The sequence below is a fragment of the Vipera berus genome (genome assembly GCF_964194415.1).
Source record: "Vipera berus genome assembly, chromosome: 1".
Classification (NCBI taxonomy): Eukaryota; Metazoa; Chordata; class Lepidosauria; order Squamata; family Viperidae; genus Vipera; species Vipera berus.
This window is the reverse complement of record NC_138202.1, coordinates 175286719-175410816: the sequence shown is the minus strand read 5'-3', so window position 1 is coordinate 175410816 and position 124098 is coordinate 175286719. Positions and strand designations below refer to the sequence as shown.

Genomic DNA, 124098 nt, shown 5'->3' with positions numbered 1-124098 from the left:
GAAATGATGCACCATAGGGCAAAACCTTTTGAACCAAGGTACCTCAAATGGGCTAATTTACAGAAAGCATCCAAAATCTGAGACGCAGGACTCCCATAGATGTGAAATTTGGCAAATTTTACAAAACTATTTATGACATAAACATTAACGTAAAGTCCTTTGTGACATAATACAAAATGTCAGAAAACATTTCCTGTGCTGATGCTTGATTGTGCAACATAAGCTATTTTCAAGGCAAATACATCTCCGAATGTATCCCTTTTCCCAGTGAAGACAATACATAAGAAGCTCTGTCACTGCTGAAACCATTAAGGAATCTGGTAAGGAAATATCTCTGTAAAGATGACTCAGTGGCTCACAGGTTTTCTTGTTGTTGTTAGTTGCGAAGTCGTGTCCGACCCATCGCGACCCTATGGACAATGTTCCTCCAGGCCTTCCTGTCCTCTACCATCTTCTGGAGTCCATTTAAGCTCACGCCTACTGCTTCAGTGACTCCATCCAGCCACCTCATTCTCTGTCGTCCCATTCTTCTATTGCCCTCAATCTTTCCCAGCATTAGGCTCTTCTCCAGTGAGTCCTTCCTTCTCATTAGATGGCCAAAGTATTTGAGTTTTAGCTTCAGGATCTGGCCTTCTAAAGAGCAGTCAGGGTTGATCTCCTCTAGGACTGACCGGTTTGATCGCCTTGCAGTCCAAGGGACTCGCAGGAGTCTTCTCCAGCACCATAGTTCAAAGGCTTCAATTCTTTGGCGCTCAGCCTTTCTTATGGTCCAGCTTTCACTGCCATACATTGCAACTGGGAAGACCATAGCCTTGACTATACGTACTTTTGTTGACAGGGTGATGTCTCTGCTTTTTAGTGTGCTGTCTAGATTTGCCATGGCTTTCCTCCCCAGGAGCAAGCGTCTTTTAATTTCTTGGCTACAGTCCCCATCTGCAGTGATCTTGGAGCCCAGGAAAATAAAATCTGTCACTACCTCCATTTCTTCCCCATCTATTTGCCAGGAATTGAGAGGGCCAGATGCCATGATCTTGGTTTTCTTAATGTTTAGTTTCAACCCACATTTTGCACTCTCCTTCTTCACTCGCAACAAGAGGCTCTTTAGTTCCTCTTCACTTTCTGCCATTAGAGTGGTATCATCTGCATATCTTAGGTTGTTGATGTTTCTTCCGGCAATCTTAATTCCAACTTTTGATTCATCTAGCCCTGCCTTTCTCATGATGTGCTCTGCATATAAGTTAAATAGGCAAGGCGACAGTATGCAGCCTTGCCGGACTCCTTTCCCAATTTTGAACCAATCAGTGGTTCCGTGTCCAGTTCTCACTGTTGCTTCTTGGCCTACATATAGGTTTCTCAAGAGACAAATAAGATGGTCTGGTATGCCCATCTCTTTAAGAACTTGCCAGAGTTTGTTATGATCCACACAATCAAAGGCTTTAGCATAGTCAATGAAGCAGAAGTAGATGTTTTTCTGGAACTCTCTAGCTTTCTCCATGATCCAGCGTATGTTAGCAATTTGATCTCTAGTTCCTCTGCCTCTTCGAAATCCTGCCTGTACTTCTGGTAGTTCTCGATCCACATACTGCTGGAGTCTAGCTTGTAGAATTTTAAGCATAACTTTACTAGCATGAGAAATGAGTGCAATGGTGCGATAGTTTGAACATTCTTTGGCACTGCCTTTCTTTGGAATTGGAATGTAAACTGATCTTTTCCAATCCTGTGGCCACTGTTGAGTTTTCCAAATTTGCTGGCAAATTGAGTGTAGCACTTTTACTGCATCGTCTTTTAAGATTTTGAATAGCTCAGCTGGAATACTGTCACCTCCACTAGCTTTGTTGTTGCTCAGCTTTTCTAAGGCCCACTTCACTTCACATTCTAGGATGTCTGGCTCGAGGTCAGTGACCACCTCATTGTGATTATCAGGGACATTAAGCTCATTCTTGTATAGTTCTTCTGTGTAATTTTGCCACCTCTTCTTAATCTCTTCTGCCTCTGTTAGGTCCCTGCCATTTTGGTCCTTTATCATGCCCATTTTTGCATGGAACGTTCCCTTCATCTCTCCAATTTTCTTGAAAAGCTCTCTGGTCCTCCCTATTCTATTGTTTTTTTCTATTTCTTTGCATTGTTCATTTAAGAAGGCATTCTTATCTCTTCTAGCTATTCTTTGGAATTCTGCATTTAATTGGGCATATCTTTCTTTTTCTCCCTTGCCTTTCGCTTCCCTCCTTTCCTCAGCTATTTGCAAAGCTTCCTCAGACAGCCATTTTGCTTTCTTGCATTTCTTTTTCTTTGGGATGGTTTTGGTTGCTACCTCTTGTACAATGTTGCGAACCTCTGTCCATAGTTCTTCAGGCACTCTGTCTATCAGATCTAATTCCTTAAATCTATTTGTCACCTCTACTGTATATTCAACAGGGATATGATTTAATTCATACCTGACTGGCCTAGCGCTTTTCCCTACTTTCTTTAATTTAAGCCTAAACTTTGCAACAAGAAGCTCATGGTCTGAGCCACAGTCAGCTCCTGGTCTTGTTTTTACTGACTGTATAGAGCTTCTCCATCTTTGGCTGCAGAGCATATAGTCAATCTGATTTCTGTGTTGACCGTCTGGTGATGTCCATGTGTAAAGCCGTCTCTTGGGTTGTTGGAAAAGAGTGTTTGCTATGACCATCGTATTCTCTTGACAAAATTCTATCAGCCTGTGCCCTGCTTCATTTTGTACTCCAAGGCCAAACTTGCCTGTTATTCCAGTTATCTTTTGGCTTCCTACTTTAGCATTCCAATCTCCCATGATGATAAGGACATCATTTTTGGGTGTTAGTTCTATAAGGTGCTGTAAGGCTTCATAGAACCGGTCAATTTCATCCTCTTCAGCACTGGTGGTTGGGGCATAGACCTGGACTACTGTGATATTGAATGGTTTGCCTTGGATTCGAACTGAGATCATTCTGTCATTTTGAGGGTTGTATCCCAGTATTGCTTTTCCTACTTTTTTATTGACTATGAAGGCTACTCCATTTCTTCTGAGGGATTCTTGCCCGCAGTAGTATACCTGATGGTCATCTGAATTAAATTCACCCATTCCTGTCCATTTTAGTTCGCTGATACCTAAGATGTCGATGTTTAGTCTTGTCATCTCTTGTTTGACCACGTCCAGCTTTCCTTGATTCATGGATCTTACATTCCAGGTTCCTATGGAGAAAGAATCTTTACAGCATCGGACTTTCCTTTCACCACCAGACATATCCACAGCTGAGCGTCCTTTCGGCTTTGGCCCAGTCGCTTCATTCTTTCTGGCGCTACTAGTACTAGCCCTCTGCTCTTCCCCAGTAGCATATTGGATGCCTTCCGACCTGAGGGGCTCATCTTCCAGCGTCATATCGTTTTGCCTTTTGGTACTGTCCATAGGGTTTTCATGGCAAGATACTGGAGTGGGTTGCCATTTCCTTCTCCAGTGGATCACGTTTTGTCAGAACTCTCTGCTATGACCTGTCCGTCTTGGGTGGCCCTGCACGGCATAGCTCATAGCTTCATTGAATTACGCAAGCCCCTTCGCCACGACAAGGCAGTAATCCATGAAGGGGCACAGGTTTTCTAGTACTTTGCTAAAAACCCTAAGTCACACGGTACAAAGTACAATATTTATTTCATTCAGATACAGGATTATGGTATATGCTATCTGCTAACATGACCATGAAAAACCAAGGAACAATTTTACACTTCTTTCTTTATTTATAAAATTTTTAGACTACCTCAGTTTCAAAGGAGTCTAAGCAGTGTGCAATGCAAGAATATAAATAACTAATTACGAATTACTACACAGTATAATACAAAACAGGCATAAATACCTTGGCTCTGAAAATCCCATGATCAATTCCAAAAGCCAGTCTGCAAAAAATGCTGTTATTAGTTGATTTAAAGCTATGCGAATGGAAGCCACCATTGCTTGGAAGCAAGTTGTTCCAAAGGAGGGATACCTCAGTGAAACTGCTCAGTTTCATGTCCTCTTCCTGTTGTACCTTGAGATAAAAGGGAATTTTCAGCAGGCACTCCTTTGTCACCCATTCTGCATGGGAAGAAGTTACTTGCAGGTTGTCTATTAGATAACCAGGTCTCTAGCTATATGTGGATGTATTAAGCAGTACATGAATTACACTTTGCAATAACTGATAACCAATGCTGTTTCTGTACCAATATTTGAAGCCTATTAAGCTGCTTGGTTTAATAGGCTTTTTGGGCCAGTCAAAGTTTCCCATAGTCTACAAATGAAGTCTGATATAGCAAAAATACAGGAATCCAGTTATGAGATAACAATGCATCCTGTTCCAAATAAACCTCTAAAACACGGGTCCCCAATCCCCGGTCCGGTCCATGGCATGCCAGAAATCAGGCTGTGCAAACAATGAAGCTCCATCTGTGGGATGTAGGTAGCACATGAGACCATGTCCCCTCTGGTCTGTGGAAAATCTCTCTCCATGGAACTGGTCCCTGGTGGCCAAAAGGTTGGGGACTGCTGTTCTAATAGGTAGTCTAGGGATGGGCCATAGCTACCTGGACACAGATTCAAAGTTGGTATTATTTTGGTGTCAGTAGCCATAAGAATTTTCAGCCACTCCATTTTGCTTGGGTTCCTTCCAATCCAAGTTTGGGCAGTTTCCACACACTGGATCAACTTTTACTGGATCCCCCATTCAGTTCAGGGTGGCATTATGAAGATGGATATCAGATGCATATTGATAATAACTCCTCCTGAATAGATGAGTGAGTTCTTCCAGTAGCTTCATGTAGACGTTAAATAGGATGGAGAAATGACCAAGAACAAAGACACATATTGATTTCTATGGGGAAATATTATATTATATGATCCTCATAAACAGGTTGCACCAGATGAGTTTTCTGTATCATTAAAAACAAAATTATATCTGGCATTCCATATATGTCGCGGTTTCACCTCTTTCTGCATGGGAGAATAGCAGTTATTCCCATGGTATAACCCATGATGAAGGACATTTGACACTACGATGCAAGCCCTAACTTCCATGCTTCTTGTATCCTGATGTGGAATTCACTTGAACTTCCCCAGTGGACACTTATGACTACCATAGTCATAATTTTAAATTTAAAAAAAGTTTTCTGAAGAGGAAAAAATTAAGTTCTCACTTCACCTCTATTGATTTACTGTAGGTTTAGTAATCTCATTTTGTAACAGATGGGGAGAACATAGTGAAACTCATTGGAGAAAATACCTGACTCTGCACTGCATATATTTGACCTGAAGGAATTTCAGGGAATAGAAAAACCAGTTTCAATTGGCCCTACTTCTGATGCTGTGGGTCCCACATTGCTTAGTGTTGGAATTATATACCCACTTGCAAGACCTGTAAGATTTGTAATTTAATCTGAAAGAACAGCACATTTCCGTAACATATCTCAAAGCAAACAATCTTCATGAATATCACCATGTGACACTGGAGAAAGATTTTGGCTAGAAACATTTCTTGGGTTTCACTTGTTGGATTCTTGGGATTTTGTTGGGTCTCAGTGAGGTGCTGACACCCACTGTTTCCCAGTTTGGAAATTGTCTCTAACGTCAATGCTTAGAAACATGATTTCTATTTATTATTTTTCTGGAAACTTGAAACTGTACTTTGCAGAAAACAGGCACTTCATTACTGAGATATTTCTTCTGTCCCATTCTTAAACCAGTTTTCTTCCTTATCTCATGTTCTATGTGCAATAAAAGCATTTCTCCATCAGTTCTACAGCTGGATTACTGATGCACATGGTTATCTTGGCAGACAAAGAGGAAGAATGCATGATGGCACTATGTTTCTAGTAGCATTCTTTGTAATTATGTAGATTCAGTCAAAAATATATCCTAGGGATGAGGAGCTTTCACAAGCTTCAGTGTGACATAGTATAACCAATTTCATTTCTAGTATTAGAGAAGTCTTTTTCATTTTGGGTAAGGGAGTGATGTTGATGGCCAATTTATCCTCACAGTAAAAGAAGCAACTATTTTAGATATAAGGCCACGATGCACAACTACATCACGTCATGATAAATTCCAGGTTGTGGCAGTAAGTTCCAATTATCTCTGCTCCATGGCTATGAAAAGGAGTAGGAATTCATGCTCTTAAAAAGAAAGTACAATATACTACTGAAATTTGGTTCAGACTGCTTAAGCAGCTGGTTAAATATGGGAGTCAGAATGTTCATTGAGTTCACTTCTGATTTGAAGATTCACATCAAACTGGAAACTTGAATTGGGTAATTTGATATTAATAACAGATTTCATTCATTTCATTCCATTTGATTTGGAAAATCGATCTTCTTTTGAATTGAATTGAATTTCTAAATCCAAATTTCATGCTGCCTGATATCTATTGCATTCAGAAAAACAGGTCAAAGGAAGTTCAAAGTGAGTGCACTGTAAAAATTTAAATTTTCTAAGTAAGCAGAACTTTTTTGGTATAAATGGAGTGAAGGACTTTTGAACTTCCTGATTCCATCTGATTTATAGAATAAATCAGACTTACTTACCCTACGTTAACTGATATCAGTCACTTGGGCCAGACTTAATAGTTATGAAAACTTCATTAATCTGAAAATAAGAATACTTGTAATTTATTAAATGCCTTTGCTCAAGCCTAATTTTAATTTTAAGAGCCACTTTCTTGTTTGTTTTGAATTATATTTGGCTTAACTATAGCTTTTAGTTGTTACAAGAATACACAGAAACTTTTAAATGTGTACAACTGTAACATGGGAAGGAGCATGTTTCAAAACTTATAATAATAATAATCATGACAAAATAGGAAGTGTGCCATGTGCTTATATAAGACGTAAAATAAGTACTCAACTCATCATTTCCAGGATTGTGTAGAAAGCAATTAATCCTATTCATGCAAGTGCAATCAGAATTTATATTTTATAATATAATGCAACCTTAACAAATGATTTTTAAAAAATGAAAACAAGCATGCTATATAATTAGAGCTATTCAGCAAATTCTTCAACAGAGCTTCCAAGTTTAGCCTCTCTCTATTTCTTATGCTGAGAGTAATAGGGCAGGTTAAAAGCAGTGGTTTTGTCTTGGCTCTAAAATAATATGAAAACAATTTTTCCCATAGCAACTGGCATTGTTAAAATACTTAGATTAAAAATGTTATTTCTAGATGTATGCTTCCTCAATCAAAAGCATTCCTTGGCCTGGCACTGGGCAGGCCTGCTCTTGTTAAGAAGCAGTGATGTTAATGAATAGAAAATCTGGAAGAAATCCAAAATTTTATCCACCTCACAAATATAATTTGTTTATTTTTCTGCATGAGATAGGATAAAATAAGTGTCCTCAAATGCCCTCCTGAAATTTCTCAAGAGAAAGGTAGCCGCCATATATCTGCAGTACTCAAAACTATCCAAAGCCAAGCCAATAGCACTTTTTTATGGTGCCCAGCTAGGCCCCTCTCCAATTTACACTACTGGAACTTGTCTTACTCAAATTTCTAAGATTGGCCCTTCAGGTTTCAAAATATTTCTCTAATGCCTCAGAAAGTAGAGGTTAGAGTGCATGGGGGGGAGGCTATAAAGAAATGGCTGCATGACATAGCAAAATTCATGCATACATATATAAAGGAAAACATATTTTATGCATAGAAAAACACATATCTAGATAAAATGCCTACATTTGTGCTATAACTCTATATAGACAGATAAAACTATAAATAAAGAAGCATTTGCTAAGGAAAAATGTTGTTGTAATAAGCTAACACATTCCATTCTATTGATACAGTAATGATTTTTAAACTAAAGTTAGCAATAAAAGGGAGTTGGAAAAAGCAGTACTTTGCAGTCATTACCCAAAGTTATTTAGCAATTGAGTTGAATAAATATAATATCTCTGATCTCCACTGATTGTCTGGTATGTTTTATTTCCAGCTTGGAATGAACCCAGGGAAGGTGTTTTAATCCTTCTGACAGAATAGAAGAAAGAAAAATAAATTTTTACAGAAATATTTTCAAGATTCAAGACATGGCTCAAGGTCCAAAAGACAACCAAACTCAATTGGAATTCCAAGAACAAAGTTTAATTTAGATAAAGCTTTTGCAAAAGCTGGTGGACTTAACTCACGCAGAAGAAAAAGCCACACTCACAATTTTAAAAAGCGTATATTTATTATAACCTCTCACAAAGCTGGTTCCCCCCACCCCTATCGCACTCAACAGCCCACCTGCTCATCCTGATCAGCTTATCTGAAGTCCCTAAACACAATACATTTCTTTTTCCCCTCCCAGGAAAAAGCCCCTTGCGTCTGTACCTGTTGTGTTAACCTGACCTACTTTTGTTAGCATAAGCTCTATATTTTTGTATTTCCTCTGCTTGCGGTTACGGCTGACTTCCTAAGAACAAGCTACATGTCTGAGATCTAAACAACAATCTTGCATTTCTAAAAGCTCAGGTAACTCCATTTTACAACTATTAGGCCATTAGGATTAATTTTTTTCATAAGATCATTAAACAATTTCTGATCTTATTATGCCTTACAAAGATTCTTCTGTTTTGTGATGAAATGTTGGTACTGCTGTTAGTTACTGCAGAGGTCCCTATGCAGAATTGCCCATGAGACTGGCAAGTGACATTTCTGCAGAAAATCCTGAGGCTTCAACACTTCTATCATAACACTACAATCTCCTTTTTCTGGGAAGCCAAAGATTTGTGTCATAAAAACATTCACTTTTCCAAAGTTGCAGTCTCAACACTCCTATTTAACATGATCAATAGGAATTTCCCCCACCAATTCAGTAGATAAATTTAAGATTTTCTACACTTTGTAGCAAATATTATAAAGAGATATTAATATTAATATTCTTTGTTTGTACACAAGTGTTTAGTTGGAATTCTAACAGCAGGTATAATGAATGAATGAATGAATGAACCTTTATTGTCAAAGTACAAGCATGTATACATTGAGATTGGCTGAGCCTCCCTTCGTGCCCCCACCCCCAACTTACAATGACACAAACCCTCCATCTTGTTACACCCTGTGAGCTAATTGCACAACGCACTGGCCTCGCAAGTCAATTAGGCATAAAGTTTATATTATTAAGTTTGTATTATATTAAATTATTTCCCATTCAAAAGCCTAACAGCCCATGGATAAAAGCTGTTCTTCAGCCTGTTAATATAGCTGGCTATACTCCTATATCTCCTACCCGATGGTAGGAGAGTAAAGAGATACTGTCCAGGGTGTGAGTCATCCCTGAGAATTTTCCTCGCTCTTCTAAGGCAACGAGCCCTGGTGATGTCATCCAGTGGTGTCAGGGGACAGCCCACAATGTCTTGTGCTGTGCTCACCACCCTCTGTAATACTTTCCTATCCGCGGCTGTCAGACCAAACCACAATACCATACGAGAGGACGCTCTCTACAGTAGACCAGTAAAAGAGGGTCATAAGCCATTGTTCTACCCTGTTCTTCCACATAAAACATCAGCATGGAAGGAGTTGCTGGAGAGCACACAGATTCCTATTCAAATAAAAGCAGGAAAATTGCTAGTTTCAGGATTTGCAGCCGTTTGGGATGCATACCTTGTTCACTTACAAAATGGCTGTCTTGGTAGCTAGACACATTTATTAGAAGGCAAACTGATGACTTTGCTCTCCATTATACCTTTTAACTATAATCTTCCACTACTTTAATTTTATAAAAAAAATTGTGCGCCCTTATTAGTCATTTGTGTCTATGTGGCACCTCTTGGTTTCTTTTAATGTAAAGGATCAAAAGAATAATTAAACCAAATGCAACATTTGTCTGTAAGGCATTAAGAAAAAATTAGTGTTGATGTGTATAATGTTCCCCAATCCTGAATTTGAAAATGTATTGCTTACTTTACCTTTACTGCTATATTTACATCCATTCCAACAGATCCAAATGAACCGCAGGGCATTAGGAAAGGTTGTGGTACTTCTTTCATAGAAGTGAACATTATACATTGAAATCTTTAGCTCTCAGTTAGCAATCTAGGATGAAAAATTACAATTCACATTTGATTGAAAAATAATGATTTAGAACTTTATCTATAAAACAAGCTAAATGTGTTACACCTCAAAGTTTGCCTACGGAAAACCTTTTGAGTTTCAAAAGATTCAGATTTTAAATTCTAATAGAAGAGGAATACTGAAAAATAGATCCAAAATAAGAATGTGGAAAACATTGGAGCTAGAAAAAGTGACTAAATTTCCAACTCCTCAACAGTAGACATCGCTGGTGCTCACAATTAAGTCAGGATGCATTTGCACATCTCAGAAGTGGCATCATCCGGCTTGAACCATCTTCTCCAATGATTATTGTCATTTGCAATTAATATGGGTCTTCTCTGCTGTAGCTCTTGCACTGTGGAATATTCTTCCTTCAAAGATTACAATGATCCCAATCCAGTTGGGGTTTTTTTGTAAGGCTTTAAAATATAAATTTAATAAATAAATGAACTGATGAATAAATAAGTAAATAAACTTGGCTGTGTACCTGGGCCTGTGGCTCTGAATATGTTAAAAGCCTATTTTTTGCCTCTACTGTTAATTCATTAATTATCTTGGCTGCTGTATATATTTATTTTACAATTATATTTATTGTTTTTTAATTTTTGTTTGAGAATTGTAAACTGCCCAGTCACTTGGATGGGATGGGTAGCCCTAGAATTAAATGAATGAATAAATAAATAAAATCAATGACATAGTGTTAAGATAAAAGATGGCAACATGAAGAACCAAGGGGGCCTCAGTCTCCCTCATCAATGCCTGGGTAAGGGCCAGGTCTTCGTGGCTCTTCTAAATAACAGTGGAATGGGGGGGCAATTGGATCTTGAGGGAGGAACCTTGTTCTACAGAACAGACACTGCTACAAAGAAGGCACGCTTCTTCTTCCTGGACTTTTTGACTGGAAGACCTCAGTCAGTCCGGATCGCAAATAACATTTCTAACACCATCATACTGAACACTGGGGCCCCTCAGGGCTGTGTGCTCAGTCCCCTGTTGTTCACCTTGCTGACTAATGACTGTGTAGCAATGCACATTTCGAACCACATCATTAAGTTCGTTGATGACACGACCGTGGTGGGTCTCATCAGCAAGAACGATGAGTCAGCATAAAGAGAGGAGGTGGAAAAGTTAATAGACTGGTGCAAAGCCAACAACCTGTCTCTGAATGTAGACAAAATAAAAGAGATGGTTGTTGACTTCAGGAGGACAAAATATGACTGTTCTCCGCTGTACATCAATGGCTCCTTCATGGAGATTGTAAGGAGCACCAAATTTCTTGGTGTTCACTTGGCGGAGAATCTCACTTGGTCCCTGAACACCTGTTCCATAACAAGGAAGGACCACCAGCATCTTTACTTTCTGAGGAAACTGAGGAAGTCACAGCTTCCACCACACATCCTCACAATCTTCTACAGAGGGACTATTGAGAGCACCCTGAGCAGTTGCATTACTGCCTGTTTTGGAAACTGCACCGTTTCAGATTACAAAACCCTACAGCGAATAGTGAGGATGGCAGAGAAGATCATCAGGGTTGCTGTTCCCTCTGTCATTCATATTGCAGTGTATGCCTCCCAGCATACACAAAGGACAGCACAGCAGGAGGCTGATGGTGCAGATCAGCAGAGGGGCTGGACAGCTCTGGGCGATGACTGCTCACTCAGGATAAGCCTAATGACTTAAGCTGTTGACAGCCCCAGGCATGGTCAGCCTGGTGGGAAGCCAGGATCTACACCCATTGTCACCTGCACTGGCAGGAAGCCCAGGTTTGAACTGATTGGATGCCATCCACCTGGGCAGGTACAAATAGACGCCAGGCTTCCCTGTTTCCCCAGTTCATTCTGTTCAGAATAAACTCAGCTTTACCCCAGCTCTGTGTCCGTCTCTATGTGAAGCACGCGACTTTACACTGGTGACGAAGGTGGGATTCTGCTCCGGAAAACGCTAGCCGCGGACGAAACCCCATCGGCAGCTCAGGACCCGACGCAGGACGACCCCGACTGAGGTAATGGCACAACTGGGACAATACCCCATCTTCAACAGCAACCGCCCTGAGGAGTGGGAGGCGTTCATAGGTCAGCTCGAGTGCTACCTACGGACGAATGGGGTCAAGGATGACCGACAGAGAGCGGCGGCGCTACTCTGCAGCTGTGGCACGGAGACGTACCAGCTGGCGGTCGGTCTGTGCGCGCCCGACGACATTCACGCCGTCGGGTACAGCGAACTGATATCTAAGCTAACGGAACACTTTAAGCCCGAAACATCAGAGATAGCTTGGCGGTACCGTTTCGAGAAACGGGACCAGCGTCCAGGCAAGACCGCGAAGCAGTACATGGCTGCCCTGCGACAAGCGGCGAGACTCTGCAACTTCGACAACCTCGAAGTCCGTCTGCGGGATCGGATCGTCTGCGGGCTAAGGGACCAGAAGCTGCGGCAGAAGATGTTTGCCAAGCAGAAGCTGACCCTTCGGGATGTCCAGGAGGAGTTCCTAGCCTGGGACGTAGCGGAGGAGTCCGACGCAAGGGAGAACGGGGCCATCCATCAGCTGTCCAGCCCCTCTGCTGATCTGCACCATCAGCCTCCTGCTGTGCTGTCCTTTGTGTATGCTGGGAGGCATACACTGCACATATTTACATCACACATTGCATCCGTAAAGCCAGAAACATTGTGGCTGATTACACACACCCCTCATACACACTTTTTACTCTTTTGCCATCTGGAAAGAGGTACAGGAGCATTCAGGCTCGGACATCCAGATTGTGTAACAGTTTCTTCCTACAAGCCATTAGAATTCTCAATACGAAGAAACTGGAACTATAAATACTTGTATTTGTAGTTTTTTTTAAGTATTTAGTTTAGAGTTATGTGTAGTTGTGTTCTGTTCTTTTTTGATTCATGTCATCTGATGTAGCACCTTGGTCCTGGGGAAACGTTGTTTTGTTTCACTGTGTAGTGTGTTGTATATTGTTGAAATGACAATAAAGTCTACTACTACTACTAATGACAATAAAGTCTACTACTACTACGCTTCCAGTATCCTGAGAGATGACATTGTTTAACTGAAGGAATTCAGAATTCATCCCTAAAGAATCCAACTCTACAGGGTTGAATTGGCTAGGCAGTTGTTATGGGAGACAAGCATTCCCTCAAATAATCATGCTTATGCCATTTAGGCCTGAATCCTGAAGAGGAAACCATCAATGAACAGCCAGTTCCAGAGTTGCCAGATGAAGAATTGCCTGAGGAGCTTCATTGTCCAATGTCCTATCCCAGGCCAAGCATACCCCAATACATAAAGAAGTAGTTGCTCAATTTACTAAATGAGGCTTGCAAACAGACACACTTGCAGTTTAGAGACAGGTCCCTCCAGATACCTTAAAAATGTCTCATGGTGTGCTCAGAAAAATTTGATGGCATACTATCTCAATTTCCTACCTTCAAACATTTGGAAAATGCCTAAGTTGACTTTGCTGGCAGATCCAGACTTCTTCTGCTGCAAATCACTCTTTCACACACACATCCTGAACAAAAGAAAAATAATTTTCTATCTCCTCCCCTATTTTCCCCACAACAACAACTTTATAAGGTATGTCGGGCTGACAGAGAGTGACTGGCCCAAAGTCACCCAGTCAGCTTTCATCCCTAAGGCAGAACTACAATTCAGGATCCTGGTTTCTAGGTTGGTATCTTAACTACTACACCCAACTAGCTTAAGTTAATTTCTCAAGATTTAGCTTGGAACAAAACTGCTTTTATATCAATTTCAGGATTGGCTAGAAATGAATGTCCAGGAACCTAAATTAATATAGCTGTGCTATCAGACTGATGCGTATTAGCAGAAGAAGAAGTCTGGATCTGAGTCATTGAGACCTGAGACCTGTTGTCAATCCTGCAGTTTCCCTTGCAATACCTATCCATGAATTGACATCTCCAGAAGAAGCCATTCAGGTTGAGGTGCTTGCCCTTGACTTACCAGAACAGAAAAGGCACGAAGGTGCAAAGAGGACCTATGGGGGCAAAGAACACCTAGCTGCTATATACCCTGCCAAATTTAGCTTCTTTGGGGAAATGGAGCCCACCTGGATTACAAGGGATAGTAAATTAAGGACAAATTTTTGGAAGTTAAGTAAACACATCACACCATCCTATTGAAGGACCTAGTACTTTCTGTTCTGCTGAAATTACAGGAAAGCCTGTCTTGCAAATCCAAGCCATGATGAATTCATGGACATTAACTTTGTTAGAACCAGGGGATTCCCCAAAAGTGCCATGAACATGAATGATGAATGTTGTTCATTATTTTAAGCAAACTTGGCCTGTGCTAGAAGTCCGCACACTTGTCTCGTTGGTAGTTAACAAAACATCTGAGATATTGTTTCAGAATACCATTCTCTCACTCCATCTGCCCATCTGTTTCTGGGTGATGCATGGAAAAGAAATGGATCTGGACATGTAGACTTTTGAACATTTCTTGCCAAAACATGTTGTAAAAAGAGTTGATCGGTGTCTTTGGCTGTGTGCTCACCACTGGTTCTTTCCTCTGACCTCTCCAGCTTTCCCTGTACCAGCCTCAGATAAGCTCTTGCAGGAATTATTATCAATTCATCAAGTTTTCCAGGACCAGTTATGAAGGACAAGGACAATTACTAATGCTTTGCCAATTGTCATCACCCAGCTGGGCATCCTTCAGGAGGGGAGGTATCTCCAAACCCTCATTGTTTTATCTCAACAACCACACCACCCATTGTGGTAGAAGAGAAAGATGAATATAAGGTAGGGCATATTTTGGCCTTCCATCTTCACTGGGAATGTCTCCAGAATTTTATGGACTGAAAAGGTTATAGACCAGAGAAGCATTCCTGGGAAGACATGGGTGGTATACATGCTCCAAGCCTCATATATCTTTTCCACCAGCAGTACCTAGACAAGCCTTTTCAAATTGCAGAAGAAGAAGGTCCTGAGGAGGGGATAGTGTCTTAGCCAGCATTGCCTCTGATGAGGAAACTGACACTGAGACAGTTTCAGTGTTGCAAGCAGAGGAGACTGCACTGTCTAGTAACTTGGAAACAGCTAATGCTGGTCTTGAAATTGAAAGATGAGGAGTCTGGGCTGCCACCTTCTCTAGTACAAAGGCTTGTCACAAAGAGAGGAAAGGTGCCTTGCAAAGCTCCTGGTAAGAAAGGAACCCCCTCTTTCAATATGAGTAAAACCAGAGTTACTTCTTTTAAGAAGAGCAGCAAACTTAAGCTTCTCCAATGGCAATAAATGTTTGTATGCCTAGATTTCATGTGCCTTGACTCTTGACTTGAAACCTTGTGACTATGACTCTGGACCTGATGACCTTTCTAAGACATTTGTCACTTGGATTTCACTTGACCCCTCTTGTGCCTGACTTTGGAATTGGAAGTCTTTCAAGGCAAACTGGCTGAACTTTGGGCGAGTTGATTTTTCTGGTATGTGTGCATATGCATTTGCATTCACACTTCCTTTGTTACTTATTCATTATTCATTTGCTTCATAAACTTCCTAATAAAGTTTGCCAACACCTTTCTGTATGTTCGTCAGTGCGTGGCCTGAGACGTGACACATAATAACTAGCATCGTGAATTATACCTGGAAGCAAACCACGAGTGCAGCTCAGAAAACAGAGGGCTTACATGGGAATATTGAGACACAGCCAGTACTGTCTTCTGTACTAGTTGAAATTTCTCGGTGGTCTTCACTGCAGCATGTCCAGAGCGATATGATCATAATCTAGGTGCTCAAGTGCATAGGTCATGATTATGACAATGCAGGGAGCCACAGCCACCATTTTTTACTTTTCCTTTCAGCTTCCCACAAGCAAGGTCATTGGGAAGCCAGCTTTTGTGAAGAGCCGTGGTTCCACAGTGGTTAGAATGGAGTATTGCAGGCTGACTGCCCACTACCAGGAGTTCAATCCTAACTGGTTCAAGGTTGACTCAGCCTTCCATCCTTCTGAAGTCGGTAAAAAGAGGACCCAGATTGTTGGGAGCAATATATTGACTCTGTAAACTGCTTAGAGAGGGAAGTAAAGCACTATGAAGCAGTAATTAAGCCTAAGTGCTATTGCTGACTTCGGCAAAGGGAGAAAATGCCCATGGGACTATGTTCATATGCCATACCTATCCAGGCAAAAGATGGGCGCAATGCAGGCACTTGGGGCTGGGGCTTGCAGAGGTGCTGGATGGGAGAACACACATTGTGGAGGGAGCTTGATTAAAATGCAGTGAGTAGTGGGAAATAATGGGAGGCACAAAGAGATTGTGGATAAAGATTGCTAGAGGAGATTGATTGGATTTATGAAGCGTCAGGAAGCTTGTCTAGAGAGATGGTAGTCAACAGGTGCAGGTGCAGGGAGACAGCAGAAGAGGAGTTCAGAAACAGGAGAAAAGAGTGCATGCCAGCTTAACAGAGGTTGAGGAGATGTAAACAGAAACTCATAATTTCTTGAAAATTACTGTGGGAAGAGCCAGAGATCTGGTTAGGGATTAAGATAAGATCTTAATTGTTTGGAAAATGCTAGGGCTGTGCAGCATTTGGATTTGCAATGGTAAAGCTGATTTGGAGGGCATCATGCCACCCTGGCCAAAAAAACATTTTGTTTAAAAAAATTGCAAACGGGCTAAATGGACATTCATTCATACCCTTTCTGAAGTGGATTTCCTTTGAATCCCAAATGCTGTACAGCCCTAAAATACTTTGTAAATTTTCCATGCCAAGTTAAACAAGTCTTTCTTCATAAAGACTGCATATTGCCTCGGTCCCAAGGAAACAACTATTTGCTTTACTTACTTGGTGACAGACAACTTTCCTGTACCTTTCCTGAAAATGACTTGAAGTAGAGACAGACAACAGAACTCTAAAACAGACAGATTGGATGGCCATTTTGGGTTAAATATTTTCCTGTTTTGGTTCAAAGGTGAGTACATTGTATCATGATAGGAGGTCTCTTTCAGGCAACCATAGCAGAATTGCATTTTTTGGCAATCAAGGCAAATGCCTTGATTGATTATGTGCCAAGAAGTCATTTTTAGCTCTTAGTGTCTAGATAGATAAACCTTATCCATGACAATCTATACCCAGCCTGTTTTTTCAAGTCTCTCAGCAGTGTAGTCCCCCCTCCAGTTGTTGGTCTTCCTTTTTCTCCCACCTTTCCCAACATTAGAGTCTTTTCTAGACAGCTGGGTATTTCCATAATGTGTTTGAGGTAGAATATTTGAGCCTGGTTAGTTGTCTCTTAAGTGAGAATTCTGAGTTGATTTGTTCAATGGTACATTCATTTTCTTGAGCATCTATGTTATTCTAAGAGTCTTCTCCAAACACCAAAGGTCAGGGGTGTCAAACTGCTGGCCCATGGGCCGGACACGTCATCCAGAAGCTGTGTCCACCCCATTGCCGGCAATGGCAAAACCATCCCAATACGTTGCGCGACATCATGTGATGTCGTGAATTTGACATGTCTGCCAAAGGTCAAAGAAGTCAATACTTTAACAATCTTTAATGCCTCCCACTTAGCAAAAGCAGCTATTTTTTATCTTTTTTGCTCTATTTGAAACAAATTTTCCTTTCCCATTTTTTCTCTTGCCTTCCTCTTTCCCTCTTTCCTCATCTTTCTCTTTCCTCTCCTTTTTTATTCCTATATCCTCTTTCCCTCCTTTCTTACTTCAGTTATTCTACTTATTTCCAGAACATTGTAATAATGTGAGAAATGGATTGTCAACATCTTTCACGAAGTTCATTTATTCACATTAGGATGAAGCATGCACAATTACTTGGGAGTTAGCCCATGTCAAAATCAGCAGAATTTATGCCTGAGGATTGTTGCATTCCATATCACAACTGGAGTTCCTGGAAGCAGGTTTGAGACTTAATAGAAAATGTTTAGTGCAAATATGGGTGTTCCCACTGAAGAAAACCATGTGAGGCTCAGCCCTCTTGAGATGCAGAAGATATTTTTTCTTTTGCTGCCCTACAAGCTACACCTACAGCAAAGTTAGAATTATTCCCCCGAAATTTCCCTTTCTGCTAATTTTCTTCCATCAATGTAAGTAGCCATATACCTATGTTCTTTGGGCAGAGAATTAGATCAAAGGCAATCACAATGAGCAGTTAATCAGAAGAATATAAGCAAAAGAAATATGAAATGCAGCTTTTAGATTTCATTCCAAGTTCCTGCTATCTCCTCCTCCACCACCGCCACATTTGTGAGGAAGGGAAGGGGAAGGGGAAAGGCTAGTACCATTCAATGTCATGATAACTGAAGGAACCAGCACTGAGTTTTGACAGTTTCCGAAGATGTTCTTTGTCTCTCTACTTCATAACTTGAATTACTTTCTGACTGTCCTATTTTACTTGACTGCAGTGTTACTTGAAGGGCTAATAATAATTCCCCATTTGCCAGTTTATGGACACCAGAATCTTTCTTTCACTACAGTTACCAGATATCTGAATGGGCAAAGGAGGATATGAACAATTGGAAAGTAGGGCAATTGGGAAGAAAAGGAGAACAAATTGTTTAATTTACTTGGCACTTGCAACAAACATTACAATGAAAAACTGAGGGAAAAATTCTATTTAGATCTACATGCGTATGAAATTACTTTCTCCAATATCAATCAGAAAGACTGGTTTTTCAACTGCAGCATTTTCCCAGCATACCTTTACTTATTTGTCTACAGATTGCAGAGATCATGGGAGGGCATTTGGCATGGTTGTTAAGGCATTGGGCTAGAAAAAAGGAGCCTCTGAAAACTACTTCCAAGGAACAAAGAAGCCAACTGGGGGACTTGGATCAGTCTTTCTTTCTCAGCCACTTCTGAAAAACTTTGCCAAGAAAACTGTGGGGCTTGTCCAGGTAGCTGCCAGGAATCAACATTGATCTGAAGGCATGAGTGCGCTTGCATGCACATACACACACACACACACACAAACACAGAGTTATCATAGATTCAAAGCGTCTGAATGGAAGACAATTGCTGGAATTAGGAAATAACTAAAATCTAGAGATAGGTCTATCAACAAACTAGGTAAAAAAAAGCAGACTGTTTACAAGGTCACATGAACATTTGTATGACTACTATGGTGATAAGACTAAAGATACAGCAAAAAGATACTAAAAAAGCCAGACAATATTTAATTTTAAGGCCACGCCTGCCAGATACAGGAGAACAAAAAAAGAGAACAACCTCACCCCATATTTCCAGCCCTTATTCTTCCTAGATTACAGAACTACCGTCCTCTTTAATGACTGAACAGTCTTATTCTATTCCTTATTTTCCTGCAAATAACATGCTTTTCCTGTTTAAGCCACCAGGCACATGATGTTTATTTTAACTTTGGTTAAAACTTCAGTGTTTGTAAAAACGTATTGTGCATTCTTTGTCTCCTTATAGAGAAGTGTGTTCATTTGATCAGGTAATCCTTGATCAGTCATGGGCAGATTCCCAAACAGGTGTGTAATCTTAGAAGGAAAGGTGAACAAAACTTCCTCCCTCCCCAAATGATCATAGTATATTTGATTATACTGCCAAGACAACCCAAACTGAGACAGCAAATCACTATCCCAACAAGCGTTATTTAGATATGGCAAGGTGAATAACAAAGGATTCATAATGACAAGGTATTCTGAAGTACAATAGTTTTAAGTCCCAAAGATATTTAAAAAAATAATCTTCAGGTTTTGTTCTTGCTGGTTCTTTTCTAGAACTGTATACCTTTAATTGTAAGGTATAATATACCTAGACCAACAAATGAAAAAGTAGGTGAATATGCACAACAGGTTGACCACAAACTAGCTATCACTATTCATCCTCACCTTCCTTGCTCTCTCAATGGCTTTTGATACCATCCAATCAATATAATTTTCTGCATCAATTTTCTAAAGTTTGGAATGAGGGAAGGCATAGATTTGCACTGGTTTTCCTTCTTTCTCAGGTGATTTCCAAACAACATTAGTAGGAGAGAAGAGATTTATCTCTAGGATTCCACTCTGGGGATTTCTCAGACCTATAGATTTTCATTGCTTCTATTTAATTTCTAAATGAAATCACTGGATAAGCTCATCCATTGACATGAGGTAAAGTATTATCACTTGCTGATGATATCTCAGCTACAATCCAGTCCCTGGCTGAATAAGTGATGTCACTAAGGTCTTCCCAAGCATCTGGAGTCTATGGGGAACTGCCGGCCCACGGGCTGGTTGCATCAAAGGAAGGCCATGCCCACCCCAACTTTGGCAATGCAAAAAAAGTCACGATATGTTGCAACAGGTCACGTGACGGGGTGAGTGTGACATCCATGATCTAAATGGAGTAGAACAGCCTTCAGCTCAACTCTAACAAAACCCTTGTTAAGCAACCCTCACTTTATTTCTCAAAAATAAAGCTAAGAAAGCATGCTGCACAAATGTTTCCTGCTCTATTTGATCCATAGCTGCTATTTCTAAGAATAGATCTAGGGTGTGATTTTTATAATGTCTGTAGGAATAGAAAAACCTCAAACTATGTAACATTGTTCTGAAACCATATTTATTCACCTACAACAGCTAAACAGCTATAACTTTTGAAATAATTTTAATTCAGAAAATACTACGTAATCTTTGAAAAGGTTAAATTTGTACTGATAACAAAATGTTTTCCAATACCTATTTACTTAGCTTATTTCATTCTGAAACTTGGTAAGAGATTAAAGCGAACAATTAAAGGAAAGTAAGTGAAATCACTGAGAAAGAAATTATGAAATCTATTTAAAGGATAGTGTATTCATAGAAATCATTGTTTTCTGTATATTTTCTTTAGATTAATCTGGATTTAGTCTTGAAATGTTGCTTATTTTTCACTTTGAAAACTGGAAAATTAAGAAATGTATCCTTTGTAGCATCTTCTCCTTTCCTCAGTTTGCTATAAAACAAAATGTTTAAATCACTATTGGGTAGAAACATTGAATATTCACACAGTATAGCTGAGATTAATAAATGCTAGAATTAATAGAATATCTATCATTAGATTATTTGCATTTAATTCTTGACACTGTAGGCCTAGAGTTACCAGTCATCTGGCAAAAAGAGACATGTCCTCCTCATGTCCTCTGTCTGGCAAGCATAGACTAAAAATAATATATTGTCCATCTTTTTCAGTATTTAACAAGATTTCTCTTCCTAGGCAGCTTTTTTTTCATAGCACTTTTTCATAGCACTGCATAGCACTTTTTCATAGCACTGCACTTTTCTAATACAGGTAGTCCTCAACGTGTAACCATTATGGAACCTGCTATTATAGTCATAATATGGTTGTAAAGTGGGTCATCACATGACCAGACCCGATTTTACTATTTTTTGTGTGTGTTGCTTATTAAATGAACATGGTGATTATAAAGTGAATACAGTGGTTGTTAAGCAAGCCCATTGTTCGCTATGAAGCAATGTTTTTGAAAACCTGAAGTAAATACTGGTTTTCAGCAAAAACAGTGTAAATCATAATCACTAGACAGAGGGATGCTGCAAATGGCAGGAATGCAGGCTGGTTCCCAAATGCCCAAAATATAGTCAGGCGACTGGGGTGGGGGCGCTGGCATCAGAATTTTGGAACTGGGGCCTTTTAAGGTGAGCTGTCATAACTTTGGTTGCTAAGCAACTGATCGTAAGTCAAGGACTACCTCAAAGTGCTAACTGCAAGTTAGTTATTCTGTGATCTTAATTAATTGATTAGTATTCTCTAGATTGCTTGCTGTGCTGTCTGAAATTGATAAGACCTTATTCAATTACACGTTGGTGGCTTTTTCTCCTAACCACTCTAGCACATTCCTGCTATTTAAAAAGCAGGCTACTTTTTTTGACAATTTTTCACTGTAATTTTAGTTACAGATGCCAAGAAAGCTAAATAATGTGTCCTCCTTTTCCCTCCATTTGCCTTCCTTTCCAATTGTCTGTCTTCCTTTGCCGGATCTGGTATCTGGTAACAGGCCTCACTCCTGTGATTAAAGCCTGGCAGTACTCTTAATGTTATCAACTGAGTCCTTCTGAAATTGTCTATGATAACAAAAAGGTCAAAGAAGATAAACATTTCACAAGTTAGAATGCTGGATCTGGATAAGAGAGGATCTTGATTCAAGTCCTCAGAGGACAAGGAGCACATTGAGAAAGTTTGGGCAAGTCATTCTCTTAGCCCAGGGGTGTCAAACTCACAACGTTATGTGATGTGTCGCAATGTATCGTGACTTTTTTCCCATTGCCAGCAATGGGGTGGGTGCGGTTTTGCCATGACGCATCTGGCCTGCGGGCCGGCAATTTGACAACCCTGCCTTACCCCAAATAACTGACTTGGCAATTACAGAATTGATTTTTCTCTGCCTCTTTGGCTGCACACTCACAGAACATTGATATGTACACCATTACTCAAACAGTGAGATAATGTGTATTCAGGAAGATTAGAAAGGGACAGGTAGGGAGAAATCTAACTAATTTTACTTTCTGATAAATGGGTGACTTAAAATCTCTCAAACGTCTAAAAAATTGAGAGGTCTGAAATGTTCAGCCAATCCATCTAGCTATGAGTTCAGGTATCAAATCAGTACCCAAGAGGAAGTGCAGTCTCTAGGCTGAAAAAAAATGCATATTTCTAGCATAAAAAGGTAATGCAGCACATGAAGTACTTGTAACATCTGCACTGAGGTAAGCCAATCAGTGATATTTTTTTTCAGAAAATGTTGACTAACATTTTAACCTCTTGCTACTATATCTATTGCTCATCCCTGAAACGCATTGGCAATTTTAACCTATTCCAGTGAACCTCATTTATTTATTTTGTTAGAATTATACAGATCTATAATAAGAATTCTGCTCAACATGAGAATAAAAACAAAAGGATGGGAAGAAGTACAAGGGAAGATATCTGCATAGAAAAGATTATCCAATTACAAGAAAGATAAGCCCAACCTCCTTGAAATTTGGGTGAAGAGGAAAATTAAAAGCTGAAATAAATAAAACTTTCATTTTATGGACTTTAAAAGGGTTGGTATACTAAATATGCAATTCATTATAAATATTTACTCAATAGTAATTGTAGAAACCAAATTGTTGGCTAAAAACCTGCTCTAACTTTAATATATCTGCAATTATCAGAAATCAGATTTAACAAATGAAGAATTTACTTTTCCAAAACCAGAAGAGATTAGGGAAGAAACTATATTCTAACCTTTGGATACTGGGTTCTTTGTAGCAAACTGTTGCTCGCCTGCGTCGAACAGGTTGTACAGAATGTTCTTCTATACCTTTCTTGGATTTGGGATTTGAATTTATGCCAGTATTTGTCAATTCTTGAAGAGGCTTGTTCCCTAGGAATTCAATTAACACTTAAGTCACTAATTAGAAATATTTTTGGATTTTTAAAAATGTTTTATTCAAAAATATGTACTATCTTAACATAAGAGTCATTTGATAGTGAAATGGACCACATTAAAATTTATAAATAAATGAAATAAATCAGCTCCGCATGCATACATATATTTGGATTATAGAAGTCTTTGAAGAGACTAGACAGCCATTTGTCCGAAATGGTACAGGGTTCCCTGCCTGAGCAGGGGATTGGACTAGATGACCTCTGAGGTCCCTTCCAACTTTACTATTATGATTACGATTATGATATGGGTTTAGAATCTTACTATTCATAAATTTCTCTCTCTGGCCAATTTCATTGGAGAAAGCATGTTGCCCACTGTGTTACAGAACACAAGAAGACCTAAAATTATCTGTCTTAGGTTTTCATTAGATCAAACTCAAAAACAAGGACCTTACAATCGACTAATTTATATCGCTTCATGTCCATGACTAGATCAGAGTTTTGTGATTATTTTGAAACATTTAAAGATTTATTGTGCATATGCTTTCATGACGACTAGCTCCTGTGTATTATTTTCACTTGTCAAATACAGTAATTATAGAATAATAAATTGACGGAGTCTATTGTATCAGGCATTCTTAGAATTGTAATGCCATTAAGAAAAATGAAAGTATAAATAAATAAATAAGATGCTAACATTCCTTTTTTGTATATGGTAGCAATAACTTTTTAGTTTTTTTTAGTTTTTAACCAGAGTAAGTCTTTAACTATATCCCAATGAAGATTACACATACCAGAATCTTGCACTGGCTTTCTGGTACACGATTCTTCATAAGTTATGTCTGCCTTCTTTGTAAAAACACAATCATTTTCTTCTTGATAATACCTTTCAGATTTATTTATAACAGGGATATTCTCCTTTTTATTTTGATCACGTGTACAAACAAAATATGTTTTTCTGCTTGGCTTTGATGTGGAACCTTCTTTTTCATTTATTGCTTCTATCGAAATTTCAGCATCTTTTACGGAACATGAAGTTACTCTCTGAACACTGAAAATTCTTCCTTCCTCTTCAGATGGCTTATGTGGAATATTTTCATCATATAATTTTTCATTGTGTAATTTCTGTTTCACGTACATTTTTCTCTCATTAAGAGAGCCTGGATATATAATATATGTCTTCCGGCTAGCTTTTGCAAAAATTCTTCTGTTGTCATTTTGCGAAATCTTTGAAACATGTAAAGCATCGGTAGATCCTTCTGCTGTTATATTGTATTTGCAAGTAACTTCTTTGCTGCTGCATCCACTTTTTACATGGGTTCTTTGACAATGTTTTGTTTGGCAATCGCATCTGCATTCCTTTGATCCAAATCTTTCCAAATTTCTTAAATGCTGCATATTTTCCATTTCATAATACTTTGATTTGTTGATTTTGGAAGTATCAGGATAACTCTCATTTGTGGTTAAATTTGGTTTATCCATTATGGGGCTTGCCACTGATAGCAAATTTCCAATATTACTATCTTGTAATAACGAATGAGGCATACTAGATGTTTCCAAATTTTCTCCTGGATTCTGCTTAATTACTCCCTCTACGGTTTCAGAAATTGTTTTTTCCTCTTTTTCTGACTGTAGAATATTAGTAGTTTGTAGTTGACAGTTGATATCTATTAAATGCAGGTGCTTGTAATTTTTGCTACTGCCTTTATTATCTTTCACAGCTTCTTGTTCATTGGCATTTTCCCGTTCCACTTCCCAGGATGTTGTCTTTTCAAACAATTCTACTTTGAGTGGTAATTTTTTCTTTGATTTAATGGTTTGGATGGGTTTTGGAACATTTTCGTTACTTTTTTTTTGGTTCATTGCTATATTTTTTTTAATGTGCTTTTTTGTACTTGCAGATGTTACTTTTCTTAGATTTTCTGAAATTTTGTCAGCTTTAAACTTATTAAATTTCTTATCTCTAGATTTAATTATAACTATTTCACCCAATTCACTCGCAGTTAATTCCATATCAGTATCATATATAGTTTCCTCTGATTTTTGACTTTTTATTAAATCTTCTTTGTTCATGTGAACAAACTTACTGCTAGGTTGGGAAGTCAATTTAATATGTGAAACACCATTTGGGTCTCTCTGATTACCAATATCAATATTGCAAATGCTGGCCGTGCAAAAATGTAGTATACAGTTACTATCTTTTTTTTCACTTATATATCGGTGGATTGGAAAGGGATTATTATATCCTTTTGACTGACTTTCATATTCATTTGCAGATGATGCATAATCCACAGAAGTATTATTAAAAACAATAGACAGCTTTTCTGAAAAACAAAATCAAGAAAACTATTTAAAATGTACAGGTTTTATTTTAATATGTATAACATTGGTTTTATACTGCTATTAAACAAATGAAATCTTTTTTTCAGTACTAATCACAATGCAATATTTGACTTGCTTGTAGATCTTTGGAGAAGTATTTATTTATTTATTTATTTTAATTCCATTTATATCCCGCCCTTCTCCCGCCCTTTAAAAATGACTGTGAAGAAGTGCTCTGGATATTGTGTTGGCACATTATCTCTGGTATTCATTACTTTATTGTTCAGTTATTTTTAATGAAAAAATAATTTTTTCATTAAAAAAACTTCAAGCAATTTGAAACAAGAATTTGCAGTTACTTTAAACTTTGCATTGTTAAATGAGCCAATTCCTAAAATTGCCACATTTTTCCCAATGATTTTTCTGCCTAAAAAGTCTATTTTAATACATTTGTTAAAAATGCCAATTAAATGAGTCACATTATCAAGGCTTCTCTGAAGGTTACATTTGAATTACTATTCTCCTGTATAATTTCCTTTTCACCAATTATCAATTGTTTCCCTTATGTAATGATTTTTATTTCCTTTCCCTTTAACATTTCTGCTTTTTGGCTTCTGAATTAGCTAACTGACAGAACAAATTCCAAATGTTGAATTATTCTATAGTATGTATTATCTTTCATTATTGTCTTTGTTCTGAGTTCTTGAGGTGAAGTCTGCATTCTTCCCAAACATTGGAGCGTTGAGAATTGTAATTCTATTTATCAATTGTTCAGTCTCTCTCAGATAATCAGATCTGAGTTGTGTGATGATAATTTGGGATGAATTAGGATCTCTCTCTATATATATTAGACTATATTCTTCTCCACTGTATAAAAATTAATATAGTATACCTTCTGGAAATGTATTTGTGGCAAATTCTGTTTCTATTTTATTTATTTCACTTGGTTTTGGCATTTGCTCAGGGTTTAATATCTGCATGTCCATTTGATCTGCTGTAATTTCTTTTGAGAGTACAGATATCTGCTCAAAAGGGCCATCTGTGTCACATACAAACAACTTCCCTTTTTCCCCATCACTTTCTATAATATGAGGAGTGCTCAAATATTGTTCAGTAGGTCTGAAAGAAAAAGGAAAAGGAGAGAATTATTAAGAGTGAATAATAGTCATTAATATAATCATTTTAAAAACAAAATGAATTTTGATTGTATGATAAACTGTGTTTACACCTTTAAAAAGGAACAAAACAAAGGCTCATAATTTAAATAGTACTGAAAGATGATTTGAGCCAGAGTACAAAGTAGTATATCCTATTATGGAAGCATGCCCGCATACAAGGCAGAGAAAATACTAACCAGACTTAAATATTTCATTTAAAATCAATTGGATATGCTATATACTATAGTCACAAAATACAACAATATAAATTGTAGCTTGTGCTAGCAAAATAAAAACAAATGATAACTTCATAAATTTTCTGATGTGAAAATAACTCATATATTGGTTATGCATATTTTGGATTTGAAAGTGCAAATATTTTTTCCGAGTAAAAATAATCTTTGAAACTGTTTCTGAAGTAGCTCTTCATATTTGGTTGAATTGGCAGATTTTCCTCTTTTCATTTTTTATCTATTTTAATATTTAAGCTCAAATATTACCTTATTTGATTTTTTGAAAGCTTGGATTCATGACCAGAATTGCGGCACTGAGGATCATCCATTGTTCCAGGTTTTGGAATACACTATTCAAAAGAAAAATATGTTAGCATGCTCCTGATATTCCAAGATTTTCATGGCTTGGAATTCCAAGACTTGTGGCTGCCCTTTGCAAAATAGAACATCTGCTCCTCATATCTGCTCCCTATTACTCCAAATTATCTTTTGCCATTTTTAGGGTTAAGTGGGGACACAAAACTGCAGTTACCACTTCATTCTGTAAGAAATTAGCATTTCGATCAAAGAACCATGGACAAACAGATGGCTGCCATTTTTCTTCATTTGGAATTGGTTTTTAATTTTTTTAACTAAAATGTTTAATGTTTTAATTTTTAACATGAAAAGTCAAAGAATGCAAGAGGCCCTGCAGCCTATGAGCATATTTATACTTATAGTGTTTAGATTGTGAGGATTTTCTCCAAGGAAATATTAATCGGTAATTTACATTTTGTAATTTTGTAATATACATTACAAATCATTATGAAATATAGATTAAATATGGAACACTGCTCATTTTAGAATATTATTTATGCTAGACTAGGTGTGATTCAATGTTTTTAACTTTTTGAAAATTTATGCAGTTTGTTTTGGGCCTACTCAGCCTCCCTCCTTCTGACATCACTAAAATGAGGCCCCAGATTGTTAGGGGTAACATGCTGACTCTAAGCCCCTTAGAAAGGGCTGTAAAGTACTATGGAGTGGTATACAAGTCTAAGTGCTATTGCTATAAGATTGGGGTTGATTTTTGTTTTTTGTTTAATGGCCCTTGTTTTATTGTGTGGATTTTACTATTAGAGTGGCTGTGCATATCGGCATCTCAGACTAACCAATCTTTTCCATCGTTAACTATGGGGGGTGAGATGTTACCCGCCCCGTTGATAGGGCCCGCAACTTGGGCATCCTCCTGGATTCATAGCTCAGTTTGGAAGATCATATAGGAGCCGTGGCCAGGGGGGCTTTTGCCCAGGTTCGCCTGGTGCGCCAGTTACAGCCCTATCTGGACCGAGATGCCCTACGCACAGTCACCCATGCGCTTGTGACCTCCCGGCTAGACTACTGCAATGCTCTCTACATGGGGCTGCCCCTGAGGACCACTCGGAGGCTTCAGCTGGTGCAGAATGCAGCCACGCGAGTTGTGATGGGAGTCTCCCGATACTCCCATGTAACACCTCTTCTCCGCGAGCTGCATTGGCTTCCAGTTGCCCTCCGGGTGAGATTCAAGGTGCTGGTGATGACCTATAAAGCCCTAAATGGCATGGGCCTGGATTATCTGAGGGAGCACCTGCTGCCAGCATCAATTTCCCATCGTCCTGTGCGCTCCCACAGGGTCTCCTCAGGGTACCGCCGGTCAAAGATTGCCGACAGGCGATCCCCAGGGGGAGGGCGTTCTCTGTGGGCGCGCCTGCCCGATGGAATCAACTGCCAATGGAACTCCGGACTGCCCCCGACCTTCGTTCATTTCGCCGGGACCTAAAAACCTGGCTCTTTGAGCTATCTGGTCTGGACTGAGGGGTTTAATGTTTTTAAATTGTGATTTTAATTTTTTGCGGCTAGACTTAATTTAATTTAATTTTAATTTTATATTGTATTGTTTTTAAATTTTGCCTTGTAAACCGCCCTGAGTCCTTTGGGAGTAGGGCAGTATATAAACCAAATAAATAAATAAATAAATAAATAAATAAATAAATAAATAAATAAATAATCTGGGCCATTTCTGTTGATTTAATATTTTTAGTTGTTTTTAGGTCTCTTTTATTTTTGTGCACTGTCCAGGTCCACTAGAGATGGAGAATCAATGAATTTAAATAAATCATAAATAATATATGTAGATCTGAACTGATGTCTATATACATATTTCAGGTGAATAGAATGCTGGTTATTTTTATTAACTCCTTTCTTGTAATTTCACCATATGTCAAGTAATATCTGAAAATATCTGAAAAAGCAAATTAAAACTAAGATTTGTAATAATGAGTTACAAACACAGATATAATAACAATCCTGCTTAGGTCTATGATGTAGTCATTCAGTTGGTACATACCTCAGAAAAGGTGCTTAATTCAATTGCAGTTAAAATATTATTCATGAATGCTTGAATTTCTTTTAGAGTTTTGTTCTGTGTGTTAAAAAATAAATATATATGATACATTTTTATTTATACCGCCAAAGTAAGAAAAAAAGGTTGTTTTTTTAAAAAATGCTCTTAATCTTAGGACAAAGAAAGAGGCAGTGTTGAAACATATTTGATCTAGGAAAGCATAATAAATATATATTCACATTATTCTGAGACTGAAGATATGCCACAGCTACTGTACATCAGCAAAATGTCTGTCATGTCCAATGTCAATTCAGAATGGGATTTTAAAAAATACCATAAAAATTGTATACGATATAAAAATCTACTGATGAACCAAAACCTTGGGAAACATTTCATCCAATTTACCCCTTCCAAATTCCCCTCATCGTTTCAAATCAGATAGTATAGAAGGAGACATGGCAACCTGAAGTTTTTATAACTTTATGGGGGATAGAGCTGTCAGTCTGTATATGTCTTATACACTGTTGGATCTGCCAATGATACATAAAACATTCAATTGATGAATCTGCCATGGTACAACATGGTATTTTGTCATCAGAGCAAATTTCTGATAAATCTCATAGTGTCTCAATTATTAGACTGAGCATAAGATTTTACCTAAGCAGATTTCTTAAATGATTATTTTAAAAATCTAGGAAAGAGGTAATAAAAAGAAAAAAATACCAAAATTATTAATTTACTGATTTGAATTTTTCATAACATGAAAAATGATGCACAGACATCACCAGATGATGTGTACAGAAATCAATTTCTTATGTAATAAAGTATTTCATGTAAAATTAATCCTTACCAATTAATAGAATTCCCAAGTGTGGTGCAAATTAGGGAACTATGTATGACAAGTTAGAAAATTGACAGAAATCCCTATTTTCTGTTTGTGAACAAGAGAGAGTCATTCCTTCTTGGAAATGCTGATTGGTGAAATTAGTAATTAATTAAATGGATTATTTATGCATACTGCTAATAGCTATGCATGCTTATAAGCAGGATAAAGGCTATTGCTAAGCACATTGATTTGTGCTTTAGATTGTAAGCCGCCCTGAGTCTTCGGAGAAGGGCGGGATATAAATGGGATTAAAAAAAAAAGATATCACCACATTTCCATGAATTCTAGAAAGAGAGATAGGGATACTTATTTTATAAATATTTAGATATTATTTTTTATTGGACTGAAACTATTCATTGTGGTTTAAACCTCCAATTATTTAGTAGGGAATTTTCATCATTTCTTTCTCTGCAGGAGCTTTTAAGCAGAGATAGCCAGCATGGTGTAGTTAAGATGTTGGATTAAGAAAAGTTTTTATTATGTAAAAAAAGAAATAACACAGTTCAGGGAAAAGAGAAGGTATGTGAAAGAAATTTGGAATAACCTTCCTCTGATTCTATTTGATATAAGAAGAGATAGAGGAAAACTCTGGAAGGCTTTGAAAATTCTGAAATTACAACCTAAAACAATTATAGCTTTCCTATTATTCTTGCATTGCGTATCCCTGACCTAAGCTATATTGAATGACTGACAGAATGAATATGATGTATGTCACCTTCAGCTTCTAAACAAAAGGCAGAATATAAATCTAATAATTAAATAAATCCAGCATCAGATTCTGAGGACATTCAAGGAATTGCAAAGAAAAATAAAATTGCCCCCTGAACATTTTACTGATATAAGCTATCCATTAATAGGAAGGAATAATTGGATATTTTCTGTTATTTTTATTTTCCTAAGTCGTGAATCAAATATTAGATCCCACCATTTACTTTTTAGAATGTACCAGGTAACTTAGCTTTTGGCGAAGTAAGATATTTTGCAAGTTCAGCCCATCCAATTCTTTTTGTAATAACAGCTTTTCATTTTTCAGCCTCCGAGAATTTTCTTTCTCTGTACAAAGGGCTATGGCCAATGCCTTATTATTACTTTTCAAAGAATTTTTTAAAAGTGAAGAGTTGTCTGAATAAAATGAAAAGAAAAAAAATTAGGGCATGTTCATACTGCTACTACTTCTGGTCCATAAATCCTCAAAAGTAATTTGAATAATAATGATATAACTATATTTTATTTTCTAAACTTACTATACTGTCATATTGCTAGAGAGTAGAATACCAAAGTGGGATATATTAAATAGTCTGACTTTACAGCCTAGGAAACCGAAATGAAGCCAGAGAATCACTTACTGTATCAATTTCTGCAATCAAATTACTTTTTCACTGCTCAAATAGCCTTCCAACAACCAAAATGATGCGTGGATTTCACCAGATGGTGTGCATAGAAATCAAACTGACTACAATATATTATTGGTAGAAGTAAATGGAAGAACCCAGTTATAATAGCAACGATATAACCAGGGATGGACTGTGGAATAGATCTCAAACTACTCATATGAGTTCCAAGTCAAGTAGAAGAACAAAACTAATCAACATTCATAGTATGATTTTTTTATTGAAAAGTTTTACAATATATTTTAAGCATAAACTCCTTCCCTCCCCCTCCCCCCCTGACTTCCCAGAGCTGAATACAGGGTATTGCCTCTAACAAACTTAAGCTAAAATATGCTAACCAACTATAAATACACTTTAAATCCTATCACTCTTTAACTCCACTTAAACATAACTAAATAATAATACATCCTATAATTCTAATACTCATTCATATATTAAATGAAATTTTTTAGTCCCATATTAATTCTGAATATAATCGGTTCATCTTCTCCATTCCAAGATATCTCTCTGTTGCGATTGCTCTTTCAAATATGCTAAAATTGTTACCATTTCTGCCAAGTTTGAAACCTTTGAAGTCCACTCTTCTATAGTAGGCAGTTCCTCCTTCTTCCAGTATTGCGAAACCAAAAGTCTTGCTGCCATTATTAAATTCAACATCAATTTAGTAATAATACCCAACAAGTCCACCATATATGATAGTACATTGCAACATTTAGATTGATAATTTGAATACATACAGTACATGCAAAATTTTTAAAAACTAAATACCACCTATAAAACATTTTATAAAAATTCTCTCATAAATTTTATACCTGAATAAATTTAACATTTCTGACCCAAATTTTTCCCCAGGTATCCATCATTATTAACTCCTGAATATTCTGGGCCCATTTTATCATACAATCTTTAACAAATTCCATTTCTGCATTTATTTCTATCAATACATTATATATCCCTCTTATATGCACTTAACTTTGATCTCTAGTTTGTTTTACCAAATTTCTTTCCATCTAACTTATATCTGGCCATACTAAAACCAAGTTTGTACTATTTTTCCTTCTTTTAGAATATTAAATGGCTTTAATTGCCATACATTTCTTTCCAGTCTAAAAATATCTTTATATGTGATCACATCATGTTTAAATCCCAAACTTATATTTTCTATAAAAACATTATCCACCTTTTTATCATACAATTAATATACATACCAGCCATATAATAAATCACATCCCATCTTTCAAATCAAAAAAGAATTTAGGCAATCTTGCATGATTGGAGTACTTTTAAAAGGTCCTTTTTTATCTATCTGTTTATCCAGCACTCCGTTGCAGTCTTCCATTAAAATACACGATTTATAATTCCATTGAATTATTTTATAGAAACTTTGTTACCATCTTTTGCGACTTAATGCTTTTGGAGCGTGGCTTGCAGATCCTCAAGAATCTGCATCTTTGATCTCGCTGCCCCCACTACTTCACTATTAGTAGATTCTTGAGTTGTAATTGTAAGATACTGTTTCTGTTGCTGTTGTTGTGCCTTTCGTCTGGTTGCAGCCCGTGTCACTCTCGGGGCCTTTAATTCTTCTAATGAAACCAAGAGCTGCACAGTTTCCAGAGTTTGCTGTACTTCTTTTGAAATCAGCGAGGTGATTCCTTCATCTCGCTGTATGCCTTCTGATTGTATCTGTCACACTCTTTCTTCCTTTCCTCTTTCAAATTCTGGGGATGGCGGTGAGTCTGCTTTCAGTATATTACAATAAAAATCTTGTGCCTTCAGAACAGTATTAAGACGATATCTTGTACCAGCATAATTCACCAATATCCCAGTTGGTATCTCCCATCTAAACTGGATCTGTCGTTTTTTAAATTCATCTTTCAGGAAAACAAACTCTTTCCTTTTTCTTAAAATTCTTGGTGGAATTTCTTTAAAAATTAAGACCTCTTGATCAGCCACTTTAAATCCGTTATTATAAAAAGCTTGAATAATCGTATTTCTAATCGTTCTCTTTGTGAAATAAACATCCACATCTCTTGGTAATTTTCTTTGCCTAGCAATCCAGGAGTTGACACAAAATATTTTATCTATTTCCAATATTTTTTTATTTTATTTTAATCCCATTTATATCCTGCCCTTAAAGTCTTCATCATGCCAACCCAAAATAGGCGCTACAGCTTTTGCCAATATCTCTTCCAAATTTTCTTGTGGATTTTCTTTCAGACCTCTTATCCTCAAAGCAAACTCCATGTCTCTATATTGTATCATTACCAGCTCATCACCAATTTTATCCATTTTATTCTCAGCTTCACACATTTTAGCCTCCAATAGCAAATTATTTTGATTAACTTCTTCCACACGTTCATCCAGACTCTCAATACAAACTGTCAGTCTCTGAAATACCAGCAAAATATCCTCTTGTATTTCCTTATTCTTCTCATTAATGAGCTCTGCCATTTGCTCAGATTGAAGTTTTAAAGCATCTTTTAAATCTTTTAGTGTTAATGTGGGTGTAGGTGCTGCGGGGGGTGGCATCAATGTCAGAAGTCCAGATTGTTGAACTGGTGATGCCCCCGCACTTTTAGAGACAGTAAATCTATGTGATTTGGAAGCCATTTTAACATCCAATTAACTTTCATTTCTCACTTTCACTTTTCCGCCCAAATTGCAACTTTATTGCTTCACTGTTAAATATCTAAATATTTTAAATCTCTTTTAAGCCAACTTCAAATGTTTTTAACAGTCTTTTACAACTTTAAAAATCCACGTTCTGTCTTCCTCCTTGATCTTTTATTTTATTTTCCTTAATCTTTTGTTCTTCCCGCTTTCTCCCCAAAATTTATTCCAGCGCCATCTTCCTCCCCTTCTTTTAAGTTAAACCGGAGTTAAAGATCATATACCGTATATACTTGAGTATAAGCCGAATTTTTCAGCCCACTTTTTGGGCTGAAAAACTCCACTTCGGCTTATACTCCAGTCAACAAAAAAAAAGAACTGTCCCTTCGTTCGGAACAGGCTGCTGAGAGAAGGGAGCGGCAGAGCCTTGCAGAGCTGGCGGCAGTCCAGCGTTGTTTCTCCCCCTCGTGCGTGCGTTTGTGTGTCAGACCCACGGGAATGGCTGGTAGGGAAGCGGCATTCCGGCATTCTCCCCCTTCCTGTGTGTCGAGCCCACGGGGCTTGACACACAGAGAAACGCAAATGCCGGACTGCCGCCACCTTTACTAGCCATTCCTGCGGGTCTGACACACACACACACACACACACACACACACACACACGCACGAGGGGGAGCACGAGGGGGAGAAACAACGCTGGACTGCCGCCACCTCTGCCAGCCCTGCAAGCCTCTGCCGCCCCGGCGTTGGTGGTCGAGCTCTTCGGAGCCGGCAGAGAATCTCCCGCAGGAGGAGGTCGCGGCTTTCTCTCTTGCTTCGGACTGCAAGGATTTAAACTCCAGGAACAAATCCCGATGGAAGTTTTTTTTAAAAAAAATACTCCTCCGGGTCGGACAGGGGACCGAGGCTGAGGTCTAGGGGTAGTGGGGGGGGGTCGCGGACATAGATGGGCTCAAGTGGAAGCCAAGCAGCCCTCCCGAATCTGGGCTTCTGGACGGAGCAGCCGGTGGTGCGTTTCAAAAAGCAGAAAAGTTGGATTTTGAACATTTCAGAGGCCGTGGGTCAAGCAGGCTACGCTTCCCCGGGCGCTGCAACGGCACCCGTTTTCCCCGGCGAGTTTTCCCTACCTGGCCCCTGCAGAATCGCGGCGGCGCCCCTGGAGAAGCCTACCCCGAGGCTGCGGCCGATTTTTCCTTCTCCAGGCCTCTGCCGCCCGTTTCTGTCTGACACACACACACACACGCACGCACGAGGGGGAGAAACAACGCTCTGGGCGGCAGAGGCCTGGAGAAGGAAAAATCAGATTACCCCTTCCACACGTAAAACTTCCAGTTTAATTACAAAGGAAGAAGAGAGAAACTTAGATCAACAGCTCACCTTCCTTTTCCTCTAGGTTGCAAGGGGAAAAATAAAAATCAAAGATCCTTGGAAGTAATGGTTGGAAAAGTTTGCAAGTCTTTGGGAAAGTTCAAGAAGTGAAAGGAATACCCTCCTCTTGAAAGACCAGATAAGGCAGACAGGGAGATGAAGAGTTCAACCGAGTTTCCTCTTTTGTTCAGGCATCTGCACCCGCTGCTTTTAAACTCGCCGGGCGCTGCAACGGCACCTGTTTTCCCCGGCGAGTTTTCCCTACCTGGCCCCTGCAGAATCGCGGCGGCGCCCCCGGAGAAGCCTACCCCGAGGCTGCAGCCGATTTTTCCTTCTCCAGGCCTCTGCCGCCCAGAGCGTTGTTTCTCCCCCTCGTGCGTGCGTGTGTGTGTGTGTGTCAGACAGAAACGGGCGGCAGAGGCTCGGAGAGGAGTTAGGGTACACCGGGACTCCCAGGCGCGGACCCGGGTGTCCTTTTTCGCAGCTTGCCAAGCGGTCGGGAGCCGCGACTTGTTGCTTCTGCGCGACTCTTGGGAAGACGCAGAGGGTCCTCTGGCAAAAGCAGATGCGCCCTGGCCGGCCGGGCGCTTCTTTGCTTTCTTTTCCAATTCCCTCCCCCAAAATGTATTGTGGTCGGTATTTGGCGACCGAGTCCAGTGGCTTTTGCTGCTCCTGAGGAGGAGGAGGAGGAGGAGGAGGAGGAGGAAGAGGAGGAGGACAGGTGAAAAGGCTGAGGCTTTGTTATGCGCTGGATGCTCTGGCTTCCCCCCCTCCCTGCCTGTACAACAGGTAGCGATGTCAGAAGCCGGGAAAAGCAGCGCGCCGAGTCCCGGCCGAGGCGACGCTTTTGTTCTCCTCGCCTGGATGCGCTTCCAAAAGTGAAAGGAAAGAGGCTTCACCCAAAACTTGCTTCCTGTTTTCCTCCCCCTCCCCCCTTTTCCCTTTCTCCCTCCTCCCAGCGCGGCGCTTTGAGTAGTAGCCCTTCCACTTCCCGGCTCCCATCCCGGGTTCTTGAAAGCCCCGGTTTTCGTCCTTGGGTACGGGAAGAGGACTCCCGGCGCCCACCCAGCCGAATTGCGAGGGGAGATCGTTCTCTGCGCCTGTCAAAGGGGACCCAAACAAAGAGGTGCATTTGCCGGAAACAACGATCGGAGGGATTCTCCTTGCCTCCTCCGCCTCCATGAAGATTTGTTTTTCTGGGAGGCTCACTTAGAGGGAAGTTTTGAACTGGAAGCCAGGGATGAGGCGAGAAACCAACAGCCTGCGTCCGTCTCTCTCTTTATGTATATTTCTGTATATATCTTATCTCGGGATCTAGACCTTTCGAAGGAGAAGGAGCGGCTGGAGTTCGTGAGTTGCTGTGGGACCCAAGGGTTGGGGGAAGAGAGATGGGAGGGAAAAGGGGAGAAACCTGCCGCTGGCTAGTTCTTTGTCTGATCGGGGAGCCTGAACAAAAGAGGAAACTCGGTTGAACTCTTCATCTCCCTGTCTGCCTTATCTGGTCTTTCAAGAGGAGGGTATTCCTTTCACTTCTTGAACTTTCCCAAAGACTTGCAAACTTTTCCAACCATTACTTCCAAGGATCTTTGATTTTTATTTTTCCCCTTGCAACCTAGAGGAAAAGGAAGGTGAGCTGTTGATCTAAGTTTCTCTCTTCTTCCTTTGTAATTAAACTGGAAGTTTTACTTGTGGAAGGGGTAATCTGATTTTTCCTTCTCCAGGCCTCTGCCGCCCAGAGCGTTGTTTCTCCCCCTCGTGCGTGCGTGTGTGTGTGTGTGTGTCAGACAGAAACGGGCGGCAGAGGCCTGGAGAAGGAAAAATCGGCCGCAGCCTCGGGGTAGGCTTCTCCAGGGGCGCCGCCGCGATTCTGCAGGGGCCAGGTAGGGAAAACTCGCCGGGGAAAACGGGTGCCATTGCAGCGCCCGGGGAAGCGTAGCCTGCTTGACCCACGGCCTCTGAAATGTTCAAAATCCAACTTTTCTGCTTTTTGAAACGCACCACCGGCTGCTCCGTCCAGAAGCCCAGATTCGGGAGGGCTGCTTGGCTTCCACTTGAGCCCATCTATGTCCGCGAGGCCCCCCCCACTACCCCTAGACCTCTGCCGGCGGCAGAGGCTGGATCCGCGCTCCGGAAGCCTCTGCCGCCGGCGGAGGCTGGATCCGCGCTCCGCAAGCCTCTGCCGGCGGCAGGGCGCGGATGCAGCCGGCGGCAGAGGCTTGTGGAGCACGGATCCAGCCTCCGCCGGCGGCAGAGGCTTGCGGAGCGCGGATCCAGCCTCCGCCGGCATGCAGGCAAATCCTGCTAAAGGGCTTTTCCCCCCCCACTGGATCCGCGCTCCGCAAGCCTCTGCCGCCGGCGGAGGCTGGATCCGCGCTCCGCAAGCCTCTGCCGGCGGCAGGGCGCGGATCCAGCCGGCGGCAGAGGCTTGTGGAGCACGGATCCAGCCTCCGCCGGCGGCAGAGGCTTGCGGAGCGCGGATCCAGCCTCCCCCGGCGGCAGAGGCTTGCGGAGCGCGGATCCAGTCTCCGCCGGCGGCAGAGGCTTGCGGAGCGCGGATCCAGCCGGCGGCAGAGGCTTGTGGAGCACGGATCCAGCCGCCGGCGACAGAGGCTCGATCCGCCATTCTGCAAGCCTCCGCCGCCGGTTAATACCCTGTATTCAGCTCTGGGAAGTGGGGGGAAGGGGGAGAGAGGGGGAGTTTGGGAGGAGGGGGAGGGGGAGCTCCACGGTGCAAAAATAAAGCCCTGCCGCTCTTCGCGTTGCTTGCCCGACTGGCTGTCACGGGACCGCACGGATCGCCTCGCTCCCACCGGCAGCTGATTCCTTCGAGTTTGGTCTCGAGCGATTTTGCATTTTCTCCAGTGCTGAAAGCCACTCGGCGGATCCCAGCCTCGGCTTATACTTGAGTCAAGAACTTTTCCCAGTTTTTGGGGGTAAAATTAGGGGTCTCGGCTTATACTCGAGTCGGCTTATACTCAAGTATATACGGTACTTGCTGTTTCAATATTCTCCTGCTCAGCTCTGCCTGCATCGAAGTAATCCAAAGTACAATATTGAGTGCAGGGATGGTTGCAGTGTCCTGCTCTGTTTTAAAGCCTTAAAACAGAGGAGTCCCCGAGTCTGGAGTTAATTCAGGCTCCGAGGGAGCTCTCACCCTTCGACCCCCAGATTGATAATTCTGGGGGTCTAGGGGAGCTCTACCTCTACCTGAATGCTCACCCTCCTCCCGAGGGGAGGATTCCCAAACCGCAAAACAGCTGATAGTCGCTGTTTTCGCGATTTGAACGGAACAACAGGGCTGATGGTCAAAAATGACCGCCATCAACGGAGCCTTGCCACCCGGAAGTCCCTTCAACATTCATAGTATGATCTTGAGTATATCCCATCATTTACGAAGAGTACATGGGGAATCGCACTGAAATTCTGAACTTCACTGATATGAATCAGAGGAACTGTAGAATGAAATCAAAGTTGTTGTTAAGGATGAATGTTGAACTTGCCAAAAATGATGAAACAGAATTGGATGTTAGAATAGATGATAGAAATTGCCAAGAGAAGAGAAATTAAAGCCAAGAAAGAAATATCTCAGGGAAGAATAACGAATTTCAGGAAGCTCTGATATAAAAAAGAAATATTACAATAACATGTGTAAAGACATTGAAGATAGAAACAGAACAAAAGATGTCCTAACTCAGGAGATTCCAATCTTGAATTGGTACATTAAAGGATGCCAGTGCATATATATCATCTGATTCAGTGCAATGTCAACATCCAAGATACCTTAGAACAGGAATCCCCAACCCCCAGGCCAAGGACCTGTACAGGTCTGTGGTCTGTTAAGAACTGCAAGCACCTTGCAAGCGAGGCACCTTGCGAACAAGTGAAACTTCATCTGCACATGCATGGGATCTAGGTTGCATGCAAAACCACCCCCACCCCGATTCATGGAAAAATTGTCTTCTACAAAACCAGTCCCTGGTGCCACAAAGGGTGGGGACTGCTGCTTTAGAAGGTATTTCCTATTTATAAGAATCTCTAGTATTAGAAGATGAAGTTAAGTCAATACTTTGGTCATTGCTAAGTCAGAAGGCTACAGATCTTGATGATGTATCTATAGAAATGTGGCTATTATAAAAAGAAGAATCTATAATGTTTCTAACAAAACTATGCCAACAAATCTGGAGACCCACACAGTAGCCAGCAAGTTAGAAGATATAGTCTATACCGTATTTTCCGGCGTATAAGACAACTTTTTAACACATGAAAATCTTCTCAAAAGTTAGGGGTCATCTTATACGCCCAGTCGCCTTATACGCCGGAAAATAGTAAATCCTCGGGAGCAGAGACGTTAGTGGAAACGGACAAATCCAGCGCTCGAGAATGGCGAAAGACGGCCTCCTCATAAATAAACCGACCAGCCCAACCGAGGCTGAGGCTCCAGCTTACCGGCGTCCTAGGGCAGCAGACCCTTTTTTTTGGAAGGGAGCAGGAGTCAAGCGCGTGCCGAGCCCCCGGCGCTCGGTAAGCACGAGAGCTCAAGGGAGCACGGGAAGCCAGGCGGAGGCTGACATGACATGTTTGCGTGGAGCTGAGCTTCACCCGACCCTGGGAGTTCGACTTCAGGGCGTGGTGCCGTGGCCAGACCTACAGCAACACCCGCCCGGGAAGGCGCAGCTCGGGAATTGCGACAGGCAGACCGCAGCGGAAAGCTGGCACTGGGGCTTCAGCAACCCGGGGTCGCCCCTCCGCCCTGAAGTAGAAGGCAGCCTTTTGAAAAATAAATATTATAATATGTGCGGGGTTTTTCCCCTTTATTTCTTTTTCCCCTTTCTGTATACTCCAGCGAAAACTTATGCAAGTGAAAGGAGGAAAAACCTCGAGTTTGCATTTTCTTGGAAAACTTTAGAAAAGCACAGCAAAATGCAGGGGAGGGTAAACGGGCTTCTCAATCTCAGTGCCACGCAGGGCTCCTTCTGGTTTCTAGTTACTTGGAAACTCGGGGCTTTCTTTGAGGGAATCTCAAACTTGCGGTGCAGGGCTGAGCCCGTTTCTTTCACCACCACCACCCGCCCTCCACCACCCTGTTCATTAACTAACCTACGGAAAGAACCGTCTTCTTTCAGACCTGGTGCCTTCCCGAAGTGTTGGGCCACAATGCTCGTCGCTCCTGGCCGAAACAGCCAAGCGCGTGTGGCTGAAGTAGAAGGGGGCGCCAACGTGAGAGGAGACGAGGTTTAGGCGAGGCAGAGCAAAGCTGATCTCGAGGCCAAAAGCTCTTGATAAACCTTCACCTAATTGAGAAGCAGCCCTGACTTCCTACTTACCCGTATTTTCCAGCGTATAAGACTTTAACCCATGAAAATCATCTCAAAAGTTGGGGGTCGTCTTATACGCCCAGTCGTCTTATACGCCGGAAAATACGGTATATCATTATCAAATAGAAGAGACTTAACATATAGTGCAAACTATTGCAATATCCTTAATTTCACATACTAGCAAATAAGGTAACTGAATACAGATTAGAATCTTACATGCAAAGAGAAAGTCCACATATTCAAGCTGGTTTTAGAAAAGGCTGCAGAATTACATATATTACTGCTGATGTCAATAATGCCAAAAAGGAGTAAATATATGGTCCATTAATTATAGAAAGTCCTCTGATTGTAACAATCATGTCAAACTGTATGATGTACTTAGGAACGTGGAAATCCCAAAGCATCTCATTATCCTAATGCAAAATGCACGGTTCAGGAAGCAGTTTAGATGGAACATGGTGAAACAGACTGCTTGCAAATCAACAAAGGAATGAGACAAGGCTGTAAATTTTTTCCCCCAACATATGATGAATATATATTGAGGGAAGTGTTGTGTAGTGAGTTCTTAGGAGGTAGTAAGTGACGAGAGGTTGCAAACAGGAACACTGCTTTATTGAGGCAAACAGGAACAGAACACAGACCGTTACACAGACACACCAATTGAGCAACCTTAAGCAGCATTCAAACAAGACAAGTGAAACAGCTCAAGTAAAATCCCAATACATTACAGGAAGTTAGATTGGAAGATGATGAGTGTGATTTAAGATGAGTGTGTAAGAAAAATCAATGACCTGTGTTATGCTGATGTCACTATTCTGATAGCTGAAAATGCAGATTATTTGGGATTTCTAATACTGAAAGAAACAGAGTACAATAACAATATAGGACTACATTTAGCACAAACTAATGACAAGTACAGCAGCCATCCTTAGAACAGACAATGAAGATACTGAAGTGATATGCTGGTCTATGACTGTAATAAAGATTTGATTTGATTTGACATTCAAATGAGCCTTTTGAGTTCAACTATTAACAGTAAGGGAATCACAATCAAGAAATACAATGCAGATAATTATAAAGGCCTTAGAAAAGATATTTGGATCCACAAAGATTAGAATTTTGCAGGCAATGATTTTCCTTGTGATTCTCTTTAGAAGTTAAAGTAGGATTTGAAGAAGGTAGAAACAGTGCTTTTGAACTTTCATGGTGGTGAATGCCATGGATAAATAAGAATAGAAATGGATCACAGAACAAATTAATTCAGAGTTCTCATTGAAGGCATAAAATCCTGAAGCACTGGGGAACTACCTGAGGATTGGAAAAGAGCTGATGTGGTTTCCATCTTCAAAAAAGAAAAAAAAACAGATCCAAGAAACTACAGATCAATCAGCCTAACCTCAATACCTGGGAGATACTGGAAAAATATAATAAAAAACAGAACTGTCAACATTTAGAAGCAAATGAAGTTATAACTAGAAGCCAGCATGAGTTTGTTAAAAATAGATCATGCCAATCCAATTTTATTTCATTCTTTGACAAAGTGACTAAATTAGTAGACCAGTGAAATGCTGTGGACATGGTATATACTTAGATGTCAGTAAAGTATTTGATAAAATAGCCCACAACTTACTTCTTGGTAAGCTAGAAAAATGTGGGACAGTATCACCACCAAATGGATTTGTAAGTGACAGACAAACCATACTCAAGAAGTACTCCTTAATGGTACTACATCTGCATGGAGGGAAGTAAGCAGTGAGGTACCACAAGGTTCCGTCTTAGTCCCAGTACTCTTCAACATAAATGACTTAGATGAGAGAATAGAAGGGGAACTCATCAAATTTGCAGATGACACTAAGCTGGCAGGAATAACCAACATCCCAGAAGACAAGCTCATAGTCTTAAAAGACTTGAACAATGGACCTTATCCAACAACATGAAGTTTCATGTGGAGAAAAGCAAGGTTTTATACTCAGGCAACAAAGGGACGCGGTGGCTGAGTGGGTTAGGACGCTGAGCTTGTCGATCAGAAGGTCGGCAGTTTGGCGGGTCGAATCCCGAGTGCCGCGTAGCAGATTGAGCGCCTGTTACTCGTCCCAGCTTCTGCCCACCTAGCAGTTTGAAAGCACGTAAAAATGCAAGTAGAAAAATAGGGACCACTACGGTGGGAAGGTAACAGCGTTCCGTGCGCCTTTGGCGTCTAGTCATGCCGGCCACATGACCACGGAGACGTCCTCGGACAAGCGCTGGCTCTTCGGCTTTGTAACGGAGATGAGCACCGACCCCTAGAGTCAGAAACGACTAGCACGCATGTGCGGGGGAACCTTTACCTTTACCTTTATACTCAGGCAGGAACAATCAAAGGTACAAGTACAGATTAGGCAAAATCTGGCTAAAAACAGTAACTATCAGAGGGACCATGGAGTCCTAGCGGATGATCACTTAAACATGAGTCAGCAGTGTGCGGCAGCAACCAAAAAAGCTAATTCAATCCTTAGTTGTATAAACAGAGGCATAGAATCAAAATCACACAAAGTATTAGTACCATTTTATAAAGCCTTAGTAAGGCCACACATGGAATACTGCATCTAGTTTTGGTCACCACAGTACAAAAAAGATGTTAAGACTTTGGAAGAAGTGCAAAGAAGAACAACTAGGATGATTAAAGGCCTGGAAACTAAAACATATGAAGAAGGGTTGCAGGAACTGGGTATGGCTAGTCTAGAGAAAAGGACTAGGGGTAACATGATAGCAGTATTCCAGTATTTGAGTGGCTGCCACAAAGAAAGGGGGTCAAAGCACCAGAAGGCAAGACAAGAAACAATGGATGGAAACTAATCAAGGAGAGAAGCAACCTGGAATTAAGGAGAAACTTCTTAACAGTGAGAACAATTAAGCAATGGAATAACTTGCCTTCAGAAGTTGTAGGTGCTTCATCACTAGAGGTTTTTAAGAAAAGATTGAACAGCCACCTGTCTGAAATGGTATAGGCAGGGCTTTTTTTCTCATAGAACGCTCAGAACGGAGTTCCGGCACCTTTTTTGGGTGGAACCTTGTAGGGTAGGCAAGGTGGGTTGTATGACATATGTGAGTTCCGGCACCTTTTTCTTTTACAAAAAAAAAGCACTGGGTATAGGATCTCCTGCTTGAGCTGGGTATAGACCAGAAGACCTCTAAGGTCCCTTCCAGCTCTTTTCTGATTGAATTGGTTGAAATGACTATGCTGAGATTACCATATTTTGGACACATTGTATAAATATTTCACGCTCTGGAGAAGTCAGTAATGTTGAGAAAAAGTGAAAAGAAAGGGAAAAAAGGGAAATCAGAAGCAAGGCAGGTAGACCCAATTACAGTGGCAAAGGGAGCACTGATGGAAGACTTGAAGACCAAAAGGTTATGGACAGATCATCTTGGAGAAAATCTATATGGTTGCTAACAGTCAACACCGACTTGATGGCACATAATCAAGACAATCTGACAATATTCCATTAGCTCTTTGCCTTTTGTTGTTTTTATTTTATTTGGTAACTATATACAGGTATACTGCAGAAATTCATTTTATTTTTGCAAGTGTGAGTCTGATTATTTATAATTTAATTAGTACTTACTAATTATCTTGGTTTTGATTTTAAATGCAAGAGAAGCATTCAGCTTTGTAACTTTTAGAGGTCCATTCTTCTTCTCCATCACATGTTTTTTCATACCTCCAATGGTAAAAAGGGAAGATGCTTCAGGCATCAATTTCTATCTTTGGTTTATTTCTCTGAATACTTAATAATGGATATCATGAAAAATATATATTAAAGTTTGCATTTAAAAATATTTTGAATTGTGTAGTGTGTTAGGTAACAAATTCCTTGTATGTCTAATCACACTTGGCCATATAAAGTATTTTATTCGATTTATCTCTATTATTCATCCTAAATATATTTTTGTTTCTAAATATAATATTTAGAATATAATAAGATCACTTTAACAATTCAGTCATCAAATTAAAATACACACTGTACTGAAAGTCAACATTTTCTATTTTTAAAAAGATCATTATTTTCAAATCTGTAGCTCAAAGCAGTTCACAGAAATTATTTATGATGTTTACACAATATTTTTGTGTCCTTTCAGTTTAAATTTACATTGGCTTCAGGACATTCTGGCAAAATAGTATTCTCTCTTAATCACATCATTGGCATTACCAGAACAATTGTTTTGTCTAAAATTTAAATTATTTTAAGCCAATTTCTGAAAATAGTAGTTTTTCTTATTTAAGCCAAGAAGATCCCAAGACACTGCTCACACATTGTACATGGTGGAAAATGTAGTACTCTGTCCTTTAGGTCATTAGCCAGTACATTATACCAGCCATGTTAGTGAACAGACTTTAATACCAATAGAAGACCTGTTGTGCAGTGGTGGGATTCAAATATGTGAACAACAGGTTCTCTGTGTGCATGCCGCTTCCGGAAGTCCATTCTGGGCCTGATCAACAAAAAATTAGCTACTGGTTCTGCCGAACTGGCTGAATCCTGCCGCTGCTCTTGTGCCTATGCAAGTGGGGTGGACCAATCCCAAAGGAACAAGATGGTGCCTCAAATAATTTGATCTCATGCCATGAAGGGCTTTAGGGATAAAAACCAATACCTTGAATTGGGTCTGGAAGCAAACTTGCAATCAAGGCAGCTTATGTAAGAGTAGTGCTATATGTAACAATTTAGGGGCCTCCAGAACTTTCTGTACCACTGCATTCTGTACCAGCTATACAGCTTCCAAATACTCTTCAAGGGTAGCCCCATCCAGAAAAGAATGCAACTGGCAAATATATACAGGTTATCTTTGACTTACAACAATTTGTTTAGTGACTTTTCAAAGTTACAACAGCACTGGAAAAAGACTTAGGACTCTTTTTCACACTTATGACCATTGTAGCAACCCTGTGGTCATGTGATCAAAATTCAGATGCTAGGCAACTGACTCATATTCATGACATTTGCAGGGTCTCAGGATCATGTAATCCTTTTGCAACTTTCTGACAAACAAAGCAATGTAATAAAATGAGGCAAAATTCATTTAACAATTGTCTCACTTAGCAACATAAATTTTGGGCTCCGTTGTGGTCATACGTTGAGGACTACCTGTACTCTGGTTATAGTCTACAAAGATATCTTCAGCATGTCAGGGTTGCTGAAGCATGCTGCAGCCCTTGTCATTCTCACTATTCTTCTTTGGCAGGCTAATGGATTGCCCATGATGGGAGAGCAGCTGGCTTGCTACCTGCTGCATTCTGATTGGCAGAAGAAACATACTGTCTCTGGAGGGCATCTCAGAGGCTTTGTCTGCATTAACAAGGGCTCAGATAATCCAAATTAAATTACACAGACTCTCTCCCCATCACTGCCACTGCTTGCAGCAGCTATGTGCTACACATGTGAGGACAGCAAATCTATCAGCATCTTCTCAGGGGCAATAAACATTCCTATAGGGGCAGCCAAATATTACAATTTATTTTCCTTCCAACTTCAGGACAGGAGAAAAACACAATGATACTATGCTGTTAAGCTCTTATTTTGGTTTGGTAAGAAGGAACTAGCCTCTTCACTTACCTATCCTGTGTAGCACCATAACACAAACTTATTTCAGAGGTTATTATTTATGCCTTTTATTCAAGAGCTCAAAGCAAAGTACACAAAGCACCTTTCTCCAGTTTTTGTCCACAGAAGTGACTGGAGTTTGAAAGGGAAATCTCTGCATTAGAGCGGAGTTTTGAGCTGCTCTGAATTGTCCATGCTTTCAGAGGAGTCTTAGTTTCCTAGCTTAATGGCTTTTTTTCTGAGAAAAAAAATCTTGAAAAATTGTAAATGGGAGGCACAAGTGCTTGGACCCATCAACGATAAAAGCCACTGCTGGAAACTTTTATCATTTGCATTCTTTTTCCACGTGAGAATTAATTTCTACTTCTGAACTTTAGCATTCAGATCAGATTCTACCTCTGTGGAAGTTCCCCTTATTTATTAGAAACCACAAAAAAGATAGCGGGGACGATCCGTTCTAAAACCGTCAAGCCCAATCCTTACTCCAGCAAATGAAAGAACTGCAATATGTGCGTTGGATAAACTAATCTTCTGAATTCTAGAAAAAAATATATGCTGTGGGGTGCGCCTATGTGCACAAACCTTGTTAGGGAGCAGTGAAAAAAAAGCGGGGAAAAAACCCGCTTTCATAATAATAATAATTTTATTTGTATACCGCCCTTCTCCCGAAGGACTCAGGGCGGTGAACAGGGCAAACATATAAAAATATGTTTATATTTATATTTTCATATTAAGAAGAGTGTGATTCCGACACCTGACGGGAAAAAAAAAAGAAGAGCCACAACTTGTCATAATCTCTCACCCGGGACACTTCAATGAACTACGCTTGGGACGTGACTCCGCCACTCTCCAATTTAAGAGAAAGGGATATGGCGCTCAACCCCAGAACCGTTTAACTGCGGCTAGGCAAGAGCGCGCGCGAGCGTTGCGGCTGCCTCAGGCACGCGCTGGCCTTCAGCGCTTGACCGTTAGCGCGTGGACGGAGTTTGGACCCCTCTCCATCCGAAAGCGCGCTGGGAGAGCGACCGGGTGGGCAGCTGGGGCTGTCGGGAGACCCGCTCGGCTCGTTGTCTTGGTGGCTGAGAGGACTTTCTGGCTTTCCAGCCGGCCCTATTCTCGCCCGCTTATCCTCCTCACGCTCGCTTAGCCGCCGCGAGGGGGAGCCTCGCGGAGGCAACGCAAGGCAGCTTGGAAAACCTGGGAGCTATAGCTCTGTCGAGGGAGGAGCAGTTTTTTTTTCTCCCCCAAAGTGGTTTGTGTACGTCCTGTTTTGTATTGTCCTGTTGCGTCCACGGGTGGTTGTTCCGGGGGCTGCTTTTTTTTTTCTTTTTCTTTTCAAATCCAACCCGGGCGTGACTCCTCTTCCGCCTCCGTCCTTTCCGCCGGATTTGGAAAGGGAAGCGCGAAAGGAGGCGGGGTTTCGCGTGCCTCTCCCGAAATTTCTGAGCGGAACCTCGGACTAGGAAGGTAACGGACCGCACGAGCGGAGCGTTGCCTGGGGCTTCCTCCTTTTGGCCTCGCCTCCCTCTGATCCCTTTGTGCTCCCGGGTTCCTCCTCCTCCTCCTCCTCCTCCTCCTCCTCCTCCAGCCGCTGCTGTTTTCTGGCTGTAGAAGAAGGAAGGGATTGGCTTGGGTTTCCTTCCTCCTGCCCGGATGCTGCGTCTTCTTCCCTGCCTTTGGAAACGTACATAATTTCTTATTAAAAGAGGAAAAGGAGACAGCTTGACTTTGACTTAGCAGGGGAGCAGGATGCCTTCAAATAAGATTGCAAAAATCCAGCCAACCACCAGATGGCAGCTAAGAGGCAGAAAATTATAACTCCTTGCTGGCTTTTCGGAGCTGTCCGCGTTCTTGTCTGATTTTTTTTATTTTTTATTTATTTTAGTTCCATTTATATCCTGCCCTTCTCCGAAGACTCAGGGCGGCTTTACAAACTTAGCAGTAGCCTTCATTCTATGTATATGCCTGCTTATTAGGGCTTTCATACACCCCCCAAGGCATTATTACAAAGTCAGCTTATTGCCCCCAACAATCTGGGTCCTCATTTTACCTACCTCGGAAGGATGGAAGGCTGAGTCAACCTTGAGCCTGGTGGGATGCGAACCTGCACTAATTGCAGGCAGCTGGTGTTACTTAAGGAGGCATTAGCCCACTGTTCCACCAAGGCTCTTTGTTAGCTAGGGGTAGCTGGACTTAGCTTTGATCCTAGGAGTAGCTGGACTTAGTATAGCTTTGTTCCTAGGGGTAGCTGGACTTAGTATATGTGATGGTGATACTTAGCAGGCTTCTAAGGAATCTTGGCTGCAGATCTGTAAACTGGATTCTTCCCAGTGTAGAAAAGCTGATGTCCTCCAGCTGTTTAATACAACAGCTCTGTACTCTTTGACTATTGGACGTGGTTAAGGTAAAGAATCCAGCTTGCCTGGCCAATATCCATACTTCAAATTGTACAGCATGGTCATTTGTCATGGTTTGTTCCAAATTCCCTCTTGGATCTTAGAATTTTAAGAAGGGAGAGAAACGCTATCGCTGGATCTAGCAAAGAACTCTGCTGTGTAATTTCTATCAGAAACATTAATGACATGGCAAAACTCTCTAGGAGGCCTATCTCATTTGGACAACTTCCATTGGACCTAGACATACTTTTCCATTTCTAGTCCCCTCGTGTTTTCTCATGGAACAATATATTTGGAAGAAGAGGAATAGGAGCCCATATACTGATATAGTCGTGAAGATGTTTTGTTATTATTTGCTAAACAAGTTTATAAACCAGGCTGTTTTTATGGATAGCAGGCTATTATTCAATGTATTTGTCTAGAAAAGTCATAGAGCATGCACATTTATTTGATTCATAAATCACAGTTGCACAGCAGCAGCTCAAGCTGGTGTACAAAGTGCTGGCCTCTATTTTTCGTCCCCAATGGCAATCCTGCAAGGGCTCCCTAGCTTGGGTGATCTCTTCTAAAAGGAGGTTCTAATAAAAACATCTGTAACTCTTGGCATTTAGCATTTTGATGAAAACTATACTTTATGCTATGGTTCACAATCTTACTATGCCTCTTTTCATTCAGGTAAGCAAATATTCATGGCATTTCAGTCTGAAATTGTAGCTGCTCAGTATTTAGAATTGCACATTAGTTCACAAGTTTCTCCCAGAGCATATTGGATAAAGGAAGAAATGCCTGTGGAACATGGTCTGTCCTGACTCCAAATAGGCCTTTCCAAGTGTAGGAACATTACTTTCCCAAGATACAGAAGTTCTATTAATGTAACTCAAGTTTCTTAGGATTAATGTTAAATAAGAATAGTTGGATTTTCTGTTAGGAATACAATTTGCTTTCACTGTAGTAGTTGAGAAAAAGTCACCTAGGAACAAGGCATTACTAGTAGTGTGATGCCCTCCCAGATGGGTCGGAACTACAACATTCCAGCCACCATGACTGAGGAATAAGAATTATAGCAATTGAATCCCCAACAATTTTAAGAATGCTGTGTTAGAAGTGTGACCTGCATGTACATTCTCATGATGGTATGCATCTTCAACATTTAAGAGATTTCTACTAATTTAAGTCATTTAACTATTATTTTTGAGTGATGATGCTACTGAAATGCTAATTTTCTTACTTAATCTCCTAAATACAGTTTTATATAAAATTTATTTCAGGTATCAAAATACATAATCTAATAATATTAACTGCAGAAGTGATGGATGACAGCAAGTCTGAAAAGATGGTAGATATTATTCGACTTAATGTTGGAGGCTTTATGTACACAGCTAGACGTGAATCTTTATGCCGTTTTAAGGATTCAATGTTAGCAGCTATGTTCAGTGGAAGGTTTCCTTTAAAAATGGATAATTCAGGTAAAAAGCTTCTTAAATTGTAAATAGCCTTTGAAAAGGCGAACAAATGCATTTCAACATTTATCACAAGATAACTTGGTTGTGGGCTACTTTGCATTATTTTTCCTGTGAGCTTGACTACCACCTCTTGATTTTTTCCATTTGCATCAGTTCATTCTTATGCCCTTATTCCGCAGATGTGCAGTCTGTACTATTTCATTCTATAGAGAAACAAAAGTCCTGAGTTAAAGCCCAATGCACAGTTTGGGGGTGTGATTTAATATTGTCCCAGTATATTCTGAGTTCTGCAATAAGGTAATCCTACTTGATTTGGCTTCTGTTAATCTAGTACAATGTGTTGAACTACGGCCAACTTGTCTAATATAAATTAAACTTTAATTAAACTTTAATTACTCCCTTTTTTGTTAACACAGATTTACTGGGCAATATAATATACTACAGTAATGGCAGTATACAAAATGTAGTGTACGTTTTTTGTTTCTGTTTTCAGGAGCATGCCTTATTGATCGTGATGGAAATCTTTTTAAATATCTCTTAAATTATCTTCATGGAGAAGTTTGGATTCCTGAAAATGAGGAAACACGAATTGCATTACAAGAAGAAGCTGATTACTTTGGCATTCCTTACCCTTACAATCTTGTTGACCATCTAACTAATGAAATGGAGACATATTGTTTAAGAACAAATGTAGAACTTAAGAAGGTCAGAATTTTCCTATGTTCTTTAATTTTTCTGCGATATGTATTCAACATTTGATAAAGGACAAGTAATGCATATTTCTCAGCTGGAAAATAACTTACCCTTTTATTAGGGCTTACTCCACAAACCACTTTGTCTAGGGAATAAGTTGAAAAAAAGTTAGCCATTCTATATAGAGATTATTATTGATAGGACTAAAGAAAATATCTGCAGTTGTAATATACCAATCCTCACAATCCAATTATAACAGACATTTTTCATACACTTGTATGCATGTTTTTATGCATATATTAAAGCATAGCCCATCACTAATGGAAAATACAATTCAGTAATCCACTTCAGTATTACTGTATTTTCTCTTAACACATTTCTAATAAAAATCTAATATTTTGTCTGCATATTTAGCAAATTATGTTGACTACATAGAATAACTACTTAAAGTATTGTTCATCTATTTTTCAGAGTAGAAGCAGTAAGACTGCAGATATCTGTTTTTACCAGTGGCAAAATGCCATGAACACAGTAGGATTACATTGACAGAAGTAGGCTACAGATATTTTGGATACTTTTTAATAACTCAAATTATGCAAAATATATTAAATAGGCAGATTGTTTGATTGAATATATATGTCTGTATACTCCTTTTCTAGGCACTCATAGGTTTTTGTGACTCTTATGGCTTAATATGCACTAAACCAACAGTTTGGGTCTTGCATTACCTCAATACTTCTGGTTCCAGCTGTGAGAGTAGAGTAATTGGAATATATGCCACAAAAGCTGATGGAACAACTGCAGTTGAAAAGGAACTAGGAGGCAGAATAAATAGTAAAAATATCTACAAAAGGTGAGAAGTTTCTCAGCCAGGTGACTATATATTAACATAAGATTATAAATGAATTTACATAACTCATTATGCAATTTCTGTTTAGAGAAAAAATGGCAGATATTCTCCAGATGCTTTAGTCTTCAATACTATTCATTCCCTGTCATTGTGAACAGTGACATATCATGGGACTTGTTCCTCAACAGTTACCTGGAAGTTAGGTTCCTACTATTGTGCTCAAGAATAGTGGTGGTTTTCTAAAAATAAGCAAATCTTCCAGTGTCATTCTTTTTGAGATTTGTTTATTTATACAAATTGGTTAAGATTGCAGTCTTATATCTAATTACAGTGATGTAGTCCCATTAAATGTAATACAAGTTACTTCTGGGTAGAAGAATATACGGTATAATTATTACTTAGATTAACATTAACGATTTAATATTAAGCACTCTCCAGTTACGTTTCTATATTGGTGTGTTAACATCTGCTAGAAAATGCCTGCATACTCAGTAAATCTTCTCTGGAATATTTGAGAACATCTGATACAGGTTTGAGGAATATATAGGAAAAGGAGATCAAGAGAAAATCCAGTTGTATAACTAGGCTTCTACTTCTGTAATGTCTGTGTAATACTCTGGATCTTAACTGTTATTAATAAAACCAAGCCTGGAATGTTTAAACATATATTGCCCAGAAAACACAGTGGATTAAACAGTAATTTGCTCAAATGTAATTAATTGTGTGATTTTGAGGTAGAACTAAATGTTACTCTTGCTGTCTATTCAGTTTGCTTGCATAAGGTATATCTATTTATCTAGATAGCCAGATAAAATTATTATGTAAAAATAATTAAGCAAGTAAGAATGCTACATTTAGTCCTACAAATTGTGTTATCAAAATTCAGCAATGAAGACAATGTAATCTAGTCCTGGTACTTGGCTGAATAAAATAGTTCACTTAAACACATAACTGAGCCTAATTGTGCTAAGTTGCTTTCTTTCAACCATAGTTTCTGGAATATACCACAATCTCTGGATTCAGATATCATACCAAACAAAAAATTGTTTTATTGTTTCAGCACAATATGGAGTCATCAATTGTAATTTATAAATTGTGCTTTATGGTCTACTATGATGTATGAGCTCAGCCATTATAACTTCCTTTTCACACCATAATGAACATTAATGATGGTTTAATGCAATGTAAGAATCCAGTTCAGGGACCAGTTGAGATTAATCCTAATATCCTTCCATTTTCTGTTGTAGAATATTTTATGAATTGCTGCTACTTCTTTCGTTAAAGAGAAATTTCAACAATGTGGTTATCTTAAATGTTTAGATCATAGGAATGAATGTTCAAATGGTTATGATTCTTCAATATGAAAAAGTAACTTTAGCAAAGTTTTGTCTTTCATTTAGTAAAATAATTTGTTTTTTTCTACTTTTTTTTACTAGAGAGGCTGGAAACAACATCCAGTACATTTGGAGTTACTATTCAGTAACAGAATTGAAGAAGATAATGGATGCATTTGAGGCTTGGGAAGGAAGAGGTATGTCTCTGTGGGTGTGCGTTTCTATATTTGAAGATGGTATTTTTTTAAAAGAATATAAGTATTTATGGTTGGGAGTTGGCTGTTGAAGGTTAACCAGGGTAGTTTTTCATTTATTTTGCATTCATTTTATTAATTCAGCAACATAAGAAAAAGAGAGTAACTGGCTCTTAATGTAACAAAACCAGTATCTTGGGCACTATTATCACTTACCGTATTTTCCGGCGTATAAGACGACCCGGTGTATAAGACGACCCCCTACTTTTAAGAAGATTTTCAAGGTTTTGTCTTATATGCCGGAAAATACTTACATGCCCTGCCCGTCGCAGAGGAGGCGAAGGCCCGACTGGCCCCGCCGGCCCTCCCGCTGCTCCCGCGCTTCTGCCGGCCCCCGAGGCGCAGCGTTTCCCAGGCGACAGGCAGCGCTGGAGGGCAGCCGCCACCCCGCCACGGCCGGCGCCCCTCCTGCTTCCCCCCCCAGGCCTTGAACTTCTCCCATTGGGCGCAGGGCGGGGCAGCTCCGCCCGCAGCCTCTTTTTTAGAACTCGTGCGCTTCCCTCTCACCGTCGGCCGAGGCGGTCCCTCTTCCCGGCCGGCTTCCCGCCCTGCCCCTCATGGAGCTGGACTGGGCGTGCATTGGAGTTGCAGCGCATTGGAGTAAGCGCCGGCAGAGGCTGCTCTTCGGTCACCCGCCGGGAAACTTGCCAAACCGGGAGAGCGACTGCCGCGCCCACGCCCCTCCTGGGACGCCACGCCTGCCTGCCTCTTAAAGTGCCCACCCTGCATCCCTCTGGCCAAGGCAAAGGCGGCTGATGAGGACACCGACCTCGCTCCACGGGCGGCGGGAAGAGCTGCCACGTCTGGGGACTCCTCCTCCTCCTTCCCCCCTCCCACCACCCTCTCGCCTCACGAAACGGCCTCTTAGTCCGGCGCGCAGCTCCGATCCCGGCTGCCTGCTGGCTCGTCTCGGTTGCGCTGATGCGCCCGAGCGGCTGCTTCTCCCTCCTCGGCGGCTTGCCTTGCCCCGGCTTTCCCCCCACCCCCCTGAAATTCTCGCCCGCTTTCACAGACTTGTTCTTTTACACCGGCTGCAAGTACCAGGAGCCAAAGGCAGCCTCTCCGAAAGCCTCACACCCAAAGACGCAGGCACGCCCACACCGAGGAACGCCGCCGCTGGCGAGGCTCGCAGACGCCGCCGCTGCCGTTCTTTCTTTCTCGTTCGCGGGAGCGCGCGGCGGCGTGCGCATACAGAGGCGTATATAGACCCAGGGAGCCGCCGAGCCTTCCCCCACCCGGAGAGAGAAGCGTTTCTGTGTCGGCGCAGGCACAGATACCCCTCGCTCGCGAGCAGCCTTGCCCTAGCCCGCCGGTCGGGCCCCCCCAGATGTTGCGCCCGGTGCGGCCGGCCCCCCCTGCACCCCCCACGCTACGCCACTGCCTTTTAAATCAAGCTCCCTTTCCTCCCTGCTCCCTGTTTCCCTCCCTGTTTCCCTACTCCGCCTACTCTGTGATTGGCCCAGCTTTGCTCCTTTCCCGCCAAAGGGGCGCCTCGCCTTATTGTCTCTGAGCTCTCTCGCCTGCTGCGCTGCTGCTCTCAGTTCCGCACTCCAAGCAAGCAATTCTTGTGGTCAGCGCGAGTCAGGCGGTGCCTCGGCGGGAGCAAAGGCTCTCCCTTCCTACGGTCGAGCGGGGCGCCTCTGGGGACCGCCTGCCCGTCCTCTTGTCGGGGACCTGACAGCCAAGCATTGGAGGCGCTAGCACGGCCAGTCCTTGAAAGAGCAACGGCAGCCGCTGCAGCAGCTGCCCCAGAAGCTGATGAGACCACGGGTCGCCATCGCCTGCCTCCATCCAGCCCAGGGCTCCAGCCGAGCGGGAGTCATGTTTCTGCGAAGAGGCGGCGGCCGTGGCGGCGGCAAAGGACTCAAGAAAACTTCCTGTCGCTGGGGAAGGACGACGAAGTCACCCCCGGCAGCGGCTGCTCGAGACGACGGGCGCGGGCTAGTCCCGCTCCTCTCATCAGGGACCTGTCAGCCAGCATTGGAGGCGCTAGCACGGCCAGTCCTTGAGAGAGCAACGGCAGCAGCTGCAGTAGCCGCCCCAGAAGCAGACGAGAGTTTGCCCGTTCGCCGTTGGCCACTTAACCACGGGTCGCCATCGCCTGCCTCCATTCACCCAGCGATCCCGCCGCCCAGCAGAAAAAAGATCCGAAGGTGTTTTTTTTCCGGCGTATAAGACGACCCGGCGTATAAGACGACCCCCCAACTTTTGAGGTGATTTTTAGGGGTTCAAAAGTCGTCTTATACGCCGGAAAATACGGTAGGCTCAAACAATCAACTATCCATTATTTCAGTATAGTAAAAATGTAATCAGCAATTGTGAAATAGAAGAAATACCATTTCAAATATCATGTATTGGGTTCTTTATATCATGTGTTGGCATGATAGTTTAATATTCATTTCTGCCAAAACAAATATTGTGAATTTTGAAAACATGCACATACTTGCCTAAAGGAGTCAGTTAAGCATAATAGCCATTACTCTTTTAGAAACATATTACTACTTCAGGCAATTGTTTGAAATTGAGAAAGGTAAAAAATAGTATAAATTAAATAACTGATAATAAGATAAAAAATATTATAAATTAAAAAATAGGAGCTGCATCCTGCAACATCTCTCTCCCTTCACATACAATCAGAACTACTACAGCAGGTTGAAAATCTTCCCAAGGTTGGGATCTGTACAGTAAAAGCAGGGACCGCAAATTGCTCCTGGTCTACGGCCTGTTGGGAACTGGGTCATGCAAGTGGCGAGTGAGCATGCAAAGCACCATTAGTGCATGCTCAGGATTAGGTTGTATGGATAAAACCATCCCCTTTCCTGCCATTGCTGCCTGCTGCCGGTCCACAGAGCCAGAAAGGTTTGGGACCGCTGAGTAAAAGGATGAGGAGAAGGAAAAAGATTTCATGTTTTTATGTCAGCAACTTCACTTATGTAATTCTGGATGTAGTTCAATTTTGTACATAGAAAAAGATATTCAGAATATTGCTCTTTAATTATGGGAACACAACTGTTGTAATGAAGGTGTGTTTCCAGGTGCATTAACACATTCCTTATTGCATATCAGTGAATTTCAGGTAGAAGTTACCAAATTTATGCATCTTGAATATTGTGAAATGATATGTTTGAAATTACAAGGTGCCAGCTACTGGCGAGTACCACAGGAGCTGATAGAGTGTTGGACTCTTGAGGAGCATTCTTTGAAAGGAAGCCTTCAGAATATGTCTCCAGTACGTAAACGGTAGGTATTGTGGTTCATTTGCCTGTTGTAGCCTTTAAGTGGAATAAAAGTTATATTTGCACTTGATTTTTTGTATTCAGTATCTTCTGATAGAAGAATGGTGTGTTACCAAGTGATATGTAGTTAGTGTGTTATAGAAGGATCAGTAAAACCTTACTGCTTTGAATATGTTAAACAATACATTACAAAACACTAGGGTTGAATGTTTTTACATTTGTTTTAGACCTTCTGTGAGGGCAGCTGTGCTTTCATTAAAATAGTGTAACTTTTTTCTGATCTCCATTCAAGCCTAAAATAAAGTACTTCTGTTTTAAGAGTCACATAAAACTAATTAATTCAATTTGAATAGTCCATCTCAACAAGTGATTCTTGGCAGTGAATAATCTTAAATCAATCTTCAGTGAAGGCATGTCCTAAAGCAGCAGTAACTTTTTTTCAGACTCATGTAAAAACTTCTTTAACGAGTAGTAGCGAGATGCTACACTCATGCTACTTCTCCTCCTCCTCCTCTCACAAAAATCCATGTTATTCTCTTTGCTATAAAATGCAAGCCCACTTTGTAATACTTAACAATGAACATAAGAAAAATATAATTGAAAACAAGCTGAAATTATATTTGGTATTAAATAAGAATGTATCATTTCTATTGCTTGTGCCAAATGCAGATGATTATCAATATAAATATGTTGTCCTAATTCCTTATACATTGATGATTGAAATGTCTGATATATGTGTATGTGCCATTTTAGGCAGATATCGGAGTAAAAATAATTTTTGCATACGCTGAATATTATACTTATCCTCTGTCTTTACTGGATTCAGTGGACTTAATGATTTTTTTTTTACAGACGAATAATTGATTCTCCTGGTGAGGAAGAAAGACAACTGAATAGCAGAACAGATCGAAAGCCAGTTCAATTCTCTGGCCCCTCTACAAGTACCTGCATCAAAGTTAAGAACTCAGCTTCTTTAAAGATAGCAGCATCTTCACATCCCCAAACGGCTCTTAAGTGTCCTACCAACGATACTTCTTTAATAAGCAAAAAGATTTCGAGAACTCTTTATGCAAGGACTGTCCCATTGACTAAAAATTCTCAAGTCTCTCTTAGAGACGCTGATGATGGGGGAGTTGGCCAAACGATCTCAAAGTCTTCCTCGTCTAGTAATTTTGCAACCGGTCAGGTGATAAAACTGAAGCGGACTCCACTGTGTAATGAATCAGTTGTGAGGAAAGTTAAACAGCAATTTCCATCTACTGCAATTGCTGCTACTTCTACAGGTAACTCAAACTGAGCAGTCGGCCCTTTCCCTGAGGTGCACTACTAACAGAGATGGTCTCCAGAATAGCTAGCTGAGTGGTGATGTGTAAGACTGATCTCTTTAAGATCGTTATTTTTTTAACAACAAAAACTTTTACCTCCTGAGAGGACAAAACAGTCCCAGGTTCCACAGAAATATTCTAATAAAATCCTCTAAGATGGTGGATGGTAGTCAGTTGGTGTTTATTTTTGTAAGGTACATTATAAATCATCAAAAAGTATAATTAAATGTGGAACCTTGGTCATTTTAGACTATTATTTATTCTAGATTGGGTGTGTTCCAAGGCTTTTAATTTTTTAAAAAACTTGTGCAGTTTTTCTGAGCCTAATCAGCCTTCCATCCTTCCAAGATCGATAAAATGAGGACCCAGATTGTTAGTGGGAATATGCTGACTCTGTAAACTGCTTAGAGAGGGTTGTAAAGCACTATGAAGCAGTATATAAGTTTAAATGGTATTGCTATAGAGAACAGCAAAGTCTCTTCCTCCTGAATAACTAAGATTCTTATTCTGCTATTGTTCTGGCTGTTCTGCTTTCAATAGGTATGGCCACATATTTCCAAGATGTTAACCATGTTATATTAAACATATATTAATGTGGTTTGAGGTATACATTCTTACTACAACAAAGCTGATATTCTTACAAAGATACAGTTGCAAGAAAAAGTATGTGAACCCTTTGGGATTATGTGGAGTTTTGCATGAATTGGCCATAAAATGCGCTCTAAACGTCATGTAAGTCACAACAATAGAAAAACACAGTCTGCTTAAAATAATACTACGCAAACATTAGCTGTTGTCATGTTTTCATTGAACATAAGATGGAAACATTCACAGTGCAGGGTGGAAAAAGTATGTGAACCCCTAGCCTAATGACTTCTCCAAGAGCTAATTGGAGCCAGGAGTGAGCCAACCTTGACTCCAATCAGTATGATGATACTGGATGTGTTGCTGACAGCCGTCCTGCCCTTTAAAAACACACACCTGTTTTGGGTTTACTGGTCTCAAGAAGCACTGGCAGAGCCCAGAAACTCAAAATCATGCTGAAGTACTTCTCTGAAAACGAGAAATGGATTACTGTACCCATAGGTTCCTTGTAGCTGTAAGAGTTATAGAAGCAAGGCTAGTTTCATTTTTTCCTGAGTATTTAATCTTATAGCAACCATAGGATCATTCTGGCTTTCTATTCCCCCTCCTTGCATTAAAGAAACAGAGCGAGCAGTGGAGGTCAAGTCTTTTTATCTCTGGAAACAGGCAGCTGTTGCTGCTCCTAGTAATGTGAACAGACGGGCTGGGTCAGGTTTGTATAGAATATGCAACAGTGTTCTTGGCATTCATTCAGAGGGACTTTTTAGAGATTTAGGCTTTCCTTAACCTTAATGGATGGCTTTGGTGTTCTCCTGCACCAAGGCAGCCCTGTGTAAACAGAGGCACTTGACTATCAATCAATGAGACTTCCTAAAAGGAAATATTTCTTTTAAGCTCAGAGATGTATGATTTGTATTTAATTTTCCTTTTGAAGACAGTGACTGGGAGCAGTGTCTTCCTTCTGAAGAGACTGGATAGAAGCTAGCTATAAAAATCCTAAAGGAAAACTAAATTCCCCAGCCTTGTCATTTGTGAGAAGTGTGTTATCAATGAAAGAAAAGGTAGTATGATATAGTGGTTAAAATCTTTGACAAGAATTAGTGAGACTCCTTGTTTAAGGTGACAGTATAACTAATGGGAAGGAAGGTGAATTTGCCCCCTTCCCCCAATGGTCACAGTCATTGGATCAGAGAAGTAGCCTGTTGCAATAATATTAATGGGAATGTTAGGTTTGCCCTCTTGAACTCCCCAAATAAGTGTAGGACTAGCTCCCTTCCCGAAGAAAAAAGAATCTCGGACTGAAACACATTCAATTTTTAATCCACAAAAATAATCAGTCATTAAAAAGAACTGAAAGGCTTGGAAAAACTGTTCTGTGTAAGCGATATAAATTTCCAATGGGAAAAACAGACATTTTACAAATATAGCACAGAACAATTAATATATAGTTTTTCTACTATTATGATTGATCTTGAGTGTTTTTCTGGATATGACATTAGGCCACACAGAACTATGAGATTTGTTATGTACAATTGTTGAATTCTAATATGGGAAGAGTGAAAAATGTTACGTATTTACATAACAGTTCAATTCTACAGACGCCAGTATTTTAGCTCTTTAATACTGAATGACTGAAAACAAACTGGGCTGTAATATTATCAGTCTAATAGATCTGTAAGTACTGCTGGCTAAAGCTGCATTATTATGAAAAAATAATCTTTGAGTATATTGAGCAAAGCTTTCCGTGTAGAAAACAAGACAAAAGTTAAGACAATTTCAGCAAGTTTGGCTTACCACAATTGTAATATTTTTCTCAAGCTATTTTGTCGGTATTTGTGGAGTACACAATAAGGGAGGGGAGAAGCACCTTTAAGTGAAAAAACTAAGATGATTACTGTTATCATGCCACCAAAGTCACAGCTGGCACTGTGACTGAAAGGGCAGGTGTTTCTCCAGAAGTCTCTAATTTTGGAGGATATAAGTTACAGGGAGAACCCCTTGCTATATTACTGCACAAAGGACTGGGCTCTGTAGGGCCTGGGATAGGATGCTTTTGCTGTGTTTTCTCTGGGTATGCTCCCTTTTCTAGATTTCTTACGGGTGTTGGTTGCTCTTGAGTCTTTACCATGCCTCTGTTTTTGGGCTTAAAGCTATGATGGTGCTGCCGTCGGTATTCATGTCGGGAGTGACTCTTTGGGTTGCTCTGATCAGACTCATCACCAGGACTTTGGGGCTTGAGAGAGCCATTGATTCGAATGCCATGGTAGTGCGCATGAAATCTTCGTCTCGAACCTGAAGGCACATTCTGTCCAGGAAGAAAAAAGAACACCAGGACTCATTTCAGTGAAACCTGAAATATAAATGCTTCATTGTCTTGGGAAAGATCTTGTGCGGAAGGCTTCAGTTTGGGCTCAAATATTTCATTAATGTATTTGTGGTCATTTATATTCCCATTAATCACACAAATTCTGCCCACACCTTTTGATGTCATACAACCCCAGATCATAACACTGGGTGTTTCACAGTACATGTAATGCAATCAGAATGCAAATCTTCTCCGATTCTTCTCCTTACGTATTTTATGCCATCACTACCAAACAGGGAGATCTTGGTCTCATCACTCCAAATAACACTATTCCATTGTCCCTCTGTCCAGGTTTTAGCCCAGTTTAGTCTTTTCAAACCTTTGTTTGAGAGATAAAAGTGGCTTTTTTTCGTAGAATTCTAGATTTTAGGCAAAATTCCTGCAGTCTGTGCCCAACAGTCCTTGCACTCAACTTCACATTGCATTGCGCCATTTCATCTTCTATACACCCAGATGATTTTCTTCTGTCACATAGGCACAGTCTCTTAATTTTTCTATCATCACTTGTTGTGCACCTTTTCCTGCCTTTACCAGTGTGGTTTTGTAGTGCCTGAGTCTCCTTATACCTCTTCAAAAACTTAGAAATGCCACCTTTGGTTAAGTTTCCACCAATTTTTCTTCTAATTTCTTTATAACTTTAGCCTTGTTCATTTAATAATACTATTTTACATCACTTTCTGGGTGACTAGTCAACTCTTTGCACCATTACTTTAATTTTATTATGTTTTACAAGCTCACTAAATGAAAGAACACAAAAAACCCAACCAACTTGATAGCGATCACATAACACACTGACAAATATCCTCCTCTCAGCTTCAATACATGACAACAATAAGTGAATCTTACTATGATCTGATTGGCTCATTGCCAAAACAAGATGACACCTGATTGGCTCTCTAAACACTCATGCTCATTGGCTACGATCAGATGAAGGAAAGCTACCTGATATCAACCTAAGCAAGTTGTGCTTCCTTTTTCTGGTTATTTGGCTATACCTTTTCATAGAATACAGATAATTGAACAAACCTTGTTGCACTGCATTCTTGATTAAATTATCTTTCCATTGATATATAATTTTATGGTACTACTCCAAAAGAAAAGTAGTGTTATTAGCCATCATACCTCAAATGTACACTTTTCCCAAAAGGTTTCCACAATTTTGGCCACTACTGTATATTACGCATGTCAGCACCATAGTCATTGAGGCTGTTCTAATGACCCCATCAACTTGCTGCCTCTACTGGCTGGAAATATAAAATCATATCCTTCCCCAGTTCCTTTTTGAGGGCAAGTGGGAAGATAACAGAACAATAAGCTAATTATTGGCAATTTGCTTGAACTGCTACTACTGTAATTACATTCCTCTGACACTAAGACAAAATGGCACTGGGCCTGGCTTAGCGCAACTACCATGTTTTGGAAAATGAAACATTTTCAGTGTTTAATATTTCATCCACGAATGGGCACTACACTGGTCCAGGAATGGGCACAATTGGCACACAAGACAAATTTGTGCAAAGGATCTATGGTTGCCACCTGCTCTTTTAATAGGAACCACTGTTTCCAAGAGAACCCCAAACTGATTAGTCATGAAGATAGATTTATAGGCATCATTGAATAAATCTGGACATAACACTTAACCCTATCCCAAAACAAAATGTTTCTGGAACAATAGATTGTTTTCCAAGAGAATGAAGTAACACATCCATCCATCCATCCATCCTTCTGGAGACATTTCATCAACTGGATTGAGTTGGTATAAGTGAAAGACAGAAGAGAGTTTATATACAGATAATATTAAGCCATCATTGTGAGGCATATACATAGAATGAAGGCTACTGCTAAGCTTGTAAGCCGCCCTGAGTCTTCGGAGAAGGGCGGGATATAAATGGAATTAAAATTAAAAATTAAAATTAAATCTCTTCAATTCATTTATCAATGCGGCTCATTTTAGACTGAAAAAGAACATATATTCTACTCATGTTAATTTTAAAAAACATAGGAATTAGCTGAAAGGTGTTTTAAGAGTCACATACATAAATCCCAAAGTGTTGCAGAATCTAGAATCTTTTAATAATACAGCATTTAAAAGAATTTCTGAATCTGGGAAGAAATTGACTCAATAATCTCAACTATGTGTCTCTATGTGATGCTTCTCGTAACAGTTGTAAATTTTTAACTTTATCATTTTTATGCTGATTCACAGACAAAACTTTTTCCTTGACTTTTACCTGTTTATTTGTTGAAGTTACATGAGAGGAGGATTCCATAACTGGGAAAACTTGGCTTGAACCTTTAGTTGTTGCTGTTTTGTGATCACAAGTCTTGGCAGGAGTCTGATTAGAATATTTTTGGCTGTATGTATTTTGCATGCTGGTCACTGATTTTGAAATTTCTGACTGAAGGAACATACTGGATGGTGTTCTTGAGGAGTAATTGTTTTTTGGATGGAAAACTACAAAGAAAAATACAAATTTTATCATATAATATATTGACATGAATTCCAGAAAAATTAAACCAAAGGCAGTGTATACATTATATTTACTAGCTGTGAAAATGGTTCTAACAAGTGTTTTGAAGAGCAATTAATGAAGAAGCTGAGACTTTACTATAACTTACTTTCTCCACAGTGTAATATCTGCATTTTTAACTGTTCAGTGTCAGAGGAAAAGCGGGCAGCTCTACCCAATTCTTCATCGTATTTACGTTCACTTACAAAGTGCTACAATGAAAGGAAAAGTAATTGTTATAAATAGCCTCACATGATTAAATAACTAGAAGATCACAGTGAAGTCCAACTTGTTGAACAAAAGCTTTTTAAGGAGATAAGTGTTCCAAGCTTAGAAAGTTTGGATATTTTTTATATTTTGTAAAATGCTATTGTAAAATCTGATTCAGAATCAGTAATTCCCTATCCTCACATTTGATGGAAGGAGTATTTGTCACTGGAAAAAATAACTACAATTATATAAGGGAATTGAAGCACGAGGCTCAAAAGAAAACAAAAAGAATTCTGCAATTTTAATACAACTGGAAATAAAAGCAGGAATATTACTATGCTTATATGAATCTGAATACTGTATTACTTTTCAAAATCTTACTACAAAATACAAGGGAGATAGCACAGTTTTAAGTAAGATGACATTCTAAAAAAACTAGATTTATTTTTTGCTTGAGCCCTTGTGGCGAGAACCTGTGGTTCTAAGTGCTGAAATAGAGATACATGACTTGTATATAGCTATGCTTATTTTTAAGAGAAATATCCTTTTAAAGATGACCTTAATTTCAGCTCGCAATTCAGCCAGCTGAATCTCAGCCATCTGACTTGCCAAATCTGTTAGTCTCTTCAATTCTTCAGCTTTTTTCTGACGCGCAGTCAAAATATCCACTGCCAAAGAAAAAAGGATAATGCAAAATGTTAAATGTTCACGTGGAAAAGATAACCACTATGAAAAATTAATTGATCCATAAATGTATGGTTTCTTTCTTTGTTTACTTATGCTACGTTATCTGAATCTTGCCTTTCTCTAAAAAGCTTCAAGTGGGACTACTATGTTAACATGCTATGTTAACAGTTTTCCATTCACCCTGGGAAAATTGTAGACTTTCCCAAGAAAAGTGAATGATTTAAAAGAGAGGCAGGAATCACCCCAAATCTGTTGGTGCAGTACTGAAAACCCACTTAACCCCAAATAACTGTTTTATCAGCCCTCTGCAAAGACGTAATAGCCCTGAGCCCGAGTAATCTTTTAATCTCAGGTTTTTTTCCCCTTTTCTTTCTGCCACTGTTGGCTTGAACATATTTAGCAAGCATTACACTTTTTTTTATTTCCAGTATGAAAAATTATGGAGCAACATAATACACTGGATTTATATTTTTATCTTATTAATTTAAATCACACTGTCTAGTAAGATTTGTAATAGTGGACCTGTACACACTATCATAAAAGGGACGCGGTGGCTCAGTGGGTTAGGACGCTGAGCTTGTCGATCAGAAGGTCGGCAGTTTGGCGGGTCGAATCCCGAGTCCCGTGTAACAGAGTGAGCACCTGTTACTCGTCCCAGCTTCTGCCAACCTAGCAGTTTGAAAGCACGTAAAAATGCAAGTAGAAAAATAGGGACCACTACGGTGGGAAGGTAACAGCGTTCTGTGCGCCTTTGGCGTCTAGTCATGCCGGCCACATGACCACGGAGACGTTCTCGGACAAGCGCTGGCTCTTCGGCTTTGAAACGGAGATGAGCACTGGCCCCTAGAGTCGGAAACGACTAGCACGCATGTGCGGGGGAACCTTTACCTTTACCTTTTACACACTATCATGCATGCAAATTCATTGGCAAAGTCAATGATGATAGGAATGGTTAGTGGAACAAGAAGGCAAGCAAAGAACACACTGGCTTGATACCATCAAAACTTATAGAAAGATGAGCATCCAACAATTGCTCAACTGGGTAGCATGGAGAGCACTTGCCTATAAAATTGCCAAGAGTTGAACATGACTGAATGGTTACAACAAGAACACTTTTGTCAATTAAAGAAAAAAACAGGAAGAAAGGACCTATCTTCACAGATAGAAATATTTCATTATTCACTCTCCAATCAATGGTAAGTTCCAAACACTTAATTGTTGAACGTATAGCAACCAAATTATTCTTCAGTCTCTGCGATATTAGCTGGGGAAATTTATGGCCAAACTGAAATGTATACAATATGCAAAATTACTTTTGAAATAAACTGTACATTTTAATTTTAATTTCTACTTACTGGCTTCTTGTTTAACCTTGTCGACTTCTGCCATTAAAGCCACTTCCTTGTCGATAATACTGAAAATGGAAACAATTTAATTTAGGACATTATTAATGAGAGACTTGATTAATTAAGTCCTTCAAAACGGTTTTCAAACAGAATTTACGGTAAGAGTTATGAAAAACATTTGGAGAAAATTAATTTAAATAAAAATGTAAGAAATCAGCTTTCTTTATGCTTCAGATTCAAACATATTACTTCATTAAAACATATGTTCAGGTATTTATATTAGTGTTATATTCTTATATATCAGACATGTCAAACACAAGGCCCGCGGGCCACAAACGGCCCGCCACATGATTGAATCCGGCCCGCACAACTCTCCCAGAAATTACAAAGGTCCAGCCCCCACCACCTTGGCGCCGGCCCGGCTGAGCACTTGCTCAGTAGGAGGCAAGTGCACGTGGGCTGGTGGAACCCAGCACCATTTGCAGCTCATTAGTCTCCTGCGGCTCCAAAAAAAAAGTGGAGGAGGAGGAGGTAAGAGGGAGTGAGGTGGGACGCGGGGGGGGGGGAGGACGAGCAACACCCAGCCGGTGAGGGGGAAAGATGCCCAGGCAGGAAGGCAGACTTGAGGTAGCCGGAGAAAGAGCCACAGATGGCTCCTCTGCCGGGCTTCTTTCGCACACGGGCTCCTTTGCCGGGCGCTGCTGAGAGTGAGCAGAGGCGCCCGACCCGGATCCTGCAAGGCTTAAATCAATGGTGTAAAAAGTTCAATGGAAGACGACCGTTCCCTTGAGACTTATTTAATTTTGGATTTGCATGCTGCTTACTGGACAATCTTTGGAAGGCAGAGACCAAAGGCTTTTTCTCTGCATGGGAAAACTGATGTGTGAGTGACACGCTTTTGGGGGTGGGGGGGCCGATCGTGGTAAACAGCTTGCATGGGAGTTTCAGCAAGGGCTTCACGCTTATTCTGCATCCCTTCACTGGATGAAAAGAGATTTGGTGGAGGGTGGGAAGCCAGGGAATGCCTGGACAGAATTGCTGTTTGGGCGGCGGACTTCCGGTGGCTCCGCGGCGACGGAGGGAGCCTTCCCGGGCTGCCCGCGGCTCAGCTGTTGTTTTTTCGCCCGAAACAGCGCCGATCAGCTGTTCGGGCGAATCCGAAGCCCCCTCCTCGGGAGAAGAGGAGGGGGCGAGCTCCCAGGTAGGGGTAGAGTTCTCCAGGGCCGCCTGAGCTTATGGCTTGGGCGGCTGAAGGATTGAACTCCCCCGTAGCCTGGGCTGCTCCCAGCTGGCCGTCGCCTCTGCTCCTGACTTCTTGGAGCAGAGCCAGCCGTCTGCGACCACCCCTGCCTGAAGGAATGACTATGATTTAAAGGAGCAGGCAGAGCGATACAAGAGGAAATGGTAAAGAGGATTACTATGTTTTACTCTCCAGCTTGATGGACTTTTTTGGATTACAAATCTGAAGTGAAAGTGCGTCATATTTGGTAAAAGATGGCGGCTAAACCACCCCCTAAAACTCTTCGGAGTGCTGGAACTTCTCCCGTGCAACAATCATTATTGCAGGCGCTGCATCCTCCTGATGTATTGACATCAAAGGACTTACAAGATGCTCTTGAAAAACATACCCAGGTAATTTTGGAATCAATTAATATTAGATTTGCACAGATGGAGGAGAAATTGGAGAAATTGGAGGAGAGAATGGAGGAGAGGATGGAACAGAAGCTCAAAGCGATGAGGGTAGACATCTTGACTTCAGTGTGTAAAGTGGCTCGGTGTGTGGAAGAATTGGAGGAAAAGCTAGAAGACTTGACTCAAAAGAATGCTATATTAGAAGCAAAAGTATTGGAGAATGAAAATAAAATGGAAAAGGAACTGTGTCTTGCTCAATATTTCCAGATGCAGTTTGCCATTAGAATTAGAGGCTTAAAGGAGAATACTAAGGAAGATCTAAAGCAGCTGGTTTCTGAGGCTTTTGAAATAGTGTTGAAACAGCCAGCATCTGAAATAAAAGGAGGCATGGACAAAGTGTTTCGTGTGAATTCATGGATTGCCAGACAGAGGAAGTTGCCTAGAGATGTGGTGGTATATTTTGCAAAAAGGGAAACTAGAGATGAAGTTATACAAGCTGCTTATGATACTAAAGTTATGATTGCTAATCAAGAAGTTTTGGTCTTAAAAGAAATTCCTCCAAAGATTCTAAGGAGAAGGAAGGATTTTACATTTCTTGTGCAAGAGCTCAAGCAGCGAGATATAAGGTTCAGATGGGAGATCCCAGTGGGGTTGATGGTGACGCACGAAGGTAAAAAGTACCGTTTGGTTACTGTGATGCAAGCGCGTGATTTCTACAATAATGTTTTAAATGCAACGCCATTAACACTTTTGGAAGCTGGAAAGGGATCTGGAGAAGGAGTGCATCAAGAGGCCGAAGATGGTCAGATAGAAGACAACGGTGTTGGAGGAGATCAAGATACAACCTCGTCGGATGAATCTATAAAACAGAGGGTGACGCGTGCTGCTGCAAAACGATCTAAGAAGAGAAAGTAGCAGGAATCGCAGAAGTCTTTGGAACTTTTACGATATAGTCAAGTAGTCAAGTAGGGGAGGGGGGAAAAGATTTGGGTGTAGACGCAATATATTTTTATATTTGGTGGTTTTGTGGAAAGGCTGAGCTTTTTTGGATTAAAGTTCAAGTTTTGTTTGCAATCTTTTTTTTTTTCTTTTTTGTTGTGTTTGGAATAATTATAGATGTGATACTGGAAGAGGAATGGTCGATTACAGAAGAGTTGACTTTAAAGTTTTTTGATTTGGGATCCTTGGTTAATTTGGAAAATTATTTGTAAGAATGTTATATCATGGAATGGATAAAATGGATGGAGTTTATTTAGGATAAGTATAGGGTTGAGAAGGGTTTTTTTTTTCTTTTTCCTTTTTTTTGTCTTTAATATATGTTTAATACTATTAAGGTTTTTTCCATTCTATATAAGCTAGAGAGTGTCCTTTTCTTATTCTAGTTTTTTTTATATATATATATTTAATATTGTTAAGGTTTGTTTTATCCTATATAAGCTAGAGAGTGATGGATTTTAGAATTTATAGTTGTTAGTATATGGTTGCTTAGGTTTGCTTTTTTATATATATATATACCTTGTATTCAGCTCTGGGAAGTAGGGGGGGGAGGGGGGGAGGTAGGGGGGGAGGAGGGAGGGGGGAGGAGGGGAGGTAGGGGGGGAGGAGGGAGGGGGAAGGGGGGTTTTTTAAAGGAAAAAAAAAAAATTAAATAAAAAAAAGAATTGCTGTTTGGGCTTGCACTTTCTTTTCCCAAGGAGCAAAGGCTGCCGTTTTCTGCCAGTGCTCTGAAACCCATCTGTGCAATTTTATAAATGAGGAGACCAAAAAAAAAATCTGATTAGAGCGCAAGCAAGAGCAGAGGCGATCAGGGCTCTAAGGAGCTGAGGAAAGGGGTCTGGGACATCTTTTATTTGGGGCAGGGGAAAGAAAGGGAGTTTACTCACTGATGCAAATTCCTAGCGGGCCTGCCTTGTTTTCAGCGCCACTCTGGCTACCCACCATCCACCTGCCAAGTCGCGGAGGACAAAAGAAACTACTGAGGTCTCCAAGGAAGCAGATGGTGGCAGGCCGTAGGCCGGTCGACCAAGTGGGGGGGGCCCGGGTCGGGCCCCGTTTACCTTTCGAGCCACAGGAACCGGCCTGCTCTTCCAACAGGGGCGTGTGTCTGCTAGGGCCTTGCAGGATCCAGGCTGGGCGCCTCTGCTTGCCGCTCCGGCTCCTCTGCCGGGCTTGTTTCACATGCGAGCTACTTTGCCGGGCGCTGCTGAGAGCGAGCAGAGGCGCCCGGCCCGGATCCTGCAAGGCCCGGCCGAAATGCGCCCCCAGCAGCACCAAGCAAAGTAGCTCGCACGAGAAACAAGCCCAGCAGAGGAGCCCGTGTGTGAAAGAAGCCCGGCAGAGGAGCCGGAGCGGCTCCACTGCTGGGGGCGTGTCTCGGCCGGGCCTTGCAGGATCCAGGCCGGGCGTCTTTGCTCGCCGCTCCGGCTCCTCGGAACACACACACACACACACACACACACTCTCTCTCTCTCTCTCTCTCTCCCTCCCTCCCTCTCTCCCTCTCCCTCTCCCTCTCTCAGCTTGGAGGCTATCTACATCTGAGCTAACAAACTACCAATCATGCCTGGGCTTGGGAAGAAGGCCCTTTCCATCCTCTGCACATGCTTGGCTGCAGATGTTTGGGGAGGTGAAGAGCTTGTGGGGCAATTAGATGTCCCCACATCAAATTAGCTGGTGCAACTTGTTCTCTCCTGACCCAGGCATTTCGAGTAAGCTGCGCTTAGTGAGCAGCATTGAGCTGGCCACGCCCACCCGGTCACGCCCACCCGGCCCCCTGAGGGCAACCATAACGCTGATGTGGCACTCAGTGAAATTGAGTTTGACACCCCTGTTATATATGATCCTTCAAGTCACTAGATGTGGACTTAAACCGAATCTTATAGACATCGTAGTTTGAAATTGTGGAGTATGTCAAATGCAGTCACTATCAAAGGTTTCTATAATGGTTTAACCATTGTTCATTTCTATAATGTTCATGAGACACTGTTATAGCTAAACTGATGATATCACAATATAATTTATTTTTTAAATTTAATAAACATAATAGTATATTTTCTACCGACCGAACAAGGTTTCATCTTCTCTCCTGATGTTCTTTTGGTTCATTTAACCTGCTGAATGGGATTTTAGAAACTTCAAAATTAGTCCTGTCTAACTCTGTTATTCTGTATTTCAAAAGAGTATCTTAATGTGAAGAAATATGGAAAGTAGTAGCACATTGGACATTTATCGATCTAAGTGATATATTTTGCTGCTGTACAATCCCACATCCAATCTATGTTAAAAGGAAAATACTACATATGAGCTCATTGTGGCTTGCCAGTCTATACACACAATCAAATTTTCCTATTACTGTATTGCTGTATATTGCTAAAGACTCAGAAAAATGCCACATTGATGCTGCATCTTTTTCTGCACTATAACTCAAGAAAATAGGAAAAGGGATAAAAGAGATGGTTTGAGAGGTGTACAAAACAGTTTGATCAAAGGCACCCCAGGATCCTCTGGGCTTTGGCAGAATGTTTCTTCCTCTGATGCTGCTTCAGTTTGTAAAACGTTTTGTGCTTGGGACATTGATTGTGTTTCATTAAATTACTCCCTTTGCTCTTTAGAACATTTTGTTTTATGGATGGAATTGACTTAAATACACCGCTTAAGAAACAGCTTACACAACTGTCATTGTCTTCCTGTAGATGGCACTCTATGCATAGTCAGTAGCATGATATTGTACTAAGATATTTTCACACCATTACTGCATTAGCAGCAGCGGGCAGCTGGTACCCTTCTCCAGCACCCACTCCTTTTAAGAAACATTTTAATGTTTACAAGTCTCTCTCTTTATAACTTAGAATTCATCAGGAAGGCATGGAAGTTTCTAATAGACAGATAGGTTTTGTAGAGGGCAAAATAAGGTTACAGGGCAACTGAGCATTATACCTTTGGCACTTGATCCCACATTTAGCTACAGAACAGTCTTCTTTCCATATTTAATACAGGTTAATGAGATTACAGTAACAGTTGTAGAACTTCGTAATTTATCATTAGGGGTATAGCTCTTTCTGCAAGATAAAAAGCGCTGTATTCAGGCTCCCACACTTACTTTAGAATTAAGCCCTTTAAATGATTTTTTTGTTTCAAGGTGTAGCTTCCAAATTTCCACTGTGATGCTGATGACTGAGACAGTTTGTCAAGGCCAATATTTGTCTTGGTTGCTCTTTCCTTCCAGGTAGAAATATCTGAAAATGCTTATTTTGGTTCATTTTGACAAATGGGATTGGATGATCCAGAACTGACTGTTAGCTGGTGGGAAATGCTTCCTGTGCATGAGATAGGCCACTGAGTGGCTCACCTAGCTTCTCCTGGTTGGAGACTTTCTGGACTCCTACCGTGTTCCCCTGAAAATAAGACCCGATTATTATTATTTTTTTGCTCCAAAACAGGCAAAAAAAGGTCTTATTTTTTGGGGGGGTGGTCTTTTTCACTCACCTCACAGCAGCAGCACTGACAGCCCAGCCGGCCCACTTCTTCTGCAGCAGAAGCAGCAGCTTCATTTTGCAGCTGAAAATGGAGCTCCAGCCTGCATTTCATCATCAGAGGCTTTTCCGAAAGGCCTCTGCAGCTGAGAACTGAGCTAGGGATTGAATCTGCTCCTTCAGCTGCAGAAGAAGTAGGCTGGTGAGGCAAGTGTCAATCCATGGGAGGCATGGCTGCAATGATAAGCTCCCACCCACCCCCCATCCCTGCCCTCGCTTTATTTTTAGGCATGCAGCTTGCCCCAAAACTAGGGGGTTATTTTGGGGGATAGGGCTTATATTGGGCCCCCCCCCAAAAAAAATCAAGCTAGGACTTATTTTCAGGGTAGGTCTTACTTTTGGGGAAACACGGTATGGCGTATGGCAAGGAGAGCTGGAATAGCTGCAGAGATGTGTGGAAATTGGCTACAGGGAGTCCTCACTTAACGCCTAATCACTTAGTAAATGTTCAGAATTACAACACACTCTCCAAAAGATACTTATGACCTGGATTTGAAGTTCCAATGGGTGCCTCCCCTGCATCGCATGATTTCACTCAGCAACTGGTACATATTTATAGCCTTATGTACTGTCCCATGGTCATGTGAGCACAATTAATCTTTTTTTTGCCAGAAACTGGCATTTACTTCCAAATTATTTGCTGTGAAAGCAAGAGGGCTCCCGCAATCTACTTGTTTTTTGTTACCTTAGAATTGGGAAGTGTTGGGGTATCTGACTGTGCCTAGGAACCAAAGACATCACTCCCTCCTATGTGGGAAAGGAGATCTTTCCCTTTTGAAACTTAGATGTTGGCTGGCCCAATTGTTAAGAAATGTTGGGCACCATTTGGCAGCTAGTATTTCCTTCTGTCCTCACAAATTGCACTTCTTGCAGAATAGAGACTGAATCAGAATTCTTAACATGTCAACAAAGTTCAGAAATTTAAAAAATCTTGTAAACTTGACTACATGATTCTGTTCAATACAAGGTGCTTAAAGCAGTTATTATTGAATAATGTATTAAATACCTATAATCAGACATAATAAGGAATCAAACTTGAGATGAAAACTAGGAAGTGTAATAGATTTTGAAGAACTAAAGAAAATTTTTAAAAATATGAAAACAAATAGAGTAAAATTTTATAAATGCTATAAATATTTTTTATCATCATTGCTTCATACTAGTAATAACAAGGATAAATATGTACCAGATTTTATAAACTTAAGACCGGATGATGTTGGAATAAAGCAGAAAATGTTTCTTAAATAGTTAGCAGAGCTAACAAAACTTACTTCACTCATGGGCTGTGGACAAGATGAAGGGAAAAGAATGGTGTTATAACTGCAAAAAGAGACATTGTCAGGGCGTTTTGGGCCTGTGGGGAAAGGCCGTTAAAGAACCCTTAGAGAAGTTTTGAAGCATGATGTTAATTTAATACATAATACTTGGAAATTGAAACTTTAACCCTTTTTTTGTCACCCTAGGAAAAAAGTAAAAAAGTAAATGTGGTCCAAATAATCAAAACAGATACGGTACCTTCAAAAACAAATTTTGCATCTTTTCAGCAGAATATACCTAATAAAGGACAAGAATTATTCGAGTGCTTAATGCAAATATATGTATGATTGCAGATACAGAAAAGTGATTAGAAGCTCTGTCGAATAAGTGATGAATAGAAATGCTGCCTGGCTAGGGAAAAAAATGAGCACACCTTTTATTCAGCTATGATTCTGGAGGATAGATGTTACATTATGTATTTTTGCAATGGTTCAGAATATAGCACTGTTCCATTATTATATCAACTGAATTCTACTGGCACAATGCTCAAGATTTGCATAGTAAACTTCATTCTTATTCTGGCTGCAAAAAAGAATTTTAATAGAAGATTCAAGCATGGAAAAATTATCCTAGCAAAGGGAGTTCAATGTTCTTAAAGTTAGGTAAGTGCAAAAGTCACAGTCTAATTCCTTATTTCCAACCTTTCTTATTTTACTGAAACTGGGCCCCTGTTAAAACACACACACACACACACACACACACAAACACACACGGAAAATAGTTTTTCTGTCCATGGAGCTCTTGTCTCTAAGTTAGGCTATACTATGCTGCTCTTTCATTTATTACTTTTTATATCTGTTCTTTACAGTGTAGATATTGTAGGAGGAGGAGGATCATTTTAGTCTAAGGTAGTCAAAGAGCAAAAAGAATCAGGTAGCACCTTGTCAGATTAACACATTTGGTTGTACAGATTGTCCTTGTTTAACAACCACTTTTTCAGTGACTGTTTGAAGTTACGACAGCACTGGAAAAGTGGTACTTATGACTGGTCCTCAAGTTTCCAGCCATCCCAGACCCCCATGGTCATGTGATCATGACCTAGGCCTTGGTAACTGGCTTTCACTTATGGTATCTTGTTGTTGCATGACTTCCATTTTAGACCTTCCCTGATAATTTCTCATAACAAAGTCAATCGAAAGGTGGCAAGGAAGATTGTAAGTTGCTCCAGTAAGTTGTTCACACCCTCCTCCTTCCAGCAGAAGTCACCCTTGGACCTGCTGTGCTTCCACTGAGCTTCATGGGATACTTGCACACTCTCTCCTGCCTGGCAGCAGCCACTCTACCTGATTTTTGACTGTAATGTTTACTGAATATTATATAGTGTGAAAGTGAGGGTTTTAATATTAAATGACACATAAAATTTCAACCGCTTAGACTGCTAATATATACTGTTATGCGCTAGAGAATGACCAGCATATCACAGTAATGTATTAGACTAGACAAATGTACATGTCTCTGATACTTTAAAAGTTAGGTGCCCATGACCATTATGGTATTCCCTTCGGGGGTAAACAATGTCATGCAAAACACAGAAAGCAAGAAATAGACAAAAAAAGATAAATAATTGGAGAAGAGAGAAAGGATAAAAAATGTCTAAATCTAGTCTACAACAATGCCATTCACTACACCTCTCCATCCCTTTTTGTGTGGAAAACATTCTTGCTTCAATACCACACGCCTGATTTCTGATTTTTGTGATTTTCTGATTTCACACAAAACCTGAAACTGGTGATGGAAGTGGGTCAAATAAGGGAAAAGCCGGGAAACATTAGGTCAGATAGCAGCTGTTCCATGATCCCACATATAGATAATTCCTAATTAATTAGAATGAAGGTGCGGGAATATCAAATTGAGGGGTCAATTGAAGCAGCAAAAAAGTCTTCCTTATAGAGTGAGAGCAGAATGGCATCTTTTGTAAAATAATCATTAAACCATTCTGCTTACCAGTTATGTAATTCAGAAAAAGCAGCTTTAATTTTCTTCACTGAATTATCCACCTCCTCTTTGACCATCATGCGGTATCGAGTCAGTGAAACCGTGCAGCGCTGAAGATCTTTAACAGATTTCTCAATATTTAGGCCTATAAGAAGAAACAGCCATCATCCTTAGTTAGTACGGTACATTTACATTCCAGCTTTTCTCCAGGAATTTGAGGCAGGGCACCTCACACTGCCTTCCTCCAATTTTACCTCGACATCAGGGACCCTGTGATTGGTTTGAGAAAGAGGAAGGGTGAGCCAAAGCCACCCAGAAAGCTTTCATGTCAATAATGAACTTCCTGTTCTTGATTCAAAACTTCACATTACCTCATCAATTACTATTTCACTAACAACCTTGATTAAAAATAAAGATCAGTTATCTATAAAGCAAATATGCAAATGGTTATACAATAATTATAGACATATTAAAAAGTTCTTTTGTAATTATACAGAATATGTTTTAAAAGAACAATAATTTTAGAAAATAATTGAAAACATTAGAAAACAATCTATAAGAAAGCAGGTTTTTTTTAAAAAAACACACCACACACACTGCATCTCTAAATTATCTTGGCAATTTATATTACAGTTATAAAGAAAAATCCACAAAGAATGTTCTGTGTGAACAAATGGACTTTTTACAGTATAAAAGAAAATAGTTACTGTCCACCAGTACGTTAATTTTTCTTTCTTTCTACAAGAACCATTATAGCCTGTTTCCCTTTTGGATATCGATCCTTCAGAAGTAAAATTACTTGATTGAAAAAGATTAAATTGCTCCCTATTTTGCAATATTTTATTTGCGATTTAAAAATCATGCTGAATATTCCAATATTTATTTTACCTAAAACACACTACCCTTATATCAACCCAGGGTTTCTGTAATGTATTGGCCATTTCTGTGTTAAATCACTTGATTAATGTCTGATCACTTGCTTAATGTCTGACCTGTGTTATGTAACGGTTGCTATTACTTGAGCCAGACTTGCTGTCTCCAGGCTGATAATTAGGTTTGGGGCCGGAAACTGCTACTTTAAACCTATTGGTTGCCGCCTAGAGGCCAACCACATAAATGGCTGCGCAGCAGCCATTAGCTTGCTTCTGTTCTGAGTTAATAAACTTGTTGCTGTTTCAACACCTCGTCTCACTTAATGCCTTCGAACCAAAAATATAACAGTATCATTTAATTAATTCTAGCAATGAATAGCTCTTCCTCTCATGGATGTTTGCCTGCCCTTAGTCTCTGGGGATTTTTCTTCTGTCTTTCCTCTTTGCCCTTATCAGGCATTAATTTCATTTAGTATTAAACTCATTCAGCTTATTCTTCTAATCTCTGTGTTAAGAGGGACCAGGAAATTCTGGAGGTTAAGGAGAAAGAGGCTACAAATACACCATCCTGATCTGACTTCAGCTGGTAGGAAATAGTACAAAAGACAGAAGCTGCAGGAAGAGTCTCATTATAATAATTATGCAGGATCCAAACTGAGTTAGTCACCAGGACAGAGGTTTAGCCTTCCAACCTTTGGGACTCATGCTGGAGTCCATCCTCTGGGAACTTCTCTCTAGGAGAGTGTGTGCTTTGGGCTATTCTGTATGTACAACAAGTTACTTGTACAAGTACTTAGGAGGTGAGAGCTTGGCAGCACAAGGAAATGAGAAGGGCTTGGCAGCACAAGGAAACGAGGAAGGCTTGGCAGCACAAGGAAGCAATAGCCTACGACTTAATAGACAACCATCAACACCTCCATCAACATCTAAAATGCCACATACAATATGGACCATATAAACATCCCACACAGAATAACCGAAGCACACACCCTGCTAGAGAAAAGTTCCCTGAGGATGGGGGCTCCAGCACTAGTCCGAAAGCTCAGAAGACTAAACCTCTGGTCCCAGGTGACTGACCCTGACTGGATCCTGCAACATTATCCTGGGACACGTTTATTCGCCTTCATTCATAATAATTATACTATAATATCTAATAAAATTATAAGGTGATTTTGTGACTCAATGCAGATGCTCCCAGAGCTGTTTGTCTATACATTTGCTTTTACAGGATAGGCAAAATATATTTATGTTCACTTCTGAAGTGAATGGTGATATTGCATTTACAGTAATATTAACTGGAAACAGTAACAAACATTTATCCAGCTGAATTGAATCATGATCTGGGTTACCTCTTTTTTGGACTGAATCTTCTGCTTTCACTTCAAGATGGGATGCAGGGACATGCAATGATTTATTGGTGGTAGCTGGTACTTTTGATTTTGTTCTACCAACGTTGCACCGAAGTGGTGGTGAATATTGAAAAGGAACAGGAAGCTCTCTGCTATTTTGTTCTGGCTCTACAGACACTTTCGTGGATTCTTCTTTTTTGTCTAGAAAAACAAATAAATAAATCAACAGAAATGATATGCAAGGAAGATCAGAAATAGCCTTGTGGCAAGATGGGCAGCAAATAAATTTAATAAATAATAATATTAATCTTGGACAATAAACAGAAGGAAATATCAAAATAAGGCAGAAATTATTTGAATAGGATTTATTTGCAGAACTGCCTTTTTCAGATTGTCTGAAGAGAGATTGCTATGCTTCAGATGCCGTCAATCAAGAAGTGTCATGTTATGTGGCTAAAAAGGCATGTTTCTCAATAAAGGTTTAATTAAAACTTTTTAAAATAATTCCAGCCAGCAATATTATAATCCAGCTACTTTGCTGATTAGGACAAGTGACAAAAATGCCCAAAGCAAAGAAGGAAGCAACTACAATGGTACCAGAGGACAGAATAGCAGCAGCAGCCAATCATGTGAAGAAAAAGATATACATGCTAAGATGAGGCAGATGTTCTGCATTATGAAATACTGTACACAAAATAGTTAAGAAAACCACTTCTAAGTGGACTAAAAAGAAGAAAAGAAAGAAGCAAAAGCTGTGAGACTAATCATATAAGATAGGATGTTTAGTCCACATATGAATGCCAATTCACATTTTCAAATCAATATGCAAGCTGAAACTAAACACAGAAACTTACAATTGTTAAAATGTAGATATGCATATATGCACATATATATATTAAATACCTTAATATACTTTACAATGTTCTGACATACATCCAATGAATATTAAAGAAGATGTGCACAAAAGTTTCATTTAATGGTGAAAAAATATACTGAATTACTTTAATCCTGGCTGAATGAAAATGATGGAAATCAAGCGGATCCTAACACACACACACACACTAACCTGCTATTTCTGGTCTTGCCTCTCTTCTGTCCTTGTATTCACAGCTCTTTTCTTCATGAAGATTTTTTGATTTTTCACTGGCATATTTGCCAGGGAAAGTATCTTTTGCACAGCCGTTCAGCTGGCAGTCATTTAGTTCTTGGGATTCCAGAGACACTTTTTCTGCCCCATCCTCTCTACCCTTTATATCTTTGTTGCGGTAATGTTGTTTTGATTTGCTTCTTTTCCTTTTGCTGTTCTGTATTAAATAAGGTTAGCAATATTACTCCACATGGGTTATGCTGCAATAAGAAAAACAAATCCACCCACATTTCTTTCTTTCAATTGCAAATTCTATTCAACATACTAAATGCATTTTTATTATCAGGGTTATATTCATGTTCCTTAAAATAAGCATGAAGTAAAGGAAACAAGGTAATAAAATAATTACCAATAGTTACAACTGAGCATTGGCTATTTAAATAAAAATTATTTTTTTAAAAAAATATAATTAATAATAATAATAATAATAATAATAATAATAATAATAATAATAATAATAATAATTTTATTTATATATCGCCCTTCTCCCGAAGGACTCAGGGCGGTGAACAGGGCAGATATATAAAAAATACAAAAATACAAAAGTTAAAAAAAATTAAACATATGCCCAACTAAAAACAGTAAATACATATATTAAAAATGACAATAAAAACCCAACCCATCCCCCATCAGGCCAGGCCGGCTTGTTCAAATAAGAGTGTCTTCAGATCGCGACGGAAGGAGCGAAGGTCGGGCGCCATCCAGAGCTCAACCGGAAACTGATTCCATAGCTCCGTGGCGCCCACAGAGAAGGACCTCCCCCTGGGGGCCACCAATCGACATTCTCTGATCGGTGGCACCCTGAGGAGGCCCTCTCTGTGGGAGTGCACAGGGCGGAGGGAAGTTGATGCCTATTTAATGAGCCTATTTAATGCTCCTAAAAATTTTTTTTTCTGTTTTATTCAGTCACTGGTAAATAAAAGGAGGAAAGGGGATTTTTCTGAAAAACATAATTATCTGTTATGTTTTGCAATTGTTGAATTAATTGTAACAACTCTCCATGCCCCATAGAGTCTACTCAATAATCAAAGTTAAAATTGTATAAATAAAAGTGAGAAGCACTAGCTAGAATCTGTGATCTAAAGCAGGGGTGACCAACCCCTGGTCCTTGGACCAGTACCGGACAGCGGCATGCCAGCAACCGGTCTGTACAAACAAAGACCCATCCGCGGGATGCAGGCAGCACACAAAACCACGCACCCTCTGGTCTGCAGAAAAAACCTCTCTCCACGGAACCAGTCCCTGGTGCCCAAAAGGCTGGGGACCTCTGATGTAAAAAGAGCCATCAGAGTTCTTTTGCCTGTTGAAAGTAATTTTTATGTATGTGTGCACAAGGATTTTTAAAGGGTATGGTAAAAGAAATTAAGATGATGGCAACAATGGATCAATCAAAGCTGCTTGTTATGTGTGACAAGTGAGTGGAATTGTGATCCTACCATAGTAGCTTTCATTTTGACTATACCTTGCCACTCTGTGTCTATATGTATACTTCCCTAAAATGCCCCCCTCAACACACAAACACATAAGAGTGAAGAACTTCAAACTGGGTCCAATTTAAAGTATTAGTTTGGATAGAGCAGGATTATAGCAACAACAACAAAAAAGAGATAGTTTCTTAGCATCAGGTGGGGTACATATGCCATAGTAAGAACATAGATATATCTTTATTGGGCTGCTTTCAAGTTATTTTCATTAGTTTGTTTGGCTTTAGCTTGGTAGCCATCTGTATATAACTGCTATAGGAGGTTAGAAGGCTTATTATGCTTACTATAAATAAATACGTTTTTAATTATTCAAGGATCAGTTAGTAGTGAAGAACTGTATTTTTAAAAAATAAATGTTCAAAGATTTCAATAGGGCGGGCTACTTCCAATTGTTTTGTTTTTCTGTTAAATTATCCAGGACAATCTGCAAGTATATTAAGGGCAACTGCAAGGAATAATTAAAACTAAAAGTGCCCATTGATTATGAAGCTCTTGTGTGCAGATGTGGAACTGTGCTCACTAAAAAAACAAAACAACTGGCAAAAAACTATGGCAACAAATCAGTTGCTCTGATTTGTCTATCTATCTATCTATCTATCTATCTATCTATCTATCTATCTATCTATCTATCTATCTATCTATCTAATCTCCTGCCTTTGAGGATGCAATAGCTCGGTGTTGAGCTTACCAGTTGGCAGCCCAGGTTCAAGACCCAAGCACTGCACAACAGGATGAGCTCCAGGCATTTGCCCCAGCTCCTGCCCATCTAGCAGTTGAAAACATGCAAATGCAAGTAGATAAATAGGTACCACTTCAGTGGAAAGGTAACAGCGTTCCGTGTGTCTCAGCATATAGTAATGCTAACCATATGACCACGGAAGCTTTTCAGACAACAGTCGCTCTCTCGGCTAAGGGAGGACTAGAACTCACTGATTCCCCATTTTCTACTGTAAGTACTTTAACCACTAGATCAAACTGGATCTCAAATTTATGCAGATATGAGTTTAAACAGTTAACGCAGCTTTGGAATCATTTACCTTTTTTTTCCCAGTCATATTCCATTCTTTTAGAAATTGAAGTGCGCTACCTGAAGAGGAGAAGAGAAGGAATGATGAATATAGAATAAACAATAATAGTGGCTCAGAATAAGTTTCCCATTTTAGAGTGCTACTGATGGTTTAAAACTCTGGAAGGTGTCCAAATTTTTAAGAGCTGTCCTTGCAGTTCTGAGATGCATCAAGAATGCTTCTCTATAGTTAGAGACAGGTTTGGTTTCTGTGGCTGCTAGAGTCTGGTACTATCTCATAAAATTCTGATTAAAATTACTTTTTCCCTCAGTGGGTCTGCCTTAATGACCTTTCTCAATTGTTAGCAAAGCAGTCATAAAGTTAAGTCAGCTTTAAGGCATTCCCCCCAGCTCCATCCCCCCAAATATTCTTTCTTGGATTTTTTTTGGATTCTGGAGGTTACTATTAAAAAGATGAAAACTTGCTGATAATTTCTAGTTGGGGCTTATTGGTGATGCTTATAAATGCCTTCTCAGGTTACAAAACAAGAATAGTTTCCTTTCAAGAAATGTTGAATATTGTCTTTTAATAGGGCACACAGCCTTTATTTCACCTTGCAAAGAATGAAACATTTAGCAATTAACTAAACACAGTGAAATTCAAAAAGCATACAGACCATCCACAAAAGCTTGTACTGCCTTGTTTACATTGTTATCAAACTGTTGTAACACCAATACTATCTCATTGTTGCTTTTGTTGGGAACAACTGAACGAACCGCATTGATCTGCAAGTAAGAGAAAAAACATTTTGAAACAAGGAAAGGGCTACTACTAATGCAAAACAAAATACAAATCAAAAGACAAATTTGTGTTGTATTTTTGTATTAGGAATTTGCAATTATCTTTCAGACTTGCAATAGCCTATTTGTATAAAATAATCAGAATCTCTTAATGCTAGTGATACGAAAGAAAGAATATGTGAAAATTGGTTCCCTCCTTTTTGCTATATGTTTGATAAATTCCTACGTTGCAGTTAAGCTACAGCTGCATCCCCCTTTCTTGGCAGCAACTTTTTCCTCTTCCCACCTGAAAATTAGCACTGACATTTCTGTTTATTTCCATCCTGTAGCTTGTTTGTTAAATTCTGAACAGCTTTTCAGATAATGATACACAAGGGCAGCTGTTATATGCACTGTGCCAGCCTAGACAGGCTTTTGACATTTCAAATTTGATGAATAGCATTTTCATGCTGTAAGTTTTCAACAAACTAAATTGTCCCACAAGCCCTGTGTCTGCTTTCATCTGGCTATCCAACTAGTCTAATCATTATGCCTCTCCTAGGATAATACATGATATGCAAGATCATTTTCAGTGATGCACTTTCTATTTAGCCCAGTTCATTGCAGAAGTGTGCCTATACCACTGAAGATGGGCAAAGAATAGAGGATGATAAAAACATCTGTGTCCCATACTTCAAACACATTATGTAAGACCTAATTCTCCAGAAAGGATTCTAATGTTGGGGGAAAGTGGAATGAATTATGACCAGCGGCAAGATGGAAGGACACAGTTACAATGGCAATAGGTGCAATATTGGAAGACCTCAAGGGCAGATCATTAAAGAAAAAAATCTATATGGTCACTAAGAGTCATACTGACTTTTGATGGCACATAATCAATCAATCAATCAATCAATCAATCAATCAATCAACTTGCTAGTAAAAATATCCCACCAGCTACATGTGTAATGCTGCTTAACTCTCCAACCATCAATGTTTTTAAAATGTCACTGATTTGTGTTAAAGCTTTGATAGCTTAATGAAAGTTGGGTTTTGCCAATAAATAAATACAGTAAATAAAATGTAAAAAAAAGAAAAAAGAAAAAAAGAAAGTGGCCTTTTGCTCTGACTTGATTTTGGCATTTTTAATTCTCTTAATTCTTATTTTTGTTTAATGGCTGCAAAGTTTTGGTTCCTCATAGGTCTTAAATATATAGAATGGAATGGAATGGAATGGAATGGAATGGAATGGAATGGAATGGAATGGAATGGAATGGAATGGAATAGAATAGAATAGAATAGAATAGAATAGAATAGAATAGAATAGAATAGAATAGAATAGAATAGAATAGAATAGAATAGAATATCTTTATTGTTATTGTGTAACTCACAATGACATTAAGAACCTCATGCATCAATTAATAACTAGTAAAATTGAGGATTTCAGTGGGTCTAACTTGCATGCTAAATTACATCTGTTGACATTTTCTGTTATGTCAAAATTTTATAAAGATGCCTTTGTCCTGTCATCTCTTGTATCTAACCATACAGCAGAAGCAAATGCATGATGAGGACAAGACAGGCAATTAATTAATAGGGAAAAGTATCCTGGAGAAAATGAAAGAAGTTTTAGGGTGCAAAATTAAGACATGCCCTAAAAGAAAGTGGGCTTGACTTCTATGAAAATACAATATAAATATAAATTTAATTAAACTAGGAGGAAGATGATGAATGAAGGAATAATACGGATTATATAAAACCAGAAAAGATATTAAAATTGCATGTCTGAAAAGTCCTATTGACAAAAAAAAATACTTCAGTAATAAGACAACATGTATCAACTGATAAAACATAGTATTTGCAATGCTGGACTGTGACAAGAAAAACCCAGGTTCAAATTCCCAATCAAACATGGAGTTCATTAGATGCCTAACCCACCTGATCGTGTTGTTGCAAGGACTAAATAGCGGATGATATAATGTACATCACTTTGAGTTCATTAAAAGAAAGTGTGTGTGTGTATGTGTGTTTGTGTAATAGATATGATATTAAGATCAAGCACATATGCTTGATTTCCTTTTCATATAATCCAGACAACCAGAGACTGGTGTTGAGCTCCAAACAGGAAAGGGGATTGTTATATAGCAAAAACCGAGATTCATTCTTGTTAGCAAGAAGCAGAATCTAAATATCCTTAGTTGAAGGAGAAATGCAATCCACCGAGCATGGGAATATTTACTAATTCTTTCATCTTCCATGAAAAGCAGGAGTGTGCACTGTTTAAGGTGTGTGCTGCATGATGTGATCATTAAAAATTGTACCTTTTCCTTGATGTTTGCTGGTGAGCTGATTTCTGCCATTCTCCTACTTGAAAGTGCTGCAATAAATTAGCTGCAAGCTGCAAGAAAAAAAAACTAAAAATACTTAAAAGGGGGAAAAACACATTCTGGGTATGAAACTGTTGAGACACTTCTTTGTTCATCAACAAAAGTTTTTATTAGAGGAAAATTACTTTTTGTAGCTAAAACCTAAAAAATTGCTAAAATTCTTGCTTGGGGTTTACTATGGCAAGACCATACAGTACTAGGTCTTAGTCTGGACAAACAAAAGCTGTGTGAGGAAGAGAAAAGAAGCAAGATTCAACACTACTAGGAGTAAAAACAAATATCTGAAGTTACAGAAGGCAGATTCCATTTTAAAACTTCAGACCACACAAGCTCAGCATTGAAAGAACTATTTAAAGAAGAGGTAGCTATAACATTCAGGGATGAATATATTTCAGGAACAGTGATGTTATTATTTTTCATTAATTATTTCAATATTATTATTATTATAGTTTAAGTCTGCAGTATTTATTTTGTTTTGTACTAGAATACTGGATGCCACCAAGTATGGCAGTTACCAAAAATATTCCCATCAACTGGAATATTTCAGAATGATATACGACTGTTATTCTCAGCAGCTTCAACCACCATGGCCATTAGTGAGAGGTGCCAGAAGTCACTGATCATCAGCTTCTGAAATTTATTTATGTCTGATCTACGCAGTCATTAAGAAAACTGACTGTGCAAGGACTCTCAACAAGAACTCTCTATAGGCATTCCCTGGGCAGGCAGACTTTTTGGAGCACACTGTCTGAAAGATAGCCATTGTCCAATCCAATATAGAACTTTTAAAAGTGATCATTGGGATAATGAATAGTATCTGGAAACTGGTGACCAATGCAGCTCCCGCAATATTGATGTTATGCAACAAAACAGTTAATAAGCAGACTATTGTTTTTTCCATTTCTTATGTCAAGAACAGTCCCAATGAAAATAGTCTAACTGTTAAGTGACAAGGACGCAAGTGAGTATAAAACTGTGCCTTATATATTACAGGAATAGTTGGAACTACTAACCAGCTAAAGATGAGCACAGAACCTCCAGGACCCAACTTCTACATACTTTTCCAGGAGTTGAGAGTTCAGGAATATCCCCAGAATGCATAACAGCTCTTTCTGGGGGTGCCCAACCCCATCCAGAGCTGACGTTGGTATTGTAGTAGAACCAATGTAAAACTACAGTCACTCAGTTTGCTACGATTGAGTGTCAACCTGATTCTCTCCATCCAGACCCTTACTGCTTCAGAGTAAAGAATTCCACTGCATCTCCCAGATATTCCCATGTAGAGACGTATAACTGATATTAGCCTTATGAGGTAGACCAGAGAGGAAATATGAACAGATGAGCTAATTCTATACTATTGTAAGATAATTACATGAACATAATCTTACAAGTCTGAAAGTATATCCCTCCTTCTGTCCCCTTTATAGCCCAAGAATCTAGGGAAGGTCTTTTCTGAACTTCTTGGTCCATCCGTATTCTCATTGTGGGCTAAGCTGCCTTTTATCTGACCCCTTGGCTGTATCTCTACATCCTGTCTCTCACAGTCATTCCCACATTCCATTACAATTATATTTAGTCTCATTTCCTTCAGAGGTTGTAGCATTATTCAACCCCAGAGCCACCAGAACGTGATCTGTCCATTAAGCTTCTGCATATTGGAGTAAGCACTAATAGGAATATTTGGCATTTGGGGTGGGATTAAATTATCTTAGTCCCACTTTTATCCCACATTTTACCTCAATCCATTTTTATAATAAGGAAATAACAAAGTCAAATCATCCTGAACCAAAGTTTTTTTGAGTACCAAAACATAACAGAACTTTCTTCATTATAAAATTCCCAGCTATCCAAAATTTATTTACTTTAGCAATACTGTATCATTTAAGGTGATTGCTCATTTATATTTAAAACTGAGCACAAAACAGGTATTACAATGAAAGATCTTAGCTCAAGATTTGCTTTTTCCTTTCAGATTCTGAATATTAAATATTAAGAATGTAGTATATATGTGGAAAGTCTTTTAAGAAAAGGCTGAAAGTCAGCTTTTCTCTTTCTTTCTTTTCCTTCCTTCCTTCCTTCCTTCCTTCCTTCCTTCCTTCCTTCCTTCCTTCCTTCCTTCCTTCCTTTTTCTTTCCTTTTCTTTCCCCCCCCTCCCTCCCTCCCTCACACTGTATAAACTGTCTTGGGTGTAGGAAGAGGAAAGAAATAAAATACAGCTGCTTGCTGAAGTTCCTAACCTCCTGGGTTTGGTTTCGAAGCACACTCAACCTGGTAAGAGAAAAATGCTTTCTTATCTCTTGCATGGGGGGAGGGGGGAGATAAGAGGCTGTAAACAGATAAATATTGTGTATTTATTCCAAGACTTGGCTCTCATCTTGCAAAGCAACAATGTTTCTTTCAATAAAATAGCCATATATTGGAAAAAGCTAAACAAAAAAGCTTCACATAATTTCTCTCTCATGTATAAAAGAGCTTTTAACATATAAAAACATCTTATAGAAATTGCCAATGCAACACCAACAGGGTATGGAAATAAAATATAAAAAGATTTATATGTTAATTTAAAAATTGAGAAAAGAAAGGAAATAGCAAGCAATGCACATTTTAAAGAAAACCTATTTAAACATAAGAATGCCTATGCTTCTGTTCTTAGGTTTGTAAGCTATTTTGGGCACATGAGAAATGGATATGCAAATTTACTACTACTACTACCACCACTACTACTATTGCTAATAGTAGATAGTACCAATAGTGATAGGAGCCTTGGGTGTAATTCCAGAACATCTGGAACACCACCATCAACATTGACAAAATCACCACCATTCAAGTGCAAAAACCAGCTTTACTTGAAACAGCTTGCATCTTTTAACACTCTCAAACAACATAAATAATAAAATGTGAAAATTTCCCCAGTGATCTAAGCAAATAAATGACAAACCCATCAATAGCAATAGCAAATCCATCAATTCAATCATTCTTAAATCATCATTTTAGTTCCACAAGACAAATCCATATTGTTCCATCTCATTATCCCTGGAGTGACACTCAAGGCTAAGCCACAGATTGGACCTCAAGTTAAGAAGATTAAAATGGGATGTGCAGTTTTTTGCACTGTTTGGCTCAGCCGTTCTGTCAGAAGCAAAGAGTTAAAAAGCACAGAGACTGATTTTTAAAAATACTGTCAATGCATATTGTTATCTTTTAAATCCGTAAATGTGCAAACAATCTAAAGCTTGCAGCAATAACGGGAACACTACGGTAGACTCTTTCCTCTGATGCTGCTGACACTGCAGGAATAGTTTACTTTTCCAATTGCTGGAGCACAAAAGAGGAAAGGCAAAACAAACAGATGTAGCTACTACAGCTAGCTCAGGAATTTTGGGAGTTAAAAGTCCAAACATCTTCAAGCTGCCAAGGTTGAGAAGCACTACACCACACTAACCCAGAGCGTAGATAGAGGCGGGTTTTAAGGATTCATTACGCTGAACTTGTCGATCGGAAGGTCGGCAGTTTGGTGGGTCGAATCCCGAGTGCCGCGTAACAGAGTGAGCGCCTGTTATTCGTCCCAGCTTCTGCCCACCTAGCAGTTCGAAAGCACGTCAAAATGCAAGTAGAAAAATAGGGACCACTACGGTGGGAAGGTAACAGCGTTCCGTGCGCCTTTGGCGTCTAGTCATGCCGGCCACATGACCACGGAGACGTCCTCGGACAAGCGCTGGCTCTTCGGCTATGAAACGGAGATGAGCACCGGCCCCTAGAGTTGGAAACGAGTAGCACGCATGTGCGGGGGAACCTTTACCTTTACCTTTACTAAAAAAAAAGGGGGGAGAACCATTTAACTCAGGTTTAGCTAGCAGTACAAAGAGCAGCAGGATGGACAGTGATATGCAAATTGGTTGTCTGAAGAGAAGCACTTCTTGTGGCACTACTGCTTCCACCAGCTCATGATCTGGGGCCAGAGACATTTTGGAGAATTTCAATTGCAAGGGCTAAAGTCCAAGCACCTGTTGCTTGTCTTTAGAGAGTCAAGCCAACATTTGTTTAATTAAAAGGACACCAGACTACCATGCTGCCTTCTGCTGTCTGTTAACCATCCGGCACCATCACTGAGGGTATCTCTTTGTTGCCAGGATTTTTTTTCTCTTTCAAACAGAAATGAAAAACCAAACATGGGAAATTCTACAAGCTGCCACTTTATGCATTTTCAGCTTGTCAGGCAGCTGAGTCACTCCAAAAGAATCCTTGCTGGGGCTGACAAGTGTTTGCCAAAATCCAACTTTGCCTTAGCTGTATTCAACCATTTTTTAAAGATTGAAAATCGATTCCCGTTTATGAATTCCCTGCCAGACTGTCAAGTGTTCTCTTCCTTTCCCCATCAGCTTCTTATTGCAATCAATACAGTGCTGTAATCTTCACCCATACATGCATTCCTCCATGCATCCATACACATAGGCAAAATATAATATTTATCTACTAAAACATCAACTGAAGACAATTCACTGACCAATAGCATCTCAATGTGTAAGTGTAAATTACAACTCTGTCAGGATGCTTGTCTTACACAGGACACCCTAACCTTCCACCAGATACAGACAGCCCCTATCCTTCTGACCTTCTGGAAGGCGTGAAAACCTAGGCCTGTTAATAAAATGGATTAACTCTTTCAGGATGCTCAACTTTTAGCCCTTTGTAAATTAGGTTTGTTTTCATCTTGCTTGCCACCCACAGTTCCTCTGGTAGATTGTTGAATGACTGATGGTGCTGTTCCAGAAGTTGGTGTGGATTGTGAGAATTGTAGCTGCTTCCAAAATGGCACCCGCTTCCAGGATGGCACCATGCAACTTCTTTATAGGAAGACTGCACAGATCAGCTGGCTTCTCTGGGCTGGGAAAACGATCTTTGAAAAAATAAGTAAATAAGGTGTGTTGGGGGAGAGGAAGCCCAACGGTGTGGGACCCAGCAGGGCAGGAAGCAGGCCAAGGCCTAGAATACACAACCAGGTGAGAAGTAGGCCAAAGGACCCAGCGAGATGAAATGGGGATGGGGACAGGCAGACAGGCAGGTTGTATTGCCAAGCACTCAAAATTTAACTGAAGTGATCGCAAATATTAGTACAGTATAGCATAATTTAAAAATGTTTTTAATACTGCATAAAAATATTTATTCTTTAATCTCAGAGGTCCTGACTTTAATATTTCTTTTTTCCTTTGTATATACTTAACAACATACTTCTCATTACTTGCTGGGCTCTTGCTAAACACTAGACCCTAGTGTTTAATTTGTATTGTCATTTCATCAGAAACTACAATAGCTTACATAGGCATTCACACATTTACACACAAATGTACATAAACAAATAATGAAAAGCATACAAATAAAATATTTTTTTCCATTTTGGCACAGTATTTTGCTCTAGCAAAAGTAATAATCAACTTCACCTTGCACTAGTTCATTTTTTCCCCATCTTGTATTGTTAGTGATTGTCATTTATAGTTTCCATATTTCCAGTGTTTCAGTTCTCAATAATGAAAAGTTTTGTCTACCAATACAATCTTTTTTTAATAATCCATGTGTAAATGGATTTGGAACACTGCCATGCCAGTATATTTGTTAAGCCTGCCAAAGAGCATTTGCAATGAAAAACATCATTACAAAGAATCACAGGTGATCTTTGTTTGTGGCATTTTTACAGCATAATTAAAATTTATCTGGCTTATTTAATCACTGAAGGAAATGATATGATGGCAAATATGCAGGGAAGAAAAAGTTGGATGTGGTTTATCAAAACACGATTAAGACAGTGAGACTGGAGACACATGTGATTTCAATCCACAGAAACATTTTGAAAGACATGAATAATTTTAAAAGAGAGAGGATTATAAATTAAATTGCAAATTTAGTATTACAAGACAAAGTATGTAATAGAAGCAAATCATATTTAGAATTTGTGAAATAAATACAGTATACATCTTGCTTATGAATATTTCTAACAAATATCCCTCTGGGTTTTTATTCATTTTATTATTTTTTAAAAATATTTAAAGTGCTATTCAATAGTTTATTGACTTTTCAGACCGATATCGCTTTTAAATACAGATTATAAGATATTTGCTAAGGTTTTGGCTAATAGACTGATGAGGGTTCTGCAACAGGTGATTCATGGGGACCAAACGGGGTTTATTAGTGGAAGACAAATGAAAACTAATGTGAGACATATAGTTGATGTGTTAGAGTTTTTGGAAAGGCACAACCAGATCTCTGCTGCGCTAATCTTTTTAGATGCTGAAAAGGCTTTTGATCAATTGAACTGGCAATTTTTGTTGAAAGTTTTAGACAAAATGGATTTTGGGGAAAAACTTTTACAACCGATTAGGGCATTATACCAAAAACAAACTGCCCGAATTATAGTTAACAATAGTTTGACAACAGTATGTAATATTGAGAAGGGCACAAGGCAAGGCTGTCCGCTATCGCCCTTGTTATTTATATTAACATTAGAGATATTATTGGTTAAGATTCGGAATTCGGAAAAAATTAAGGGGATACAAGTTGGAGATCAGGATTACAGATTGAGAGCATTTGCAGATGATCTGGTTGTTACAGTGACCCAGCCAGAGAACTCTGTTGTGGACCTGATGGAGATAATAACACAATATGGGAAGGTTTCTGGATTTAAAGTAAATATACAGAAAACTAAAATTTTGGCTAGAAATATGACAGTTTCGCAGAAGGCTTTCCTAGAAGGATTAACTGGATTTGAGATTGTTAAAAGGGTTAAATATTTGGGGGTGATTTTGTCGCCCTCTAATACAAAGCTATATAAAAATAATTATGAAAAGTTATGGGGGAAAATTCAAAAAGAACTGGAGAGTTGGGAAAAATTGCAATTGTCTTTGTTGGGAAGGATTGCAGCAGTGAAAATGAATGTCCTGCCCAAATTTTTATTCTTATTTCAAATGATACCGATTCTTAAGAAAGACTCTAACTTGGAGGAATGGCAGCGTGGTATCAATAAATTTGTGTGGGCAGGGAAAAAGCCACGAGTTAAACTTAAGATTATGCAGGATACTCGTGAGAGAGGTGGCCTTAAAATGCCTAATTTTAAATTATATTATGAAGCTGCTGCACTAGTAGGAATAAGTGATTGGATTAATTTGACACAATCGAGGTTATTAAATCTTGAGGGCCATGATCTGTTGTTTGGCTGGCATGCATATTTGGTGTATGATAAGAAGGTAGATACTGTGTTTAGGATGCATATTTTAAGACAGGCATTGCTGAGAGTTTGGAAGAAGTATAGACATAAGTTAAGCAGCAAGATACCATTGTGGGCAATCCCAAAACACGCAATAGAAAATATACATGCTGGTTTCAAACATGATGAGACTACTTACAAGGAAATTTTAAGTTTGGAAAGGAATATTTGGTGCTTGAAATCATATAGTTCCTTGCGAGAAGAGAAGGTTGTTCAGACTTGGTTTCAATATATTCAGTTACAGGCCAGGTGGAAAGAAGACCAAAAAAATGGATTTGCAACGACTGATGAAAATTTGATAAAGCAAATTAGAAATCAAGGACCAGCACATATTAAACGGATATATCTTGCATTGATAGAGATCGATTCAGAAACAGAGCTTGTTAAGGATTGTATGATAAAATGGGCCCAAAACATTCAGGAAGTTATTACAATGGACACGTGGGAAAAGATCTGGGTGAGGAATGTAAAATTTACTCAAGCTCAAAGTTTAAGAGAGAACTTTTACAAAATGTTTTATAGATGGCATCTAGATCCTAAAAAGCTTGCAAGTATGTATCCGAATTATCAGCCTAAATGTTGGAGGTGTGGTGATGAAGAGGCAACATATTTTCACATATGGTGGACATGTAAAAAGGTCAAGGCTTTTTGGATAAAAGTATGGTGGAATATGCAGAAGATTTTTAAACGGAGGATAAAGTTTTGTCCGCAATTTTTTTTGTTGGGAATAATTGTTGACGCTACAGTTGTGGACTCTAAGTTGATGTTGAATTTAGTTACGGCAGCAAGACTTTTGATAGGTCAATATTGGAAGAAAGAGGAACTGCCGACTATACAAGAGTGGATTTTAAAGGTTTCCGACTTGGCAGAGATGGCGAAGATTTCGGCCTATTTGAAAGATTACTCGCAAGAACATTATATTATGGAATGGAGAAAATGGATTGAGTTTATCCAGAATAAGTATAGGGTCAAGAAGTTTTATCTAGCATTTGAATAAGTCTTCTTTCGTTTTCTTTTTTCTTTTTTTTTTTTGTCTTTTATATATATTTAATAATGCTAAGTTTTGTTTGATCCTATATAAGTTAGAGAGTGAGGGATTTTAGAATTTATAGTTGTTAGTATATGGTTGTTTATGATTGCTTTTTTATATATATATACCTTGTATTTAGCTCTGGGAAGTCCGGGGGGGGGGAGGGGGGTTAGGGGGAGGTGGGGGGGGAGGAGGGAGGGGGGGAGGGGGGGGAAGGGGGGAGGTAGGGAGGGGAGGAGGGAGGGGAAGGGGGTTTTTTAAAGGAAAACTGTATTTTTAAAACTTTTCAATAAAAAAAAAAATAGTTTATTGACTTTATTCAAAACTGATGAGGGTAGAAAGCAAAGAAAGAAGCTTGAATCTTATTTGCATATATAATTTATTCAAGCCAAAGGTTTCCATTGGATGGCTATTCATTCTCTAGTAAGATTCACACATCATACTAAACCATATTTAACTACATCTTATTGAAGGAACCACTGTTTCCCAACGTATTTATTTTCTTCAATGATTAAATGACACTATGTCTTAATATGAGGTGTGAATCAGGTTTTTTTCAACAATTTCTGTCCTATCCAGAAACCTTGCTTAATTACATAATCATGCCAGATACAACAGATGAAAAACAGATACTTTAAAATCTATCTATCCAGTACATAGCTCACATGTGTTTTTATACACGTGTATAAATGGATAATATATTATCATCATCATTATACACACACACATACAAATTCTATTAACAGCAATAGACATGTTTTCCTCTAAGTTATATAAATACTGCTCTAAAATAATTTTGGCTTTAGGAACTAACTAAACCCTTCCCAAATGTTTTGCTTGGTCTAATTTATTTTCTATTGAACAGCTGGCATATTTCTGTCTTCCCTAAAACTTGAAAACATAGGTGCCAAATGCAACTATTTTCTCTATCACAAGCATATATGAAAAATGAAAGCACTACAGCAAAGAGCATTCACTTTGCACCTCATTAAAAGGCAACGGGTGCCATGGTGGAACTAATAGTGTGGAAATAGTTGATAGGGGAGTTGCATATGTGTGTGTGGGGGGGGGGAATTAAATCACTGTTGATGACTATGATGCTTTGTACCAATATTACATTGATTATTCACTCATACTTTTATTTTACAATGAATGTAAATATTTTATTTTCACTTAATGGCCAAAATGGCTCTTTGAGCTTTCCGGCTCAGGCTGAGAGTTTTAAATGGGGTTTTATATTTGTTCAGGGATTAAATTTAATTATTTTAACTGTCTTTAACTTTTGTATTGTATTGACGTTTTTAAATACTTTGTAAACCGCCCTGAGTCCTATGGGAAAAGGGCGGTATATAAATTCAATAAACTAAACTAAACTAAACTAAACTAATAGATAAACTAAGTCAACAAAGAAAATGCAGAGAGAAAGAGGGAGCCGGGTACATGTAAAACACTTACCCAAACTGGTTGCTTGGTAGCAGTTAATAGGTAAATGAAATCTGATGTGTGTTCATGACTGCATTTGGCTGAGTCCCAAAGAATGCTTGCAAAAAAAAATGATCACGACAAGACATTTTTGTATTGCTGTGAATCAAGCAAAACCAATCCTTGGACACAAGGCATCCCGTTCTAGACGTCTGTAAGAGGATTCAAAGCATTCTTCACTTAGTTCTAAATGTTTTGCAAGTGGACAAAGGAAAGCAGGACTTGTTGGTTTTAGACCTACAAATCATTCTAGCTGGTGTCCAAAAATAAGGTAACTTCGTTAAAAACAGTTTTCTTTACAAGCCTTTTAAACTCTTTGTTGCCTTAATCCTGTTTAGTAATTTTTAACCCTACCTGTCTTGTTTTTGCTTTCAATTTTTACTGGTAGGTTTAATTAGATCTTTACAAAACTGGTGTTTTATTTGCTTCATATTTTACTTTGCAATTTAATTTTATAGCTGCATTGTAAGCATGTGTTGGAAATCAGTAAGCATTATGCTGGTTTTTTTAAAATAACAAGATTATGCCTTCAGTGAAACATTTCCTTTTCTAGGGAACCATTACATTTGAAAATCAAGAATTCAGTGCATTAATATTCTACTCAATAAATTACCAGAATGATAAGACAGAGCTAATTACACAAATGTTTATTTACATAACGTACTATGTCATGAATGCTAATTTCTATCTGTCTGTCTGTCTATCTACCTCTCTCTCTCTCTCCCTCTCATAAAATCTTAACAGCTTTATAATAGCTGAGTAATCTTTAATTGTGAATTGACTTCTAAAATCTTACAGAATTTGCACCTATCCTACTGGAGCAGGGACACATTTCACAATATGACATAATAGATAAAAAAATGTCATGAAACCCACCACTGCTATTTTCTGACACTGCACTGGTTATAGGATGTCATTGCCCAGTTTTTTAATGTCAGCAATGTCAGGCCATATTAACTGCTGCATCACTATCCTTCCTTTCTTTGCCACACATAAAGCCTGGAACCCTGCAAATTTATTTTATTTATTTATTTATTTTATTGCATTTATATACCGCCCTATTCCCGAAGGACTCAGGGCGGTTTACAGGGTAATTAAAAACCAAGATACAAAAGTTAAAAACAAATTTAAAAAAAATTATATATGTCCCTGCATAAATAAAACCCCAGTTAAATAAAATTAATCCTCAGCCTCCCAAACTGTTTGACTTTCCAAGATTTGTGGCAAAAAGAACGGCGTACATTTTTTTCCCACCATGACAATCAGAATATTTTAAAGCTATTTTTTGAGTAATTACAGTTATGAAAAATCATGTAGTATATTCAAAAGCATTTCACTTCTATAAGTAGAAGAAAGTGGACCTCAAAAGGACAATGAGTTATTTTTATGAGATCCAGCTGCCTTTTTAGATACGTAAGCCTACAAGTTGAAAGCGGTGGGCCACTGGAAAACGTGTGGAAGTCATGACCCATGTGTGGAGGCTGTCAGGGTTTAGATGGAGAAAAACAGGTTCAGACTCAAGCCAAATAAAGTGGAATGGCTGTTGATGAGTCTGAATGATTCCAAGACTCCTCCAGGAACAGAAGGCTCACCATCTGGGAGTCCTCCTGGAATCATGATTCCTGCTCAAGAGCAGTAGAGACTGTGGCCAGAAGAGCTTTTGCACATCTTCAGCTGCTATTCCCTACCTGGAATAGGAAGAAGTGAAGATAGTCATATTGTTTGTCTCTCAATTGCATGACCATAATTCACTTTATATAAGGCTGTTGTTGAATACCACCGAGAAGCTGCAGCTAGTTCAGAATGTAGAAGCATGCATATTTAATTGTGAATGGTAGAATTGCCATGCTGCATGAGCTGCACTGGTTATCAGTAGGTTTCCGAGTACAATTCTAGGTGATGATCACTATAAAGTCCTACATAGCTTGAGATGTTGGTATTTTGGGCATTGCTTTTACCAGATAGTTTATGCCTGTCCTACACAGATGATCAGAGAATATCTGCTAAGACCCATCTGTGACACAATATACACATATACACACATTTCTAGTTATTATTTCAATTATTTTATCCTGATTTTTACCCTTTTTAATATATAAATTATGTATTGTAAGCTGCTTAGTGTCCAGTTGCTTTCAGGTTAGATATACTGAATAAACAAATAAATGAAATTTCAGACAAAATTCAATTTCTGATTCAAAATAAGAATCGTCAATATTTCTCAACAGTAACTCAAGTATCTATTATACAGTTTCTGTCCTGTTTGGACACAATAAAGATTAAAGTATTTTTTTTTACATAAGAGTGAGAAAGAATGGATTACATTATTTGTTCTTATAGTAAGAAAAATCCTCTGTGAAATCACAACTTTAAATCACTCTATATTTTCCACTTGCAATTAATAAGAAATAACAAGTTTTCTGGTAAATAACTTTAAACTGTGAAAAATAATAATAAACCATTTTGACCAAAGCAGCTTACATGGATGTTTTTCATTTTCCTCAAAAGTTGTAAGAATAAACAAACATTTTTTTATTAGCTAAAGAGGTGGGCAGCCTACAATCTCACTTGATAAATCACATTACCTTTGTTTAAGAATAATCTGGATTAACAGTTTTATTGTTTCCTGTGTAAACCACACCCCAAACACTGCAAACCATTTTCTGAGGTGTATAATTTATTTCCAAAAAAATGCTGAACCCCTCCTAGAACAAGATTTGCACACTCTTCCCTATAACATGCTTTCTTCAGAGATTAGCTTCAGATTTCAGCTACAATTATTGACTTAAGCTGCCAAGCCAGGGAAAGGGCGTACTGACAAGCTTGCAACTTTTCTTCTTTGTTTTGGAGGGGTCATCAAACTCAGGGTCATCTTCCTTTTTAGGAAATATAGTACTAACCACACAGTGAATAAAAGGAACGAGTTCTGGAAAATAAAATTCCAATATCTGAACCTCTGTTAAATGACAAGAAGACACCACATTTTATTTATGTTGTAGTTCATTCATAAGTAGAAATATAGCATGACTGATATTTATATTTATTTAATTTAACATGCTAGCTGTCTAGTATAATCTAATTTGAGGAATATATTGCAGTGCGGAATATAAAATATATACAATTTGCCTATATGTGCATGTGAATTTGCATAAGCAGCATAGATGGCATGATTCTATATTGTACAGTACAGAATTGACACTGAAAAATTTGAGACAATTGATGATGGATATGGAAAATAAAGCTCTGCATTACTGTACAATGCAGAGCTTTATTCTCCATATCCATCATTAATTCTCTCAAATTTTTCAGTGTCAATCAGGAGGAATGACGTTAATGCTATTAAATAAAGTAGTGAAAAGGTACAATGTAAATACTACAATTGATAAGGTGATTCATGTAGAGCAGGCATGTCAAACTCACGACGTCACATGACGTCGCGCGACGTATTGGAACTTTTTCCCATTGCTGAAAATGGGATGGGCACGGTTTCTCTGTGACGCTCCGGCCTGCGGGCCGGCAGTTTGACACCCCTGATGTAGAGGAACTTGGACAGAACTCAATCACAATCTGGGTCTAAATGCAGTAGCAGAAAGCATCTATTAGAAATTGAAAGCTAGCATGTATTTTCAAATATGTCATTTTACTAAATGACATGTATCACAAGGGCTATTTTAAGGTTGTTTATATTGCACAAAGAACAACCCACAAAATTATAGGCATTGCAGTGCAAAGTATTATGTGCACACAGCAGTGGTTTTCCACTAAAATGTTTTGCATTAAAACCTCAGATTGGATATATGCGGTCTACCGCTAACATTTGAAGGATTTAAAAAAATAGCTTAAATGTTCTCAGTTTTACATTAATTTTTTAATGGTATGTTGGACAGCAGATTTCAAATCACCAACAATATTTACAGTCTGTTGTAAAATATTTTTAAAAATGTGTGACAGATGACTTGCGATTTTTCTCTTGCTCCATCTTTTTATATATTGTTTCTGAAGCTTCATAGCAACTAGTTCTATGAAGCTGCCGATATTTTGAACTAAACAACGTATTTATTATTCCATGCTTACTATCAAATAGCTGTTTTGTGAAATTAGCTGGGGTAATAAAAGTCAAGATGGTGAGCACAGCCATCTGATCAAAGTTCCACCTTTTTAAATTTGTGTTTATTGACTTATCTGATACCACTGGAAATTACTGACATGAAATTTATGCGTTTGTGGGTATGTTTGTGTATCTTTTTTACTGGAGTCACAAATTAGAGGAAAAATGTGATGCCAATAAAAAAAGAACGGACAATGTTTTTTCCATGTTTGTCTATAGTTTCTTTTTCTGTATAATTTTATGACATGACTTACCTTTTTAAAAGATTTCCCACCATCCTCTCCACTATCTAGCAAGCTCTCTTCTGGCTTGTTCTACCTGCTTTCATACCATAAATTGGTTGCCAAAACCCATACAATCCCCAGATAGCAGCAATTCTGCTGGCCCTACTTCATCTGCTATTTTGTGGGATGGAACTTGAAGGCACTATGATGGCACACAGGTGGGAGGCTGATGTAGCTAGCCTTCAAACAGTCTGTGGTGAGGTAGAATGATTTGGGTGGAAAGAAAATGCAGGAGGCAAAATGAATGGCTGAACCTTGAAGAAAGCTTCCAAAGAGTCTTTGACCTTTTGTCTTGGTGGGTTCAGGTGAACATTTCAAAAAATTACTATCAATACAACTCATGCTGATCCCAAATTCCTATGTACTGTATGTGCACAAATGATGAGAGAGAAAGAAGATAAAACCATTTATCTGTCAGACAAAATAATAAATAAGTAAATTGGCATTGTCAATAGGTTGTAATTTCTTAGAATATTCAAATGGACATCCTAATCAGAGGGGTTTCATAAACTAGTCTAAATTTGATGACAAATCAGCAATGAAGTAGCTGCATTCAAAGGAATGCTTCAACCTCAATGAAGACCAGTATAAGACCTTAAACGTTGTAATAAACTTGCTTATTTGCTTATTTATGTCATTTTCCCCCTCTTTCCCATGTAAGAACAATGAAATACAAAGTAAAACATGCAACTTTAACGAAGTGTATATATAACAGAAAAATAAAGTGCAGCAATCTCAGTTTTAAAATAGTATTTGAGGCTACATGACTTATTAAAAATGTTGATTTAAAAAAAGGTATTTGCCTATTGCTGAAAACACAAACAAAATGTCACCTGGTAATTTCTTTGAAAAAGAGGGCAGCAGTGAAGGTGCTAGAAAGACTTGAAAGATCTTTGAAGCCATATTCAGCCACAGAAACTCTCAGGGTGACATTCAATTTCTCTGTTTCAAGCCACAGGGTGGTTTATGGGCAAAAATGAAAAGAGGGCCTCTGTCGCCTAGAATGGGTCCCCAACTTGTGGGCCTCAGGCTGCAGGATAGCCTGGCCAGTGCGCACACATGTGCGCACACTCACCCCCACTTGCACTAGTGCCACATGGCAAAAATGGAGCGCTGCATGGCGAAAATGGAGCTCTGCTAGCGCCCACGGGGCAAAAACGGGGCAATGCTAGCAAGTGTCATGCAGGCATTAGCACTGGCCATTTGTGTTGCCGTGCATGCAGCTCCGTTTGTGTGTTTGTGTGCATGCATAAAATGCTTCCCCCTCCCTTTCCCTCCAGTCTGTCAACCAAGAAAGATTGGAGACCTCTGGCCTAGAACTCCTAGAATGAAAGGCAGGATAAGCATCTTAAAAATAAATCCCATCTCAGCCCCATTTTATTCATATTAAATCCTATCTGGCTTACTTCACTGGTCTTCCCATTGCAACACTCCATCTCTTCAAAAACAAAGATGCTTACTACTGTTGTACGTAACTGGCCACCCATTCACGGTCTTCATGGACCACAAGCCACTTCTGGGTCTGTTCACAATGAACAAACAAACCCCTCAGATTCTCTCCCCATGGATGCTGAGGTGGTCTATCTTTCTCTCAGCCTATAGTTACAGTCTAATTCACAAACTGGGCAGGGAAATGGGCCACGCAGACACCCTCAGCAGACTGCCTCTGCCACACTCAGAGCACCGGCTGCACGCATCCCCTTCACAGAGGGGATGTGGCTGCTGAGACAGCCTCTAACAAAACGCTAAGTTGCGTTTTGAACTGGGTGCTCAGGGGATGCTGGAAACTAGTCTGGGGGCAGACTTTCACAGCTTCAGTAGAAGGAAGGATGAGCTGTCAGCTTCTTTGGGGAAGTTGGGCCATAGTCCCAAACTCCTTGAGGACTAGGGTCTTAGAATCTCTGCATGAGGGACATCCTGGGATAATCAGGATGAAGGCACTCACGAGAAGCTACCTGTGATGCCCAGGGTTGGATAAAGATATTAAGGTCCAAGTACAAAGTTGCCACATTTGCCAGCAATCCAGACCCGAAATGCCTCAAGCCCCAGTTCATCACTGGGAAACCACTCAAGCCCAATGGTCTAGAATCCACATAGACTTTGCGGGACCATTCCAAGGACAACTGTTCCTCATTGTCATGGACAGTCACTCTAAGTGGTTAGAGGTCGCACCTGTCCCAACTATGACTACTGCCAGGACCATCCAGGAACTGTGCAGAATCTTTGCCACACACGGGTTACGCAACATAATAGTATCTGACAACAGGGCTCAATTTACCACTGCAGAATTTCAGTCCTTTTTGAGGGCTACTACGATCAGGCATGCCACTTCAGCCCCCTTCCACCCGGCTTCAAATGGCCAAGCAGAACGCATGGTCCAGATGACCAAAAAGTCATTAAAGAGAATTCGTAATTGGCAGCATCGGTTGGCAGACTTTTTACTTTACCAACGCACGATACCCTGTACTTCCACGGGCAGAAGCCCAGCAGAACTCAGATGGGGACGGCGCTTAACCACTAAACTGGATCATCTGCATCCAGATTGAGTTGCCTCGGACACAGCACAGCCAAAACCACCGTGGAACTTGCAAGTTGGCAACTGGGTTTGGTCACGGAACTACGGTCAAGGGGCACCATGGGTGGTAGTTGTGGTTTGTAAGGTGTCAGGACCACTCTCTTATGAAGTGGTCCTGGAAGACAGTCAAGTGCTACACCGGCACATCGACCAACTGTGCCGGAGGCTAGCGAGCCAGTGACTGGCTCATGACTCACTTGAAAGTCAAACTCAGGAATGTCATGACAGTGACCTTGCAGTGGAGTCTCAAAGTACTGGTGAGACTCCCAGAAGAGGGGACAGGGCACTAGCAGAAAGTGAGTCACCCCTGAATGCAGAGACTGCACCCACTGATTGAAACCGGCTGATGGCTCCGACTTCCAGCCCAGCTGAAACTGTTCCACCAATGGACATTGCCTCAGGTCTACCTGGCCAGACCAGCCAAAGGACATGGGTCTACCCGTAGCAAACAGGTCCCATAGTCCCGGTCTACCCAGACAGGCAGGTGAGCTGGTAGACCGGGAACCACTGGCGGTTCCGAGATAATTGGAGTGGTTGCAAAGGCCACCAAAGTATTTGCAGGACTATGTTCAATATTTGAGATTGTGAACTTTCTAGGGGGAAGGGGTGTTATGTATTGATGTAATTAACTTGGAAAACAGTTATAAATGGATAACTGCTGTGTCTGTTTAAACTCCAGACTGCTTGTCTGCAGAATTGTAAGTTTGTGTTTTGGGCAGGAATTACTGCTTTAATTCTATTGGCCGCCGCCTATCAGCGGTCTGTATAAATAGAAGTTGAGTGGAAGTTAGTGCCCCTTCTGCGTTAACCAATTAAACGTTCTGCTGTTAAACTACGCTCGCCTCCTCAATGCCTCACCGATCCCAATACTTAACAGATAGCATTTTGAAAAGGGTATTGTTTGCACTAAAACGTATATAAAGAATTAGACCGTTCATGTTCAAATTCTGGAGAAGCAAAACAAGGAGAAGAAAAAGGAAAAACAAATCACCAGTGAGAGTCATTGAAGTTAGTCATGACGATAGGAAGGAAGAAAAATCATTTTTATGCAATCATCAGTTGACACAAATCCTCCAAACTCATGACCCATCCTGTGAAATAATAATTTATATGTCAAAACAATAATTTCACAAAGATTATTTACATACTTAAAACACAATATTTCTTGATGCTTCTTAATAGGCTTGCCTGATAAATGTTAATGTCACTAAAATCTTAGTAATATCATGTGAAGTTAATATTATTATGCTAGAGAAGAAACACTCTATTCTGAAATAATGCTTTTCTTCTTAACAGGAATCCTCCAAAGAGCCTTTCTCTGGTTGAAGAAAAATGATTAATTTCTAGAAATATATCCTTATAGCTGGTAATATGAAAAGTTTAATGTTCTATTCCAATCTGTAACTGCAGGTAGCCCTCTTATGATGCGTTGTTTAATGATCTTTTCAAAGTACAATGGTCTCAGATGGTCTCAGAAAGGGTCTTTATGGCCTGAAAAGCACTTGTGGCCGTTTGAATCATTGCACCCCTCCCCCATAGTCATGTGATTATGATCTGGGTGCCGGTGGGGGGAATAAAATGTTGCATCCTCTTCATGTTTTCTTGGAAGTCATGGGTTTAACATTTCAATGAAAACAACTGAGGTCATGGGACTAATTTTCAGAAAAAATCTCCATTAGAATATATTTTAAGCACTCAACCCTATGCCCTTCTAAGGTTAAAGTTGTGCATATAACTGGCCCTTTTCTGTTATTTCGAATATAAATACAGAGCCCCTTTCATGCACTATCAAGTTGTTTTTTGTTTTGTTTAAACCTGCTGATTGCAAAACAGGAAAGCTGAAACATGGATGATGTATTTTCTCTCTGTTTGCCCGCAAAATCTGCTGAGCCAGCACCATTATTTCAGATATATTCATTTTTCAGTATTCGCTGCACAAGCCAGACAGAAATAAGAACAATTTTAACACCCCCAACTCAAGCATTTGAACTTGATAGGCTATGACTCTAATATATTTGCAGCCAAATTCTGGATTCCAAGTCCTAGAAAACATGGAATCTACGAAGACAAGAGTTCTAAATTATAAGTAACAATGATTTACTTTGCAAATGTTGCAATTAGTTTTACCCCTTAGCAACAAGAGATACTATTCCAGGGTATTTATAGTGAGTAATGCTCGAAATATCAAAGAATTTGTGCCTAATTTTGAGCATGTCCCTGTTTTGGGTTTAGTTTTATTTCAACTGGACTTTGAAGAATTAGGATAGGAAGAACATTGGTGTTTTGGGGATTGGAGATGCCTCATGACAATACAATGGACAGCCAAGAAAATAAACAATCAAACAAATCAAACTGGACTTCTCACTTGAGCCACAAATGTTTAGGCTCAGATTATCCTACTTCAGACACCTTATGCAAAGACCTAGCTCTCTTGGAACAGTGCTGGGATGGGTGAAAGGAAAGAGAAGGAAAGGATTAACAGCAGCAAGGTGGAGGGACTCCGTTCCAGTGGCAATGGATAAAAGACTGGAAACCTGAAAGATCAGATTAGGGACCACTCATCATGCAGATCATGGTCACTAAGGGTCAACACTGACTTGACGGCACATCATCAACCAATCCAAATGAATCAGTTTCTTTCAACAACTGCTAATAATGATCGTCCTTACACTGCCTTGGTGGAGCAGTGGGCTAATGCCTCCTTAAGTAACACCAGCTGCCTGCAATTAGTGCAGGTTCGCGTCCCACCAGGCTCAAGGTTGACTCAGCCTTCCATCCTTCCGACGTAGGTAAAATGAGGACCCAGATTGTTGGGGGCAATTAAGCTGACTTTGTAATAATGCCGCTTGGGGGGGGGGCGAAAGCCCTGATAAGCAGGCATATACATAGAATGAAGGCTACTGCTAAGCTTGTAAGGCGCCCTGAGTCTTCGGAGAAGGGCGGGATATAAATGGAATTAAAATAAAATAAATAAATAAATAAATAAAAGTGCATAGGGAGTGCAATAATCTTTTTAATAATTTTTATTGCCAATATATTACAGAATTTACATATATTAACATCTTAGCAGTCCTTATAACACTCAACTGATGGACTACCTTGCTGAAGTTTTATAACTAATCTCAGGGCTTTTTTTGTCATAGAATGCTCAGTTCCGGCACCTTTTCCGGATGGAACCTTGTAGGGTAGGCAAGGTGGGTTGTATGACATTTGTGAGTTCTGGCACTTTTTTCTTTTACAAAAAAAGCACTGTCTAATCTTGTAGCCTTTAAAAACAAAAACTCTTTTTCTCAGATTAATACTTGCACTAAAACAGGAATATCCAACGAAAAAGTACTTTGGTATTTTTCTGTTCTGATATTTTTTTTCCACTCAGTACCAGCTCAAAAACAAGCAGAATACCACAATGTTGTTAAGGGCTGTTATTTAACTTAGCATGTCATTTCAAGCAAAATACCAAGTGGTTAAGAGATCAAAACATTCCTTGGGAACTCTTCCTTATAGCTAGCTGGTGCTTCCTTTTCATATTGCATTTCTCTCTATATAAAGTATATATTTTTGTAACTTCAATGTATGTCATCCAAATATCCCGATTTAAAGGCTGTCGTTTTCAACATCAGTGTAAAGATACAGTAAATCTCCCCATTCTGTTGACTATGATGTATTTTAAATAAAATTTGTTACTTATTTCCTACAACTGCATTTAAGTGTAAAATCAGCACTGCAAATCTACATCTATTTTTTAATCATGTTTTCCTTTTTCTTAATAAATGAGAGGCCAACCTGTCTTATATAGCTACCCATGATATCTCACTTCCCAGCTGTTTGCTCTATATTGAAATCTGGAACACCTCCCCCAAAGATTGGAGGGTTGAGCTGATTTGCCTTTGATTTAGTTGCAGGGTAACTGAAAGCAATAAAGAGCTAGTTTGGGGATTCTGTTTCAAGGTTTTTATGATGCTGTGCCTCATAGCTTCTTCCAGCTCCTGAACCTCATTTCTTGGGAAAAATAATGCTAGGCAAAAGCTTCACAGCTCCCCCTCAGTAGCTCATACAAAACCACAATGGGTGGGAGTAAAAAATTATTTTGTCAATTTCCCTCTGCAACACTGGGCCAGCTGGAGGGCAAAAAAAAAAAAAAGATTTCTTTCACTTTTGTGAAATGAAGTTCTGAGGGTTTTTTAAGCTGGGAGCAATAGCTTTCACTCTTCAGCTTTTCAACTCTGCTGATGTGAAGAAAAATAACAGGACACCTTCCACTTTCTTCTGAGATTATAAGGGTTGAGTAACACAGTGGTTGGAAAAATCTTGGAAAAGATACTCAATTTCCCCCTCATCCTCAGGTTTGAAAAGAAATAATAAATAAATGGTTGGAAAATATTGTGACAATATTTATGGCCAAGCTAAATTTGACTAATATTGCTAAAAATATTGCGCCAGTGTTGGGATCTGTGTATTGAAATAAATTTCCCTTTTACAATGGAAAAAAATTAATGGAAGAAAAACATTTTTAGAATTAACACGCAAACATCATCCTAAGCCTGCTAAACCTCTTGGGTTCTGAAACTGTAAAGGTAAAGGTAAAGGTAAAGGTTCCCCCGCACGTGTGTGCTAGTCGTTTCCAACTCTAGGGGCCGGTGCTCATCTCCGTTTCAAAGCCAAAGAGCCAGCGTTTGTCTGAGGACGTCTCCGTGGTCATGTGGCCGGCATGACTAGACGCCAAAGGCGCACGGAACGCTGTTACCTTCCCACCAGAGTGGTCCCTATTTTTCTACTGAAACTGTACAATAATTCAAAATGAAAATTGGATGAATGCTGTTCTCCTGGTCATGCTATACAGTAGTCTCTCCCCTCCTTCTCTTATCAAACATACATACAATACCTTAATAAGCAACATTTTATAAGAAGGGTCAGTGTGTTTAATTATACTCTGTGTGCAAAATGCCCTACTTTGCATTTTTAATATTGCGTATAAAAGATGGTTCCAATTAACTTAATGAGGAGAAATTTTGTCCCATAAGGGAAAATTGTTCTGCCAGCATGTGTCTGTGTTTATTTATTTCCTTGGTTGGACCTCTAGTGGCTATCACTCTTAAATATTGGGGCTTTTGACTTTGCCTTAAAATGTAATTATTCCTTTTCATCAAGAAATATTGGCCTCATAACTTTTAAAAGCCATGGGGCTTTAAACAAACAAAGGAATTAATTAATCAACAATTTATCAAAACAGCCATCATTGCAAATAATATTAAAAGAGATTTATTATTTATATATTTAGGGGGAGTCCTAAAAATACTGGCTCAAAAATTAGCATGGAAATAAGCACTGTGCTGGGATAGATGCATGAACTATTCATTAACTAGTTCAAGTCCCGCCTTAGCCATGAAAGCCAGCTGGGTAACTTTGGGCCAAGTCACTCTCTCAGCCCAACCCACCTCACAGCTATGGGGAAAATAGAAGGAGGAAGGAATATTGGACTTGTTAGCCACCTTGAGTTATTTGCAAAAATAATAAAGGAGGGATATAAACAAACCAATCAGTCCCAAGGTGGAATACTCAAAAAAGCAACAGAAAGCACCAGATCATAAAGAACTGGTGAGTTCTGTTTTACAGTTAAGATATATTCTTTTGGTGCAAATTCCCTAAAGCTGAAATGGAATAAGGGGGAATCTCCCCTTTTGCTTTATTTCTTTTTAAATATAGAAGCCAGCGGTTAATGTCTGAGGGCTGAGCTTGCTACAAGTAGTTTAGTATATTTGGATATGTGGTTTTTGGTTTGGTTCTTTTCCGATGTTGCTCTTTTGTTACCACAAAATGTGGACAGGATTATGCGTAGACTGAGCGCTACAACTTGTCTATTGGACCCATGTCCCTCCTGGCTGGTTTCGGCTGCCGGGGAGGTGACAGGGGGCTGGCTCCAGGCAGTTGTCAACGCTGCATTGATGGAGGGTGTCTTCCCCTCCGCCTTAAAAGAGGCGGTGGTGAGGCCCCTTCTCAAGAAGCCTGCCCTGGACCCAGCCTCCTTGAATAACTATCGTCCTGTCTCCAACCTTCGCTTTGTAGCGAAGGTTGTTGAGAGTGTTGTGGTGTGTCAGCTCCCGCAATTCCTGGATGAAGCGGACTATCTGGACCCGCACCAGTCTGGTTTCAGGCCCGGTTACAGCACAGAAACGGCATTGGTCGCACTGGTAGATGATCTCTGGCTGGCCCGGGGTTGTTCCTCTGTCCTGATCCTACTTGACCTCTCAGCGGCTTTTGATACCATCAACCATGGTATCCTGCTGCGATGGCTCGGGGGGTTAGGAGTGGGAGGCACTGTTCTACGGTGATTCTCCTCCTACCTCTCAGGCTGCTCACAGTTTGTATTGGCAGGGGGGCAGAGATCTACCCCAAGGCCCCTCACTTGCGGGGTGCCTCAGGGGTCGGTTCTCTCCCCCCTCCTGTTTAACATCTATATGAAGCCGCTGGGTGAGATCATCAATGGCTTTGGGGTGAGGTATCACCAATATGCGGATGATACCCAGTTGTTCATCTCCACCCCGAGCCAACCCTGTGATGCCCTTGACATGATGTCCCGGTGCCTGGAGGCGGTGCGGGTCTGGATGGGAAGGAACAGGCTCAGGCTGAACCCCTCCAAGACCGAGTGGCTGTGGATACCGGCATCTTGTATTGTCCAACATCTCTTTTGATGGGGGGGAGGTATTGCCCCCCTCAGAAAGGGCCCACAACTTGGGTGTCCTCCTGGATTCACGGCTTAACTTGGAGGATCATCTAACTGCTGTGACCAGGGGTGCCTTCGCACAGGTTCGCCTGGTGCACCCGTTGTGCCCCTTTTTGGACCGAGATGCCCTATGCACGGTCACCCACGCCCTTGTCACTTCTCGCCTGGATTACTGTAATGCTCTCTACATGGGGCTGCCCTTGAGGTGTACCCAGAGGCTTCAGCTGGTGCAAAATGCGGCCGCGCGGGTGCTTATGGGAGTTTCTTGATACTCCCATGTTACACCACTCCTGCGCGAGCTGCATTGGCTTCCGGTTGCCCTCCGGGTGCGATTCAAGGTGCTGGTAATTACCTTTAAAGCCCTACATGGCTTAGGCCCGGGGTACTTGCGAGACCACCTGCTGCCATTGTCAACCTCCCATTGCCCGGTTTGCTCCCACAGAGTCAGCCTCCTCAGGGTGCCGTCGGCTAAGCAATGCCGGCTGGTGACCCCCAGGGGGAGAGTGATCTGTGATATTCATAATTTCTGTCGATTTGTAAACTGGATAGAAATCACTGCAGCAACCAAACTACTACAGATCCTGCACCAACAAAATTCTTTTTGCACAACACAGGGAAACAAGAGAAAACGCAATAGGTTGGTTTTGCACACTGGTTGTTTCCATACTAAAAAGGGGGGGAACAAAAACAAAGCATTGCTAACTTTCACCACCCATTGAAAGAGGATTTTTGGGTGGAATTATTGAGGGAAAGCTAGTAAGCCCTGAAAATAGCCATTTCCTTACTGGAAGTATAGGAATTGTGAGATGTGAAACAAGAGGTCTCTATTGGATCAAAGGCAGCAGCATTGTCTTTAAAATGCCCAACCAACTAAACCCAAATTAGCTCCTAATGCAGTTGACCTACTTGAAAAGAAATAAGCTCAGCTCTACAATATAACTATATTGATATCATGGGAACACAGAAGTCTAGAGCTGCTTTTAAGTGGGCACAGAATTCTTGTGTGGAAGAGTGCAATCTTCAATATACTTCTAAAATGCCAGGAAACCAACAAAGCTGGGATTCCTCACGGCTCAAACTCAAAGTAACTTAAACCCCGACTGAAGAAAGCATTCCTAATGGTTTATATTAATTATAAATATTCTTGTAGATTATTAATAACTCATCAGAAACTTACAGCAAACACTGCACCATTGTCTACCATTCTAGGGGAAAATGCATACTTTTGGAGTCTTTCAAACACAATTTCTATTCTAAGATTATATCTGATTTTTGGTTCTTAGCATATTTTCATATGGTTGTTTCTATTTTGTTTTCCCTTTACAATCCCTTACAACATATTTGAAGGAAACCTTTTGTGCCAGTTTCAAAATATTACTCATTTTTCAAGCCCCTGGAGCTGCCACAGCTCTAGGCATAACAAAAACACCCTTGCCCCATTCCACACAAAACAAGATAAATTATTTGCCAGCGTGTATTTAATACATGGCTACATTTTTCTGACTATGTGCAAATAGACACAAACAGACACATTATAAAAGGTAGCCATACTGCTGTGACGACACAAACTTTTCTGTTAAGAAGTCTCTGCTAGCTACAATGATGGAATGGTAACATGGCAGTATTTTTACAACTGCATTATTTGCACAATTGTGCTAATCTGATTTCTAGAGCCTGTAGGGAAGAGCTCCCCAATCTTTTGGGCACCAGGGACCGGTTACGTGGAGAGAGGTTTTTCCGTGGACCGGAGGGGGCATGATTTTGTGTGCTGCCTGCATCCTGTGGATGGGTCTTTCCTTGTTTGTGCAGACTGGTTGCTGGCATGCCGTCGCCCGGTACTGGTCCACGGACCAGGGGTTGGGCACCACTGCTCTAGGGTTATGACTGAGAAAGAGTGAATTAATGGCTCACTTAAACTAGAGGGGGTGGGAATGAGGTTGAGGCAAGAGAACCCTTCATGCTGTTTTCACAAACAAGGAAAATCAACCTTTAATCAATTGTGTTTATCGGTCATGAGAAGAGTTCAGAACACGATCACTTAGAACAGTGATTCTCACACAACCTGTGGTCCACGGACCCCTGGAGGGCCGCAATGTCATCACAGAAGGTCTGTGAAGGCTTGAAATGTTATGATTTAATGTTGAGTTAAGTCTTGGGGATCCATGGCCACAAAAGGAATTAAAGGGGGTCCGTGGTGAAGAAAACCACTGCCTTTATCCCTTCCTTAGTGAAAGCTGCAGTGAAGACTGATGATGGACAAAGGAATTAGGATGCATGGCAAAACAAGAGCAGGACCACAAGTCCCAACAAAGTCAAACAAAAGAAACAAACAAGAAAGCTTTACTCAATTTTAGTTATACTGGAAGGAAGCCAGAACATATTCTGATTTATTCCTTCTAACAACTGAAAGAAATTGGAATAGGCAGGTCTGAACAAGAAGTGGCAGGAGGGCCCACAGTCTATTATGGACATATTTATGGGACATTTACAAGGAAACATTCTAAGGAAAAGTCCATTTCAGTCTATAAATATAAATTATATAACATAGATACAGAGTAGGTTTATTTATACATATTCATTCAAAATAATTCTGGACTCTTACAATGTACTCACATAGCTAAGGTTATTTATATGGGGCTTGGAAACTTTAACTGAAGGTTGTCAATAGATTGGAAAGAGGTTTGTCTACAGGGAGCATGGAATTCCCTGCCCTGAAATTTTTAACTGATGAAGAGTCTGGTTCAAGTTCAGTTCAAGTAATGGCTATAATCTGGAAAGGGAAGTTGAGAAGACTACCTTCACCCTTAGCAGCCTGCCCTGGTATTCATATCTTCAACAGAGGAGGCAATTTAAGAGATGACATTCTCATTCAGGCTTTTGAGCGCCTTAGCAAAAAAAAATCAAACTAATAAAAAGTATTCTTCAAGTAGGCTGTGGCTGATCAAGTTAGAAGTGATTTTCTAGTTTTTTTCCCCCCTAGTGTGTGTGCTAATGATGTTTTAGTTGTATTTTTAATGTTATGATTTAACATTATTGGTTGGCTGCCCTGACCACCATCTGTTTGTGGAGAAACAGGATATAACTCAGATAAATCTCTTATATTACCATCCATTGCTTAATGGAATTAACTGAACAATTCTAAGTAATTTGGGATCTTATTTGAAATGGAGGAAGGTGCAGATGGCCTTACGTAAGTATCTACTGAAAAAGTAGATTCTCTGTATTCAACCTAACATATTTAGCACAGCAAATACCTGAATTAGGAGATTTAGTAAAAATGTCATGTTTTTGCCTTAATTATGTTTCTAGGTTCAGGGTCAGAGAAACAGCGTTCAGAACCAGGGCTAGATTACAATTCCTCACTGAATGTTTCTATAATATTAACAAGGCAAGACATATATTAGAAAATATCCAGTTATTGGGAATGTCTATTATTTTAAGTTAATATCACATTTTTTTACATTTGACAGTGTTATTTGTTATTTGTTTTTTTTAATCCCATTTATATCCTGCCCTTCTCCGAAGACTCAGGGCGGCTTACAATCTAAGAAGCACAACTCAATGTGCTTAGCAATAGCCTTCATTCTATGTATATGCCTGCTTATTAGGGCTTTTGGCCCCCCCCCAGCGGCATTTTTTTTACAAAGTCAGCTTATTGCCCCCAACAATCTGGGTCCTCATTTTACCTACCTCAGAAGGATAGAAGGCTGAGTCAACCTTGAGCCTGGTGAGACTCGAACCTGCACTAATTGCAGGCAGCTGGTGTTACTTAAGGAGGCATTAGCCCACTGCTCCACCAAGGCTCCCGTTTTTATTCCATTGCACTCTCCTTTCCATAATGCTTCAGGGGTGTATGTGTATAATTAATTACTTCTCAAGCAACCCAATTCCTGCTTCTGACACTACATTTTTTCCTTCTCTAGAACCCTGTTCTCATCCCCAAATAAATAATTAAATGGCCCTCTCCTAAAGCATGATGAAAAGCCCCAAACACTGCAAGGAAGCTCCAAAGTTTAAATTAGCGGCCATCTGCCTTTTTGTCAAAGATTAAAGACTCATAGGGTTACTGTATCTTTTTAGCAACATTTTTGCATGTGCAGCTGTGGATTAAATAAAATTATATGAGAATACATAGAAATAACACTGGCTCATGTTTGTATCCTGTAATGAGTGGATACTATTGAAATACAAACACTTTTTTTAAGGCACGTAATCGGAAATGTTGGCCAATGACATATCAACTTGGCATCTCAAAATGCAACAGTATTTGCATTTGTAATAGCATGTGAACAAACAAGTTCTCCTCCTATTCTTCCCACCTATCAACAGAGAAACCAGCAATTGTAATTGAGTTACAAACCTAAGCAAAAAAAATCTAAATAAGATGTGTATGCATTTTGAAAGTAGGGAAAAAATGCAATCCTCCTGTTGCTCTCAGTAAAGAGTTAATGAATCTCAAGACTATGGCAGTAAAAAATGTAATATAAAGAAGGACGAGGAATGTGAACAGCTCCTGAAATCATAGTTTTAAAAAGCCAGAATCTTGATGGAAATCAGGGAAACCATTCATTCACCATTCCATTTGCCTTTTAACTTAAGCAGAATTCTGCAGTTACAATTTTGAGCGGCTCCACTTAAAAAATATAACGCAACCTTTCCTGAAAAATATTGCAGCTTTGCAGCTTTGCTGCCCTGATACCTGACTGCAGTTTTCAGAAGCTACCCAATCACTTAATCACGTTTTCAAGCCACCTCGAATACACACACACACACACACACACACACATACACACTTACACACTTTAGAAAGTACCTTATTCGGGGGAGGGGGGGCAGTTACAGCAAGGGAGTTGAAAATACAAGAATTAATGTAGGTGCCTCGTCAGATTCCTACTTGCAGAGCATTAATACTGTACAGCGCTGTAGTGCAAAACGAAACTCAAAAACAAAACAGGGTTAACAGTTCCTGCCTAGTGAGTTAATAAGCAAACATCTCTGGGCTTCCCACGCACGCTCCGATATGATCCAAGAATGCCTCCAGTATCACGCCCCTTTACTGCTTTTCAGGGATCGCTGTGCCATTTCCTCAAAACTGCAACACTGCGATCACCCCGGCTCTTGAAAGAATACAAGAGATTAACAGTGCAGAAAGTGTGTCATTGTGCGTGCGTGTATGTGTGTGAGAGACAGGGGGGGAGGAAGGGAGGGGGAGGGGGGAGAGGGAGAAGTGGGCCACCTACCCCAATAATTTCCCGTTCAACAATTAAACTAGATTCTGTTCTCTTTCTTCGCCCCGCTCCTCCCAGCGCCACCCATTTAATTCCAATTCGCTTTGACCCAAGACAACCAGAGCTGGTCTGAAGGGCGAACCCGCGATTATTTCCCTCCACCGGTAATGCTGGATTCCAGCCCCTCCAGGGTCTCCGATCCGTTTCCCCCGAATTCATTTTGGCACCATTTACCTTCGGAGGGGCAGCAAAGCAGAAAGGCAGACGGGGTCGGAGCGCTTGCCGCGGTTGCCTTACCTCGCGGTCCGGTCCCGCCTGAGCGATGCGGCCCGGGGCAAGGAGAGACGGGACTTCCCAACGAGCAGCAACAGGACAGCGAGAGGCGAGTGGCGAAGTAGAAGGGTTGATACCAAAGAGGCGGCGTCTTCCTTGACTGTCGTTTCCCTGGAGCAGGGTAGCTGGACGCGGGCGGGCGGGCGAGCGCCGTCCTTTCCGTTCAAGCTGGGCTTCTACAAGCGATTCAAGTTCCCTCGGCTCGTCAGTCAAGCCCAGATGAGCCCTCCTCGGTCACTCCCAGCTCGCAGGGTTTTCCCCTCCCTTCCTCTATACCAGGGGTCGGCAACCTCGGCTCTTTTATGACTCGTGGACTTCAACTCCCAGAATTCCTGAGCCAGCTATGCTGGCTCAGGAATTCTGGGAGTTGAAGTCCACGAGTCATAAAAGAGCCGAGGTTGCCGACCCCTGCTCTATACTTACACACACACACACATACCCTCTCCTCGTTATAGAACAGATTCGGGGGGCGGAGGGAAGGGAAGAGTCTCACTTCCTCTTCAAATGCATTCTTTTAATTGCCTCCCCTCCCCCTCATGATGAAATGACCTGTCACTCTCCGCAGACCCTTTCCCCCATTGCATGCCAAACTAAAGGCAAAGCGCGGCTTCCTGCAGCATTGCATTTTTTTTGTGTGTACGTTGCTGCCCGCTGCTTGGATCTCTGCACAAGTGAGGGAGCCTGGTCGTGTAACTGTGTAACAACAGTTCGGTGGGACGCAGCCAACATATTTTCTAGCTGAGGCATTTTGGACGGGCTTAAAAAAAAAAAAAAGTAACGAGGAGTTTCTCACAGCCGGGCGTGTCCTAATCCGTTTCTTTTCTTTTTTTTCCCTTCTTTTTTTTAACAGGACAAGAGCTTAAACCAGGGCTCTTCAAACTTGGCCCTTTTATGACTTGTGGACTTCAACTCCCAGAATTCCTCAGCCAGCGTGCCTGGCTGAGGAATTCTGGGAATTGAAGTCCACAAGTCATAAAAGGGCCAAGTTTGAAGACCCCTGGCTTAAACCGTTTTAGAGCAGCTTTTCCGTGGTCAGATGTGATGCGTCCAGGGGTTGTGCTTCTTTCCTCCTCAAATATTCGGGAACTGTGAGACTTGCTTTTCAGACGCTTGGGACGCGTTACTGCTGATATTTAGGAGCAAACCAAGCTCTCGTTTTAACTTGTGAAAAGATGTGATAGTCGTCATGGTAAATCCCTTCGAAGATAAAATAGTAAACTTGTGGCAAAAACAGCCAGTGAAAGGGAAATGTGTAGTGCAGTCATGTTCACTGGAAAGATGATCTGTTTTCAGAAAGGCCAGATTATCTCCTTAAACAACTTATGACCAAGCCACCCTAAAATTCGAAGATAAAAGTATATCTGACTGCATACTTATTGATTAAAGAAGTGTATGGTCTCAACTACACCATCTGTAGTGGTAGTTCATTTATTTAAATAAATCAGAACTGTTTTTCACCTTGTAGAAGAGAGAGGCAGCATAAAAATTTAATAAATAAACCTACTTCTCTGAGTAATGCCTGTACTTATTTATCTGAATATTGGTTTAAAAAAATGACCATAAACAAGCAGTCCTACTCATTTTTACTCACAGGAAAATGCTCTCAGGTACCGTCACATCCAGATTTTAGAGAGTTTTGCTTGGACCTGTTGAAAGAAAAATCTTCATCAGGGTCCAGTCCAAGCCGGGAATAAACAAAATGGAGATTGCTTTAGAAAGACGGTTGTAGTTTATTGAAGAGCAGAGCCAATCAGGCTCTGGGAAAGCTGACCGCAATGGAGCAGGGAGTGGTAGGTTTTTATGCTGTCTTGGGCTTTTGTGTTTGGAGTTGTTCCTGTGGCATGAACTTTGACCTGAGGTTCAGCATGCCCTTCTAGTATTCTGATGGTGGTGGGTTAATTCTATTATGTCCTAAAGGTCAGGTCTTTAGAGTTTTTTTTTGGGGGGGGGGAGGTTGTAGATTTTAGGGGTCTTTGTCTTTCTAATCTCATCAGCTCCAAGCTTCCTGGCTCCCACCTTTCTGAATAGGATTATCAAGTCTGCATTTCTACAGACCTGGCCTCTGCCTGGGGGACAGGGGCTGAGGCTGGTTTCTGGAGGCTGGTTTCTGACTTTTAAGATTTTCTTTCTCCATTACTGTATTCCTTTGGGAAATATATTCTGCTTTTTAATTTTTCCCAAAATATTTCTTTCTCTGGGGGAGTGTGCTGTCCTCTTACACACCCAATATTTCATATTTTAGGCCCATGTAAGGTTTTTCAGCTCAGAATCCTAATAAAATCCAATGAGACTCTGAACACCAGGCTACTGCAAAAGAAACAGCTTTATTCTTTGATCAAAGCCCAAATTGGGTGTTTTCTAATCTTTTGTCTCTAACGCAGAGAGACGGGGAGAAAAGACAGGTACACTAATAATTTTTTTCTCTTTTTATAGCTAAGGCATTTTCTCAGGCTAAAAGATTTCTTTTATGTGTTTTTTTTATCTATCAGGTTAGTTCAGTTACAGCTTGTTACAAAGCTTATGCTTCGAATACACAATTGCTGGCAGGTTGGCCAGGAACTTTCTCCTTGAGTGGATACATTTGCAGCCATAAATTTCAGGCTATGGTGAACATATTTAAAGTTACAACTAAGCTTTCTCTTTCTCCTTGATCAGCTTTTAAGTTATCTCTGAGCAAAGTACAGAGCGCAAACAACAAAAAATTAACAATAGCTGGGTTATACGTAATTTTGTTTCTTTTACCTGCATACCAGTTCAGTGGGATTTTCTCCCTTATAAATGTGTAGTGAACTGCATTCATGGAACAGTGCTCTAGTAATGTGATGATAGTTTGAAACCACATTACTGATTCTTCATTTTTTGGCCTCCAAACATGCATTTTGGGTTTATTAAAATCAGTGATAGTTTTGCTATTACTTACAAAATAACATTCTCATCTGATTATTGTTTTTTTTATACAAGTGTTTTTTTGCAATTGCAGTCTGCTGAATATTATTTCTAACTATTCTGTATATAGGGGCAGTCAAAATGCATACTTTGGAACATTTGAATGTTTTGTATTTACATATTTTAATACACTGTATTTTGATTCTGAGTTCTTTTCTAATTACAGAGCTCCAGTATTCGTTTTGTATTAGGTGGCTTAGTGAACATTTGGAGAATTAGTGGAAACTCTTCTGGAACACAACTGCCATTTCGAAACCAGCTGGGAAAAATAACATTTACAAAAGACTTGGACAGTAGTGTTAAAACATTTGAAGTATAACATAAAAGCTTTAAAAAGCATTAAAATGATTTTGGATGTCAGAAGTGTAGAGAAAAATATGGAAAGGGAGCAAAAATAAAATAAATCCATCTGTATAGTTCATGTTTAAAATATATGTATTCAGCCAAAAGTCAGTCATTTTATTTTTCCATTTCATAGAGTGCCTAAGAATTTAAATATGCTCATATAATATGTGTTACTCCATTAGGAAAAGTACTTACTGAATTATAACAGTATATTGTTCAGGTGTTTACATACCACTGGTATTTAAAATGTTTAAGTTATATGTTGAAATTTTTCATCTTCAGATATACTTCCATAATTGGATATTTTAGTAATTTGAGCTTAAGTGACAGGGAACATGTTTTTTATAAGTCTGAGGTAGTCTTTTCTTTGCTGCCAGGAAAGTCCAAGTATTGAAAGATGCCAAAGCCTCATAAAATGGTAACATTTGCTCCCTCTTTTTGAATCACACTTGAACTTATATTTAAATGCAGATAATAGTATCTCAGTCAAAACAATTGTGGTACAGAAGGAATCTGAAGTAAAGGAATAGAAAGCACAGGTCTCTTTTGTCCTGGTAATTTCTCCATTCAAACTCCTCACATGCTATTTCTCTTGATACTTAGCTATGGCAATAAACCCACATTTGCAACCTTGTTTGCAGGGAGGAAGTGGAATGATTGGTACAGAATCGGTTTTGATAAAAGTGTGTGTGTGTGGGGGGGGCCTCATGAGGAGTAAGAATCTTCCCATTCACATCAATGGTTTGGCCTATCTTTCAAAATCTGTTCTGCTGATTATATTAAAACTTCCCCACCTGGTAATTTTGCCATTTGAAATTGGTCCCTCAGGTCCGTTTTTTCTTACATGATTTTAGATTAGCATAAGAAAGAAAAAATTTGGGAGAGAATTTTCAATGCAAGAACAGCTGTGGGGAGTACAAGGGGCTCAGGACACACCATTTTGATCAAAAAGATAAAAGCAGTGTCACACTATTTGACCATCATTTGTATGAAAAGAGGCAGAGTATAGTACAGTATCACAACACTGCTTCAATCATTTGCACTTATTGCCCCTCCCTGCTGATACCTCTAGCAACGTCTCCAGCCCCTGGACTCTCCAAACATTCCAAGTGAGATGTGCCATCCCCGTCAGACAGTCCCAGTTCCTCCTCCTCCTCCGTAATGACACTACCAGAGGAATGGAAAAGAACTGATGTGGTTCCAATCTTCAAAACAGGGAAAAAATAGATCCAAGAGACTACAGACCAGCCTGGGAAAATCTTGGAAAAGATAAACATTTGCGAGCACCTAGAAACTAGAAGCCAACATGGGTTTGTTAAAAACAGATCATAACCAGGCAAATCTTACTGCCTTCTTTGACAAAGGATTGAAAAAATGCTATGGACATAGTAGACTTCATTTGACAAAGTAGACTACAGCCTACTTTTTGGAAAGATTAAAAAAATGTATGTAGGAAAAGACCAGGCTAAGCCTGAGGGAGGAGTCAAACACATCATCAGTTTAGAGTTCTTTCACACCCACAAGAGATCTAAGTCTTGCCCTCTTTGAATTCCAGTGACTCTTATCTACCACTAATTTGCCTTGGCTGTTAGTAGTTCATATTTTTGTTTAGAGGTAGCATGAAATAAACTTCTATTCATTTTGGACCTAACCCTGTTTCTTGTGCCTGACAATGTGGGATAGCTTCAGCACCAGATGGATTTATTACTGGCTGACCAGCTGCACTCAATGTAGTCCGCAATGGAACTATATCTACATGGAGGGAAGCATGCAGTGGGGTACTTCAAGGCACTGTGTTAGGCCCAGTACTCTTCAATATCTTTATAAATAATTTAGACCAGGGGATAGAAAGGGAACTCATCAAATTTGCAGATGACACCAATCTGGGAATTTCCAACACATTAGAAGACATACTCAAGATTCAAAAGGATCTTGACAGACTTGAGCATTGGGTCCTATCCAACAAGAAGTGGTTCAGTGTTGAAAAAGTAAGGCCCTACACCTAGGCAGGAAAAATCAAAAGTGATGGTATAGAATAGGCGGTACCTGACTCAACAGTAGTAACCATGATAGGGATCTAATGCACCACCACTTAAATATAAGCCACGTGTGTGTGCAGCTGCCAAAAAAGCCAGTGCAGAAGGATAGCATCAAAATCATGAGAAGTAACAGTATCACCCTATAGTGCACTAGTGTGGCTGCACTTGGAATGCTGCATCTTGTTCTTGCTGCCACAATACAAAAGAGATACCAAAGCCCAAGGTAGCAGGCAGAAAAGAGCAGCAAAGATGATAAGGGATCTAGAGGCTAAGCTGTATGATGAACAGTTGAGAGAGCTAGGTAGGTCTAGCCTATAAAAGAGAAGGATTAGGGGAAACATGATAGCTGTGTTCCAGTACTTAAGGGGCTGTTACAGAGAAGAGGAGGCCAAACTATTCTCCAAAGCAGCTGAGGGCAGGACAAGAAATAACAGTTGGAAGATCATTAAAGACAAATACAATCTAGAACTAGAGAAAAAAAATTCCTGACAATGGGAACAATTAAACAATAGAATGGCTTGCTTCCGGTAGTTGTGGGTGCTGCATCACTGGAGGTTTTCAATAAGAGATTGGACAACCATTTGTCTGGAATGCCTTAGGGTCTCCTGTCTCAGCAGAGAGTTGGACTAGAAGACCTCCAAGGTCTTTTCCAACGCTGTTTTTTTATTTCTATGTTCTAAGAATTCATAAATGGTTACTCAAGAAAAGACAAAGAACCCCAACAAGATAAAATTGATTCAGAGATCTGTTTCCCATACTGTGAAATGTATGGAATGTACTGCTGTAGTTTCCCATTGCAATGGCTTATATTGCCCTTTGATGGGACAACAGCAACAAAATCATATTTTTATGGCTGAATATGTTTCCTCTAAGAAGCCATATTAGAGGATTCAATTGTTTGGCTACTGTATAAAGCTACTGTAGCTCACTGGAACTTGTTAGATTTGAAAAAAAGGTTGGAGAACTGGTCTAGTGTACCTGTCCAGAGAAGCCCATGTGAATGACTGTTGTATCCATGATTTTTTTAAAAAAATCTGAATCTCCTTCCCCTTGCACCAAGTTTGCTTTTGACCCAAGATTTCCAAATACTTAACTGACGTGATCCTCAGACCCTGTAGCAGTACAAGTCTAAGATTACATCAGTTGCTGATATTTAATCCTCTTTTGGCCTTTGAAGGTTACACAGAGAAAACAAAGCATCAATGAATTCATTGTATGTAGCTGGAAGGACCTAGCTTTAAATCAGCATGAAACTAATCTGAAACATAGTACAATTATTTTAGAAGAAAGGTGACATGTCCCAACCCAAATAGGTTATCAGAGAGGAATCTGGCAACTGGTATTGTAGTGTTGGCTTACAATGGAAATGCTAAGTTTCAGATCCTGTTTGAAAAGTGAAATCAGGAGAACCAGAAATAGCTTGAACAAATGTTTACACTGATTGCTGCTTTATTAATTCATATGCTGTTGCTTCAAACTAAATCACTGTACAGTACATTTCTCTTCAAATGTCCTTGTTTCAAGACATTGCTCAAAACAGCAATCTTCAATCATTTATAAATATATAATTTATGCATTAATTACTCACCGAGGTCCCCTAGGTAATCTGTAAAAATCTGTTAAAACATATGAAAGAAATTGATATAAAATAATAAAAACTGCCTCCTCCTCATCATACATTAGGAAGCTGAAAAAAACCTCTCAGAAATAGCATGGCAAACCACTTCAGTATCATTGCCAAGAAGACTGCATGGACATCCCAACTCAGCTCTCAAGCCCTTTTCAAACACAGCCAGATGCATAACTTGTATTAATCCAAATCTGTCATTATCAGATTGTAAATGTAGCACAACTAATTCAGTATAGCTGAATACGATAAAAGGCACATGATATTTGGCAAATGATAAAAGGCACTCTAAAACACTTCCTTGAATGAGATGTGTTTGAATATCCCACTATCCCTCACGTCTGTCCACAAAGACTCAGAAGGACACAGGTTTGATCTAACCGAGACCACAGTTGTAACCCAAGTGAAATCAAGAGGAGAAAGAGAATTCTTTGAAGCCTGGTTCTCCACAATAAGTCAATAAACATACACAATGACATCGACCCAATCTACCAATCACTGAGAACGAAAGAACTACTTCAACCGCAATCCCGAAGGCAACATTTAAAACAAACAAACAGGCACCCCATGACACAGCAACAAAAGTCACAACCCCCCACAAAAAACTGGACAACCTCTCAACAACAGCAACCAGCCAAACAACCTGAAACCAGACCATGACCCAGAGGCAACTAAAGGAACAAACACCGTTTGCATCACATAGACCAGGGGTGTCAAGCTCGATTTCATTGAGGGCCACATCAGGGTTGTAATTGACCTTGTAGGGCCAGGGTGGGCATGGCTGGGGTGGGCATAGTGGGGGTGGGCGTGGTCAGAGTGGGCACGGCCAGCTTGACGTCGCTTGTGTTGGGGGGTGCCTATGATAGCCCAGGCGGGGCTGGGAGGGATCCATTGTCTCCAGCTGAGGAAGGCGAGACCAGGGCGAGCAATATACCCTTGTCCACCAGAGGAGCCTTGGTGTCCCTCTCAGGTCATGCAGAGGACCCCCAGTGATTCAGGCTGCTCAGAGCCCTGGGCAGTGGAGGGTTAGGGTTAGTATAGCCTTTCCCAAGGGTGCACCTGGCTGTGCTTACCTCCTCCTTAAGGCTGCTAATGACTGGCTTGCTCTCCTTGGCCAAGTTTCTCATGGTGTGTGCAGGAGGGCAAAATGTGTGGGTCAGAGGGAGGCCCACTCCCTCTCCCTGCAAGGAGATCAAAGCATTCTCAGCAAAAGGTCAGGAGGAGGGGACAAGGGGATGGTGAAAGGGCATCAGGGCTGCTCGTAACCAAGTGCTAAGGCAGGACTTTCCTCAGACCCTTCCTCCCTCTCATTATAATCTTCCTTCCTTCCTTCCTTCCTTCCTTCCTTCCTTCCTTCCTTCCTTCCTTCCTCCCTCCCTCCCTCCCTCCCTCCAGTGAGTGGGCCATGGAGGTGCTGGTGGGAGGGGAGGTGGTGCTGATGAACAACCTGGTTGCGTCCATCAAAACCAGAACGTACTCAGCCTTAGATACACGGGGCAGCCCTGGAACCAGCCCTGGAACCCCATCACCTCTGCCCTGCCCCCTGGGTGTGCACACAGGAGACGACCAACACCGGTGTCCTGGGTGAAGTCAGCCTGTGGGACAAGACAGCCAGCAGGGATGCCAGACTCCACCTGCTCACCACCAGGGGTTGGGGTGGTGGCACCTGTTACTGGTTCCAGGGCTGCCCCATGGATCTATGGCTCAGCATGTTTTGGACTTGATGGCTGGCACCAGATTGTAGATCAGTGCCTGGTCAACCTGGGCCAGGCCGAGGTGCCGGGGCCAGTTATTCGCTGTTTCCAGAGCAGGTCCCTGGGCCAGACAGAATCACATGGCAGGCTGGATCTGGCCCATGGGCCTTGCGTTTGACATGTCTGACAATACTTAAACACTAAAAACTATGGCCCAGGAACAACAACCAGCCAATCAAACAGCTTGAAACCAGACCATGACTCAGAAACATTCGGACAAATAACACCCATATCAATTTACATCACACAAAAAGGTATTTAAAGGCCATTGCTCTGACAGATAAGCACAATTGAAAGCGCACTGAAGATGTCCCCCTGAATGGAGACAAAACGTTTACAGCCAAATCACCAAGCTTGGAGATCAAACCAACAGCCCAACTTCCTTGAATCTCTGGTCCAGGAGTATCTCCAGACTGAGAAGCTGATTCTATAGGGTGGCAACCTCCTCTCAAACACCATATAATCAAACAGATCAACTACCTACAGATAATATCTCAGCCTTCTAGACTGAGATTTCAGTTCTGTTACACTGTTGAAATATTCATACCAAACATCAACTGTGTTGGGTGAAAAAACAGAAGATGTCATTCTTAGGAGTTACAGTTCAGCTTTCATCTCCTAACTGGTAGTCTCTCACATGTAGATGTAACAAAAGAAGAAAAGAAAAGAATGCTAAGGGTTTTTTTTCCAGAACCATAGCTGGAAACTTGAATATATTTTAGAGGGGGGCGGGGTGGGTCAAAAGACCTTCCTAGCTGTAAATACAGTCCTTGTGATTTCTGAGTAATAGGTTAACACAGGAATTCAATAAACAATTATATTCCATAAAGTATAATTTTTAAATAATTTTACTCAATGTCAACATAGAGTATGTAAAGAAAAAATATATGTGGTACTATTTTTAGAAAGCAACAGTAATGGAAATAAGGGTTCTCAAGGCACCTTTAGACTTCAGGAGGGTTCCAGACTTGTTTTAATATGTGCATATGGTTCCTACTATGTACTTAGTGTTTTATATGAGGCCAGTCTGAACAAAGGACGTTGCAGCAACCAAGAAACAGAATGGGAGCTGCATGGAGGGCATGGCTTCCTCAACAGCCTATTGAAGATTTTGTATAGTGACCAAGAATCAACAATTAAAACAGAATATGGAATCATTGATTTGTTCAAAACTGATACAAAAACTATGTATTGCCTTAATGCTGTGTAACAGAGTGAGCGCCTGTTACTCGTCCCAACTTCTGCCAACCTAGCAGTTCGAAAGCACGTAAAAATGCAAGTAGAAAAATAGGGACCACTACAGTGGGAAGGTAACAGCGTTCCGTGCGCCTTTGGCGTCTAAGTCATGCCGGCCACATGACCACGGAGACGTCCTCGGACAAGTGCTGGCTCTTCAGCTTTGAAACGGAGATGAGCACCGGCCCCTAGAGTCAGAAACGACTAGCACGCATGTGCGGGGGAACCTTTACCTTTTACCTTTTAGAATATACAGTATAATGAGAATATTAAAACAGAATATTTTCTTAGTCTCAAAAATTATTTATGATTTATGATGAATATTACCATGAAATGTAAACTTCTTTATTTGGGAAAAAGATTGGTGAATCTAGAAAAATGTATAGTGGCATCACATCACTTAAAGTTCATGTCATTTTGTAATATGTAAGTCAAGGATTCCCAAAATCTAGCATATGACTGTGAAAGTTGGGTCATGAGAAAAGTTGAAAAACTGATATCTTTGAATTATGGAGAAAATTGTTGGAAATATCTTAGAATGAAGAACAACAGGCTAAATACCAGATGAAGTAAAGCTGGACAGTTAAATGGAAGGATAAATAATAGTTAAAACTTAAATAATTTGGATGCATAATGAGAAAGCAAGAATCATTGGAGAAAACCCTGATGCTTGAAAAATTTGAATGCAACTGAAAAAGATTAGAGTTAGAAGACAACCCGCAACCTGGGTGTCCTCCTAGACTCGCAGCTCTCCCTGGAAGATCACATAGGAGCGGTGACCAAGGGGGCCTTCTCCCGGGTTCGACTAGTTCGCCAACTACGGCCT

General features: G+C 40.0%; 3 protein-coding genes across 7 annotated transcripts; 1 reads left to right on the top strand and 2 right to left on the bottom strand.

Moving 5' to 3' along the window:
• Nucleotides 1–20591: 20591 nt before the first annotated feature.
• LOC308675718 (uncharacterized protein) lies at nucleotides 20592–48304 on the bottom strand (the record flags this gene model as incomplete). Its single annotated transcript, XM_081341236.1, has 6 exons — nucleotides 20592–20953; nucleotides 23246–23384; nucleotides 24184–25713; nucleotides 26604–26830; nucleotides 27369–27451; nucleotides 48110–48304. 6 exons carry the CDS (start codon nucleotides 48302–48304, stop codon nucleotides 20848–20850), a joined length of 2280 nt encoding a protein of 759 aa, XP_081197362.1. The 3' UTR covers nucleotides 20592–20847.
• A 2014-nt stretch (nucleotides 48305–50318) lies between these two features.
• On the top strand, nucleotides 50319–59808 carry KCTD18 (potassium channel tetramerization domain containing 18). Its single transcript, XM_081313933.1, has 6 exons — nucleotides 50319–50476; nucleotides 50967–51178; nucleotides 51826–52019; nucleotides 53453–53547; nucleotides 56742–56844; nucleotides 57693–59808. Exons 1-6 carry the CDS (start codon nucleotides 50320–50322, stop codon nucleotides 58135–58137), a joined length of 1206 nt encoding a protein of 401 aa, XP_081170059.1. The 5' UTR covers nucleotide 50319; the 3' UTR covers nucleotides 58138–59808.
• Nucleotides 59809–60049: 241 nt separating this feature from the next.
• Nucleotides 60050–113511, bottom strand: SPATS2L (spermatogenesis associated serine rich 2 like). Of its 5 annotated transcripts, none has more exons than XM_081313922.1 (12): nucleotides 113290–113504; nucleotides 84244–84320; nucleotides 81820–81928; nucleotides 81174–81223; nucleotides 78572–78809; nucleotides 77506–77706; nucleotides 75294–75429; nucleotides 65878–65936; nucleotides 64394–64503; nucleotides 63735–63837; nucleotides 63347–63570; nucleotides 60050–61055 (listed from the first exon to the last, which is right to left on the bottom strand). In XM_081313922.1, exons 2-12 carry the CDS (start codon nucleotides 84280–84282, stop codon nucleotides 60651–60653), a joined length of 1674 nt encoding a protein of 557 aa, XP_081170048.1. In that variant the 5' UTR covers nucleotides 84283–84320; nucleotides 113290–113504; the 3' UTR covers nucleotides 60050–60650. The 5 variants fall into 5 exon arrangements, with proteins under 5 accessions (XP_081170048.1, XP_081170051.1, XP_081170050.1 ...); XM_081313925.1 differs by having other exon boundaries at nucleotides 64445–64503; XM_081313924.1 differs by lacking the exon at nucleotides 113290–113504 and adding an exon at nucleotides 113227–113278.
• Nucleotides 113512–124098: the final 10587 nt, after the last annotated feature.

What these genes read in the sequence shown, in the direction of transcription:
- SPATS2L (XM_081313922.1), bottom strand. Translation starts at nt 84,282, where the DNA reads ATGGCAGAAATCAGCTCACCAGCAAACATCAAGGAAAAG. An exon ending in AGTACAAGCTTTTGTGGATG is followed by an intron (nt 81,224 to 81,819) that starts GTCTGTATGCTT and finishes TCTCCTCTTCAG; the next exon opens with GTAGCGCACTTCAATTTCTA. An exon ending in ATATGACTGGGAAAAAAAAG is followed by an intron (nt 78,810 to 81,173) that starts GTAAATGATTCC and finishes TATTTAATACAG; the next exon opens with AACAGCAAAAGGAAAAGAAG.
- KCTD18 (XM_081313933.1), top strand. Translation starts at nt 50,320, where the DNA reads ATGGATGACAGCAAGTCTGAAAAGATGGTAGATATTATTCGACTTAAT. An exon ending in CAAATGTAGAACTTAAGAAG is followed by an intron (nt 51,179 to 51,825) that starts GTCAGAATTTTC and finishes CTCCTTTTCTAG; the next exon opens with GCACTCATAGGTTTTTGTGA. An exon ending in AGTAAAAATATCTACAAAAG is followed by an intron (nt 52,020 to 53,452) that starts GTGAGAAGTTTC and finishes TTTTTTTACTAG; the next exon opens with AGAGGCTGGAAACAACATCC.